This window comes from Ammospiza nelsoni, chromosome 8, assembly GCF_027579445.1.
Source record: "Ammospiza nelsoni isolate bAmmNel1 chromosome 8, bAmmNel1.pri, whole genome shotgun sequence".
Taxonomy (NCBI): Eukaryota; Metazoa; Chordata; class Aves; order Passeriformes; family Passerellidae; genus Ammospiza; species Ammospiza nelsoni.
In genome coordinates this window covers 5,451,958-5,586,885 of record NC_080640.1, presented here as the reverse complement: position 1 = coordinate 5,586,885, position 134,928 = coordinate 5,451,958, and the positions used below count along the sequence as shown (strand labels likewise).

The 134,928-nt window shown below is 42.4% G+C and overlaps 4 protein-coding genes across 4 annotated transcripts; 3 read left to right on the top strand and 1 right to left on the bottom strand.

Moving 5' to 3' along the window:
• Positions 1-11,661: 11,661 nt before the first annotated feature.
• On the top strand, positions 11,662-28,084 carry BAG3 (BAG cochaperone 3). The gene is made up of 4 exons (XM_059477526.1): positions 11,662-11,915; positions 22,818-23,135; positions 24,806-25,186; positions 26,775-28,084. The coding sequence occupies exons 1-4, from the start codon at positions 11,745-11,747 to the stop codon at positions 27,546-27,548; spliced, it is 1,644 nt and encodes a 547-aa protein (XP_059333509.1). The 5' UTR covers positions 11,662-11,744; the 3' UTR covers positions 27,549-28,084.
• A 20,038-nt stretch (positions 28,085-48,122) lies between these two features.
• Positions 48,123-86,520, top strand: INPP5F (inositol polyphosphate-5-phosphatase F). The gene is made up of 20 exons (XM_059476548.1): positions 48,123-48,296; positions 60,652-60,732; positions 67,167-67,303; positions 67,994-68,122; positions 68,745-68,912; positions 69,276-69,332; positions 70,580-70,778; positions 71,352-71,531; positions 71,902-71,969; positions 72,411-72,535; positions 73,841-73,918; positions 74,660-74,780; positions 77,073-77,201; positions 79,403-79,520; positions 80,014-80,212; positions 81,065-81,136; positions 81,230-81,303; positions 82,519-82,647; positions 83,380-83,467; positions 83,924-86,520. The coding sequence occupies exons 1-20, from the start codon at positions 48,200-48,202 to the stop codon at positions 85,029-85,031; spliced, it is 3,357 nt and encodes a 1,118-aa protein (XP_059332531.1). The 5' UTR covers positions 48,123-48,199; the 3' UTR covers positions 85,032-86,520.
• Positions 86,521-87,062: 542 nt separating this feature from the next.
• MCMBP (minichromosome maintenance complex binding protein) lies at positions 87,063-103,267 on the bottom strand. Its single transcript, XM_059476551.1, has 16 exons — positions 103,095-103,267; positions 102,398-102,483; positions 100,709-100,849; positions 100,361-100,402; positions 99,803-99,904; positions 99,211-99,340; positions 98,430-98,581; positions 97,584-97,684; positions 95,673-95,842; positions 94,328-94,451; positions 93,125-93,242; positions 91,353-91,518; positions 89,474-89,607; positions 88,831-88,995; positions 88,371-88,459; positions 87,063-88,055 (listed from the first exon to the last, which is right to left on the bottom strand). Exons 1-16 carry the CDS (start codon positions 103,150-103,152, stop codon positions 87,929-87,931), a joined length of 1,905 nt encoding a protein of 634 aa, XP_059332534.1. The 5' UTR covers positions 103,153-103,267; the 3' UTR covers positions 87,063-87,928.
• Positions 103,268-103,324: 57 nt separating this feature from the next.
• SEC23IP (SEC23 interacting protein) lies at positions 103,325-126,092 on the top strand. Its single transcript, XM_059476549.1, has 19 exons — positions 103,325-103,552; positions 106,107-106,630; positions 108,040-108,235; positions 110,126-110,319; positions 110,634-110,723; positions 111,878-111,998; positions 112,306-112,395; positions 113,030-113,171; positions 114,375-114,583; positions 115,194-115,312; positions 115,885-116,055; positions 116,406-116,501; positions 116,676-116,876; positions 117,030-117,185; positions 117,763-117,865; positions 118,895-119,080; positions 119,515-119,677; positions 121,621-121,721; positions 123,893-126,092. The coding sequence occupies exons 1-18, from the start codon at positions 103,393-103,395 to the stop codon at positions 121,700-121,702; spliced, it is 3,003 nt and encodes a 1,000-aa protein (XP_059332532.1). The 5' UTR covers positions 103,325-103,392; the 3' UTR covers positions 121,703-121,721; positions 123,893-126,092.
• Positions 126,093-134,928: the final 8,836 nt, after the last annotated feature.

Genomic DNA, 134,928 nt, shown 5'->3' with positions numbered 1-134,928 from the left:
GGTGTCACCGCGTGCGGGGGACAAACGCCGCGCCTCGCGGTGCCCCGAGGCTCATCCCGGCCATTCCGCATGGCTGCGCCGGGCGGGCCCACACCGGGACGGGTCAGTGCCAGCCCCGGGAGGGGATGGCCCGGCTGTGAGGGCTTGGAGCTGCCCGCTGTGTGGCTCGGGGTTTTTTAAGGTCCCTTCCAGCCCAAAGCGCTCTGATCCCGTGATTCCTGTGAAAAACGCCAATCACTTGTTTTTAATTTTTTTAAATTTTAATAGTAATAAAATGGTTATAAAAATAGTAATACAATTAGAGTAATAGTAATTTGGACAATTTGAATCGGTACAATATGAGGCAATAGGAACAAATAGTTACGGACGTCCGGGTACCTTTTTCTGGGCAGCACAAGCCTGAAAAGGACACGTTAACAGAGGATTAACCCTTAAAAATAACAGCCTGTTGCATATTCATACCCCTCATACATGATGCATAAATTCCATTCAAACACAGCATTCTGTCTGGTCAACTTCTTCCTCTGAATCCCAACAGAGCTTTCGAGGTTGGAAGAAGTTCGTTTCTCCTGATAAGAGGGCAATAAATTCTCTGAAATACTGAGGTGTCCTGTGGCTGCTATCTCGCTGGAAGTCCTTTCTTTTTAAAATAAGTATCCTACATAGCATAGTTTCTATTTAAACATTTTGTTATAACCTAAAACTATATTTACCACACTACTTAAGAGAATTAATACAGCATAACTTTCTAACACAACACATATAATATTCCTTTTAATATTTACAAAAAGCCAATCATAAAATACACATTTTTCACAATTTTCAGTAATTCTGGTTTCATGTGCCACATACATGTGTGTACATCAGCAGCAATCAGTTCACTGGGAAGATTAAGGGATGTGTGGTGTTTAGGGGTCCCCACTGAGAGAGCCAAGGTAGGAATTGTCAGTGGGAATGGATCAGGATAACTCTGCACAGGCAGAGGATGAGTGTCCTCACATGCAGCTCTCACTCTGGAATAAATCACAGAATAATCACAGCAGAATAACCACAGCACCCTCCAAAAAAAATCCCTTTGTACACATATTGAATATTCAAGTACTCTTAAATACCCCCTCACCTTCCAAAACAGTAATATCACAGAAAAAACTGCTCATATCATTATCAAACTCAATATTTTCGTGCCTGCTGCTCTCACAGTAGTGTTTTCCTCTCTTTAATTTAAACATGCAAGACTGTTGCCAGGCACACATTTCTGGTAGAAGTTTTTGTAGCACATGGGTGCACAGAGAGATGGCTTAAATAACTCTTTAAAATGTATTAAACTCTTAAAAATGTATTAAAACCAAAGCAGTTTGGATATGTAGGGAATTAGGGGAGTACTCTAAGCATGCATTTTGAATAGCCAGAGATCTGCAGGTAAGGAATCTCAGTGTCCAGCAGGCATCAAAGACTTTTTTTTTTTTTGTTGGTCTAGAGGCAGTAAATGCCAGGAATTCTCGGAGTGTTGTGACATTTCCCAGATGCAGCAGGACTGGTGTGAGACAATGGAGTTGTGGCACCCAGTTCTGAGCAGCATTAGTGTGTGCAGCACTGCCTCCACTGCCAAGTCCCTGGCAATGTGGTTTTGTCTAATGCAGCAATAAAAAAATTTTTAAAAATTAAAAAAAAAAAAAACCACTAAGGTTTGTTTCAGTTTCAGAGATACTCAAGGTCCCTGCAAAAAGCAGGTATCAATATATAAATTGCTTTATAAAGATAAAGCAATTATACATTGACTGAGTCTTCCCCAAGTGCGTACTGAGGGTGAAGTTTTTCTACTGGGTTTAGGACTTGCAGTATTCAGAGTGTTGGATGGCATTCATGTCAGGAGAAATTCTCTGGGGGAAAAAACCTCCACTGTGAAATTGTGTTTTCCCATTAACAAGTGCTTATTTTTAGATTTGTTAATGGGGGGAATCAGAGCCAGCCAACATGAGACTAGGAAAAGGCAAAACTTCCTTCTCCTTCTGTGAGAGGGAGACCCATGTGGTGGATGAGGAAACGCTGTGGATGTGTCTGTCTGGGCTTTAGAAAAGAATTTAACACCATTTCCCACAGCATCTTCCCAAAGAAACTGGCTGTCCATGGCTTGGTGGGTAAAAATCTGGCTCGGATAACACTGAGAGTTGTCCAGGTGCTACAACAACATCACAGTTTTCACTGAGTATTGACTCCAGCAAAGGAATTGTTTGGGCCTTGCCTCTTGATTTATCTCTGCCAGAGCACCCAATCTACTGGGAGTTGTTAGCCTGCATACCTTATTCTTAATTCCAAGTGTGGCAGCTCTGCTGTGGCAGTGAAATCTTGCAGAGATGGTTTCCTGACTGGGCTTCACCTCAGCTCTAAAATCAAAGCACTTTTAATTTGTTGTTGTTTTGTTTTTTTTTTTTTTTTTTCCTACAGAACCCACATGTTACAGATTTATGAAGAAAATCAAGACACAAGAAAGGTTTGAGTTCTTAATCATTCCCTCAGGATGCTGTAGGTCCTCCTGGGAGGTAGCACAGTGTGGAATTAGGAATAGGGATGCCCTGGGAGGCAGAAGCCAGTGCTGCTCTGGCACTGCTGCTTCCCCAGAAGGGAAGAAGAGGAAATAAGGCTCTCTGGGATCTGAGAGCATCTTTGAGGAGCTGTTCTCACCCAGCACAGACACTGCAGGATGTGGGGCAGTGAGCTCAGAGGCCTGATGGGAAGCAGGCAGAAGGAAACTAGACTGAAATACATTTTATTGCTCTTCATCATCTCTACTTCAATAGCAAGAAGGTTACTCTTGATATCCAGCCTCTTTTAAATCTAATTACTTTGATTTTTTTCTTTCTTTACAGATCTAATCCTTCTGAAAAACAGGAGGTGTAGTGAGACTTGAAATAACTCTTCAAATATGGACAATTTCAGATGTGAAACAGAAATACCTGGGGCAAAATTTGGAGATCTCCTCACAAATGCTACCCAGCCCTTGATCAGACTGGTCAGATTCTTGTGAGCTAACTGGGGAGTAGCACAGAATTATGGAATGCAACCAGGAAAGGAGCCTGAACTAAAACCATGTCCTGAAAACATGCTTTCCACTCCTGCTCTTGATTTCTTTTATTTATTTTATATATTTATTCACCCTCCAAAGCCTAATGCTTCATGTATTTAGTTTTACCTGACTTAGCTGGGAGGTTAACATATGCAAGGAGACAGGGCTAATAGTCTGAGCTATTTGAATTTTGCAATACAGACACAGCCAAAGCTCTTCCCTCACAGAAAACAGGTAGGAAACCACACCTAGGTCAGGATGGCAGCTGAGCAAAGTAAACTAACTAAATAATAATTCATAAGTAAGCAGAAAAAGAATTGTCAAATAACTAAAACTTGTAAAAATGAGAAAACATTAATAAAGAGCAGTTTTCTGCATCAAAATACTAATACTCTTTTATTTTGGTATCAGTTAAGTCTTACTAAGTGGAAAAAATCTTACTTGTAGGTGAAAAGTAATTTCTCTTTTTTCATAGTTCATCAAGCCCATCAACTCTTCCAAAAATTTGGTTGTAATAACTGAAAGCAACCAAGAAAAAGCAAACAAACAAACAAACAAAAAAAACCACACAGAAAAAGCAAATTTCATTACAGATTTGTGTTTCAAGGGAACACCCTTTTTCTTAAAATTTCACCTAATTTCTCTGATGTGAAAGTTTCTCATGTGGAAGTATAACTTAATCAGGAAGCATCTCAAGCCTTTACACATGGAAAGGTCATTCCACCAAAAATAAACATAAAGACGCTGCCAGTCTACTGGAAGTTTAGTTCAAATGCCATCCAGAATTTGTCATCTGTCAGCTTCCTTGTTTGCAGCAAGAAAAGATACATGTATTCTAAAATACAAGAAAACTTTCTGTTATGTCACACTGCTCCTATTTGATCATAGTCTAAACTCTGGAAAAGCTTTGGATGGGATCCCAGAGAGCCAACAGCAGAAAACATGCCTGGCAAAATCAGGGAGTGAAATACACAGACAAACTGAGATGCAATGTTGCTTTCCTGAGGTTCACAAAAAGAAACTTTGAAGGCTGTACCTCTGTCTTAACTGGAGCTGCTTCAAAAAGCCAGAAGCTTCACAGCATCTTTATGTGAAACTGAAGAAAAATAATCCAAGAGAACATGACTCCCTGGACATCTGCTTATCACAGTTACCCCAAACTTTGATTCTTGCAGCTCAAGAGTTTGTTATACCAAAACCATGAAGCAGAGCTGTATTAGATATGCCTTTATTTGACTGCTCAGAACCAAAAGATATATTATTCCAAACCCATTTGTTTTTAAAATGTATTTCTGTGCATTATGCATACTTCATAATCACTCAGCATCTTTGTTTAATTATGCTAAATAATGGTGAACAAAAACATTCTCATTGATTGTACCTTAAAACATCATTCACTGACACATAAATGCACCATATTACAAATGCACAACCTGGCACAACCTCTTACAAAGATTTTGTTTCTGAGACTTTAGCCCTGGAACAAGCAAAAAGGGGAACCATGCACACAGATAAATGTAAAATTGTAAAAGCATGGTGGGGATTCTGTGCAAAAGTCACCTGGAATTCTTTGACTAGTAAAGCTGTAAACCTGAAATTCTCTTCATGTATTTTCTTTTGGGAAACTTCTGGCTCTATTCATGTTAGAGAGGAAAACAAAATAATGTAGGATATTGCTGTCTAGACACTATCAGATCACAGCATCCCACACTGTGTGCTCAGTACAAGGGCTCAGTCATGCAAGATTCTTTCTTTTATTCTGTTTATTGCTCTGCTGGGTCTTGCTGCCTGTTTGGTATTGCTGCAGACTGCTCAGCTCCCTCTCCTGCAGGTTCCTCCTGGATGCTCAGGTTTGACATTGCTCCCAGGGAAGATGTGGAGCTAAAAACCCATGGTGAAACACAGAGAACTTCAGTCCCACAACTGGGTTCTGCTCCTGTTGATTAAAGCAGCAGAGGGCAAAGGCTTAAAACAGAATTCTCAAAGCAAAAATTTGCACCTAATGCAGGATGTGCTTCAGGAAACACAGATATGGAGCCAGTAAAATTCTCAGACAAAGGACAAAAAAACACACATGCAGTGATCTTGTGGTATAGACTGAACTGGGCTGCGCTGCAAGAAATAAAGATAAAGGCTTTGATCTGGGTAAGAACCACAAAACTTGAACCACAATCCAGTGCCTGCCCTAAGCATGGGATTATTCTGGGATGATATTTAAATTTTTCTACACAATAGCAAAAAAGTAAAGATTTTTTCCTTCTCAGGGAAGATCACTGACAATTAAGAAATCTCAAAAGATTTTTGTGGGATGAAAGAAGAAACCAGGGCAGCACTCTCTGCTTCTCGGACTGCTCTGGCTCTCTCACCTTGCCAAGGCAGAGTATTTTGGCAACCCAGGATGTGCTGAAGAGTGGAAGTGATCTGCTCCATTTAACTGCCAGGCCACATTCCCAGCACCAGGGAACACAAGGAGGGCTGTGCTGTCCCAAAGCTTAGCAAGGATCTTTCCATGCCAGGATAAACCTCTAGAAATGAGATCCACTGTTTTTGTCTGTTTTTGTGTTTTGCACCATCTGTATTTTTTTTTTTTTTAATAGAGTTGATATTTAAACCACAGCATAGATGATGTTCAGCCAAAAAAAAAAAAAAAAAAAAAAAAAGAAACAAAATATGATACTTTAGAAAGATATGAGAAAATTTGCAATATGCCCTTAGAAACAAAAATCTAGTTTTCCAGTGCCCTGGACTATTTAGAAATATAAACAGTGGGAAAGGAGAACAGCAGCTTTGTTCTGGGGAAAATCAGCCAAAGATTGAAAAAAATCCTTTTAGGTACTACAGACCAAAATTGCAGTTCTGTAAACACAGATAAGCATCACCTAATCTTCTGATTCAGAAAATTGATTAAATTTGGAAAGTATTTCCCTGCAGCTGCTCTGAACTCCAGGTTTTATGCATTACCCAGGTTTGTCTTTCTGTGAATCTGTGGAGATGCAGTCACGACTCAGCCCCTGGAGCAGAAGTGGAGTCCCCTCTGCCCTATCAGGTCACCCTGCAGCAAGAATGGCAGAAAATAAAATGTGCTCAGGAGCTGCAGATTGCAGTTTTCAGTTCTAATTTAAGAAGGGAGTTAGGGGCAGCTCAGTTTGACCTGCGGGTTTTCCCTCTGTGGCCCTGCTGCAGGACCCCTGGGCCATCCAATCCAACATAAACCATGCCCTGAACACCAGACAGAGCCACTGCCAGAGATGGGGTTTTTACTCAACTCTCTTAGCAAGGAAATTAGTGGAAAATTATTATAATAAATAGTCTTTTATAAATGCCTCCTCTGGCTGTTGTTTTGTTTTTATCAGGAGTATGCAGACTAGGATTTTCCACTTGGATTTCTTTCCTGCTGAAGACTGTATTAAAATTCACCATGGCAAAAGTCACTTTTGCATGAGGATACCTGCAAGCATGGTTTTGTTTATAACTCCATCTCCTGAAGGTTGTTGTGCCAGTGAAGATTTATGCTGACTTCTTGGCTGGTTCAAATTTCAGCAGAGGCACAGTGATATTCCCCATTGAAGGAATGTGTGGGTTCTGTGCCACCAAAGGGATTAAGTTTTCAGGTTTTAGCTTTAGTTTTTAGTTTTTCTGACTGGTTTGCAGCATTGAGTGGATGGGTAAATGCCTCCATGGATCAGATAGCTGCTGCACTGAGGAGTAACACTGTCCAGAAATCCTCCCCTCACCTCTGGCCATCCTGTCCTGTGTGATGCATTTCCTAGGTATGCAAACAGCAATTATGGCACTGCAGCTGTGGGATATCTTTGGAGGGGGCCTGGGGTGAGAGCTCAGCAGGAAACAGGAGAAAGGAGGGGAGGCACTAATGCTCCTTCCAACCCCTGTCACTGCTCTTATCAGCCGGCCAGCCTTGAGCAGCCCAGCACACTCCTGAGAAGTGGAGGGGTTGCATTCCTGGCACAAACTGAGGAGGTCTTTGTATGGCTCGGAAATGCTAGCACTTCCAAAGCTGAATTCCCAGGCAGAGGCTGCTCCAAGGAGAGCCAGAAGGAGCAGAGACTAAAGGACATGCATTTGTTTCTTTCTTTTCAGTCTGTTGCCTCCTTTGAGACTCCACTGTGCCAGGGAGAGAGCCAGAGATGCTATCAGCTCTGCATCTGCTTCTTCAATTCAAGGGAATAAAATATTTGGAAGGGATGATTGGGGACAGAGCACCAATATAATTAAATCAGCTGTAGTACCCACAGAAACTGGAGAAATATTTCTGCCTTTACATGTGCAACATTCTGCTCATAAAAGGATCGATTTGCTCATGAAAGAGGCTTTTTGAACTCCCTTTGCAGTTGTTTTTTTCCAAACTCCGTACTGTGTCAGCTATTGGGCACCCTCAGGTCTGGAAATGATTCTGTTTTGGACCAGGATTTGCCAGTAAACTTTGGAGAAATGACTCAGACGTTCCCGAGCACATTCGGACCTCGGCAGCCCGGAGCAGAGCAGGGCAGATTATCCACTAGGTGGGAGCCTCTCAATTCTAATGGGTGCTGGCCACCGTGGCAATGAAACCCCGGCTCAGACCGACTCTCCTTCATCCTCCTGATGTCTGACAAAGTTCTACTCCCTGGTTAGACCCAGACTCTCCTAAACCAAAGAGCTGCCTCCTTAGGCTTCTGTCTGAGTGACACTGGAAGAACAGGGAATGAGCAGCCAATAATGCCTATCCTGGAAACACGAACTCATCTTACATGTGCCATATCATGACATATTAAGAAAGTGTGTAGCTCTAAATTCAAGTTGTCTTCTGCTGCCTATGCTTGGAATTGAATTTTGCTTTTGCTGCATTCAGGTCATAGAAATTAAAGCTGGTTTTACAGCATTCACAGTCAGATTTGCTTCCTGATTTATGACAAACTTCATTCCAGGTGGAAATAAAAAAGGAAAAGAAAGTAAAAATTGTGCTGGAATTAGCCACTCAATCTTTATCCAAAAATCTGAAATTTTGAAATCAGAGTAGGTTCTTTGTGAATGCCCAGCTTTAGTGTAGTTGCAGTATGATTGCAACATGAACACTTTAAAAGCTTTTCTCCATCTAAACAGTACAATTAGCACTCTAATTTCTTATTAATATTTTGAATTTTTAATTAAAGTTCATAGGAAATATATTCATCTATCAAATGACTTGCCAGTTACTGTAACTCCAACAAGCAGATGGCATGATCAAGCTCTAAGAGCCAAGCAATGTCTGCAGCATGCAGCAGTCAGAGTGAGATCAGACATTTGTGGATGGCTTCATCCACCTACCTCTGCTCTCCACTTCACCACCAGTTACCCTAAATCGTGTACCAAACACTGGAAATCAAGTCTGAAGTGGTCTGTAGCAGAAGTGGCAGATTAGTACAAGATTAGCAATCACTTTGCATCTTTAATTTTCTTAAAGGCAGGCCCCAGTTGTATCAGTGGCCCAACAAACAGGTCCATGATTGTAAACAAACCATGAAGGCAAACATCTGTACAGCTCTGGTCACAGTAATTCATAGGTGGCACCTTTTTGTTTTTAGCTGAAATGGTTCATACACCTGGAGCAGGATATTCAAAGAACAATCAGTGAACATCTGGGCTATTCAGTGATACTCTGGATGAAACAACAAGTGATGGAGATCAAGCAGGTCAAATTCATCATGTCTTTTGAATCTGAGGATTGAGAAAGTCAGTGTTTGTTGCATTTATTAGGAGTATTTACATGACTCAAATGCATCCAGCAGAGGATTTGGACTGGAGCCTGCTTCACCACACAGCGCTCAACACGTGCCAGGCACAACACTCACCCAGGTTCAGCACTGACAGCTCTGCAATACTCATCCACAACAAACACCTGAGCTCCCAGTCCTGGTTAGCAGAGCCCTTCCTGCTCAGGTGACCTGGGAAAGTACTCAGGAGGTAGAAAGCTGATTTAAATCTTACTGCAAGACCTGTTGTTTCCTGACACACCAGAGATACCTGCTTGATTAATACAGTACTGTATATTGAATAACAATAATAATTGAACTGTGAATAACAATTCTACTGCAGCAGTGCTGTGCTGTACAGCCTGAGCTGGAGCTGCTGGGCAGCTGAGAGGGAGCTCTCTGCAGCCCATGTTCAAGTCAAACACACAGGGAAGACCCTGTAGAGTAAATCAGCTCTGGGTAACTACAATTACATGGTTTCAATTGTAGTGGGACACCCTGGAGCAAATGTTTAGTTTGGTACTCCTGGGTGTGTGAAGCACTGTGCAGAGAGGAACCTGGACAAGTCAGGAGTGCTGTGTTTGCAATTACATGAAGAACACAAAAAGTAGAAAGTGCTTCTTGAGTGTTTCCCCTTCTGAAATAGAGCATATAGACCTTGAGCCTGGAGTCTCATCTGAGATTAGCCAGACACTATAGAGACTCACTTATCTTAATAATAGATTTTCCTGAAGCCAAGAGTTTTGCTTGGCAGTATTCCCTACATGGACATTTTCATAAATCATTCTGATCTGAAGGATGGCTAATGACAACATGAACTAGAAGCCACATTGCCTCAGGGTCAGAGCTATGTGACACCCCAGTGACACCCCAGCACCAGAGAGCAAACAGTGAGTCCCTGTACAGATATCCTGTGTAACCTGCTTCACTGGCAGGGCTTTCACCTGCACAGGAAACCAGGCTAAATCCTACCTGTCAGGAAAGACAATTTCATTAACAGAAAAAGCATGATGTCTTGCCAACCAAATTAAATCACGAAAAGGCTTTTCCCTGTCAGCTCAGACTGTTCTCTTTCCAGCTGGATGCTTGTCGACCCTGCAGCAGCTCAAATGAATCTTGAATCACTAGCCCATGATAATTTCTGTGAAATGCAGCCCCCTCTGTTTCTTAGCAGGGTAAGCCCCCACAAAAATGTCCAACTTAAGTTAGATATGCCTTTGAAATTTCCTTTCATTAATTTTTCACCTGCTTGTGACCTTATTCATTAGCTCTGCTGAGTATATGGTTGGCTGCCAGGTGCAGCAAAATAAAAGACCCCCCCATTCCTTGTGCCTTTGTTTACATTCCCTTAGCTACAAACCCCATCTGTATCAATTCCTCAACTTACAAAAGTAATTTTCCTGCAGGACCTTTTTAACATCTGTGTCCCCTGTGTCTGAATCAGCTGCTTTTGTTGATTTGGAAGAGACTCTGGCATATGCTACAGGGAACATATGGTCTAAGTGTGCCTTTCTGTTGCAAAACTGAGAGTGAAATTCCTCTGCAGATTGGGAGCAGAATAAATCACTGATATTACTCCTTTTGAGGCCACTGCTGATATTGGTGAGGCTGAGCAGAGGTTTTATACCAGAGATAATGAGAGGCAGCAGAGGTGGGGCACATGGCCAGGGACAGGCACCATAGTCAAGGACTGTGAGATGAGAAAATTTTGGGATTTGTAGCTTAGAAAATAGGTGAGTCAGAAAAGGTAATGGCGATACAGATATCTGGAAATAAATGCTCTGGGGGAAAATGATCCATTTATAATACTTAGGAGTCAAAGGCACACAACAGTGGGGACAGAAAATGGGTCTGCGATGGAACAGTGTGGTTCTGACAGCAAGGATGGAAGAGCTGCAGGAGTAAAGGAGCAAATGTCAGCAACTATTTGGTTTGTCAGTGTGATAAACAAAACGTCCTGTCAAAAGATGAATGACCGTCAGTGGGAAGCAGCATCAGGAGATCTTTGATCCTGCCTCGAGCAGGAGGAGATCCTGGCTGTGCTCAGGGCTGTGAAGAGGCAGGGGTCTTTTTGAAATAAGAGATACTTTAGTAATAAGAATTTATCTCCGAGGGATTCACACTTGGAATTCTAAGCAAATAGCTTTTAGAAGGCAACTTCTGTGTTTGAGGGACACCGTGCATTCACTCTACTTAGAGTAACTATCGACAGGCATCTGCGGCTGCTCCTGTGACTGTCAGATGACTGCAAGTGGTGTGGTTGTGAAGCACAGTTACCTCAAACCAAACCCACCGAGTCCATGAGAATGCCATTGCTTTAAACCTCACGCACACACTCTTTGCCTTCAGGTGTATTTCTGAGTGAAACTCAGAATTGAGACACGCATTTGCAAAGCGCTGAGAAAGTTCAATCCAGTTGGATCCGACGAACAACGCCTGCCCACACCCTCACTTGAGAAGCATTATTTTTGTTGTTTATCTGCCACAACCTCGAATTATCAGTCACGGGGCAGGGCGTTTTGGGGAGGAGCTTTGATCTTTCCCTCAGGGCGCGGGGCAGTCGGTCGGAGCCGCCCTGCCGGAGGGCTGCGGGCTGCCCCGGGACGGGCTCGGGGCGCGGCAGGGACCGGACGGGGCAGGAGGGCAGCCTGGGCCGGTGCACTCACCCCGCGGTGCCGGTGCCGAGCAGCCCTGCTGAGAGCCGGCCGTGCCGCGGCGGCTCCCGGGGCGTTCCCCGCCAGCCCTCCCCGGTACCCCGGGGGTCTGCCGAGCCGCGCTGGACACAGCCAGAAGTTTCCAGCCAGCGACTCCTCCGCCCTCCTCCTCCTCCGCGTCCCGCCCCTGGTCCCTCCCCCGCCGCCGCCGTTTCCAGACAGTTCCAGCCCCGCGCCCCCGCCCCCCGGCCCGCGGCGGATAAAGCGGCCGGCGCGGCCCTCGGGCTCTGCCCCGCCATGAGTGCCGCCGCGCAGAGCCCGCCGCCGCCGCAGATGGAGGGTAGTGCCGAGCCGCTGCCCCCCGGCTGGGAGATCAAGATCGACCCGCAGACCGGCTGGCCCTTCTTCGTGGATCACAACAGCCGCACCACGACCTGGAGCGACCCGCGCCTGCGGGCAGCGCCGCAGGTAGGGCGGGGGTGGCCGGGCCGGGTGTCCCGGCAGGGCGAGGGGGGTCGGGGGCCGCGCTCCCCCCGGGACGCGTGGCGATGCCGTGAGGGCAGGAGCTGCCTTTTGTCTCTGACGCACTGCAGTCCCTTTTTTGTGCATTCAATCATTTGATACCTCGGCCCTGTAATGTTTATTTAAAGTTGGTTAAGTCCGCCCGGCCTGCCAGGGGAGAGGCGAGCCTGATTTATTTTTCAGCTGTGAACGCTGGATGCCTTTAAAAAAGGAGCGATCCGGCTCGGAGTCCAACTTCTTTTTCCTTTCCCCGTTTGCTTTTCCCTGGTCCCAAACTCTGCCGGCAGCTGCCGCTCCGGTTTTGTCGCGAAGCACGCTCGGGGAAAAGCCGCATCTCAGTCCAAATATGTCCATGGAAGGAGCGGCGCTGAGGGGAGAGCGGCCGGGGCCCTGCGGGGTGACCCTTTCGGGTCAGCTCCTGCGGCTTTTGGGGAATCCAGCCCGGCCCTTGGGGGATCGCAGCCCTCTGACCCAACAGCGCGGTGACTGTGCTGGGCAGAAAGTGCTGGAAACTTGAGCGGGGTTGGATTTGCCTGCTGGGAAAGCGATTCCCCGGGGTCTCGGCGCGGAGCATCGCGTAACCCCGGGCGCGCCGGGCTCCCGGGGCGTCCCTCCCGGCCGGGGGCTCGGGTACGGAGATCGGCGGGGCTGGATCGGAGCCCGGGGCTGGCGGCTGCCGGAGAGGGGCCGCGCCGGGGAGCGGCGGCTGTTGCGGGGCCAGCGGGGCCAGGGCCGGAACACGGCGGGGCCGGGGCCGCGGGAGCCTTGGCCAGCCGGGGGACAGCAGGGTCGGGGCTGCGGGAGCCCCGGTGTCCCGGCCCCGGGGGACAGCAGGGTTGGGGTCGCGCAGCAGCAAGGAAGGGGCCGCAGGATGCGGCTGCACCGGAGCTCTGTTGAAAGTTTTTTCTCCCGTTCCGTGCGACGCGCTCGAGAAGTGTTAATTATTTTATGAACTTACCGTTTCTTAAAATAGTAATTGCCCGGTTTCCGAGAGCAGACCGTGACTGAAAGCTCGGTGTGAGAGCAGTTGGCCTTGGAAAGGAAGGGACGTACTTCTCTATGTCAGATTAACCCCCTTTGCAGCTCTCTAAGTGCTGGTTCGTTTGGTCTATAAATAAATTCTAGTAATAATGCACAGAGGTCTTAGAAAAATGTAATTTGATAATAAGAATATTAGAATAGCATAGCAAAAAGTGTTTTCTCTCCTTTTTGGAGGCACCTGCTAACACTTGCTGTTACGGTAGTAAAAATAAAAATAATGTGTTTTTTATAACCATAGAATGTACTTGAGAAGAAAAGTGTGCCCTTTACTGAAAGGGTTTTGTTCCAGGAATACCACTTGAGCCTAACCCATTTAACAGAATAGTCAGATTCAAGCTGCTTTCAATAATTGTGTGAAGAGAGTTGGAAGCTGTCTGATGGATAAGCCCTCTGCTTGAGTGGGTGCCTGAAACAAAACAAATTTTCACCCTTATCTCTTGTGAAATCTGTGGTGATGAGAATTGCCTCCGTGCCTCTTCTGCCAATTGCAAAGGCAGTCACAGGTACAAAAAGCTGGATCTGCTTTTCAACAGCTTTTGTGGGATACACTGTTTTCCAGTCAGGAAAATCTGTTACTCCTGGCTGTGAGCAGGAAGGTGTGCTTTGGGTTTGTTCACTGGGAGACAGAGAAATGCCTCTAGAGTTGAGCTGTTGATTTCTGGGAGTTCCTAGCTAAAAAGGTCCTCCTTTGGCAGTAGAAGTTGTGTGTAACTGCTCTCACAGCGCCATTTATCAGCCTCGAATTAAATGTGTTTGCTGGAATTCATGGACAGCTGCTGAAATCATCAGTTTTTTGAATACCAGTGTATTTCACAAGGACAGGTACTAGTTAGCAAAAGAATCTTAGAATCAGGCCCAAGGAAAATATATCTTTTTCTAAATATTCTCTTAGCTGGACAATGCCAAGGAAGGCAAACTACCCACTGACATTGAATTTCAAATCCAGCAAGGATTTTTGAAGATGCCAGACTTCTGTTAATACCTAAACAGGTAGGAAGGACATGAGAGATGAAAGCAAAAAAATGAGATTTGATGGAGAGAGCTTTCTGATTTCCTTCATTCTCAGCCAAGCTCAGATGAGAACTTGGGGCTGTTAGAAGTGATTTGAGAATCAGAGAAGCTGACTGCATGTGTCAGACTTCGTGCACTTTTTCAAGAATGATTATGCAAAGAGCAAACTTGTGCTGACTCCATCACTGTATTGTTTTCACTAAAATCTGACAGTGAAGTTAGCAATTTTTTTGCCTCCTTTGAGGTGATCTTACACTGTATCCACCAATATTCTGTCTGTGAATGTTTATTCCCTTTCTGAAGTGATTAGGCAATGAAATGAGGTGTTACACTCTAAGTGTACAATGACTGGAGCACAGATCTAGGGCTGGCTGAGCTTTTCTAGCTGGGTAAGAGTATCGCTGAGGCAGAGTTGTAACAAAGTCCTGTTGTTCCCAAGTGCTTGATCTTGCTCTTCTCACTTACCCTGGGCTTAACATCAGTGTAGCCTTGCTGGCTGCAGGAATCTGTGCCAGACACATAATCGGGTAAAAGTTGAAGTGGCTCTTCTGCAATTTTAACCCATGACAAAAGCATTTAAAAGCAACAAAACCAGACCTTGTTTTTGCATTTATCTCTCTATTTGAGGTGCATTTGTGAATTCAGGATCTCTGTTATTTCCTCATTCAGTCTGACCTTTTTTATTTTTTACTGACATGAAGGATGGGTGTTCTTCTGCGTGTTTTCTGTTATGTGTAAGAAATCACTGCAGCATAGGGGTGGATTGGGGAGCCCTTAATTAGAAAGAGGAAAAATCTCATGTTGTTTCAGTGAGAAATAAGGAATGACTTTGCAAATGACAGAAAAATGTTTATTAATGAAGCTTCCTGGTAAGACTAATGGTTTTTTCAAGGATCTGATTAGTTAAGAGTAAGACATTTAAGAAGTAAGGTGAAATTAATACTGTGAAGATATATAAAAATCTAGTAAAAAATGTGTTTACTAGTGATGCCACTCTTCCTTTTTTTTTGATAGAATTACTCATTTCCTATGCTTATTTGTTGTAGTTATTTTCTGTGCTAACTTAGAGTATCACAGGTCTGTGTACTTCCTGAAGAATTGTCTCATGGCATTAAATTGTTCACTTGGTGTTCCCCAAAGTGTTGATAAAAATAGATTTCACTTGAAGAAAGCAAAGGTTTGTATAGGTATTTATCAATACCTCTTCTCTGTGTTGTTTCTGCATGCAGTAAACCCCCTGGGAAATAATGCAGCTAAAAATAATCCAGAGGAATTGACTGTGCTGAGCTTCACTAACAGGTATTGGAGTGATCAATAGCTCAGTGGTGCCTTGGGTTTGAGATAAAAGCTGCAGCAGCAGCCAGGCACGAGTCGGGGAGCAGCCATAAAAGTGATCTATGATAAGAACTGGCTGCAGCAATCACTGCACAGCCTAAACAAAGGAAGGAGAAACCATCTCACCCTGCTGCTGATGCTTCACTGGGGAACAACTGACTGCACCTCAGTTTCCATCCTCTCCCTTCATGGCTGTTGCATCTCTTTCTGTTTCCCCAAATAAGTCTGAAGTCACTCAATTCACATCTCTTTAGCAGCGGGCTTATTTTTGAGCACTGACTTCTCGTGGTCAAGTTGACTGAAAAATCCTTGGTAGACCAAATTAGAACTTGCATGGAGAGGTCAGAACAGCCTCTCTGGAGCTGTACCTCTCACAGTGGTTCTCCTCAGGGGAGGGGAATGTGAGGTCAGCTTAGTAACATTTAAGGTCTCTTCCATCTGCAGTGTTTTTACTTTCCTAAATGCTGATGTGCATTCTGTCAGGCTAATAAATTAGTCACTGGATTAAAAAGGTACTGCACAGAAAAGGCTCAATAGTAGGAGTGGTGAAATTATCAGAAAGGGACTTTGGGGAGGGTTGTGTCTTGGCTTTGCCCAGATTCCCTGCTGCTGCTTGGTGTAGTTATTTAAAGCCCCCCCGACAGAGCATGGTGAGCAGGGAGTTAACTTAGGGACGTATCAATTAACCTGAAAACAAGGGGTGGGGCTAATTGGAAATAAGAGACAGGAACACCAGGAAACGATACTGGAGATAAAGCAAGAGGAAAAGCAGAGAAGGTGTTGCAGGGTTCTGTGGAACTCCTGGCACTGTGTGCCCCTTATCTAAAGGACAGAGGAAGAGTACTTGTGCCAGGTGGCAGCATTCTTACCTAGGAACTGTATTTTTAACACTTGTATGCACAGGCAGAACTTTTCCATGACTACATGGCAAAAATAGAATTGTTCCCACTTGAGCCATGATAAGGCAGGTAACAATCCATTATACTTTGGGAATGCAGACAGGATCACTCTGTAGGTGAGCTGTGGTCTCTCTTCATGCCAAGGTGAAGGTAAATGTAAATTAGAAGAAAAAGCTTGTTCACACAGATCACATTACTTAATTACAGGCAGAAGGAAAAATGCTGTATCTTAAATATGTTGCAGAAGCTGTTGGTCTGATTATTTCTGTTTTTCCTTTTTGGTTTTACAGACAGGAAAATCAGGCATGGGATGGGGAAGAGACTGGTCTGACATTACCCAGTAGGTGAGGTAGCACAGAAGTGTGTTTTTTATGGCTGATGGTAATTAATAAAAGGGGTGCAATGTAGCAAGTGCTTTTATAGTGTTGGAAAATTGCCCTTTAAGGAAGAGAAGTCAGAAAGCTGCTGTGTACAAAATGAAAATTTAGATGGAAATTTGAAGCCTGACTATGAACTGAAATTCATGGCCCACTCTTCAAGCATTATCTGCTTATTCTCCTGTTTGTTTTTGTTTTTTTTTTAATGAGGCATTGTTTTGCTAATTTTTGAGTGTTCTGCTTTCTGATGTATTTCAGATTCCTGGGTTATAACTAATAGGAAAGCAACAGTTTGACCACCTGCTTCTTAGGTAATGAGGCAGTGAACAGAAATAACTGAATAGAGTGTCATTCTCATCCCCCTTGGCAAGGGTGTTTGTTAGCACTCCGAGGGGCTTTTCTCTAACTCCATCCACCAAAGCTGCAGGGTGGGTGGTGATCCCAGCTCTCTGAGAGCACTCTGCTCCTGGGAGCAGTCATTGTTTCTGTCTCAGACATGTTCAGTTTGGCCCATGGGCTGCTTTCAGTGCCAGCTTCCACATGGGCACACTGGGCAGGTGTTGTCATGTCCTCACCAAGGCATTTTAGCTGAAGAAAGAATCCTCCTAGTGATTAAAACAGGACAGGTTTTAGTACAAGATTGATCTGCAAGATTGCCAACATATTTGCGCCAGTAAGGCTCTGTGTTCTGAAAAGCTGAGGATCAGTTTTCTCCTTCAGTTTTCTCCTTCAGTTTTGAATGGTGTTTATTTATTTCTAATGGCATCGGTTAGAGCGAATGTTAATGTCATTCTTGTATAATACAACTTGATAATTACAAGAGAGAACAAAAGGCCTGTTTGCCTACACATGTGTATGTTGGGAAATAAAACTCAGCATTCAGCAAGTGGAACATCAAAAGCAGCTTGGCCTGTAATTGGGTTACATGATGCCACTGACACCAAGTCCTACTGAGACAGCTCATGCAGCTAAGCTTATTCATGGTTTCCTTCAGTCATTAGCTAATGATATCTTCCTCAAATGCCTATGTGCTCAGTCTATATATTTAAGCACAAATTGTGAGTAAAAGGGTGAGAATGCAAGTGTGTGCAGCAGCTGAGGCAGGGCTGTAAGAAGTTTGGAGTCAGCGCTGAGAGTAAATCACTGGGTACCTTGGAACCCGTGTAGTTCTCTGGGAAGTGTTAGTAAAGCCCAGCTCACGCTGAGGGTGTGCTATTGATATGTTCAAACACACAGCAGACACGAGGAACTTCTCAGAAATACTTGGGATATGTTGATTTCTGTTGGTAGCAAAGGTGGTGTACTACTTTTGTAGTTCATGCACCAGAGAAGGAAAGGAGGTCTGGCCAGAAGTAAAGTCTGAGTGGCTGTGGAATCTAATTCCAATGGTTAAAATTTTACCTTTCTATGACAAAAATGGTATTTCCTTTAATAAATAGAATAGTTACTTCATTCTTAATTTGAATACTGGATTCCTCTGGCTTTTTTGTTATTCATGGCAATTTCTGATAAAATACAGGTTTGAGCAAGTGTGAACAAAACTTGGTTGTTGTCATTAATTTTGGTTATTGCTGTATTTGATTGTGAAAGAGCAGAATTATGCTATTCCCTTCTTCCTAAATAGATAGGATTTGGGCTTCAAGTTATAAAAGGTGTGTTGTCAAGTAAGATTTTGTCAAGTACTGGTGTTTTCTCATTTGAGCAACCAGATAATTGTTTGTGTAGTACTCGATAGCAGCAGCTTACAAGTTCAGAACGACACTGGGGTCACAGTCCATCTGTTTGCATAATAAAACAACAGAGAAGTTGTTTAATCTCTTGGCAGTGCTGGTAAATTTTGTTTTCCCCTTGCTAGATAATATTTACAAAACAGGTACAATTTAAATACTTGCACTGCTGCTCTGCAGGAGCTGCAGAGGTGCTACATGTGTGAATAACTTGTGCTTTAGAGACTGAATTGATTGTACTGCAAATAACGTCAGAAGAAAAATGCAGGAGTGCAATGGCAGCAAAGGAGGTTTTAGACTTTATTCTGTAGACCATTTCAGTATTGGAGGAATGACAAATGTATTATGTAAGGAGTCTCAAAAGGGAGATTCTGAATTTGACACAACTATTCAAGTCATTTAGCATGAATAGAGAATATTTTGACAAATTTATTGCAAACAGTAGAGCTGTCTTGGAAAACTCCAGTGGCAATTTGCTGGCATCAGCAGTGGCTCAATTTGCAGGTTTCTGTGTTTGGGTCTGGAATAACGCTTGAGCAGACTTGGGGCACACTAGGAGTTATCCATTACTCAGATGGTGCAGCTGTGCTGGGAGCCCTGGTGCAAGGCTGTGCTTTTGCTCTTGCTGTCACTTTTTTTATTCCAGTGCCTCTTGGCTTCAACTCACTTGTAAATGGGAGCAAGTTTGGAGGATTTTAGTGTCAGTCCTGACAGTGCCCTTCCCACGGGAAGCCAGCAGTAGGATGTGGGGGTATGAAGTGTTTTTTCCAGTTGCACAACTCGTGCTGGCTGCACCTTTATTTATCCTGGTGATGGCCTCACAACAGAAACGCTTGTCCTGAGAGCTGAGAGCCCTGTCCCTGCTCTGAGCAGCTCTCCAGGCACAGCTCCACTGTCCCTCCTGGGCCAAACCTCTCATTTGCCTGGATGTGATGGCTTACCTCAGCACCTCCTGAAGTGCTGGATCAGGTTTGAGTCCCTGTGGGTATTTCAGGCTACCTGAAATGTCATGTAAAACTGTTTGCAACATTTCTGAGCTGTTCAAGGCAGTTTTTGCATTTTTGTGCTCCCTCCTTTTGGGGGATTCTCTCTCTTCAAGGTAAATTGTGTGATCACACCTGGGATTGCTGAGAGTCAGTCCTGGTACTTACTGAAAATTAGTTGATACTCTGCTGTTTGTAGCTACTCAGCTTTAAGGAACTTCTTGTTTCCTTAGATGAGGGTGGGAGAAATTTGCTTCAATTAGTTTCAATGCAGAAACCTGAGTTGGGTTCCTGTTTTTTTGGTACTTAAACCAGGAAGGATGATGGACTAAGACTTGTCATTCATTTGTTGGTCATTCTCTTTGTGCAGATATGAATTAAATGTGAGCTCTGGACTTTTTCTAGGTAACAGATTTGTTAATGTAACAAGCAAGAACTGTATGTGATAGAAGGCAAATAAAACCAAAAAATGGCTACTTTTTGTTGTGCTGACTGTTCTGTGGAATTAAAGCATTAGGAGAGAATCTGTGAATTTCTTTAGTGTGAAGATGAGTGTTTTCCATAGCTTGATTCCATTCCTCCCCATTGGCACAGTGTCCCCAGGCACACCTGAGCTTTTCCTGAAGTCTTCTAGAACCTGTTTGCCCAGGCTGGAAACACAGGCTCTCCTGTGTTTCACAGAACAGAACTGCTTTGGCCAGGATTTTGGAGACAGGGACATTGGGATGTGCACACACTCCCTGCTGTGTCAGTCTCACTAAATACAGACCAGAACCCAGGGCCTGCTCAGTGGAGTCATTCCCCAGAGATGGGAATTTCAAAATACCTGGATTATTGTCCCTGTTTGTGATTGTACCGCAGTGGGAGGAAAAGAAACAGGGAAGAAAGAATGTTAAAGATGTGGTGATACAAACTGGCTAATGTAGGCAGCTGTTTGTAGAATTAAGTGTTGAAGGGGATAGTGTAGGGCAGGAAGTGCTTTGTGATGAGAGCACCTTTCCTAAACCTGATCTGTGCCTCGGGGGCCACTGATGGTAGAGAAAACAAGGACGCTGCCCTTGCTCTTTTACCAAGGGCTGTTCCAGTGTGACTGCACAGCTGAGGCCTCTGTGGTTAGACCTGACTGCAGGGGAAAAAAGCCTACAACAAAGGACCAGCTTGAAATACTAACTTTCCACAGGAGCAGCACAGGTTGTCTGAAGCTGTGAGGATATGTGAGAAATTGTGGGAGTATGGTCTATTTAAAAAAATAGAGAACAACAAAACAAAAACACCTTAAGTATTGACAGAAGCTTTACTTAATTTATAAACTGGATGCTTTGAAGAAGCAGTCCAACCTGATTCTTGCTTTGGTTTTGGGCTGCTTCTTTTGTGTTTCCTAGCAGGGCTTAAGTTGCAGAGGCAGATTTCTCAGATTGCTGAGAAGGTTCAAAACAAGGGCAGCCCCACGGGTCTGAGCATGAAAACAAGGGAGGGGAAGGCCATGGCTGGGCTCTTTGGGAGGGGTCCATGGAGGGGAGTGGGATACTGTCCCTATGGAATGATTTATCATCGTGGGGCACTCCAGAAAACTGGAGGTCTTGTCCCAAATCAAAGACAATGCAGACCCCAAAGCAGCTGCTCCCTTTGGGCAGTTCTGTACCCCAGGTGGGGCAGAGCAGCTTTGGCTGACAAAACCTTCTCGTGCCACATCCCCTGTGGGTGCTGCAGGCCCACCCAGCTCCCAAGCCCTTCCCTTAGAGCCTCTGGAATTGAGGGAATCTCCTTTTTATAGCGGTGGGAGCCGTGGTAGGTGGGGTGGCTGCTCGGGTTACGAGCAGGGACTCTGGGGCAGCTGGCGCTCGCAGAACGCCCTCAGTCAGCGCCGCGCCAAGGTGAGGTGCTGCTTCCCGCTGGGATCCACGCGGAATCCATGGCCTCCCCTCCAGCCCAGCCTCTGACACACGCTTGGCTCCAGCACTGCCTTGCATTGTTGTCAGCTGAGCACACATCAGGTTTATTTTTTATTTTCCAACAAATGCTGTTTGCTGACGTAAGGGCACATCCCTGCGGATCCTGGCAGAGCTGTGGGGCCAGGGCTGTGCTGGTGGAAGGTGAAAGAGCGAGTGAGTGTTGGTGTGGGGGGTTCTGAGAGCCCCTGAGAGCCTGTGTGGAGCACAGGAATGTGGTTTCCTGGTAGGGTGAATTTAAAATGACTCATCCGTGGATCCTGGTGCAGACATTGGCATGAGATCATCCTCGTTGTGCAGCTGGGAAAGCCAACTTCACATTGCTTCTCTCTGCGAACTTTCTAGGCCTGGCTCTCCTCTGTGCCTCTTCTAGAATTCTTCCTTTGTGGAGGATTTTTTTTTTAATGAGTAAAAGGAAATGGAACAGTGGGGCTCAGACTTTCAGGCTTTGAACTTGCTCCTTTCAGTGTTTTTTGTCTTCATTAGTTTACAGCCTCAATTCTTTGTGGTTTTATTGCAGAAGAAGAAGAGAATTCTCAGAAATCACTTTTTAAGGTGATACTATCATATAGTAAGAACATTGATAGTCTGGTTGGTAAAACAGTGAATTCCTGATGAATTAGTATGTCAATGTGTACAGGAGCAACATGAAATATTTTTGCAGTTTAAACACCCCTTTAAAAATAGGGTTTCCAACACTTGCACCATATGTCCCCTTATTAAATTCTCCTCTTACTGAATAATGACATTACCCTCTGAATGACAGAGGTGCTTGTTACATGATCTGACTTAGAGATACATCTGGAACTTGGCCCTCACAGGGTCTCAAAATAGAATGACCGATGCAGGAAGAACTTACTAGAGGACTTGTGAGGGCTCTTAGCACAAACCACTTCCACCCTTGCCAGAGCTTTGACATTGTCCAGTGAGTATGCTCAGACAACACAGGGATTTTAAAATCTTGCTTTTCAGTGTTTTCCTCTTTGTTAAGCTATCCTGTCTTCCCCTTCCTTCTCCCTCAATATTTACTGGACCAGATCCTCCTTAGCTGGAAGTGAACACATTTTCAGTGTGCCTTGTCAGTATTTCTTCCAATAGCCAGTGGGAAGAATGATACCAACAAAATCTGTGCTTCTGTTGGGATTATTCTTCTTTGCAAGTGTCTTTTCAGATGTAGCATTGAGAGGTGCTGAGGGGAGATGTCTTTGGTCCCATTGGTACTTGTTTGAATTGGATGAGGAGGCTGGGCTGGTGACTAAGTGCATGATAAAGAAATCCAGGTGGATTTGAAATGCCAGGTGGCAGGTATTTCAAAGAACAAGGGAATGCTTATGAGAAGTGGGGGTGAAAGCCTCACACATAAGCAGATTTTTCATCTTTGTCCCCTTGCCTGCAGTGTTGGCTGCCCTGTGCAGGCCTGACAGGCTCTGAGCCCCTCACACGCATCTGATGCTGCTTTTAGGGCAGCTTTCTCTCACCACGTTTATTGAGCTACCAACAACTATCTGTGCTGTTTTCCCTTGCAGGAAGGCCAGTCCTCAGCCAATGGCCCATCTCGAGAGAGCCCCAAGCAGCCGGCGGCCCGAGAAGGACACGTGGGCTACCCCAAGCTGCGCGCGGGCTACATCCCCATCCCCGTCATCCACGAGGGCCTCGACGGCCGGCAGCAGCACCCCTGCTTCTCCTCCCCGCAGCCAGGCCTGCAGAGGTACAAGACAGAGGCTGTGCCAGCAGCAGGGCAGGCCCAGGCACCCCTCAGGGCGGGCTATGGTGGCCCCGAGTCGCCGGCGGCCGACAAACAATGTGGACAGACACCGGCAGCTGCGGCCACGCACGGAGCCGAGGTGAGCGTCAGCGCTGCTGGGCTCTGCTCGCAGTGGTCTTTGCAGCATTTGTGGCCTGAATGTCACACATGAGGAGCTTAGGAAGCCCAGCTCGCCACAGGATTGTGTTTTTTTCCCAGTGCTTGCAGAGTACTCAAAGTGCACAGTCATGGCAGCATGAATATGGATGGGTTTTTTTCTGGCGTCTCCCACTTCTGTTCTGGAATGATTCTGCAGAGATAAATGCAGAGCTGAGCAGGCCCTGTGGCAGGGGAGGGTTTTTTAGGGTTTGTGCAGGTTCTCCTACAAGTGGAGAATGCAGACAAGCCTCTTGTGTTCTGCACCATGAGTCAAAGTGGGAGAGACAAGTGTCCAGTCAGCTAACAACCCAGGCCACTTCAGAAGAGCTTTGCTTCCTAATTGCAAATTTCAGTTGTATAAAATGGATTTACATATACACACATTTAGAAGTGAGTTGTAAAGTATTTTTGTCCAACAGTGGCATGTGAAAAAAATTTCAGACTATGGACTTCTTTGAAAAAAATGTCACCCTGCTTGTTTTGTGTTTCAGAAGGTGGGATTTTTGGCCTCCTCTCTGTCGAGAGTTAGCAAATTGGTATTCTTGTAATATATGGAAATATAAGCCTCATTTTTATTCAAAGTAAGATGAGCAGGAAATTCAGCCTTTACCAAGCTGAAAACATATCAGGTCTGTAATTCAGCAGTGGTGGCATCTTCTCTGAAACCCATTTGGAGTTTGAAGAATGTAATTAAAATCCTGCTGGCAGGTTTCTCAGCTGTTTTGACTAACCATGGCTGTCTAAGACAACAAGCTCAGCTTTTCCTTCTCCCAGCTGTGTACAGCTTTGCCCTCTCTGCAGAGTGCCTTTAGGAATGTGTCTTTTGTGCCACTTAAAGGAGATAACCAGGGAGGGAGGGCCTCAGAACTTGCTGTTACACACTCAGGCAGTGCAGTGTGGGTACCAAGTGACCAGAGCCTGTGCTGGGGACCCTACACTGCACATCAGCAGTGCCACTGATGGTGCTGTAGTGCAAACCATCATTTATTTATCCAAGGTTCCTGCTGTTCCATGGGCAGCTGAGCAGTTGATCAGAACCAGAAGAGGGGTCTTGTTCCCCTTCTCTCCTGCAATGCCTGTTCTCTCCTCTCACAGCTCAGTCTGGCCTTTCACAGGAGAGGGGGCAAAGGGCAATTAGCCATATCTGCATCACCAAATTAATGACATGCTCTTAAAATAAACCCAACAAAACACACAAAATCTGTTTGTGTGGCGAGGATCAGAAGTCAGTGCTGTGTGCTCTTAGGGATTTGGGTTTGTCTCCAGCTCATAATTTGTTTGCTTAGCTTTAGTTTACCTCAAATTTAACAGGTTTAGACAGGAACAGCCATGCAAAAGCAGCAAACATTCTGACTGAGCATCCACTCCCTGCTCATTTCAGGGCTGGGAATGCTGTAGCTCAGGTTCCTGCTTGTTATAATGATGCTCTCACAACTTATGTGGTTTGTCTAGTAAGGCTCTTGGCCAAAAAACCAGGGAAATGGAGTCCTTGCATGCTAGAAACACGAATTCAGTTTCTATGATGATTGCCCCCTTTTCTCTTTAGAAATGAGAAGTATTGTGCACACACAGTGGTTAACATTTAATCATGGAATTTTTTTTTCATGGCAGCCTCAACCTCCTGGAGCATCTGACCCTGCAGCAGCTTCCCCCCAGCCCTCTGGCAGACCCAACGCGGGGAGCCACGCGCTCCCTCGCGGTTACATCCCGATCCCCGTGATCCATGAGAACATGCCCCGGCAGCCAGCCCAGGCCTACCACCAGGCTCAGAAGACCCACTACCCTGCCCAGCAGAGCGAGTTCCAGGCCCACCAGCCGGTGTTCCACAAGATCCAGCCCGAGGAGCGGGAGCCCAAGGCGGCGCGGGCACAGTCTCCGTTCCGAGTGGCTCCGAGAGGCTCCTCCAGTCGGGAGAGCTCCCCGGCCAGGGTGGGCACCCAGGTGCAGCCCCCAGCTCCCATCCGAGTGCAGACAGTGGTAGACAGACCCCAGGTATGTGGAATGGGGAAGTGATTCACCTGCCAGGGGCCTGAGTGTGGCTGGAGCTGTAAAATGAGTTTGTACTAACACATACATGAAAGCACCTAAAGCAGTCTCCACTGCTAAGATTTAAACAGACTGGGAGATCCTGAGATAAGCTGCAAGTTGCCTTTCCACCTGTCAGGACTGTGGTAGATCACTGAAATATGATTTAATCTGCTCTTGTCAGAGTATAATTTGGTGTAATTACACTGAGGTCACTGATGTTGCATTATGTTTATGAGACGAAAACCAGGTGTGTGGGATTTGTGACATCTATGTAAATACACTTGACTGATGTCTCAGAACCATTTAGGGGATAGCATCAGATGCACAAAGTAGTTTTTGCTGTGAAGAAAGGGGTTAAGCAAAACCCAGAGCTTTTTATTCTTCTGGCTTGAAGTGTGTTCTTGGTCATAGGACCTGCTGCTCATGGAACATTTTTTCCATGTTAGAATTCTTAGTAAAACTACAATTAAAAGGCTACTGGGAATTAGACAGCTGTGAGTGTGTGGAAGAGGGGGTATGTACAGAAACAAGGTATGTACAGAAACAACCCTTGATTTCCTCTCTGGAGATTTTTCACATTAAAAATGACAGAAGCAAACTTAGGTTAATAGTTTGAAAACCCAGGATAGGACAAAACTAGGAAGACTCAAGATTTAATGGCATATTCTAGATCAGTGCTAATTTATTTATCTTTGTGGGTGAGAGTTTGCTCTCCCTAATCAAATTTTATGTTTACAGGTAAAGCAGTAACAGATTTCTAGTGTAGGCCATTTACATACTTGGTTGGAATAAAGTACAGCTATTTTACTATTTAAATCCATGAGAGCTGGATTTAGTATCTTTCAAAATCACTGTTTATGTGCCTGAGTAACTAAAGGGGGTGTCAGAGGGAGGAAAATGCAGATCTCCTAAATTTCAGCTTTCTGCTAAGACTTCAAAACTAATCTCAATTTCAAGAGATTTCTGATTTGATGATTTAAAAGTAGAGTAATCCCAAGGATAGTCTCTAATCACTACAGTGTAATAAGATTGACACAGTAACCTCTGCATGTAAATAGGTTAAAGATTAAAAATAAGCACTAACCAGAAAAGGAATGTCCTGAAAACAGGAATAGGATGAGAATATCCCAAAGTGTGATTAAAACTCAGCAAAGTAGTTGGCTTTTCAAGAAAGATGAGCCCTTCATTAGTGAAACAGGATGAAATCTTTCTTCAGCAAGAAATCTCACTGACTTAAGCTAGGTGAGGGCTTTGCTCAAAGGTCCTGTCTTTTAAACCTGCATCTGTGGCTGATTTTATTGAGCATGGGCAGGATTTGGTGGGTTAAATTTAATGTTTGAGAGAGTTGATTGGTGACTATAATAACTGTTCAGCACAGTGCTATTTTTTCAATTTAAAACAGTAAAATTCAGCAACACTCAGGGAAGATTAAATATCTCATGTGTGTGAAATTGCACTGCTAGGGTACAGACAATTAGATGGTAGATTACTTGTTCTTTAGAGGGAAATAAGGAGCTTTGTGTCTCAACACAAAACTTGCCTTGCTCACCAGGTTTCTCAGCAACAAGTCCCAGCTCAGGAGCCACCAAGACCAGCCCCTCCTCCTGAAGTCAAGCCTGACAACAAGGCAGCCCCGCCGCCCGAAACAGAGGCACCCTCCACATATATCCCAATCCAGGTCACCCACCAAGAGCCAGATCCTAAAGCACAGCCCCAGAAGCCTCCAGCCATGGCAGAGAAAGCTGATAAAAAGGCTCCTTCCCCTGCCAAGGCTGCTCCCCCCCAGGAAAGGCCTCCTCCCGAAGAAGCGGCGCCACCGAAGACAGTGGAAACAGGAGAACCTCAGAAGCATCCTGGTGTTTTGAAAGTGGAAGCAATTCTGGAGAAAGTACAAATGCTTGAGCAGGCAGTCAACTCCTTTGAAGGCAAGAAAACTGACAAAAAGTACTTGATGATTGAAGAGTATTTGACCAAAGAGTTGCTAGCCCTAGACTCAGTGGACCCTGAGGGTCGCGCGGATGTGCGCCAGGCCAGGAGAGATGGTGTAAGGAAGGTCCAGACCATTTTGGAAAAACTTGAACAGAAAGCAGAAGATGTCCCAGAACCTGTTCAAGTTGATGGACTTCAGCCAAATTTTCCAGAGCCTAAACCACCACAGGAGATCATGGAGATTGAACCTGTGGAAGTCAAGAGCAAGGGAGATACCAGTAATAAAAATGCTCAAGAGGAAACCAAAATGGAAAGACACCAGCCTGAAACCAAGGAAGAAGTGTTTACCAATCTTGCCACCACAACAAACACATCCAATAACCCAACTGAACCATAGCCACGCGCTGAAATCAAAATCTCTCAGACTTTATAACTTAAAGTGTGTTTAAGTGAATTTTAAGTTGCATGCATTTCCGGAGCTCTTTTCAACTGGTTTTAATCAACATAGCAGCTTGGGACACAGTAAACACTTTGTGGGAAAAGGAGGGAGCTAGAAAGAAAATGATGCATTTATCCTTTATTCTTACACTATGTAAAAGACATGTTTCAAAAATAAACCCTGTACATTAATTGCTTTTAGATAAGCTGAATGGAAAAGAAAAATGACTTCAGGGTTAATATTGGTGCGTGTTGTTTCAGGTGTATTCTTTTGCAGGTGATTTTTGTAAAATCAGTGGCCTGCATTGTCAGAATACCAGTCCTCCTACAAGTATAGCCACTCTTAACAGTAATGTTTTTACTTTTAATGTTCACAGTTGGGCACTTTAAGTAATGATGGATAGAAAGTGTGCAAGAAACTGTAGGGATATTTATATGTGTGCAGGACTTCAATGCTATATTTTAAGAGGGAAATAAAATAATATGGAAGCCTAATTTAGTCTTGTGATTTTATAAGCTAGAACTGTAAAGGCAGTAATTGGTTTTAAATACACTATTCTGAAAACAGACTTTTTATTGCAGCACTATAGTTGAAGTCTGACAGCTGTTTTCTCATCAAGGCAAAAACATTTGTCTATCCATGTCCTCCCTTCTGATGTTGTTGCTGTGTCACATCTATGGATTGAGAAAGGAATTTGGCTGAGCATTTCTGCCCCCTCACCCTGGAAGTCACCATTTAACCGAAATGTCTATAACATTGAGATCTGTGGTTGTCTTACAGAAATTTCCAGATCTTAACTTCTTCTGCAAAGTCACTATTGTGTTATTAATAGTTATGAAATTTTGTATGCAGAAGTACAAAATTTTTTTGTATTTAGAAATACATTTTGTATTCATAGAGTCAGTAGGATTCCTCTCACTTTGTGAACAGTTTTAAGCAATGCTTTGTTCAGAGAGATTAACAATTTGTACTTGAGCAAGAGAGAAACCATTTTTCCGCTACAGCCATGTGAAATGAAAGCAGCAGAGTCAGTGCAGGGGAGGAAGGGGTCCTAACTGAAATCCAGAAGTTACACTTGACTTGTTAACTTTACAAATGCAAATTTTCTTTCAGCTGGTAGCATGTTTGCAGCATAGAGCCCCAAATTTATGAGTGCCAAAACAAATCTGCTCAAGGCAATTGATTGCTTACTGACCTACACTTAGAATCATGAGAGTGCATTTGAAATAAGGTTTAAGCCCATCTGAAAATCTCTTCTTTTTAAGAGGCAGGTTGAGAGTGGTCATTGAGAACTGTCACTCTTTATTTTAAAGTAACAATGCAGCATGTGAATTATACTGCAGTATGTGTAGCATTTGGGCTGTGAACTCTCTGCTTAGTTGTAGGTGGAAGGTTGATGTTGCTTCTTGTTTCATTTTCATCATCAACAGCACTGTGTGAGAATACACAATGTCTTGTAACCTTTTGGCTGCTCCAGCTTTGGGAGCAGCATTGAGGCATTCTAGAAGAAGAGGTGTGAAAGTTCAGCTGCCTGCATAATTCCTGCATGAACTCACTTCGGTGGCTCATTGCTCATGCAGGGTTACATTTCAGCTGAGGACACAAATCTGACATCATGTAACAAAAATACTTAAATTGAGGAAAATCAGCTGTGGATTTTCAGAACTGAGCTCTCTAAGCAGAGTCTATGGGAGGTATAAGGCCCTATCTTTTAATGGTTTCTCTTAGTAGACCACTAAAATGATCCAGATCAAAACCAGCTCATTAACTGAGGTGGCACAGTGGAAATTAGGGTTATTTACAGTATTTACAGACAGCTAAACAGGTGCTAGATTTCTAATCCATGTCATCTGCTGCTAATGGGGCCTCATTCATGTTACATTATTCAGTGTTGGTCAGAGTAGGTGGAGTCAAACTGAATCTCAATTGATGGGCTTCTTTTAAGAAGCAGAGCTGGAGGTGGAGCTGCACTCTGCCAAGTGCTGCTTTAGAACTTGATTCTTAAAGTCGGTGCTACTACTGCAGAGTTAGGTACAACTCAAAACAAAAACAGTGAGGTTTCATGCTGTGGCCTAATACGGGAAAGCACATTTGGCTGCCCCGGAGCTGCCTAGCAGAGACTGGTGCTCTGAGTCATAGCTGTCTTTGTTTCCTCTCTTGCTCAAGCCTCAACTGCGCCCAGTCCAGTTTATTTGTCTGGACACATCAGCATAGCTACGAATCCTGCAGGAGGGCTGGGAGGAGGGAGTGGCCAAGGAGGAAGCAGCTCAAGATTCCCACCCATTCCCTGTGAGCTCCTGACCTACTCTGTGCAGAGCCTGCTTGCTGCCTTGACTCGGTACCAAGGGGACAGGAAGGGGATTCCTCCTCCTCTGCCTTTGCTGGATGGGGGTGCCTGCTCTGTGCTTTGGCCCTCGGTGGCAGCTGCAAACTTGGCTTTGGAACTCGGGTAGAAAGCACTTAGGAGTTTAAAGCCATAAGAATTATGTTACATTAATTCTCAAATACAGCTGTGCACAACAAACAACAGCTGTGCTGTTCAATGCAAGGTTTTGAAATACACAGTGCATTTGCAGTAGCCATTTCAAAAAATTGAACAAACATTAAGAAATGCAATTTATTCAAAAGCAAATGATGCCCTGTCAGTAAAAGGCACTGATTCAGCTCATTTGAAAGTAGCAGGAAGGATTTGAAAAGCCTGTACATGGAACCACAGTAAAAGCTTAGGCTATTTTCTGATTGCACTATCTTGTCCAGCTAGTGCTATTTTAAATGCCAGTAGTGGCCTGTTCTCTATATTTAAACCTCACAGCAGCAAGGCATTGTGTTTCCTGTAAATATAGCACTTTGACTATTTATTTACAGGCTGCCAAACCACTCCATGCCCCGAGGAAGGGGCAGCAGCTCCATTGCCCCCAGCAGCAGGGTGAGACAGGAATTGGTGTCTAATTCCTCTCCAGAGGGAGGGACAAACCCTTTATCTGGGGTCTGTTTTGCTTTCAGCTTGATGTTGGCTCAGCTGTGTTTGCAGGCAAGGTGGGGAAGGAAAGGTGGACAAACCACACTCCACCCAGGAGGCAGGAAAGCAGCACAGCAGTTTGTAGAGGCAGATTCTGCCCCTGCACCTGGGTCAAGGTAAGTAAAGGAAAGCCCTGATCCAGTGTCCTCAGAGGATAATTAAAATAATAATAAAATAATTTATAAATAATTATAATAAAAAAATAGCTTCTGCTGGCTGGCACACAGCTGCTGAAGAGGACAAATCTCAGTCAAGGTATGCTTATGAGAAGGTTTTAATTTGCTACGTTTTCAGCTTCCCTCCTTAAATAATGTGCATGTCTTGATCTTTTTAAATACTCAGGTAATCAAATAGAAGGCACCATATCATGAACTCAAATAAAACATGCACAAACATGGGGGGACATTGGCCTAGACTAAAGGCCGAGTAATGGGCAATAATTTCTCTGCTCTTGGTCCTGTTGTGTCCAAGAAGTAAAATGCAGATGTCCTAGGAACAAATCATAGTGCTGTAAAGGTTGAGTATCATAAAATTTTGGGTTTGTTACAAAATCCAGCAGTAAAATGGTTTTTCTGACAGAAACAAATCCAGCTTTTCTGGGCCACTTGGGTAAAGGAGGCCTTCAGGAAAAACTAATCTGAGCTCAGCACTCGCTGTGGAGCACAGATTGAAGCCAGAAGTTAACCATACAAAATACCATTTCCTGCAGCCTGACTGTAAATATTAAAGCTCCAAAGCCAAACTTCTCTGGGTAGATATAGTACTGCCATTAATGAAATATGAACACAATCATTTTAGTATTTAGCAAGCCGTGGTTTTATTGGCACTTTCACCTATTTATGTGCAGTGGTACAGGAGAGCCAAATACAAGTGTGTTTATTCTTTCTTGAGATAAATCTTTTGCTTAGAGATAAATGGGTTACTCTGAGATCCACTGGCCTTTAAGACTGGATAATTTGGGTTCCTGAGCTCTGCCCAAAGCACACATCCATGGGATTGTGCAGGGGATCAGCCCCTGTGCCTGTGACCCACGAAGGGACCGTGGATGGTCTGTAACACTAGAGACCAGTGTAACTGAATGCCAGCCCCTCTAATCCAGAGCAGGAGTTATTTTAAGATGGGCAAGAGGCTGGTTACAAAGCAGGGGAACACACCAATTCTCACTCAAACACCTTTCCAGGATCTATAAATATGCAACTTAAAAAGAATAAAGAGGCTAGTTCAGTTGTTCCTGCTGGAATTTCCACTCCAGAAGCTGGAAACCTGCATGAGAGGAAGGAACAGGTCCAGCCAGCCTCTAGCTTCCATATGTCCCTGCACCAGCAAATTGCAGGGCAAGCAGAAGTGGAGGATCTTACATTAAATTTCAGACTGTAAGAGAAAAAGCACATTTGCCACACATATTTCAGAAAACAATTCCAAAGGGCATTGATCTGTGAGGACACACTTCATGTTTCAGAATTAAAAATGTAATCTGGAGTTCTTCATCCCTGGTTCTTTACATTTGACATCTGTTCAAGGACTGTGCAATGTTCTCTGACGTGTGCCACAACAAACAGAAATCCCTGATAGGGTTTGCACTAAAGATAACGCTGTTGGAAGTCTTGGGAAAAAGGCTGGAGATAGAACAGAGATGAAAATAATTAACTCTTTCTAGTTAATTATTTCATTTCTAATATGGTGCCTATGTTAGGAGTGAGGTGAGCAGGCAAGAAAATGTAACAAACTTTGAAATATTACTACTTACATCTATTCAGTGGATAGATTATTAATCTGACTTCACAAATATAATTTTTAAGAATGGGGGGTTAGCTGAGTTTTAAAACAGTAAAAGAAATACCCTGAATTTAGCAATAACAGGGTTATGGAACTTAGCCTGTTTTTTACTGCATTTATTCAGCCCCTGACAGTGAACAGATGAGATTTGCAAAATCATCCACATGGGTTACTTGAAGCCCTGATTTATTGCTTTTCATCATTTTGTGAACTTTGAGTTCTCATCCATTTCTGTCTTGTCAGGAAAGCTCTGTTCCTTCCATTTGCAGAAATGAGCAGTGTCTGGAATAATTCCCTTGTGTTTCCCCCAGGGCTGGCAGGCAGATAATGTGTTTTTTTTTCTGCAGCCCATACTGATCTGTGGCAAAGAATAGGAGTTGTCAGCACTCTGGCTTGCCACTCCAAGTGCACAGCTCAGATTGTAAAATCTGTTAGTGAGAGCCATAATGTTTAACCCAGTGTGAGCTTGCCTATTTTATTGAAATCAGGATGAGATGAAAGCAAGGAAAACTTAAAGCAGTTTTGCCCAGCAGCCACACATGCAGCAATTTTTGCTTCCAAAGGACTGATGAAATGATAACACACATCCCCAGCTGGGCATTTCAGGTGTTGGTGAGTACTTGGTCCCCAGGACCTTCCTTTGTGTCACAACTGATGATGAGCTCCTGTCTCATCTCCATTCCTGCTTTCCCCACCTGCCTTTCCACAACCATGAAATGTTTCTTTCCCTTGACCTATTACCACTTAGAAAAAAGGGCAAGACAGAGCATGTGAAGATTTCTCTTAATTAGAGAGTTTGGCCAAAAAAAGTGCTGGGAGTTCAACTCCAAATTCTCTCATCAATTAAGAGTGATCTTGACCTTGAGCCAATAACCTCAAACATTTATCAAAGTTTCTGCATGACTGCATACCCAGTATAAAGCCAGCTCTTAAGATGGAACATGCCTGGAAGAATGAAAACAAGGATCAAGGTAACTATAAATCAATCCAAATTGGCCTTCTCTCCACCCAAGAGTGAAATCATCCAAATTGCTTTAAAACTTTGGAAATTTGCACTATGGCAGATGGAAGCATCTGCTGGTGCTGAAAGTGCACTGAAGCACTACCAAATTTAAAATGGCCTTATTTGTTTCATTTAGTTCCTAGGATTGTTAACTAGAAATCTTGTGCTTCAGAGGTATCTTTTCATTCTAAGGAGTAGTTACTTCAATATGCTACTCTGTGACAAATAAAAGTATCAGGACTGAAGTTTAGCTGTATGGATGTATTAGATTACACTGAATAAAGGATATAAGGTAGGGTTGGATAACAATATCATAAACAAATAGTGCTGCCTAGAAACAGCAGGCACAGACACATTAAAATATTTAAGGTACCTTTAATATTAACTACCTAGCAACAAGTTCCTGATTACTTCAAGGAGAATAGGCACTACTGGAGAAGGCAGGAATTATAGCAATTATTATTGTTATACCTTTCCCCCCCCTCAGTAACAATTAGACACGTAATTCCTGTTATATAACATACAATTACCTGCATAGGGAATCCCTGCCTTAAATAGTTTGTGCTTGACTATGCTAAGAAAGAGACTTGGTTGTGAAATTAGAGGATGGGATTTGATAGAGCTGCATGGCTGAGCTCTGGTTCTCCTGTGCCTCAGATTTATGGTGTGAGCCCAGCAGCCCCTCTGTGTGCACATCCCTGGTTTGGGATTGCAGTCAGAGTCCAATACATCCAGCTGAGAACTGGGGCAGGGTGTGGGTTTTGATGCCTCAGGTTTCAGCTTTTCTATTTTTCACATTCTGTGCTGCTTTAGTGTGTGGGGCTGGGCTTCATATTAGGGCATGGTGAGCTCTGTGCACAGAGCAGGGAGACAAAACAATTCCTGCTCCAGCTGGAGAAGTAAATTCTGTAAATTCTGTAAAATTCTGTCCTTGGTCCCTGGGGACCAAGGACAAATGATCCAAATCTCAGGCCCAAGAGCATAAACACCGTGAGCTGGAGAGAGGAAAACAAGAAGGATGGGACTGCATGGGCTAATTGGACAATGAACTCCAATATGCAAATGGAGCAGAACTGATCAAAGTGAGAGACCCAGTGACCAGTCGTGCATTTTGGGGCCATTTTACTTCACCTGGGGTGCAGCCCTGGCTGGGCTCTTGTGCTGCCCAAGGTGGATCCATTTAGGCTTTCTAATAAATCCCTACTTTATTCTTTAGCTCTGTCCAGCCTCTGTTCTGGGTCAGCCCTCACAAGGCATCAGTCTCTCCTCCTGGGACACTGCTGATGTCACCTCACCCGCCTGAGTGTCCCCATGAGGGTCCCAGAGTGGCACTGCCACCTCCCTGCAGCACCACTGCCCCTCCCAAGCACCAGCATTTCCTCTGCTGGGCAGGAAAAGCAGCAGGACCACGATGGAAAATGGTTTCCTGGAATAGTGAACAGAACTTTCCCACCCTGCTGTGCCCACCGTGCTGGCAGGGCGCTCCCCAGCAGTGTGGGCAGGCTCTGGGGGATGCCTGCATTCACAGCGTTTCTTTCCAAAGCCTATAAAAGGTGTCAGGTTTGCATTGGAGGCCCTGGGGTCCTGCAGTTCTGGTTTTAACAAACAACATTGACATATCCAGCATTTTAACAAACACTTTCAGATTTGACTTCCAAGCTGGGTTTTGTAGGACGCTGATTGCACGTGACACTCTTGATCTTCACATAAAACCAGTAAGTATTTCCAGTCTGGATCTACATGAACATAATTACCCCAACACAGGTATTAGAGTTTGTTTCAGTTTATAAACCCCCCAAAAAGCCACTGGCTCATTTCTGCACCTCTTTATTCCATAACCACAACTCTAATCCTCATTCCAAATCTCAGAATCATCCACAATTCCAATCCATCAATCTCAAAAGAAATACAAGCCTGCAGATTCAGAAAGAGCAAACCCAGAATTTTTCCAGCAGCTCTTCTGGAGTGAGCACAAGCAGCAGCTCTTAATTTCCTGTGGGCTTGAAACTGAGCACAAGCTAACTGAGGGAGAGGATGGTAAACTGAAGGGGAGAAAGCACTGGGGGAAGGTGTGCTTTCCAATACCTTGCTCTCAGTGACACCTGCTTTGAGATTAGTGAGCAGGTCAGCCTTGGTGTGACAGGCCTGGCTTTTCCACAGGAGAGAATGAATCAGCCAGCTGCAAAACCACGGCCTGTATCAGTGCTCACCAGAAAAAGCTTGCAAATTTTACTCACTCACTTGAATTTTTGGTTTTTATCAAGCAAGGAATGTAGAATTGAGACATATCTATTATTTGTGTGTATTGTACTTTCCTCTGATAAATCTGATAAAAGTTATTTCTTTACCATAAGTGATGCTTTTTTGGTTTAATTAAAATTAAACGTGCGTCCTCAGATTTTTACAGAGAGGTTTAAAGCATTTATCTTTATAATTTATTCACATTTTGCACCATCCAAGCTACACTACCAAGAGGGTGAAATTCTCTCAGTGTCACATGGTGATATTTTTACATTTTGTCCCTCAGTTTTCCATTGGGAACTCTGCATGAGTCTCCAGTATTTGTTGATGGAGCCTGATCCATCAGAGTAATCCCCTCCTGCTGCTCCTTTTCCTGTAACTCTCCTCTCAGGGGCAGGAGATTTAAGGAGCTTTTTGTGCTGACAATTTCCCCTGTCCTCCCTGGTGGATTTTCTGTCTCAAGGACTGGACAGCCAAAGCTGTTCAGAAATTGGAACAGAGCCTGAGTACATTTATGTAAATGACAGAGCAAGAAAAGACTCAATTTTTGTATTAGCTCAAATGGACATTTCCAGTGTGAGTCAAGCAGGTTATCTGCAGGAGGCACAAAAAACCAAAACCCCAAGAGTCTGTCAAATTTAAAATCTTGGCAAAAGATTGGCAGAACAAAACCCCAATAGTCTCAAATTTAAAATCTCAACTCCTGAAGTTCCTTGGGCTTGATCTGAGACACTTGTTCCTAACTAAGGTGTTTTGTTACATGATGCTCTGCTAAAGGCAAAACCCACTCGGTGGAAGAACTTAACAGTGCCAGTGAGTGGTAATTAAACATTCATCATACAGATTTTGAGATGAGGACATTCAGGTTAGATTTCAGAAGAAAATGTTTTCACTCTCTGGGTTCTCAGGCATTGGGAATTGGTTGCTCGCAGAGATGGTGGTGTCACCATCCCTGGGGTGTTCAAGAGGAGCTGGGTGATGTGCTTTGGGGTTTAGGGATGGACAGCTGGGCTGGGTGATCCTGCAGGTCTCTCCCAGCGTTGACAATTCAGAGATTCTGTGACTGTGACAATTCAGAGATTCTGTGACTGTGACAATTCAGAGATGCTGTGACTGTGACAATTCAGAGATTCTGTGACTGACAATTCAGAGATTCTGTGACTCTGACAATTCAGTGATGCTGTGACTGTGACAATTCAGAGATTCTGTGACTGTGACAATTCAGAGATGCTGTGACTGTGACAATTCAGTGATGTTGTGACTGTGACAATTCAGAGATGCTGTGACTGTGACAATTCAGTGATGTTGTGACTGTGACAATTCAGAGATTCTGTGACTGTGACAATTCAGAGATGCTGTGACTGTGACAATTCAGAGATGCTGTGACTCTGACCAATAAATGGTCCATGAGAGCTCCATGAGCATTAACCCAGAGGTGACAGAGCCACCTCGTCGCGGTCCCCCGAGGTTCGGCGCTGTGCGGGGACACTCCCAGCTCCCCTGCCCATCCCGTCCATCGCAGCACCGCGCTATGACGTCACAGCCCCGCAGTGACGTAGGCGGCGGCCGGCAGGGGGCAGCAGCGCCCCGCGGATGGCGGCGCACCCGAACCCGGCGGGTTTACACCAAAAACGGGGCTGTGACGTCACCACCGCACCGGGACAGGGACCCGCACCGGGACAGGGACCCGCACCGGGACACCGAGCTCCGCACGGCGGGACAGAGACGGGAGCGCTTGTGCCGGTCTTAGGGCACATCAACATCATTATGGCTCTTAGAACCCTCCAAAAACTCAAAACTGCAAAATAAGAGCACGATTTAAGTACTCCCAGTGCTTTGTATCGGTTATTTTTACTTATACAGACTGGGGAGATGTACTGTGAGGAGCAGCAAGATAAAAAATTTCAGCCCTGCTTTTAAATAAAGTGCTGCCTCAAATGAAAGGTTAGGCTAACAATCTACAGAGGTCCCTGCTGGCCAGCATTGGAACACTTTGATTTCTGAAAAACCCATTTTGAAAGGGCAAGATATTAAAATCCCAATCAATCTGTTCAGTAAATGTTTCTTTTGGTGAGGGTGCTCCTGGTCAAAGGCAGGCTGGGTCACAATTCACATGAGCCACAGTTCCCTGAGAGGAAGTGATTGCACATCCCTTCAGAGTCACTTATGTCACCAACAACAGCTGCCAAGGAGCCACAAACCTCTGACTCTAAGGATTGCTCCAATCTTTATGATTTGAGAGCTGAGACAGCCTTCCCTTGAACAAACTGGGCTGTAAGAAGAGGACATGTAAAGCACGGAGCAAAAATTGGTCTTTGTGTGATGGAGTAGTGACCACACAAATTAATCCTATTATCACAATTGTTGGGGATTATTTTTCACCTGATTTCCATCTCAGGGAACTTTGCATGCTCCTGTTTGTTCTTATACAGTCTTTTAATTAGCTGATTCCAAAGTGCTTTCCAGTCATGAAATGCTCCATGGCATAGGTCATGTGCCCATTATTCCAGTTTACAATAGCACAGGGAATTATTTGAGTGTCAGTTATATAACCCAGTGGTGTTGATTCCCAGTGCTCCCCAAATCCTTTCCCCACAGGCATCATGAAACTGTGGCAGGACATAAATTTTTCATTTTATCTTTCTTAAACTGAATCAAAAATATGAAACAAAACTGATATTTAAAATTACACACTCTGACTGAGAATCTATCCTATTACCACGGTTGATTTTGTTAGTATTAAATTGTGTTTGGTTTTGGATGCTGTGTTTGATTAAGAGTAGGACAGGAGCTCCTATTTTTAGGATTGTTAGCAAATTTAACTGGAGTTTATGTTTATTTTTTTCACTGTAATTAACATTGCAGCTTGAGGCAAATCAAATCAGCCAAACAGAACAATTGCTTGTGTGCTGCACCAGCTGGTCTCAGAAACCTCATTTCAAACTGATTTAGTTGAGCAGGAAAGTTATTTGGGGACTTGCTCATTTTGCTTTCTCATTTTTTGGGGTGGGGTTTTTTTGCCCACTCAGGGCTGTTTTTTCTGTAAAGAGGTAAATATGTCTGAGGGGGGAGAAATGGAAGGGCAGCCTTTTTTCTCTTTTTTTTCCCCTTTTTCCTTCCACAGTTTACAACAGCCACCTAGGAAAAATAAAAAAAAAGCATTGATAAGTGCTACAGAAAGAAACAAAACTCTTATGAAAGAGGCTTTCTTTCTTAATTAAAACAATTAATTGAGAAGCTGTGGCCCAAACCTTCTGGTGAAGTATCTACAGCCTCAGGGAAGTGCTGGAATCCACTGAAACGTGACAATTTTACCTTTTCTCAGGTGGCTCTAGATGCCCAAGCTCAATTTGCACAATATTTCTAACAAGGCAGTGACCTCACAAGAGCTGCACACAGGTCATGACATGAAGCCCATTGTTCAGAAGGCTCAGAACCCAGCAGGAAGAGGCACAGAAAGCAAAGAGGGTTGAGTAGGATGGATGTTGCAATTTCTTGCAGCTGGCAAGTATTTGCAGTTCTGTGGGATTGCTACAGAAACTTCTACTGCTGCTTGACAGATTGGCAGAAACTTCTACTGCTCCTTGACAGATCCATGCATGAGACAAGGAAGACAGGGAACAGATGAAAAGAAGGTTAAAGAAATGTGGAAATGGGCAAAGAGACTGAGATTCATAAAAATTAAGGGTGCAGCAAATCCTTGTAGGTTGTGACTAGGAAGAGATCACATTACCTCGTTCCTGTCTTGCCTAACCTGTTCTTAAACAGCAGCAGCAGTGGTCAGTGCCCAGATAATGTCACTGAGCTGTCTATTCCCAGGCCTGTTTAGCCAAATGCTTTCTTTCTAACTCATTCTTTGTTTGTCTAACTCATTCTTCCCATGGTTATGCTCAGTACTTGTATTTTCTGGAATAAGACTTTGGATTGTTTAGCCTCAGAATGAAAAGATTCAGGGGAAACCTTTTCAATGTGTGTAAATGCCTGAAGGGGGGATGAAAGGAGATAGAGCTAGACTCCTCTCATGGATTTCCTGTGAAGGGACAAGAGGAAATGGCTGCAAACTGAAATACAGGAAATTTCACTTAGAGTTAAGAATTTTTATTTTTCTGTGAGGGTGGTCAAACAGTGGCACAGATTGCCCAGAGTGGGGTGGAGTCCTGTCGCAGACATTTCTCCACAGAAATCCTTTCTTTCGGATTTCTGTGTCTTTGGGAGGCCAGAGGCCTCCGAAGACAAGGTAAACAATTATTATCAGCTGCTGGGGAATGCAACAGGGACACCTATTTTGATTGGTGATTGGTTCATGTTTTATGTTTATAATTAAGGGCCAATCACCAGTGCAAGCCAGGGGACTGAGTCCTTCGCCACAGCTTTGTTGTGGATTCTTTTCTATTGATTCCTAGCTAGCCTAGCTGCTCTGCAAACCTCTCTCTATATTCTTTTTAGTATAACTATAATGTATTATGTCATATATTAATAAATCAAGCCTTCTGATTCAAGAAACAAGATTCACCGTCTCTCTCTCACCAACCGCGCCCACTCAGGCGCGGTAATAGAGTCCCTGTCTTTGGAGATACCCAAACCCCTCTGAACATGAGCCTGGACAACCTTCCCTGGCTGATCCTGCTGGGAGCAGAGGGCTTGGACCACAGGTACCTTTCAGCCTCCGCCATTCTATGGTTCAGCAACACTGGGCACAGAAACCAGTTATTCTTGTCCTCTTTCCAATTCCTGTCCTCTTTCCAGCAATTCTTGTGTGTTTCAAGACTGTTTTCCTGTTTCCAATGAGAAACCAGTCCAAAAAATCCCTCTTCTTGAAATAATAAATCACAGCTTTGAAAGTTCAGATTATCCTTGATTTCTTTTGGCCTGTTTTCTATAGATAATTCTTAAAATGGTTGTGTCAAAGTGAGTATAGGATTCCCACTGAGGTCTGACTCAGAGCAGAGTAAAAGGATTACTGCATAGGTCTTAAGCATAATGCTCCTGTGTATTCATTGTAGTATAAATGGATTTTTTTCACTTTTTTGTTACTGGTTCCTCCATCAATTTATGATCTAGGATTACCCCAGAACTCCTGATTAACCAACTGTTCTGAGCTTGTATTTATATGGACGATTATTACTCTTGAAAATTTTTCCTCTTGCCAGGCATTTCATTCATTTCAGCTTGCCACAATGACCTCCTGATGCAATCCTGATACACAGCAGGATTTCTGACCCCTCTAGCCTGATGAGTTTCCTAAGTACACTTGTTATTCCATTATTTGGGCCATGGGCAAAGGTCCAGGATAGCACCAAACTGGAGTGTGAACCATTTGTAACCACTCTCCAGGAGAAAATTCCCAAATGTTAGGACTGTGCAGGTGCCAGAAGTGGACCATATTTGTAGAAGTGGACCATCCTTAGGTAGTTACAGGGAAATCACAAGGAACAGAATCAAAAGTTGAATAAAATGCAGACACAACTATTGCCCAGGCCTGCTAAACTTTCATAAGAAGAAAGGATGTTGATTCAATCTCATGTTTATTATCTTAACTGTTCACATTTCATTGTCTTGCAGGTATTTGAAAGTACATACTTAGGGTTTTTTCTGTTCTTTCTTTTCATTTAAGAAAAGATCTAAAGTTCTGTGACTCTTCCTGCTTTCCCTTTGTTAGGATCAGGATGGTGGCACAGATTCCTCAATATATAGGAAGTTATAACTGCCCAGTGGTTTCACAGACATTGGGAAAAAATAGGAAATTAGAAACCTGAATACTTTTCCTACTTTCTGGGGCCTCATCCCCTGTCAGTTTTCAAAGGTCAGCACTTACTTCTCCAAGATGATCATTTCTCCAGCTGGCCCTACCGGACTGGTGACCCAGTGTAACTCCTGCAACAACAACAACAACACCTGCTTGGCATTTTCCCCTCTGTAATCACTCTCATACAGTTCTATTTCCTCCTACATCCTATATGGTGCAATGGTGTATATGGCCTTAATAAATAACAGTGCCTTGCCATTCTTCATGTTCTCTTCCCCCAAAGAGGCAATGGACCATTTATTTGCAGTTTCTAGGTTATTTTAAAATTTTGTTTAGGAATGCCTTTGACCTTATCTCAGGAACATCAGGTGAAGCTGAGTCATTTGTGTAGCTCCATACCTGTCAAAGTGTTACAGCCCTCTGATTTATCACACATAGCCATAGAGCCAGGGTAAAAACCTATTACAGAAATGCAGTATATAAATTGTTCAGATAGATAGATGTTGTAATATAATTAAAATATCCAAGTGAAAAGCACATTGCCAAGTGTTTCAGATGGCTCTTATTCCACCTTGATCCACACCAATCTTGCTTCTCATTGGTAGTCCCCTCTGTAAATGCAGAACCTGACTGACTCCAACAAAAATACAGAACTTCCCTGATTTGTTTGAGGTATGACCATACATAAATTCTATTTTATTATTATTCCTATAAAAGATAGACCTTGCTTTCCTTTATCTGCATATAAATACAAATGTAAACTGCTGCCATGGCAATTTAAAACATTTTACACATATCAATATAGTCAGGCTATAAGACTTTTGCATAGTAGGGAACAAATGTCACCTTTAGTCATAAATGTAAAAGTGTGGTGCAAAGAACCTGCTGTGTGTTCAAGGACAAGGACTCACACTTTCTGATTTTCAATCCCCTTTTTCCCTCTCATGTCTATCTTCTTCCCCTAGGTTTGACAATGACCTACATAGCATTGCACAAGGAAAGCAAAGCCAGCAATAAACACTTTTAGCCTGTATATAGCAATGATCATCTCTCCCAGTCACTCAAGTATAGAACATATAATCTCACAGGAAAATAAAGTTCTTTTAATCTTCTGGTTTTGTCCTTTGAGAGCCATAAGAATTCTAATTACCGGCACAGTACTTAACTGAGCATCAAGAGCTTGAGGATTGCCAGATCTACATAGGAGTTTTTTTATCCACATGCCAGAGATGAAGGAAAAGCTGATAAGTGTTTTTTGACCTAAATTGTTGCCTGGCAGCTAGAGCTTCTGCTCTTGGGAGGAGAGGGTTGAGTGTCCCTTTCTGAACTTCACACATCCCTACTCCTCCTAAACACTGAGGTGTATCTGCAGTGTAAATGCAGCATTATGTAGAGGCTGAGCTTCTGTAAATATGAGTTCTCTTGGAGACCCATGGATATGTGTGTCAGTGAAGTTTTTTATGGCTCCAAATTTCTGCCTGAGTAATTTCACTTACAGTGTTAAAAGCAATCACCTCATCTGTGTTGGTGAATCTGTCTGAGATACAGCAAGGCTTCCAGAAGAGCACTCTTACTGTTCCACCTCATGACATTTGGGAAAGGTGGTGGAGCTGAAAAAGCTCCTTTGGATGACACCTTCTGAGGCTCATCCCAGGGCTCTGCTGTTCCATATGTGAGCACAGGAATTGGGTTCCTTAAGAGTTGTAACAGAAAACAGGAGATGAATTTTGTTCCTTAAGAGTTGTAACAGAAAACAGGAGATGAATTTTGTTCCTTAAGAGTTGTAACAGAAAACAGGAGATGTACTTCAGAACTGCCTCTGACAGGCTCCAGCTGCTGAGGGTCTGTAGGACAAAACCAGATCTAATCTTCTATGAAGCCCCTGGAGTGTGCATAGTTCAGAAGCTGGATCCTCAGCAGCAGCTGTCTAGTTCTCCAAACCCTTTCCAGTTCTATGGCACTGCCTCCTAACATAGGCATGGTTGGCATTAACACATCCATGCCATGGGCATGATCTGATTCTGCTCAGTGTGACACTGGCACTGAGTGACACTAAGGTAAGTGACCCCACAAAATCAGACTCCTTCTGCTCAGTAAGGCCAGGTAAATTTGTTCTAACCTCAGTCACTGTGACACCCAGTTTCATAAATAGTATTTAATAGGTTATTGTGCATCTGCAAACCCAGTTACAATATGCTGCACAAATGCTTGTGGCTATCCAGCACAGGCAGGGCACAGGAATAGAAACACACAGCTGGGAAGGAGGCAAGGATTATTTAAGCTGGCTTTAGCAGCATCCAGTATTGTTGCTGAATGTCACAGCGTGTCAGACCTTACCCTGCAAAGTTCCCTTTGGAACAACATTGGGGTAAGGAAAGGAGATTTTGACCCCAAGTTAATTTGTGGCACAGGCTTTTGCTGCAGCTGTACAAGTGCTATTTTGAAAGCATGTTATTCTCAATATAGCAAATGGAGTGATATAATATAAATATTTGTGTTAAAACTTTATTAATTGAATGGAATAACAAAGCAATTTTCCATCACAACTCAGTAATGTTTAAATCCTGGAATGCTGAGACCACTGGCTTCCAAGCTGATGAAAAATGCCTCATCACGTTATCCCTTCAACACTTCATCCTGTTATTGACCTTGCCTTCTGTAATGGCTCTGAATCCCTGGAATCTGAGCGGGCATTGCTGCCTCGCCCAGTGGGGATCCTTATCACAACTGGAGCTCCTGGGCACGACATGAATGTAAACAGTGCATAATAATTCATAAATATTGTATAAATAATGAGTGCCAGGAGACCAGGGAGCAAGAGGAATGTGATTCAACCCCTCCCTCACACTTTTCCTGCATTTATTTCCATCACATATGACTGACAGATTTTTGCACTGAATAGCTAATACATATCCTTTTCCTGGGGCAGCCAAACCCGGGGAAAAGTGACAAAAAGACATCTATAACACTTCAGCACTTGGCAACTACTGTGTTCTTCAGGTGGCATTTGATGCTTGGCCTCCACAGTATTCACAGTCATGCAAAAATAAAAGTAATGCAAAAATATAAAGTTAGTTATGCACAAATTTGAATATATATTTATATTCAATTGAATATCTATATCTATATCTATATCTATATCTATATCTATATCTATATCTATATCTATATCTATATCTATATCTATATCTATCTATATAGTTACTTTTGATGTTTTACTGCCTAATCTACTGATACATCCTGAGGAAGAAGCTAGATTCAGTAGACACTAGTAACATTATAAAGATGATGATGGTTTTTGTTTCTGTAATATTAAAATGGGAAAAAAAAAACCCTAGGGAAATTAAAGCAACTTCCAGGAAAGCTAATTGCAAAATGAATTCAAATTGGCTAAATGATAACAGAAAAAAACCCAAACCTTTTAAATATCTTTTTTTTCTAAAAGACAGATCCTGAAATTTTACTTTTTACCCTTTCTAAAGGCAGAATTCTTCTTTTTGTAATGTGAGCTATTTTGCTCTTTAGACAAACCCCAGCCCAAATTAAAAGTAAAGAAAGGGAGATAAATTCTTCTAAATGGTAATAAAACCATTAACTTCTTCAGACTGAGGAAAAGCGAGTAGAATCTGTTTTAAATGAGATGCAAATTTGATTACAATGGCTGTGAAGAAGAGCCTGCTGTTTACTTTGGAGAAATTATGATTTAAATGCGGCCTTGGTATAGTATAAACCATATTTTAACTGAGGAAGGCAGCCCAACAACACTGTAAGGAATCTTTTTGTCTGCACCAGCTTGGCAGTTGGCAAAGTGCAATTTGCAATTCCAGAATAAAAGAATCGTAGGCAATCAAAACATTCTCATTTATTTTTGAAAATGGTCCCATTGATTTGCTCTTAAGAGCCAGTGCAACAGAGGGAAATCAATGCACTGTCCATTAGCCATAGAGTGTATTGCAGATATTAACCACAGACACATTGCTTTGAAGGGAGAAGGTTGTTCTCTTCCTAGTGCTCACTGAAATAGAAATATTCCCATTGCAAGTAAGAGATTTTCATGGCAAAGGAGGAAATACCAGAGTTCCTCTTCCTTTAGATATAACTACAGCTGCCACAAAAAGCTTCTTCAGTGAAAAGAAAGCTAAAAATAAATTCAGGCAAAAATTCTTATGCAGAGCTGCTTTCCCTGGGTTTTGAGAGTTTTCATTTTCTTGCCAAAAAACTAATGTTCATGCCAGTAGTTTTGTATTTTTCTGTTATAAAACACAACACACAACTATTTCTCAGTAGTACATTTACAGGCACTTCAGAAAATGTTCTAGTCCCAATCAAATCTCTTTTATCCACTATACTGCCTGCCAGGAGACCCTCTTGTGTTACTCCTGTTTTGAGGAGGTTTCTTCTCAAAGCAGACTCTTCAGTCTCTGTTTAATGCAGAGCAGACCCTCTCTAAAAAGCACACAAAAGCTTTCTCAAGAACATATTTCAGAAGAGGAAAGAAACCTCCCTAAGAGAACCTCCCTAAGCTCCAAAGGAAAACAGAAGCACATGGGAGTGGGTAGGGAATGCCAGGGAGGAATATAGAGGTGTTGCCTTGGACACACAGGGATGAAAATAGAAAGGACAAAGCACTGTTGGATTAAAAACTAGCAAGGAGTACGAAGGGTAACAAGGAAGGTTTCTGTAGTTACTTTGGCATCAAAAAAGATGACCCAGGATTTTACTAATGTTTGTCTGGAAGCTGCCAGGAGCATTGAGGCCAAACAAACAAAAAAAAATGTTGCATGACTTTTTAATGGCCAACATTTAGAAATAAAGTTCCTCTCACTGTCTACAGTGCCATTTCCAAATCTGGTACCCTTCACCTCAGGAAGAGTGGTGTATTTGTCCGATCTATCCAGCCATTTGTACTTCCAAGTGTGGAGTTATTAAATCACATCCCTTTCTGTTAACCAACATTTAAACTTGAACTCAAACTGCTGGCAATCAGGTAATACTGAGAGTGCATGACTAATTGCCAGCCTACGCATTTCCTTACCGTCATCCAGTGACAATGAATTGCAAAAATGCAAAATTAATCTTTCAGGTTTTTTTCCCCTATGCTAACTCAAGCTGAAAGGCTCATAAAAACAGCACCCAGCTGTGAATCTATGGAAAACACGCTGAATGCAAACAGAAAACTACCCACAGGGAGGAAAACCAAAAAAGCTCTGATCAAAGCGTGAAAAAGGGCAAAACAAGAGTCTGTCCTTGAAATCCCTGCAAGCATTTTAATGGTGACCCAATGCATTGTGCTACAGCACTGAACTGCTTGGGAAACACAAGCAGAATAGAGATGATATTGCAAGGAAGAAATATTTAGTGAATGATAGTGCAGACTAAAGTCATGGGAGCAAAAATGATGCTTGGACCCACTGAGAAGCTCAGTTCCTAGTCCCAAAGCAGAAAAGTTCTGTAGTGCATGTTTCTCTTAAAAGATGTTAATGTTCAGTTCAAGTTATTTAAATTATACATCTAAAGTCATGCCTGCACTTAAATGCATTTTTAGACTGGCTCTTCAGTACCTCCCAAAATCAAGCTCTTCCCTGGCTCTTGAATGCTCACATTTAATAATGGGATTTCTCATTTCTTAATGTCCTTTAGTCACTTAGTGTTTTGTAGCATCACTAATATATATCAATGGAGAAATGTAGTATGAGAGAAACCCATCCTTTCAAAGAGTGGTTTGAAAGTAGTGTTTTTCTCCTTACTGTAGGTTGTTTAACAATAATGGGTAAATGTTTTAATTTGTGTATTGAAGAACCCAGCTTCACTGGGATGCCATGTGCCCACCAGAGCTGCTCCATCACTACCCTGGCTGTATGCAGGACAGGATGCTTTCTGTCTGTGTCCATCTCTTCCTCAATTTCACAGCAAGTGGGACTTTAGCTTTTGTGATCAAACAAAAGCTCTGGAAGCTTGTGGACAAGCCCTCAGTAAGGCTGGGAAGGGTCTGTAGCAGTTTGCAGGCACATTTTCCAGTGCTGCCTGCAGAAGAGACAGAGGGAACGATTTGCCTTTTCATCAGATGCCGCCTTCTGGATAAATACTTAACGCTGAGCCCTGTGCTGTGGTCCTGAGATTTCCTTTCACCACGAGTTATACCGTGTATCACCTTCTGAGGGCTGAGGGGAGCGGGACTGAGGGGAGAGGGGATGAGAAGATCCGGACTGAGGGGAGCGGGGATGAGGGGAGGGGGGCGGAGGGGAGAGTGAATGAAGGGAAAGGGGCTCGGGGGAGCGGGGATGAGGCGAGCGGGCTGAGGGGAGCTGATCTGAGGGAAGGAGCTGAGCGGAGCCGGGCTGAGGGGAGCCAGGCTGAGGGGTGCTGATCTAAGGGAGCCGAGCTGAGGGGACTCGAACTGAGGGGAAGCGGCTGAGGGAAAAGGACTGAACGACCTCCGGGGGCCGCCGGGCAGGATCGCGCAGACCCCGCCTCCACCTTAGGCCCCGCCCCCTCAGGCCCCGCCCCCTGCTCTGCCCCTTTAAGCGCACGCGGGGCGGGGCCGAGCGCTGTCACGTGCGGCGGCGGGAGCGGAACCCGAGCTCGCGCCCGCTCCGCCCGCTCGCGCCCCGGCTCCGGGGCAGCGCCCGCGTGCGCGCGCGCGCGGCTGCTCGGGAGCGCGCGCCCCCGCGCCGGCCATTCCCCCTTCCGCCCCGGGGCCGCGCGCGGCGGCGGCGGGAGCGGCGGGAGCGCCCCTTCCTCCCGTGCCGCCCTCCGTCCCTCTCCGCCCGCGGCTCCCGGAGCGCCCCTTCCTCCCGTGCCGCCCTCCGTCCCTCTCCGCCAGCATGGAGCTGTTCCAAGCCAAGGACCACTACATCCTGCAGAGCGGGGAGCGGGCGCTCTGGTGCAGCCGGAGGGACGGCAGCCTGCAGCTGCGAGCCGGTGAGGAGACCCCCGCGGCCGCGCCCGCCGCCTGCGCGGGGAAGGGCGGGCTGGGAGCCGGCCGGGCGCCGGGGTCGGGCGGGGCCGGTCCCCGGAGGGTCGCAGGAGCAGCCCCGGTTCCCCCGGGCCGCGGGAGGTGCCGGTGTCCCGGCTGCCGCGCCTCTCCGTGCGGTTGTTTCCCCGCTGATAAAGCAGCGCTGCCCCCGCGGTGTGACCGGAGCGGTGCCGGTGGCCGAAGGCAGCCGGTGATCCCCGGGGAGCAGCGCTGGGGCCGTGAGGGGCCGGTGTCCGCCTTACATAAGGGATGCTCCGGGCATTGCGTCTGTGGGCAGATGGGTCCCGTGGTGGCCTCTTGCAGAAACTGAACAGGTGGATACAGCGGGGTCAGCTGTAAGGTCCATTCCAGCCCTTTGACGTCCTGGGATTCTGTGGCTTCTAAAGTGCTTCTGAATTTTTCAGTGATTACCGGCTAGGTGACAATTGCACTGTGTATTAGTACAAGACTGAAGGGAAGGCAGCGCGAACAAAAATTGAGCTGGAGTTGTGTAAAAGGGAATTTTGAAACCATGGTGATTATCCTGTCCTACCTAGGGGTAAAGGTGTCTCCAAAATAAAATGCCACCCTTGCTTTGTGCCATGTGTGCTCCCTGCCCATGGCAGGAGGTTGGAACCAGATGGTTTTTAAGGTCCCTTCCAAGCAGAACCATTCTGTGAGTTTTTGTCATTCTCTGTGATTCTAATATGTAGCTTTGATGTAGAGGACCACGCTGACCCTGCTTGTATGAGAAAGACACTCTAAATAGCTGTGTGTTTCACCAAACATGTGGCAGGCTGCAGTGATGTTACTTACAGCTTTCTAAAACTGGGATCTGTGTTATGCCAAAAAAGGTGGCTAAATGTGTATATGACCAGGCTGGCTATCCAAGTAGAGTAGACTTTATGAGCTTCTGTGAAAGGCTGGACAAACTTTAAACATAACCATCAAATACCGTTGTTATCTGTGTTTTTTCAAAGAACTGTTTTTCATACTGCACTTTCTTGTGCTATGTTTTCATCCTTGAGTTGTGTCTTCTCAGAGCAGTTTATGTCTCTTTGATAAAATTGCAATCTGTGTCAAGTTAGCATGACTAATTCCTGTCCATCAACTTCACTAATCCAGCAATACTCTGATTTGCAAGTGACCTTACAAAATAATTGGTTTTAAGCTAGCAGACAGTACTGCTATTCAGTGAAATGTGTGCTTTCACAGGGGAGAAAACCCCTCGGGTTGGGGTTTGTGATGGTTACAGCCATCTGCATGGGCTGAAAGCTCTTCCTTGACCCACAGTAATTAAAACAACTAATGGTCTGTAGTTCTGGAGATGAATGTTTGATAACCTCAACTTTTAAAAGCATCAGTGCCTTGCTTTCACGCAGCCATTGCTGGGTTTTATTTTTTCTTGGTGTCCTTTAACCTGCTGGAGGCTTTGCCAGTGCCCAGCAGTTTGTCAGCCTGCTGTTCCAGCAGCGTTTTGTCCTGTGCCTGCCTCTGCATTTTCAGGCAGTTTCCATGTGATCCCCATTGTGTGTGACCTGCAGATTAACTAAAGGTAATGTGATATTCAATTCCCCTGGCCTGCTTGAAACTCTCAATTGTTAGCAGTGCTTTCCCATTTCCATGTGTTTGCAGCTTGGTTTTTCCAGCCCTCTCTGTGGATCATCTTCTTGACAGTGGACTCCAGGTCTGTGAAATAAAACATCTTAGCAGGTTGAAAGTAAGCCCAAGAAAGAAACATTTCTCTCACAGGAAGTGCTTCTTGGATCAATAGCTCTTTCTTGTATTAAGACAAAACTTCATATCCTCAAGTTTGCATTTTATTCCATTTGACCATTTATTATTGAGGCCAATTTCATGCCCGGAAATGAGTAAATGAATTTCTGTGTGATGAGTCACTGCTGTGTTAAAAAAACAACAAAGTCATAACTTGTGTTCATTGACATGTTTAATAATCTGTCAAAAGGCTGTGATCTAGCTCTGTGTCTCTGCTTGGTTTCAGAGGCCTTGGTTTTAAAAATTCTGTCTCACAGAGGCTGCTCTGAATTAATCTTTGCACATTCATGGGTTGAAATAGAGAATATTGGTAAACCTTGCAAATCATTGCTTGAGAGAGTAGGTCTGAATCTAAAGCTAAGCTTGAAAGTATTCTCCTCCCTCAGCTATAAAGGCATGTTCAGAAATTTGCCAATATTGAAAGCTGTATTTCTGACCTCTTTGAATCAGGGAGATAACAACTTGAATTAAAAAAGAAAAAAGGCAAATAATCTTGGTAAATATTTGCCATAAGCAAAGTCTGAGGTTGGCCCTCGTTTGAAGGATGTCAGCCTGTGTTTGCAAGATGTTTCTGGGTTTTTTTATTCTCTAAAGTGAAAGCACTAATGAGTCACCTGCAGGAAATCCATGAATCACTTTGGCATCATAGACTTTTTTTTTTTTTAAATAATTTGGCTGCTGAGAGTGTGCATTTTTCAGTGTAATGAAAAAACATGTGCTGTTCAGCCATGCCTTAAATGCCTTACATCAGGACTTGGTCAGGATTTCACTCTTGGATTACTCTGTTGATGCTCTGGGTGGCTGCTCTTGATTGATAGCTCTACACAGATTAGAAATATTTTTTATTGATGATGTTTGTATAAATTGTGCTTATCTTTGCATATGTGTACATATAGATGTGTGTGTGAAGGATGAAAAGTGTTGAAGACAGTGAATTCTTCTCACCAATTTTTAACAGCAATAGAAGGAGTGAGACTGTTATGGTGTAAAGCTTCTATTATCATTGTGCTGGCCTTGATAATACTCCAGGCACTAATGTCAAATAAGTTCTACTAAAACTGTTTCTTCTAACTGTGCTGATTCCCATTGCTCTGGAGAAAAAACCTACCAAATATTTTGAGGGATACACAGATTGGAATTTAACTCAGCTTTTGGGGATGTCATGGTCAAAGACTTGATTGCCTCTGCCTGAAAGAGTAAGATGGGTTAAGCTGTGTTTTACCTCTGGAACTGTAAACTAGAGGCAGATGGGCATTTGTTTGTTTCAAACAAACACTTCAGGAATTTGTTGTCACAGAATTCATTTTCATCTGTTGAAAATGGTTGTGAGTCAGCAACCGAAGCAATGCACTTTGAATACGTCCAGTGAGGGATGTGTTACCAAACAGAATTTTCAGAGCAGCAGGGGACACATTTCAGGTGAGGTGTCTCAGTCTGATAGTGTGAAGTCATCTCTGAATCACAGATCATAAGGCCATCTAATATTCCAGCTGTGTGCTTTCCTCCTCCTCCAAGGCATTGCAGGAGTCATGGAGAGGTGACTTGTCAGAATTGCTGAGCTGCTCCTCATGCTGCAGGCTGGAGGAGCAAGAGCAGTTCCTTTGTGGGAGCCTGGCAGTGCTCAGTGAAGGCCTTGAGCTCATGAATGGTGTAAGGAGTGATGCCACTGCCACCAAAGCATTTATTGCTAAGTTTTATTCTGCAGAGCAGTCCTAGACATGGCTCTGAGGGGTGACAGCCTGAGTGTGAAGTCATGCTGCTGAATTATTTCATACAAAAGTGCCTTCCTGAATTTCACTCGTATGTCTTGGAAACTGCCTATCTATTCTGGGCAATGAATTCCACAGGAGGCTGGAGCTTTAGTATTTCAAGTCACTTCAGAAGGAACCTCAAGCTGTTTTTTGACACCTTTTTAGCTGCAGTGGTACTGCACCGTTTCTCACCCTTGCTTGCTCATTCTGTTCCTCTGTTCCCTCCCCTCTCTGGGTTGTCAGCACCACGTCCTTGTGGCGTCTGTGACAAACCAGATGTCAGAGCTGATCTGCAATAGCTGCAGAATGTAGGCTGAAAAAATCTGCAGCACTTGGGTCCCTGGTGCTGCTTTTGCCTTCCTGTGATGGAACAGAGGGGAGCAGGGGAGTGGGCTGGGCTGCTCTGTCTCCTTCCTCTGATTAAATATTGCATACATTAGTCACTGGTTTAGTTTCTGACTCTGAGGCGAGCTCCTCCTATATATTTATAAGAGGGAAATGATTTTATACCTTTTATAAATAAAATCTACTTTGTAATTCCACCTGCAGTTCTTTTTATAGAACATAGTAAAACTAAAGCTGAGGCTTAAGTGGGTTAGTAGTGTGTTAAAGCCTAGCCTGGTGAGAATTAAATACACCTTGAGGTGAGGTGTTTCTTTGCTTTCCTATAGTCTTAGCAGGTGATGAATATGACAAGGGTGTTTCCCCCTTTTTTTTCCTCTCCTTTCCCTTCTATGAAGAGTTCTGAAAATGCCAAACTTGTCCCAACTCAGATGTGTAGATTTCTTGGAATTCTTGTCCATGCTGAAATGACCTGTGGTTTTAAATACAGGAAAAACTCCTAATGCCTCATATCTTGATATTCTGGTGTTGCTGGTTCTTCTTTTTTTTTTTTTTTTTTTCTTTTTTTTTTCCTTCCCCCAGAGTTAAAATTAATCTAATTCAAGTGGATTTCTTGTATTTTGCTGGCAGAAGTGACTCATCTTTGATCTCATCAGTTAGTATTAACTAAATATTGAGTAGGAAATTGCAGGCTAACTGCAGCTAAGATATTTAGAACAGAGGACACTGATTTCAATTAAGAAAGGTCTGCAGCTGTACCAAGGGCTTGTGGTTTTTTCATGAGAACACTGCTCCTCTTGTTAGGTTGTTTCACAGTTTAATGGTGTGGGTGATATTTCATGTGTATGTGTAAGGAAACATGAAAACTTTTGTGATTTTAAGGTTTAAACTCTGAACTGCAGAACAAAGCAGCCACTTGTTTGATGTGCTGCTTGTGTTCTTTGAAAACAACTGTTGCAGATTGGAATGGGATAGAAAATAAAGTAATGGGAGTGGAGTATCAAGAAAAGGAGAAATTATTGGTTGTGTGTCTAGAGGAAGAATTTGGAAACTGTTTTTTATTAAAGCTTGGCTTTAGTAAACAGGAATATTAATACTTAATCATCAGTTTTATTTTCTTGCTCCAAGCATCTTCCTCAATAAAAACTGGGAGAGGACTTTTTTCCTGAAAAGCTGAACCCAAATGAATGAAATAGCACTTGAGCGCTGAGCTTCTCCTTTTAAGGCAGAAACCTTACTTGAATAGAGCCCTGGGGCAGTGTTTGCTGAGTCTCTGAAAACAAGGCCCTTGAACATCCTTTGAACTGGAAAACAGAATTCTGAGCCAAATTTAAAAGTAAATAACCTTGGTTGCAAAATGTAAATGGCAAATATGCTGGTCTGGCATTAATTGTTATCTTTCAGGTTTTTTCTTTGTCTATTTCTCAGTTAAGGAAAAACAGCAATTTTTGCACATGGGGTGATGGTTAAGTTTTCCCCATTATTTGCATGCCTTCCAGCAACACTTAAATAATATATTGCTCCTAGTTATCTAAATAGTCAAATTTCCCCAACAATTAAAAGAAAATAGAAATAAAAGGAGGAATATGGGGGGGTGATAGTGGCTTGAAATCCTGTCTGTTCCTGAAACACATGCCAAATTTTTGAGTACAACTCCCATATTTAGTGTTAGAAATGGTTGTTTCCAATCCATAACTCTTCTTGTGCTTTGAGACTGATGAGTTGGACAATCAGAGAGGAAATTTAATTATGGCATCAGAAGAACAGGTGACAGTGAGGGAAAACTTTACCTTGCTTCAACTTGGCTCCCACTGTAATTCTCCCATGGCTCTTAAGGAGCATTAGCACAAGTCAGCTCAGTGATTAGTAAAACAAACTAATTTCCATAATTGTGAAATCCTTCTGCTCAGTAAATGTTTATATTTTAATTTTTTGAGTATAGAATAGCTTTCTTGTGTTGTTCTTTCAGTATGGCTGTAGCTGAGCAAACTTTTAATAGACAGTCTTCAGAATGAGTGAACATGGTGTTTAAGCTGTCAGATTTGTAAGTAGGTTTGAATAAAATCTTTCTTCTGCCTGATTGATAGTTTCCTTCTTGCAGAGTAAATAGGATTTTAAAAAATGCAGACAACCTACTGCTTTCTTAGCTTTAAGGGTATATATCCTCAAACAACTTGAGCTTTGTTGAAATACCAGCTAAAAATGGGAATGAATGTGTGTTGGTGTGGAATAATATTAATTAGTGCAGAGTTGTTGCTTTTGGAAGGATAAAAGATATTTTTTCCATTTCTGTTTTACTTCTGAGAAAATGTGTTTGCTAACAGAGTTCAGCAATGTGAAGAATAAAAGGAAGCTCTAAAGTTAAAAAGAAAAACAAAAACAAAAGCCAAACCAACCAAGCAAAAAACCAACCCTCTGAGCTCCAGTGGCTTGGCACTTATTTGCATTTTAAGAGTCCCTGCTGGGTGATTTTCTGAGTGGTATTTACAGGTTTGTGGAAGGGATGGGAGGAGCTGATTCTTATCTCAAAGGGTTGAGGTGCACATCAAAGCTTGTTGAATGTATTTAGCCATCAGGGGTCTCTGAAGTGGGGAGCTCAAGGCAGTCCAGTGGGGGTGCAGGAAGAAAATGCTTTGTACCATTAATAAAAATAAACACTGTTTTAAAAAAATACTTATTTCACCCATTAAAAACCTCTTACTTTTGTATGTTTTATAATGCACGCAATAACAATTATTTACATGTTTCGCTGGACAAATAAACATACATATTTGGGATATGTGCTAATTGTGTTTTCCTTGGTGTGGCATTTGATAAAAAAGTTGGAAGCCGGTGCTGCGCAGGGCCAGGCTGTGTTTGGAGCCAGCCCTGGTGGCAGCAGTTTGTTTGCCCTTCCAGCACAGGGGCTCCTTGTGCAATTCCGTGGAGCCCTGGGCACTCTCCACACAACTGAACATTTCCCGTATGTTTTCCACTTTCCCAAGCAATGCCTGGTGACTCAAGGGATTTTCTGGCTGCACCAGAATACAAAGAAGTATTTCTTTATCAAGATGAGTAGTAGGATTCATTTTTGTTAGTTGCTTTTTGCTGCTTTGGCAGCAGCACTGTGAATGTCTGTTATTGTGTGCTGCCATCCCCACTGCTTTAAATCTGTCACTAAATTGTACTTGGCCTGTTGGTGTTCATCTTTTAATGCTGAGATATTGAAGGGAAATGTCCCAATAAAGCAGGTGATTAGCTGAAGGGATAACTTGTTTAAAGTTTGGAGGAGAACATGCCAGTAAATAAAGTTAACACTTCATAACAATGAAGAGCTTGTAATGCTCGATGTATTAATGCTTCATCTTTCTGCAAGTAGCTTAAAGACAGTTTTAGAAATCTGTGTTGAAAAGAAAACTCAATTAGCCTAAGTTTTATTTGCATAAGTAGTACTTTATTTCCTCCAAGAGAAAGAAGTTCAACTTTATATTCTTAAGTCTTCCAAATTAATTTGTAATCTCTTAATCCTGGCTAAAATGCCAGAACACCATTCAAAGATGAACTGGAACTTGAAAGCAGACTTTCTTTTGAGAAGCCACAGGAGGTCATAAAGGTCAAATAATGCTAATAATAAAGTCTTGCAGTTGTTTTTGATCTAAGGCAGACACAATTTAAAGAAAAAACAACCTTGAAATCTATTTTAAAATATTGAAGCTTCTTCCTGAAAATTAACACTTCTGGTGTTAAAATTTACATTAGCAGAGCTGCATGATTTATTTTGGCTGTACATAGTGAGTCATTCTGCTTTTATTTTTATTTTTTCTATATAAATATCTCTGGCTTATGTTGAATGGTGAAAATGATGGAGAATCAGTGCTCTGCCAGACTCCAGGAGGATTTTTTGGGACTGCCACATGAATGTCCATGCTCATTGACTCGGGTGTAACCTGAAGGAAATCCAGTGATGATGTGCATGTTTTATATTGAACACAGTGTCAGGAAACACTTCCTAGCTGAGGTTCATTCCCAATGCCAACAAGGGAGATGAGAGGTGTGTGTGCCCTCTGAACTACAGCAGAATTGGAAAACATAATTACAGCTACTCCATGGATTGAACCAGGCAGTATGGGCTGGATTCAAATGATAACTAATTAAATCTTCTTTTCTTCTGCCTTCTCCAAAGGAAGCTGCCAGCCTTGCCTCCAGCCATTCTGTGTTGAGCAAGTGGTTTATCCCAAAGCAGTGGTTTGTTTTCTGATCAGAGTTTGTGCCTGACCTTGGATCAGCTCAGCTGGTAGTAGACTGCAGACAGAGCCAGAAAGCAGTTTTGGGTTTTGATGCTCTTCTAAGTTGCTTTTGTATCACCTTTATCAGGGTTATATGTGTGAAACACAAAGAATTAAAGAGAATTAAAGAAACTTTATCTGGTGCTGCAGGCTCTGTGTGCTGTTGGTGAGCTCTGAGGGTGGTGGTGGTGGAAGTCAATCACATCAAAGCTGGTTTTGTTCTGAATTTGTGACAGAACTTCTGAATGCTGGTACAATCACTGTGAATGGTAAATGCATTGCAGTGGTCATTTATCTCTGACAGGAATCAGCACAAAACCCCAACATTTGTTTCAGGAGCTTGAATTTATTTAATAGGATGAGGGAAAGAAAGAATGAGCAATTTTGTACTCCAGGATGGAAGTCTGGTGAGCAAGTGTATCCTTCAGTGTTAAGACCTGTCAAACACTGGCACTTCTCTCAAATTTAAACACATTGAGGGCAGCAGAGAATTCCTCAAGCCAGGGAAGATCTTCCCTGGGACTCCTCTCACTGCTCACAGTGATTCTTTCTGGACTCTCTGCTGTCATTGACGATGACTGTTTTGGCACTGCTCTTTTATCATCAGCACAATTCTGGAAGAAGTCTGTTTCAGCATCCCTGTGTTGCTGTTTAAAGTTGAGAAGTCTTTATTCCTGGCTCTGTGAGGTTTAAAGGAAGACTGTATGACATTTATAGGAAGTGAAGTTTGTGTGGGGAAACAAGAGTGACTATTGATGAGTTGAGTTCACATTATATCTCAAAACATTGTCTGTTTTGTCTGTAAGGAAAGTTCAGAGTTTCCTTTGACAGAGCCTTGTGGTGATTAATTCTTACTGACAGGCATTTCTTTAAAAAAAGAAAAAAGAATCAAACTTGTCATGAGTTCTTTCAGCATTCAGCAGTCACGTGTGGCCAGGTCTCATGTATACTGTCTGAAAACTTTGAACATTTTCAGTTTTGTTTTGTATGGTTATTTTTATGACTTTAAAAGGATGTGGATACCTTCTGTAGCCTGTATCACTGTATCATCTTAGGCTGCCTCTTAAACTCTGTAAAATATAATACAGTTCAATACTTATATCCTGCAGGCTTGCAGTTAACATTTTTGGATCTCTGAATCTTTGCTTATGTAATGATTTTAAATATAGAGTGGTTATAATTTCAAAGATGGAAGATAGTGACTGGAGATTGCTGCTGCCAGTTTTACCAAATGGCTGCAAGGAAACAGTCTTGCTCAATTTTAGTGTTAGACAAAAGTTGAAGGCAACTTTTTCCTATACAGAGTGAACAGGAGTGCACTCAGCATGAAAGCTCATCTTTGGGGATGGCTGGGGAAATTATATTTAAACCTTTATTTTGTTTGGTTCATCCATCTCTTATTTCCAGAGTGCACTCATTGGAGCTAGAGGTTCATATTGGCATTTTCTGTAATGATATTTATTCAGCATGGTTGGGTGTTGGCTCTGAGCTGAGATATGGTTGTCACACAGGAAACTGAATTCTAACCAATAACAAAGTTCTCATCAGGTTGGAACCAGATATGCTTTATTTAGTTAAAAAACCCAAATCAATTGCCTTGCCTCTGTGCTGTCACACATACTTTCCTATAAAATATTATCTAGAAATAGTGTAAGAAAACCAAATTTAGTGATGCTGTCACCAAAAGGAAGTCAATGTGATTCCACAAGTGGTGTTTTTTCACAGCCTCCAAGCATTGCTCCTGTAAGGCTTCTTTGCATCTAGGTTTTCTTGGACACTGAGAAAAACATGGTAATCCTCTTTTATATTGCTAAATATGTCTTTTTTTCCTCTATGCCCTGCCTTCCCCATGGAAAATTTTCTTCAGGCAGTCAGCCTTTACCATGAGTAGCTTGATAATGACACTGACCTGAGAGCCAGTGCTGGTGGGTCTGTATTTGCTGCCTTTAAACTCTGAAAGTGGAATATTTGCACTCCAGATATTCCAGAGTGGAATATTTGATTCCAAATGCATTATCTTCTTTTCCAAAGCTTGTCTGTACCTAAAGTTTAGAGCTATTTCTCATTGTGTCTCTGCTGCTGGGTAGGAGAATTCCTGTAGCAGGCTTCTATTTTCTTATGTCCTCTTACAAGCAGTTCTAAAATTTTGTTTCCTTATTCCTCTAATTAAAACAAAATCTTGTTTCCTCATTTTTTTATCTCTTGTAAACTCCTAGAGGAAGGCTCTGGATAGCAAGTGAGGTATTCTTGCTAATACTTTATCACAGCAGGAAATCAGAGTTTTAGAAGGACACAGAATGTGTTCTAGATTACCAAGCTTATGGTAGCCATGGTAAACCTTCAGTGATTTGGTTCTCTAAATTCCTCCTGTGTCTGGCTTTGTTTGCTGCTTGATACCACTGGCAGGTGGAAGTATGAATTTAAGGCTAATTACAAAGAGAGCAATAAGTAGATGAAATAAGTAGATGAGGTGTGAGACAGTGCAGCTGTAGAAGAGTCCCAGGGTTCAGACAAATCTGGGAATGAAGGTGGAAGGTTTGGGAGTGAGGAAGGCTGCCTGCATTCCTCTCTGCTGCCAGTGCAGGTTTCCCACTCAGCACAGATTCTCCTGTGGGTTATTTGGAGTGAAACTGAGCTCAGGCTGTTCTGGACTCGTTTTGTAGGAGCACAGATCTGCCAGGAGGATACAAGATGTGTTCAGGTGCTCCAGCAGGGATTGAGGGCACGTCAAACCTGTCACACCCACTGCCACTGATTTCCTGATGCTCAGCTGTGTCAGTCTCCCTGGGAAGCTCATTTTATTCTGCCGTGAGGTTCTGTGCAGCTCAAGTCTCCAGGGAAAGGAAGAAACAGGAATTTGCTCCAGTGTGGTTATTGCACATATTAATTGCAGCCCTGCATGCTGCTGCAAACATTGCTTTAAATTCTGCTGCTGTGGGCTTTTAGTTCTTGCTTGTCTGTGTCCAGGCACGTGTGATCCATCCCATTTAATGAGTTTATTCCAGATCTACCCTGGCTGCAACCATTTCTGCTGCAGCTCATGGAAATGCTTCTATTTAATGAGGAAATTAGCTGAATCTTGTATTATTAAATGTTATGCTGGAAGCTGGGAAAACAATGTGTGTTATTGGAATATCAAGGCCTCAATTACAAATGTTTTAAGGAGGATTCAGTGTTCTAAAATGACTATGTAAAAAAAAAATCATACTGTCAGTTGTCACCTGCAAATCTCAGATTTACAAGCAGAAATGAAGGTGTTGTAGATAAAGTGTTTGTGTACATGATTTGTACTCTTTTGTGAGTTTGTTCTTTCAAACATTCATCCACTTACACCAATAGCTAAGATATTCAGCTTGTCTGGATGTTAAACCTGGAGAAGTTCTTTTACCTTGGAACAAGTGTATTTTGGTAAATAATAACAAGCTTGTTCTTCATAGTATAGAAAAACTACTTCTCCTTTGAGATTTTTCTCTCCTACACAGATATTTGCTCTGAAGTATTTGTTTTCACTCTAAAGATTTGAATTAGGAATTTCCCTCTTTCCCCCACTCTCAAATCCTTGAACAGGTACTGCACCACAGTTAGAAACTCATTTTCTTCCCGCTTTCTCTTCTACTTCCTATGTGGTTCTCTGGAATTTGTTAAGACCAGAAACCTAAACCTTGTCTTTGTGTGCTTTGATATTCCATGTGCTTGTGGAGAGTGTTTTCACAGAAGGGGAAGCGTCTGTGTGTGTGTGTTTATAGAAAGAGGATGTGAAAGTCATAGTAATTGGATACAAATGGGAGGGAGCTGGGGGTGAAAGTCAACATCTGCTGGGTTTTGAGGCTGTGCTGGTAACTCAGTGACCTCTATTCAGTTTCACTACAGCCAGTAAAATTTTGCTTACATTAAAAATTTTAGTGGATACAAGAAGAATTAAGCCTCCATTAAATTTAATCACTGCTGCCTAAAGCTACTTTCCCCCCTCAAAAATGTGGAAAATATCTGTGGTAGGGCTTTATGTTGAAAATTTAGTCATTTTTTCCTACCAAGCAAAAATGGACATGTACATAATCTCATTATTGCTGGAATTATTTTACATTTTCTACCCTCTAAGGTGGGGAAAGTGGAGAGGGGGACTGTTCAATTTAATTGTCCTGTTTGGTTTACTATTTAAAAACAGAAGCTTTGTTCTTTTTTTGCAGCCACTGATCTTCTTTTGGCTTGGAACCCCATTTGTCTGGGCCTGGTAGAGGGAGTCATTGGGAAAGTCCAGCTTCATACAGGTATGTTCTCTTCTGATGGGGTTTTTATTTGTTTACTGCTGAAGCTCTGGGATATTACAAATGATACTGCATAGCTCCAATGGAGCAGTGGGGGGTTCTTTGGACTCCCCGAATGGACTTGTCAAGGTGGTTCTGTTACAGCTGCACATGCAAATTCACTCTGCTCTCCAGTGAATGTGTTGTGGTTTGGCACTGTCTTGTAAAAATGGAGACCTGCATTCACAAATAGTAGAAACTTGTATTTGAAGTTCTATCTGAATCTCCATGTGAGATTTATAAAATTCCTAAATCTTTTGGAATAATCCTTTCAAGGAGATTCCTGTTGTTCTCCTGTGGTACAGTGCAAAAACTAATGAAGGAAACTTTCACAAAAGTGTAAGGCTTGAATTCTCAATGCTATATAAAAACCTGAAGAATTATTGCTGTCTTGGTAGAGGAATTTTTGGAAGCAAGAGGAACACTTAAACTTGCTTGCAGTTAAATGACAGAGCTATAAAACTCAAGCAGGTGTAGAATTCATTGTTATTTTAATGATAAGCTTGTCTCTAACTGATAGTAGTAATGTTTTCCTGTAAAATAAACTCACTACTCCTTTTGCTTTATCAGCTGCAAATTCCAGTAGCCATAACAAGTATTAATTTTGATTTATACCAGCTTTGTCCACGAAGACAGCTGTGCCAGTAGAGCTGTGGCAGGTAGGAGAGGTGGTCACAAACCCTTGCTGGGTGCCATTGTTTTTGTGAGTGCCTACACCTGCATTTAAAGTAGTGCCTGGCAATATGATCAATACAGGTAAAGTTTCAAGTGTGTTCCAGGAGGGCAGGATGGATTAAGTGCTGAAATGGATCAGATGTTTGTGGTGCCTTGAATAGAAACAGATTGCTCAGGATGGCAATGATGGGATGGAGAGCAGGGACTGGGACACTCTGGCATGAGTGTCGGGCACATAAATCCTAGGAGTTATTGGGGGTGGCTCCATAGATACTGTGAGCCCTGGTCCTGTTTCTGGGAGTAATAGCTCAGAACTTCACCTCTCCATGAAGTTCTGGTTATGTCCTCCTTCTAGTCACATCACTTCATCTTCTTTGAGTTCACCTGATATTTCTGTCTGTGCTCATTCTCCAGATTTATTCAGCCACCCTTTTTCAGATCTGGTGCCATGAAGTGGTTCAGACTCTGCCATCTCATTTCTCTTCTCTTCATCCAGGTTGTGCTGGTCAGCATGTGCTGTCCATGATGAATGATGGCTAAACTCCAGTAATGACCTTTTTCTGCTGTGGGAAAGTGCTCAGTGGTTGGTTTTGACACATGTTTTTGTGTTTGTGTGGGGTGTGGTGTTTTAAAACCAGGCCCTTGAGTACACAAAAGCCTTCCCCCCTTCTCTCTAGGGAGTCTAGTTATAAAAGCCTTTGAAAAGGGAGACTTCAAATGCTTTCTGGAAGGTTTTTTAGTGTGTTGTGGCAACTAAAGATCTTTGCATGTGTCTTTATTGTGAGCTGCTTCCTCTGCTTATGAAATCTGAGGTGAAACTTTCCCCAGAGTGTGATACTTCAACAGGTGTCATCTTGCTGTTGTCAGGTAAATTAAGATTATCAGGTAATAAGCCTGATATCTCTTCTTTCCATGTGTCCTATAGAGCTCCTGAATCAATTAAGCTCATCCAGGCATTCCACTCAGCTTCTCCTTAGGTCAGTGGAAGTGTTTCCTTTTGTCTCTGCCTTGGTCAGCTGCCACCATCACAAACTGTTCATCCTTTTTGTTGTAGATACTCTGGTATTTAGTGATGCAACTCTCCTATAAGTGGTGTCTTGTTTTCTACTATTAAATGGCTAAAGGAAGACAGCCTCCAGCTATTTATCCTTTTATTTTGAGAGCTCCTGGAATTTGCTGCCATTTCCTGATGAGTGTCATCCATCAGGCTGCAGTGACAAGGAGAGGGCTGACTGAGCTGTCTCACACAGCTCTCCTCAAACCTGCTATTTTCAATGAACTTGGTCATATTCCAGTGTAGCTTGATGTTATCCTCAGGCTGAATCATCTAGCAGTCTGTAACAGAAACCTGTCTTCATTACTTATTCTTGTATCAATCTTTGTCACCTGGAAACTTTATCAGCAGAAGTTGTATAAATATTTAACATTGCTGGATGGTTCTGTCCAGGCTCAGCAGGAGAACTCTGCTGCAGGAGCTGGGTGAAATGCCTGACCTGCAACAGGAGGACTTGCTGCTCTGATTTCTTGTCCCCTGCCCCTAGGTTATCAGGATCAGAAAAATTAGTTTGAAGCTCATTTGGTGAATTTGGGCATGTCCTGCTCAGAATCTTGTTACCAGTTATGGTTGAAAAGAGGTTTTAAAAATCCTTGGCACACAAAAAAAGACTTAAGAACTTCAAATGCCTTTTTAAGGATTGGAGTTGCTACCAGTGCACTCTAGAGCTGTGGCAAAGCCTGTATGCACTTGAATGTCTTGCACATAGATTCTCATGTGTTCTTGAAGGATTTGTTTATTGCAGGAATGCTGGAATTGTCTAAGGTGACCTTGAAATGTCCCTGTAATCAGTCATGGGCTGTCTGTAATTTAGCATTGGAGTACCCTTGCCAATGAGCTATAACTAGGAATGGGTTTTAATTTACTCTTAATCTTGCTGGTTTTATTGCTTGCCTCATACAGGAGAATTTGTAGGAAAGCTGCTGTGACAGGGAAGCTGTCTCATGGAAACCAGCTAGCCGATATTACATGGTTTATTTTTTAATTCTTTGAAGAATTTTTGACATGAGGGGCCAGTTGTACCTCTGAAGATAATTGTACACTTATATTTGAGATTCAAATCTATTTAAAGCAATGTTTTGTTCTTCCCCAAAGTGAATTTTCTTAAACATTCAGATACTTTATTTTTTTGTGTGTGGGGGGAACTCAAACCCAAACAATAAAACATTGGTTGAATATCAGAATGTAAGAATAGAATTGCTTACCATTATCTGGCCCATCCCAAAAGAACTTGTAAGAAAATGCAGAGTAACAATGGGAATAAAAGGAAAAGGATTTTAGGATGTTTTGTGGAGATGTTACTGCAACAGATCATTGCTCATTTTCTTGGTAAGATGCACAGTTAAAATTGTCTTTGCATAATCTTCCCATATAGAGGCAAACACATCTCTTGCATAAAGGATCTACTTTATAGAATTTAATTTTGTTGTCCAGTATACTGACTATAACCAAAGCTGGATTTCCTAACTAGTTCCAGCAATTACCAATTAACACATTCATTTCTGCCACAGGTTCTTGTGTTTCTTGGTCAAAGCACACCCCTGTCTTTACTTGGATTAATTTGGAGTGTTCCAGTGCTGGTTAATTAAGATCCAGGTTAAATGCTGCTGGCAAGAGTCCACAGGCTCTGTAAACAGGGAGTTCTTCCTTCCTTATCCCCAGCTTTCTTTTGTTTGCGTGCCTCTGAATCTTGATAGAAACTACAGGCTGCTCTGAAATCTCCTCACTGAGATATAACTGAATTTCATACAGTCAACAACCCAAAGCATTCTTTTTGCATGCAGCCAATTTTGAAGTTGTTCAAGTAACAAAAAGTATGAAATTGGTGGTGTAGAATTTCTTGGCTAAAATGAAAATCCTTGCAGAAAGCAGCATTTGTAATAAACTCATGTACAGTTTATGAAAAGTTACTGCAGAAGCATTTGGGGGAAAATAAATGCTAGATTGTTAGGGATGTGTTAGAGAAAAACAGCAGAGTTGTGCTGACGGTGTTGGAACAACAGAGGAGTAAATTTCCATTTTCCTGAGGAATGAGAGGTAATAGCTTCCTTTGGATGCAATACTTCAAACTAGTTGTCACCATCTGCTCTGCCTTAGTTCATAAAACACTGAAAATGAACATTATATCCTGAGAGATGACTTGAAAAGTGCACTTTTCTGGGGTGGCATGCAGCTGTCCTGTTGTGCAGTGCACACCATGCCTCACACATTGAGCAGGCAGTCACTAATCTGTGGAACTGCTTTTTTCCTCCTGACTGCAGAAGCACTTTCTCTATATTTAGAGATTCAGTTATTTAGGTGTTGCTGGCTATTATAATGTGCTGCTTTTAGGGTTATTGTTGAAGCTTTTACTTCAGGGCATACTTTATCTGCATAATTACTTCCTGACTGTTTACTTTTGATCTGCTGGGGAATTCCTGTTTTCTTTCAATGTTCTGTGGCTCTGGCTGTAATACAAAGAATTTTGCTGTGTACACCAAGATGACATTTCAGTGCCTTTTTAAAAATGATGAAAGGATACTCAACTCACTTATCTGTATAAAGCTCTTAAGTTCTTGTTTACAGCTAACAGGATTTGTTAATATAGGTAGAGGGAAGATTGGGCAGAGATTTTTGCTTTCCCAGTTTTTTACTGTGGTGTATCTGCTCAGAAATGCGTTTGCTTATACTAATGTCCAGTAGAACCCTACTGATTAATTCACTGGAGCTCTAGATGGTTGCCTTTGTTAGAATGTCTGGTTTGTTTGTTGACATACATTGGTAATCTCCTAAAAGTAAATTGTGTGGCCAGCCTTCTGCAGGTGGGAATAGATGAGATTACAGGACTCTGGATGCCTTGTGAAAGCTTGGATTGCCCTGGCTTTCAGACACTGCTGGGTTTTCCTGCTGGAAATCAGCACAGAAAGGGTAGATCTTTTCAGATGAACTGATAGGCATCGCTGTGTGCTGCTGGTGGGTTTGGCAGCATTTTGGTTTTTCCTTTGCAAAAGGATTTTTTTAATCTGTTCATTGGTCTTCTTGCTGTTACATAAAATCTGTCATTTTTCTCAGCTTCCTTTTGCCCATGGCTGCTGGGGCAAGGGCAGGGGTTCTCCAAGGCATGTTCCCACAAATGCACAGAGGAGCTGCTCCAGCCCTGCTGGGCACTGGCGATCACTGAGTGGCATTTGCTGTCATTCTCCTCTCTTGGTCTGGTGTCCTGTGGCCAGTTTTAGGAGACTGTGCTTGTGTGACAGCTTGGATTGTTCCTGTCCCTGCTCCAGCCTCAGGGCTGACTCTGCTCCATCAGGGTGGCACCCTGAGCTCCCTCCTGACCTGAGGTGTCTGTGATCCTGCAGAGATTCAGATTCTGCTGCAGGGCTCAGGTGCAGCTCAGGGCTCCCTTTGCAGGACCGTGCACATTAAAGAAGTGCTGCCTGTCTTCATTCCCCTTCCCCTCCTGCCTTTTTGGGAGGCACCCTCTGGCTCTCACAGCCTGTCTGTAGTTATGAAATTTTGAAAGGCTTCTTAATAGCTAACACAAACATATCTCTTTTTTGAAGCAGTAATGCAGAATGCAAGGGGGGAGTGCAGTGTCACAGCACACAGTTGGCAGTGACTATTCCCGTTCTTTAGATAAAAGGAACTGCTGGGGTTTTCTGTGTTTTTCTTAAGCATTCAGAGGATAAAATACTGTTTAGAATTTACTGAGCAAGGAGAACAGGGTTTGTATTTGCTATAGATTTTTCAAAGGCTGTGTATGGTATTCAGAGGCACAATACATGACGCATTCTGCCATCGCAAGTGTGGGAGCATATTTAAGTCTATCACAGCAGGCTTTTTATGTCTTTATGTCACCTTTTCAGCTGAACTCAGTTGGCTCCTTCTCAGCTGGGAGAAGTAGTGAGTGTCTATGTTTGTCTCTAGGACTTTCTCTGCCTTTTCCGTCTCCCTTGACAGAACTTTTGCTGTTGGCTGCTAAAAGCCCAGCACACAATTCCTGCTCTAGCCAAGGGATTGAAATCTGGGAATGTCCAGGCACTCCTCAGCAGTCAGTGGGAATGTTTGCTGTGTTTCCCTGTCTTATTAAATTGTGGGTGCTATAGCTGCAAGTGCTGGAGGCTGGATGTGTGCATGGAATGCACCTGTCACCAATATCTTCATTAATTTTTATCTCACTAATTTCTCCACCACTTTATGCCCTTCAGGAATGATGTCATGAGCTTTTAAACAAATGTAAACTACTTTATGTGGTGCAGTCCCTGTTTGCTCATCAGATTTCTTCACTCATGAATCTTGCAATCAGGTGTTACCTGTGTCTGTCTTGTTTGCTACATGACAGGAGGCACAAAGGGAAATTCTTAACTTGCTGTTTGAGCTCCAGCTGTCCAGAAATTGTGCTGCCATCAGTGGGAATGTGCATCAGCCTAGAGATTGTTAATTCCTATAGGTGAAGCAGGGGTTACTTTAATGTAAGTTTGTGAAATAGTTAATCTCCTTGTTATATTAGAGACTGAATAAATATTTTAAAGTATTTTTAAAATTTTACTGCAATGCATAATAACAAAACACAACAATAACAAATCATCATTCACTGGGTTCTTCTAGTCAAATGATTTCTGGCACACTAATAAAAATAAATTCCTGACAAAACAAATAAAAGCATCTACTGATCTCTTTTTTTCCCCAGATTTACCATGGTGGCTGCTTTTAATTCGTCAGAAAGCGCTGATTGGCAAACTTCCAGGAGATCATGAGGTGTGCAAAATAACCAAGATTGCAGTGATTCCACTGTCTGAGACAGAACCTCAGGATCTGGAGCTGGAGGTATGGCCACCCTCAAGGAGATCTGACTGTTCCCCTCCTGCTTCAGTGAAATTAAACTCAAATGCCTCTTGTCTCTTTGTCCTGGTATAAGCAAACATCTTGAATATTTTGTGCTTTTTAAAATGCTATTTCTTTTATTAAAAATATTTTTTTAAACAGAAATCACAAGTTCTGCTGGCAAGGGAAATTGCAACAACATAATACCTAAATTTCATAAAGATCATTGGGAATACCACACAAGAATAAGATAAACTGAGCCAGGAGCAAGTATATTTTTTAATGCATTCTCTTGCTTTCATCCCATTTTGGAATCTTAATTCTATAACTTGACTTGAAGGGAAACCCTTAATTAAAATGTTGCACTTTTTTTCCCCAAAAGAGAATGGATAAAGGAACAAAAATAAAAATAAAACTGAGTAGTGCTAATTTAATTTGAGTGGGAAGTTGGGGTGGGTCTGGGTACTCAAGTCATGTCAAATTCAGGCAGAGTCTCACAATCGCAGGAGAAAATGCCTTTTATTATAAGAGTGAGAATTAGGGTGTAGATGGAAACCTGCATGTTCCCTCTCTGTTTCTGTGTCTCTCCTAGGTCTGTGGACATCAAAATCTTGCTTTTGTAGACTTTCAGTTTTCTTTGACCTTTCTAAAGAGTATTTAAATGTTGGCTTTAATTCAATGTCATTATTTTAGCTTTGTAAAAAGCACCATTTTGGGATAAACAAGCCAGAGAAGATAACACAGTCCCCAGATGATACAAAATTCCTGCTGAAGACTCTTACTCAAATTAAATCTAATGTGTCTGCTCCAAATAAAAAGAAGGTAAAGCTTTCTACTGTTTCATTCTTTGTTCCAAAATATTGAGTTTATAATTCAAAAGTTTTGATGGATGATCAAATGGAATACAAAGACTTTTAAAAAATTGCAGAATGTAGAGCTATTCTCAAAGACTTTTAAAAAATTGCAGAATGTAGAGCTATTCTCTTGATGCCCAGTTTAATTTTTTTGATTACTTAACTGTGGCTCTTCTGTGATTTTTTTTTCATTTTGTAATTATATAATTTTGGCAGAATTGCTAATAGAGTTCTTTTTTACTAGGATTAGCTTCTAGTGAGGTTCTAAACTTCTAGAAATTTCTTTGCATAAGTATCTCTTATAATAGAGAATTGGACACAGAATTTGGTGCCTGGTTCCTCAGAACACCAATCAATCTCATCTAACTGCTTTAAACCAAGAATGGCTTGGATTAGGAAGTCAAAACAATAGTTATTAAAATTAGAATTATGTTTCTCAGGCTGCTGTCTCTTGTGTTTTTCTTTGCTGGGAATTTTAAGACCCTGCTCATCACTGGGAAAGTGTTTGTCCTCCAAGGTTAGAAATGGAAAATGGACTGGAATCTTTTTCACTCACAGAGAAAGACAAGAGAGCCATTGTTTTCTTTCAGATTAGAGAAAGCAAAGAGAAAGAGAGACTGGAGAAGAGATTATTGGAGGAGTTGTTCAAGATGTTCATGGATTCAGACTCCTTTTACTACAGCCTGAGCTATGACCTGACAAATTCTGTGCAGAGGCAGAGTGCCTGTGAGAAAACCAGCCTGCCCCTGTGGCGGAAAGTGAGTGCTTGGGTTTGTGTTTGTTTGTGTTTGTTTTATTTGTGTTTGTTTGTGTTATTTGTATTTGTTTGTGGTTTTTTGTGTTGTTTCTTCCACCTGGGGAAGGAGCTTCCAATAATGGTCATGCTCCAAACCTGGCTGGTCACATTTTACAGCAGCTGAACACCTTGTCCTGTAACCAGCTCAGGTGCAAGGAAACAAAAGTCTGCAGCAGCATGACCTGAACTGAAGTGTTTTATTTAAAGCTCTGAATTGTCTGTGCAGGTGTGGTGAATAAACTGATGGACTCTGGTGTCCTTCCCACAGATATTGCCAAACCTAACTTGTAATGCTGCAAAAACTGCCCTTTTGTCTTCTGAACAGGTGGATGACAGATTCTTTTGGAACAAGCACATGATTGAAGATCTCATCAGCATTGATGTGAGTCATATTTTTAAGATGTATTATGAGAACAATTCTTTAGTTCTTTTTAGTTGAGATGTTTGTTTAAGGCCTTGTAGAGGTTTGGTTACAAGCCTGCTTGGCAGATGAGGGCTGTGCCTTCTGTAGCTGAGCAGCTGGCACTGCCTTCTGTCCCCAGCCAGCCTGTGGTCATTGCTAAGGAGGGAACTTCAGCTGAAATAAAACATTAAAACAATAAAGCAGTGTAGAATAACTTGGAGTGATATGTTTGTGCTGATTTCCGAAGGTAAAGTTGTGTTTTTATGTGAAATGGATTATCCCTGAACAGAGCTGGACTTGATAATGAGGAGGAGCCAGGAAAGAAATAACTGAATTCCAGAGTTTCCCTGAGATAAGATTTTGGCCCTCCACAGTGGAGGATGGTGTTTTGTCTCCTTTAGTACAGTAGCTGATCAGTGTAAAAACAGTGTAGAACAAGTTGTTCTGAACATCTGTCCAGAGTAAATAAAACATTTTCCTGGAAAATGAGCACATAAAGAAACAGCAAGCCACCACTCTTTCTTCATTATATGACCTTCCATAATTTTAAATTAACCTCCTAGACCAAGGACTAAGTTGTTAACTTCTGTGTGCCAGTTTAGGGCAAGTCTAATTTTCCTTAGGGGTGACAGCAGGCATCTTGCCTTATGCCCTGCTCCTCTTTCATGGATAATTATACATAAACAAGCGGTTATGGAGTCACAGCAGGGTAAACCTATGTCCTCTGTGGAAAGTTATGTGTAATGCAGGAGTTTAATGAGTTGTATTTTTCATGTTATAAGATATTAATGGACAACCCTGAGTTAGTGGGGAATTTGGATCTCAATTCTGTTTAAGAAATCAATGTTTTAGGATGCAGAACCATGAGCCAATTGTCTTGAGGACTAAATTAGCCCATATGAAGGGGCTGTTACACTGTGTGTTGCTGAAAACAGGCTAACATCTGCCTTCCTGTGTAAAGGTGGTACAGTATGTGTCCACACAGAGGTTTTAAAACTGCCTTAAAGCAGAAACTAGGTCAAAAAAATTGCTTTCTTTCTTCTGATTTAAAAGCCCTGTGACTGATGGAGGAAAAATGCTGCTATCTCTTACAGAAATAAGGATATGGCAAAAATTAAAGCATGAAAAGCATGTGAAGCAAATGCTTTGTTAACATGAGAAATGGCAGAAACAATTGTAGCTAATGTTGGACCAACAGGAAAGTAAATGTTTTTTGTACCCTTCAGAATCCTGAAGTGGACTTCTGGATCATCCCCATCATTCAAGGATTTGTGCAGATTGAAGAACTGGTAGTAAACTACAGTGAATCTTCTGATGATGACAAGAGCAGCCCTGAAACTCCTCCTCAGGAATGCTCCTGTGTGGATGACATCCACCCCACGTTCCTGGTGGCGCTCATCTCCCGCCGGAGTCGGCACAGGGCTGGTAGGCAAACTCACTGCAGGCTGCTGGGGTGCTCCTAGCACTGCAGGGGCATGCAGCTGGGGAAATTGGGCAGTGCTGAGCTGTTCAGTCTTTGCTGCTTTTTTCTGCCAAGCTCAGGATTGAATGTGGGAGATGGTATTTCTTGTTTGGACTCAGATGTTTGTTAGCTCTGGTCTCTTGTGGGATCTCTGTGAGAAGTGGAGCCTCTGCCAGTAAAAGTGGCCTTTAGGTTAATGGAAAATACTGAGCACTAAAGGAAAACTTTGTGTTAAATGTGACAGAACAGGAAGAAATGTGTCTTTTAAGATGGACCAGAGGTATTTGTGACTTTAATCTGCCCTGTCCTGTCAGCTTACATTCTGCTGCTCATAGTGTATCAGTAAATAAACTTTATCCATGCAGTCAAAATAACTTTTGAGGAATGAACTAGGATAGGAGTGACTTCTACCATTGATCATGGATTTGGGCTAGAACTCTTGTTTGGGGTTAGCATTGTTAAAACCAGCAACATTAATAATTTGTGCTTAAGGCAAATACTTTATTGTGACTTGACCGTTCTCATCATTCCCCCAGGAATGCGGTATAAGCGGAGAGGTGTTGATAAAAATGGAAACGTGGCAAATTATGTTGAGACAGAGCAGCTGATCCATGTCCACAATCACACCCTTTCCTACATCCAAACACGAGGCTCTGTGCCTGTTTTCTGGAGCCAGGTTGGATACAGGTACAACCCACGGCCCCGGCTGGACAAGAGTAAGTGTTTAGGTGAAAAACCTTAAAATCAGGGCCCCCTGCAACTCTTATTTTGGAGGAGATGTTTATGTGGGTGTGGTGCATATGTAGAAGGATGAAGCAGGCTTATTAAAAGTTAAATTTTTGTCTCATCTCCTCTGCACAAAAAGCAAAATGCAGCAAAATTCAAGAAAGTGTTTGCTTATAACAGCAATGTTGAAGCTGAGCAAATTAATGAAAGACCTATAAAAGTAATTCTGTACTATGTGTTATTATCTTTAAGCTAAGGTATCTTGGTTTTTTAGAGTACAAATTTGGGCATGATTTAATACATCAAACAGGATTTATTGCTGAACAGGCTGCTTCTGTCTAACACTGCTCTGCCTTGTAGGTGAAAATGAAACCGTGTCCTGTTTTCGTGCACACTTTGAAGAGCAGCTGAAAAATTACAAAAAGCAGGTGAGTGCTACATGACAGAAGAGTAATCTTATAAAAATGCAAGGGCTGAAAGTTAATGTTTTTAGGTTGTTTTTCTTGGTGATGTGTTGTGGGTTTTTTAGAAGCTTGTTGACAATCGGAAGGTTGGTACATGAATAGAATTATACTTAAGGTTTTTCAAATAGCCTTGTAAATAACCAGTAAAACCCAGGAATAACTTATGGCAATGTTTAAAACTTATTTCTGTATACCTGTCATATGCATTCAGAGCTTCTCTGTATTTAAATTTGTGTAGGCAGGAACTGTGGGAGCTTATTTGTCTTAGGTACAATCTATCAAAGGTTGTAACTTAGCAAGATTGCTATGAATCTTTAACTCTGGGGCTATTTGGTATTGCATGGTGTAAATCTAAGCAAGTTATGTAGCAGATGATGAATGTTAAATAATTAAACTTTTGAACAGGTTATTATTAACTTGGTGGACCAGACAGGCAGAGAGAAGATTATTGGAGATGCTTACCTTAAACAAGTTCTTCTCTACAACAATGCAAATCTGACTTATGTTTCATTTGACTTCCATGAGCACTGGTAAGAAACCCTTTGGAAGTGTCACTTTGCATCTTTTTTTATTGCCATGAAGGCAAGTATAAATGAGGAGAAGACTCATTATTTCTACTTCTGCATGAAACACTGGTTTTTTAGACAACAATACAGTTTTTAAACTAAAGCACTAGAAAACTTAAAGCTTGGGTAACCAAGCACTGCTGTTTGTGATGTTGTGTTCCTGACCTGTTAAAAATGCAGTTACTTATTGGGCAAAGCTTAATTGTCCCACATTTTAAGAGTTTCCTTAAACATGCCATGAGTGTAAAGCTGTGGCTGACCTGCTTTTTCAAGCTGTGTAGCATTTTGCTTTTAATTCTCTATTTCTGTTTCTCTTGTTTGTTTCCATAAAAACATAATGGGTTCTTTCAGGACCCTGATGCTGTTATTTCAATATAAAATACAGGGATTTTTTCTTAATCCAGTGTGAGTAGTTGCTGTTTTCATGACTGCCCTCTGAGGCTCACATGCCCAAGCGTGTCATCTGTCACAGGCATGTCTTTCTCCTGCTCCCCTCAAGCAGGCTGCATTTGTGTGGGGTCTAAAGTGGTTTAATCTTCACTTCCAAACCTAATCTAGGGATTGCAGCTGGCCTGGGAGAGCATTACTGGCTGACTGAATATGGCATTAGCAGATACTGTCAGAGGGGGTGGTGGCGGGGGAAACCCCTCTCAGCAGTATTGGCCTTTGAGAGTTCTGTGGGACTGTTGGCACCCTGGATTGATTTGATGATTAATCTTTTGTTTAGAGGAATTTTTGTTTTCCTTCATTCACTTTTCTCCTACAAACAGCTGCAGTGACCAGGACTGTTCCTGTACTGTGAGCAGGAGAGAATTGAGAACAATCCTGAAAAATAACCAGATGTGGTAGGGGGAGGAGGAGGGATGTGTCTCTAGGTGGTTTTGTCTGTAAAATCACTGGCAAAGCAGGACTCACCATCCCACTTCCAAATCTACTGTAGTTACTTTTCTTGAGACTAAAATGAGAACAGAATGTTGCACATGCCTGAATAGCTGCACACTTGCTGTTCCTAATGGAAGCAGCATTAAAAAATGCAAAGTCCTGAGAATTTAATGATCTTTTAACCTCTTGCCTTGGATTTGGACATTGAACTGTACTGCAAAATAGCTCTGAATCTTGGCTCCTGATTAAAGCTTGTTGCAGGAGGGAATGTTTGTCTCTCTCATTTAGCCAAAACACCATATTTGTTAACAGTACAAATAAGATAAAGTTTTTCAGTAAAGTTGCTGCTCTAGTTCAAACTAACTTTTGTGAAATTTTGTGTTTCAGCCGAGGAATGAAATTTGAAAATGTTCAAACACTGACTGATGCCATTCACGATATTATTCTTGACATGAAGTGGTGCTGGTAGGTACTTAACTGTTTTTAGACTAGTAGGGAATATCTGTAGAGGAAAACACCAACAAAGAGTAGATATTCAGAGGCCTTAATTTTCTCCAAACCAATATGTTTTATATATTTCTCTTTTGGTGTCCAGCTTGTTTTGTCAGAGTTTTTGTCTTCTGAAGTGTTGGTGTTTTACCCATGTGAAGGCAGAAATTCTCAGGTGCTGTTTCCTGCCTGAGGTTTATTGCATTTATGCATTTCACACTTTTAGGGTCGCTCACATTTAGTGTGAAACACTCTGTATTTGACCCAGAAGCCCTAGGATGGCAGCCTGACTGCTGACAGCAAACAGTGATTAGTTTGGACTGATTAAAGTTCATACATTTGGGTAACAAGTGTGGTTGCAGCCTCAGTCAGTTGCTCTGTATTGTTCTGTGTTGCTGTCATTATCATTGGCTTCTCTGTTCTTGAAATGAAATCCCTTTGCTCTTGAAAGTTTGTATTATGTATGCATGAGTTGAATTCAGCATCTGATTGCACCTGAAGTTTGTGGCCTCAGTAGGATTTATGTCTGATATCCATCCTAGATTAAGGAGGAGGATAAGTGGGAACAAGAGTTAATTCAGTGTGGGGTGTGGCTGGGGTGTGAGTGCAGCCATAAACAGTGCTCCATGTGTAAAATGTTCTACTGTTTGTAGCAGCTGATGAATTGCGCTGGATTTTCAGTGTCTCAGTGTGCTTTTGTTCTCTCCCTGTTGGCAGGGTTGACCAGGCTGGGGTGATCTGCAAGCAGGAGGGGATTTTCCGGGTGAACTGCATGGACTGCCTGGATCGCACCAACGTGGTGCAGGCTGCCATTGCCAGAGTGGTCATGGAGCAGCAGGCACGTACACCTGAGGGGCTCTGCCAAGGGCTGAGGGCCTCCCACCTTCGTTGCTGATCACAGAGAAATCACTGTGTTTGGAAAATGCCAAACTGACCTCTACGAAAAAATCTGTGCAAAACACTTGAAGAGCTGTTGTGGAAGTTTGCAGGCAGCCCCGACATGGGAAGACATGAGGATCTGACTCCATGTTTCAGAAGGCTGATTTATTATTTTATGATATTTATATTATATTAAAACTATACTAAATTATAGAAGAAAGGATTTAATTAGTAGGCTAGCAAGGAGTGGAAAGGAATGGAATGATAACAAAAGCTTGTGACTCTCAGAGAGTCTGAGCCAGCTGACTGTGATTGGCCATTAATTAGAAACAACCACATGAGACCAATCACAGATGCACCTGTTGCATTCCACAGCAGCAGATAATCATTGTTTGCATTTTGTTCCTGAGGCCTCCCAGCTTCTCAGGAGAAAAAATCCTAAGGAAAGGATTTTTCAGAAAATACCATGGCTACAAGCCATGAAGCCAAGAGGAATAATATATACAAATGCAAAACTTGCAATAATTACAGAACAGTGATGCCTCCTTCTGTCCTCTTTCAAAAAGGACTGACTGTCCACAACTTGGAGAGGATTGTCTTGTTTAGATTTAGTAATTCCAGTTTAAGTTATGTAGGAATACAGAGTTTAGAAACATGACACCTTCTCCCCCAAGTGCCTCACTGAAATGATGTTAAAGGACTAAAATCTAACAAGTTGGGTGCTATTTTAGGAGCTTTGAAGTGAAATACTGTGATGCAGCAAGTAGGGAGATGAGTTGTCCCTTCTGTGTGTAGAGGAGCAATTAATTCATGATGTAGATAGCCCCGATGGTTGTGACTGTTGTGCTGTGGAATAGTTCTCCCTGTGCAGAGGAGGGATTTCCAAGCAGACTGAGAGTACTTTCCTTTAGTTTTCCTCTTTGCTCTGGCCCTCCCTTGTTTTCTAGAAGCTCAGTGATGGCTCCGTTCCCTGACACAGAACTGCTACAGACCTAATGCAGACTGAATGTCCTGCAACTGGAACACCAAAGCCCCAGTCACAGCCCAAAATGAGCAAACCTGATTGTGGTTAAAGTGAGGGAGAAGGGATGAAGTGGGTCCTTCAATAGGGTGAAAAGTGACTGGATCTGGCCATTGTACCTGGCAGTTCCTCTTTGTGATCTGCTGTTGTGAACTCCTGACATAGGAGTGCTGAGGGCAGGGGAGGGATCAGCAGTCCCACAGTCATTATTTTAAAATAGGATTTCTATTCAGGGTAACTCTCGAGTTCCAAGGCGATTCTTTGAAAAATAAGAGTGTTACAGATTGTTGTGAAGAGGCTAAATCATTGCTGAAGTGTGAGCTTGTGATGTGCTGCATCATTCTCATCCTGGAGCTGAAGTGCTTGGGAATCATTAATGACTGAGAAATGCCCTGAGCATTGCAGGGTCAGTGGCATGGAGTGAAGGACTGAGGGCTCATGTACCTCCCACTTCTCTTCCTTGCAACCACTGCTTTCTCTCATCTGGGAACTTGAAGGGCTTTCAGAGTTAATGAGCAGCTCTGTGTTAATTTTCATCTAACTTGCAAAGAGTGCTTCAGCATTTGGTTTCAGTTGTAAATGGAAGTTTTCCTATGATTTATTCCAAGTTATCCCTATAATTTATTGACTGCATTGCAGTTGTATGTGCTGCTCTACCCCCTCAATGTTTACAAAGCCTGATGTTGATGTTGTACCTAAGGCTTATCTGGGGAAAACTGAAGGACTGGGTGTTCTAAGAGGGAGAGATCTTACTCTGGTATCAGTGACAAACATTAACTGTCCAAAATGTGCAAGCCCTCATAATAAACCAACATAAGAAGTTAGTTTTATTTGTTTTCACACCCTTGAGGTCATGAATGCCTTTGCAATGGAAGACATATCAACTTGTTTATTTTTAAATTGTGAGGCCTGTTTTTTGATGATTCTCTATTGAAAATTTTCCTGTATCTTGAGAATCTACAGTAACTTGTTTTCCTTCAGCTAATTTTTATGATGATTGACTTAACATCCATAATTAATGTTACTGCTGCCTCCAGTGATGTGATGTTAAGCAATAAACCACCAATTCATTAATTTAATCTGACAAATCAGCACAATGGCTTCCTCCCCCCATCATACAAAATCTAACAATTAAACACTTGGCAAACGCTTCAATTTACTTCACCGAGCTCTGACACTGAGAATGACTTTTACTTTGGGCACTGAATTAACCCATATGTCAAATTCCAGCTCAAAAAACTGGGTGTGATGCCACCAGAGCAGCCTCTGCCAGTGAAGTGCAACAGGATCTACCAGATCATGTGGGCCAACAACGGCGATGCCATCAGCCGCCAGTACGCGGGCACGGCGGCCCTGAAGGTAAGGGGGAACCTCACTGTCCCCAGCAATGCCACCCTGGGCTTACAGGGCTCCTGTGCACTGCAGAGCCCTGGGGTATTGTCTGGGTTTGAAAGGGTTTCCTGCTAAGGAGGGCAGGAGCCTCCCCTGGAATGGAAAATTTAAACTCCCTCCCCCCGAATTATTAGGATTTTGAAATTAAGGGGCTCTCAGGCAAAGATACAGGAATAGAAATAACAGAACAAGAGTTCTTTACTAGGAAAATTAAAAATACAAATGCAAGAGTACAACAAAAAAAAACACTGAGAGAGTCAGAATAGACATGACAGCCTGTGTGTCAGGGGGTGTCCCAGCCCCATGCCAGGGGGGCTCAGCCCTCCTGCAGTGCCAGCTGTGGCTCTGCTGCAGCAGGGATCCTGCACAAGGGGGGAGTTTTCCTCTGCAGCTCCAGGGCTGCTGCAGATGGGCCTGGGCTCCCTCTGGCCATGCAGGGCAGCAGAAAGCTGCTCCTCTGGCAATGCAGGGGGCAAAGGCTGCTGGGGTGTCCCAAAGCTCAGATTGGATCCAGGCAGGAATGCTTGGCTCCTCCCCTGGGCGGAGCATCTCCCATGGGATGCTGGGATTGGATCAGCCCTGCAGGGACACTCAGTGGCCATGGACAGAAGATAATTAATGATTAATGGCCCATGAACAGAAGAGATCTCCTGGAGGGAGGATGGGCTGTGGGAGAGATAAAGAAAACTGCCCAATGAACAGGAGATACCTGCCCCACCTCTGACAGATGGCAATAGAATATACAGCCCAGCCACATCTTGCATTTCCAACCAAAGACAGATATTTAAAAGTTCACCAAGTTCTCTGTGTGGTTTTGTTCTGGAGAGATGAGACTGCAATGGAAGAAGGTTTTGTGTTGTGCTTGGTGTGAGTCAGAGAAGAGCTGAGTGCTCCCTGCACTTCACCTGCATTCTGTTCTCTTCAACAAAAACCACAACAGGGATAAGAGTTGGAGAGATATATTAATTATTACATCCATTTATATTTTATCATGGTTATAGTACTTCTAAGCATTTAGAATATTTAAAGAACACTCTAAATTTCTGGAGACCAGGCTATGTAGGTAAATGGGTGGCATTAATTAGCTATATTTTCTAAAGACTCTTCTTAATTAGCTGTAATGCACTCTATGTACCAAGATCAAGCATCAAACTCCATGCTCTCTACTTCTATGCTTTGAAAAGTCATAGAATTTGAGGTATTTGCTGTGTGTAATTGGTGGAACAAATTTTAGTAGTATTTGCATTTGGCATAAGAAAAATCACTATGGTGGAAATGCTTAATACTTAAATCTCTCTTTAAATATCTGTGCTGAGCTTTGATTAGTTGATTGCACTAATATTTAAAAAATACTAAAAAAGCCTAACATGCTTGTTTTCATTAAAAACTTTAAATCTGAAGTGCAGACCTCAAGTTTATAGATCTAAATTTTCAGCCCTTCTGCTGGAAGATTTCTCCACTCACTGTTGAGGTTCATGGATTAAATTAATTATTTTTGATTGTGGTACTTCTTTTAATTTGAAAGTGAAACACACTTGGAATATAGGGGTTGATGTTGCTTTTAGAAATGCTCTGTGCCGGCGTGTCTCTGAAAATAGAATCCTCTAATGAAGTGTAACTACAAAAACAACTTTTTATTCAAATTCTAAGCCTTCTGTGGCCTAGAAACTTTCTTTTGTTTCTGAGGTTGTGAGGGTATGTGCTGCTTTCCCCCAGTATGTTATGTTTGTCTTGTTTTGGTAGCAAAAGCAGTGAGATGAAAACCATTTTTCAGTAAGCTTCAGTCTTCTCTACTGTTCCAGTTGTGTTCCTTTTACATTAAAGGCCAAAAAAAGGGATTTTTTCTTTTGGAGGTATTGAAGCATCACAATGATTGATGTATTGAAAGTCCTCCTTCAATGTTAGCTGGTTTATATGTCCAGATTTGCCTTCTGTTGGAATTTCCTACTGAAATTGTAAATCTATCAAAACCAGAGGATTCTCTGCAGAGTCAATGCCAGAAGATGCTCTTTGAAAAAAATCAATTTTTTCAACTTCTGTATGAAATAGTTACTTGAAGATAATTCCTGAGTTTCCATCTCAGAACTGAATTTCAGAGTGCCAAGTCCTTTCAGCTGAGCCTGCTGCTCCAAAGTTTGATGTAAAGATTTGCATGTTGTGTGTGACAGGGTGACTTCACAAGGACTGGTGAAAGGAAGCTGGCAGGGGTGATGAAGGATGGAGTGAACTCTGCCAACAGATATTACCTGAATCGTTTCAGGGATGCTTACAGGCAAGCAGTCATAGGTAAGAGCACAATTTCAACCCAGCTGAGTGTGGTATTTAGAAAAGATTATGAAATCATTTTGGTTTCATCTTTCTGACTGATTTTTTTCCTCCTGTTGCTTAAAAGCATTGTGAGTGGGTACATGTCTGTACTGGACTCTACAAGGAACAATCTCACTTTGGAATTTAAGCAACACTCAATTCAGAGGGATTGCATGCAGTGTGACTCATTGGAGGCTTTGCCCCAGCTTCATTTCAGCGTTAAATGTCTTGTAGCATCTCTTCTTAAGACAAAGTTAAATTTATGTAGCAAGTATCTCTTAAAATTGTGAAGAACTCTTGTTTTTCATTGAAAGTAGAATTACACCTTCTGAGTTTTCAGTTAAGGAAACATTCTCTTCAGAAAGACTACCAAGAGCATCATTAAAATGCATCATTTGGAAGGAATTTACAAACTCTTGCCATGTATCACTTTTAACTGTGTCTTGCTTGATATTTCTTGGGGTTTATGTAGATTTGATGCAGGGCATCCCTGTGACAGAGGACCTGTACTCCATATTTACAAAAGAGAAGGAGCACGAAGCCCTGCACAAGGAGAACCTGAGGAGCCACCAGGAGCTGATCAGCCAGCTGCTGCAGAGCTACATGAAACTGCTCTTGCCAGATGATGAAAAATTCCATGGAGGTTGGGCACTCATTGATTGTGACCCAAGGTTTGTTGAACAAAGTTAAAACTGATCAGCTGCTACTCTGACACCTCTGTTAATTACTACTGATATTAAAAGGTTTTGATGGCTGATGTGTGGACAGTTCTGTAGAAGGACAAGAGTGCTTGAAGGGTTTGAATAGTTGTAAAGGGAAAAATCCTCTAAACATGTGCCATAAAAATGGTGCATGCTGGAATGACCTTAGAGAGATCATCTGGAAATGGATGGATGTGGTTGATACTGCCAAAATGTGGCAGGTACCATGAGGAGAACTTGTGGAACTAAGGGTGGGTGAAAGGGAGTGCTTGAGGAGCTGTTCCTTGTTGCTTTACAGGGAAAGTGTAACTGAATTGCTCAGATTGAATCCTTGGGGAATGAGTCAGCAGTTGGACAGTCTGGATTTTTGTTCATGGAAATTAATGAGCATAAACTCTCAACTTCACTCCTTATCAAGTTCAGAGTTCAGGAGCTTGCAAGAGAAAAATAGTGGTTAGATCTCCTGCAGGTTAAACTTCAGCATCTAAAAATAGCAGAGCAGGTTGTTATGACAGCTATTCAATTCAGGGCACAGGCTCATCACCCTCACTGAGGCTGAGGTGTTTTTCCATTTCTCTGGTAGCATTTTTAATAGCTTGTGGGCTTTCTGTTTATTTTTGGACCTTCTGCTGATGTTTTTGAGCTGTCAGATAACTTCAGGTTTGAGTGACTGTTGCTTACATGGATTTGATAACACACCATGATGGAAACTTCTTGTAACTTGTGTTCAGCTCCTAAAGAGTGTCCCCAGAACACACTGGGCACAGGTTACAGCTCTGCAAATAAAACCTTCTACCCTGTGTTTATTTTCCTTCCCTTCAGTCTCATTGATGCCACTCATAAGGATGTGGATGTGCTGCTTTTACTTTCAAACTCTGCCTATTATGTGGCCTAGTAAGTTACCACTTTCCCTTACTATGTGTAGTTTATTTTAGTAGCTCTGCTTTAGATTAGTTGGAAGCACTAAATTCTGTTTCTTTTTTCTAGCTACGATGATGAAATCGACAAAGTGAATCAGTACCAAAGGTTAAGTCTTGAAGCTCTGGAAAAAATAGAAATAGGTAAGAAAACAGTCACTCTGTCTTTTTTTGAATGATCTTAACAATGGCTTGAGCACCTATCAAAGCATCCTACAAATGTATTGAAGCAGCAGTCCTTGAAGTGTGGCACATGCCTTGGGCTCCCCACCCAGAAATGGCCCCTCTGGCTGAAAACAGCTGCCAGGCTCTTCCTGCTGCTGGAAATGGAAGCTTTGATCACTGGAAGGTTCTAAAATTTTCCCTCTTTCAAACTCCTAAAAGAGCCACAGAGTCATCCAAACAGATTTCATTATTTATCAAATGGCAGTAACAATGTTGCCAACTTCTGTAATGAGTCACAGGTTTGTGCATCCAGGGCTCTCTTCCTTTGATCCAAACACAGCCAGTGGCTCAGAATTGTGCTTCAGATCTGCTTCGCAGCTTTGTAAAACTTGTCTTTCTCAAGGGCTGGTAACAAACATGCTGTTTCAAAAGCACCTTGTAATGCTGATTTAATTTATTTGCTATAGAATGTAACATCTGCAGGTTAAATCCAGCATTTTCTGCTGAAGCATTAAAGATGTGATCTCTTTAAATCATGAAAAAGGTGATCCAGTCAGGGAGAAGGGAGTGTGTGGCCTCCTGATGGAGTTCAGTCTTCCATTGCACAACACACAGTGATTTCATCATCTCCTGACTAACTTTCACTGTGTCTGTGCAATTTCTGAGCATTCAGGGGAAAGGTCTCCCTCACGTGTGTATTGTGGACATTTGTATCCTGAGGCACAGAGCAGAGTCCAATATCTACATCCACACCTCATTTAATGCTGTAGATTATGCAGGGCACTGAAGAGTTGAAGTACTGGTCTGAATCTTGAAATTTCAATTACATCCCCTTGATAAAAATACTTGCTTTCCCTTTAATCCTTGCAGGACCATTCCCTAAAAAACCCACAGGATGTAAAAAGTGTAAAGCTTTTTTCCCCCCTTCTATTTGAAAGAGTAATCTGCAGTAAACAATCAGGCTGGATTGTAACAGACATACAGAGAGTGTAATTACTTTTTGTAAGTTATTGATTGTTTAGTTAATGTGAAAATCTTTCTTTTAAAGTATCAGTCCTGCTCTTATGAAAACATGAAGCATTTTAGTCTGAAAAACACTGTCAGCACTTACATAGCCTTAGGTGCAGGCTCTGCAGTATCTCTTTCAGTGTTTGGTTAAAGATTTCTAAAGATTTCTCCTGGTTTCTCTCTCAGGGCCTGAGCCTACTCTCTTTGGCAAACCCAAGTTCTCTTGCATGAGGCTGCATTACAAATACAAAGAAATGAGTGGATATTTTCACACTCTCAGGGCTGTGGCTCGCAGCCCAGAAGAAGATGGAAAAGGTTTGTGTCCTGTGTAGAAGTTTTAGACACAGAAGTGTATCCAATGTGTTGGAGTTTCTCTAAAAAATACTTGTTCCATTGCTCTTAAAATTTATCCTTCTTCAGAAATCACTCCAATAAAATCCTGTTGTGTGACGTGGGAAAGCAATTTAAAAAAATCACTCAGTTACTGTTCTAATAGGAAAAAAAACATTTCAAATACAGCTTTAAAGTAAAACATCTCTCTAGAACTAGAATAATTTCCCTGTCCAGGTCTTTACTGCTTCAAAAACTTAGAAAATGAAGTTAAAATTAACTCCTAAAGAGGTAAAGAAATCAATTTCTTTAGTGAAATCAGTGTCTGGAAATGTTCTTGCTTGTTGCTTAACTAGATTAAACAAACACTAACAAGGGAAAAAAATATCACTTCGTACCTGGAGCACTGAGTTTTGTCAGCAATGGTTAGAATAAATAAAATTGCTTCTCTTCCTTCCCCAAATGAGGCAGTGTGGCAGCGATTTGCTTAATGCTGAGTATTTAGGGCTGAAGGAGAGTTTATTCTTTAGGTTTGTTTTGTAAGCTTTAAATCAGAATTACAACTTGAAGGGCACAACTGCTCTGCGGGGTGAAAGAAAAGCAAAGCAGTAAAGCCAAACAAAATTACATTAAAATTAGACCTGTTTCTTTGTAGATTGTGGAATATGGGTTTTTAAGGGTGTTTTTAGTGTCTGACAGGTTCTGCTTGAATTTCAGACACCCTTCAGTGCATTGCAGAAATGCTGAGAATCACAAAGCAAGCAATGGGAATGGATGTGCCCATTATTGAGAAGAAGCTGGAGAGGTGGGTACCTCAATGATGTGATCCTTCTGTATCCCACCTTTGCTCTCAACTCTGCTGCTTCTCCCAGCTGAGTAGAAAGTGCAGCCAAAAAACCTTGTTCTTTTTACAGCTATTGCAGACTGAGTATTTGCTAAATCTGGCTACTGGGTATACACAAAGTTAGGGTTAAAAAAATGGAGAATTCAAATCCTTTTTAATGAAAAACTAAAGTGCCTGCAGGAACTGCCTGTTCCCCTTATTTGGCTACTGTTCTGTATCAACCCTCCTTTGTTGGTTTCAGCTTGATTAGCTTATATGGGTACAATATTATTATGTAAAAAAAGGATTAAATGTATTATTTATGTAAGAAAAGGGTAACTTAGGAACTGAAATGTCCATTTCTGTTACAGAAATAGACTGGAGATAGAGTATACTTGGTGCTTTGATTGTACATTAAAGATCTTTTTCCTCTTCTAGGAGGAGCAGCAAACCTCACGAAGACATCATTGGCATTCGGTCTCAGAACAGAGGGTCCCTGGCCCAAGGCAAGAATTATTTACTGAGCAAGTTCTCCTCCCTCAATCAAAAGGTGAAACAAACCAAATCCAACGTCAACATCAGCAACCTTCGGAAGCTGGGCAGCTTTGCCAAACCTGAAGTGAAAGTCAATTTCTTAAAGCCAAATTTGAAAGTGAATCTTTGGAAGTCGGACAGCAGCCTGGAAACCCTGGAGAACCCCGGGGTGGATGCGAAAGCCGCCAGTGAATCTGACACAGAAGGCTCAGACAATGACTCCTTCCACTCGGATGACTTCCTGAGCAACTCCAAGTCGGACGAGGAGGGACAGCTGGGGGGGTCCCTGGAGAACATGGGCCCCACGGACTACGTGCTGCCCAGCTGCGGCATCATCGCCTCGGCGCCGCGCCTGGGCAGCCGCTCGCAGTCCCTGAGCAGCACCGACGTCAGCCTCAGCATGGCCGTGCCAGCCGAGGGCCGGGACGCCGCCCTGCCCGCCTCTGACAGCGCAGGGCTGGAGCTGGCCAAGCCCGTGGATGTGTACTGCCAGAGGTTCGTGCAGGATGCCCAGAGCAAGGGCTGCCATGGGCCGGAGCCCTCTGAGGCTGGTCCTCCGGAGCCCCACCACGCACCCGCCCAAAGCAGCGGGAGCGCCGCCAAGAAGGCAGAGCCCAAGGCTGAAGCTGTTGCAGACGTTCCTTCCAGGCCGTCAAAGCTGGATGTTCCTTCTTCTGAGCCAAACCCTCAGCTCTTGGCTGTGGGGGGGCCTGACTGGAGCAAACCCCACAGGAGCCCGGGCTCTGTGTCTGGGAACCAGGAGCCAGGACTCCACGGCTCTCCTTCCCCCGCCGACGGCAGCGGCAGCAGGGCCGTGTCTCCCTTCGCTAAAATCCGCAGCTCCATGGTCCAGGTTGCCAACATCACCCAGGCAGGATTGACTCAAGGGATTAATTTTGCTGTGGCAAAGGTCCAAAAGAGCCCTGCAGAACCAGAAGCTTTAAATGAAATCAAACAAAAAGAACTGAGAGAAATGTTTACGCAATGCCAGACGCGAATAATTCAGATCTAGTTGCTCATTTGGGAAGTGTTCTTCTAGCTGTGGCTTCTAATAAAACAACCCAATGACATCAGGACTATTGTGGCATGAACTGCTACTGGATACTGGGATTGATAATAGGTGATTTGTTTACAAGCAGTGAGAGATGCAAATGAATTTGGTTCTGACCAAGCTTCAGAATTCCCTCAGGCAGGTGAGACAGAACCTGTATAAACCATATTTAAACAGGTAGCTTAGACACTGGGATTCAATAAGCATGCTGTCTATCTTAGATGTGTTGCACAGTTATTTTTTTGAGACTAATTTTGTAGCTCTTCTGAATTATGTAGAAAGTATTTATACTCAAAGGATGATACTGCACTTCTCTGACCTTACTTACCTTGCACTACACCAGCAAAATAAAGTACCGGTAAATTACATTTTATTTATTTTTGGACTAGTATTTTTACTTGTTTTCAATGAAGTTCTAGATGCAGCTCTCTGAATTGTGCCTCTACAATGGGAACCGATGTGTTTTTGTTGAATTTAAGTATGTAAACCAGAAAGTAAGATTTCTGTCTATCCTTTTCTTTCCAGATATCCTGGGACACTTTCATTATAGATGAAGCTTAGAGACCCAATCTGAAATACCCACAATCCTGCAGTGCAAATTTCTTCTGTAGATTGGTTTTTTCCTCACTTGTTTTGATGTGAGGGGAAATGAAGCAAATGTCTTTGAATTGTCTTGCCCATGTTAAAGCAGTTATTTTTTTTTTAAATTCCAAACTCTGCCCATTTGCTCTAAGTTTTTGTCTCTGTAAAGCAGGATGAGCCAGATACCTGCCCATCAGGCACTGTGTCCCTCTGTGCTAGGATTCTCTCTAAGGATGAAAATTGATGCAAAATCCCAACTAACATCTGGAGCAGGAGGCCAGTGCACTGCTTGTAAGATCAGGGTTGCATTAGAGCATAGCTGTCAGCATCTATCCAAGACCAAATTCCTGACCAGCTCCAGCTTTGCACCTGCAGGGTGGAGCATCTGCTCCTGCTGGGAACTGGATCAAAACTCCCCTTTGCTCTGTGTGTCCAAGGATTCCACCTGTGAACTCCTCCTTCCCAGGAATGCCTTGCCATGCCATTCCAGTGTAGGACCTTGTCCAGAAGCTGCTGTGAAGCAGGACCTTGCTGTGCTGTGGTTTGTGACTGTAGCACCCTGACAGACCCAGTGCCTCTGTCCTTGTCCCTGTACTGTAGATAGGCTGCACGTGGTGTCCCCACAACGTCCTGTCCTGGCCTAGGGTAGCTCTGTGTCTTAGGACTTGTACTGTGTCTGAAATCATTTAGCACCTGAAACTTTGATAAACAAATTTGGTTTATTTATTTTATTAAAGTGATGTGGGTTTGGGTTTTTGTTCTTTTTTTGAGTGTCTATACTTGTGGCTATATTTAAAATTAAACTACTGCTGTATTTTAATGTGAGCAATATACATGAGATATTTTAATAAAAAAAGTGGAAGCAAAAGCAGGGTTTGGTATGTGATTTTAAGGCATGTGGGACTTCAGGACTTTAGCTGTTTCTTACAGAATTCTCCTGGTAGTCAAGGGACACAGCCATGACTTCACTTCTTTATCCTCTTAGAATGGTGCTGCTTTTCTGGGCAGCCAGGGCCTCACCACCCTCATAGGGAAGAACTTCTTCATATTTCATCTAAATCTATCCTGTGTTAGTTTGAAGTCATCACCCCTTGTCCTGTCCCTCTCCATTTCAATGTCCTTCCAGCTATGAAATATTGGAGATGGCAATGGGCACAAAAACATCCCCTGAGGCAATCTTAGAACCCAACCCTGCATTCCAGCCCAGCTGCCTTTTGAAAAGTGTTCATTTCCTTCCTCATTTGTTCAGTTGCTTCACTTCACAGTAATGCAGCACAAGTCAGACAAAACCATGAATATTCATTTTTAGTGCTCAAAAACAAAAAAAAAAAAAAAAGGAGAAAAGAAATAAGCTCTAAGTGATTTGAAACAGCACCAAGCTTGGCTCAAATTTAGGATACACAAAAAATGTTTCTCATAATAAGTACTCATTATTAGTGGGAAGAGACAAAATATCCAGATTGGCTGTACAGCAAAAGCCCTCATGTTTAGAACAGGAAAAAACCATAAAAAGGGGGTTCCTGTCCCTGTGATTTCAGTCAGCAGAAAGCACTAAATAAACCATTTCACCACCCTGCAGTACTGCCAAGGCAGAAAGTAAAGAAGTGTTTTGTGTGAGCACAAGAGTATCACCCACTGTCCAGCCAATGTGGGTTTTTTTAAGAAGCTGTACCAGGACAAAGCTCATTGGAGAAATGTGAGAAGTCATGGTCTGCTCAAAGCACAAGGCAAGTATTTTTCATACCTGAGTTGGTCAAATTACTGCTTGGTACCACACTGATACCATCACACTGATGCTGCTGCTGCTCTGAGTGTGACCTGCCCCAGCTCGCAGAACAGCACAGAGAGTGAAGTCAGCAGCTCCTCCAGCTGCAGCTGCTGGCCAGCTGAGAGCTCTGATCCTCACAATTCAGCCAAGCCAAAACTAGACCACAAATGTCCTCCAGAACAGAGCAGACCACTGCTATGTATGAAGGGTTCTGGCTTAAATTCTATTATTATTAAAGGGAGTAAGTTTACACAACCTCAGTATTAAAGTTTAATATCAAACAATTTGCTCAATGTTACCAATTTTCAATTACAAAACAGGGTCCAAAAAAATTCCATAAAATATGTTTAGGTGGCTGAACAGAGTTAAGCGCGTTCAGACCACGAGGGTAAATATCAATAACTTTTTGGTATAAATTATCTACAAAAACTGGTATAAACAATATTCCAATCTTAGTATGGGTTCCACCTAGGATTAGAGACATGTTCAGGGTGACATCCAGCAGGTGTTAAAGTTCATTGCCATTGACACATTGCTGCTGCTGCAGCCTGGCCTTGCGCAGTGCCTCCAGCTGCTTCGCTCGCAGCCACCGCTCCCTGGACAGCGTCGTCTGCCCCGCGCTGAGCGACAGGAACCTGGGGGAGCACAGAGAGCCAGTCAGGAACAGCTCCTGCAGCTGCTGCAACCCAGCACAGCTCAGATCCAGCCCAACTCACTCAGATCCAGCCCAACTCACTCAGACCCAGCCCAACTCACTCAGACCCAGCCGGCCTTCAGGAGTAAGAAAGCAAGGGATGAAAGCAGGAAGCAAATACTTGGCCTATCTAAGAATCTCCTCTGCTTTGTTCCTCTGTCTGGCTGGTCTGACACAATTCAGCTGCAGACCAAGTGCTGGCTCAAGCTGCAGCTGGCTGGGAAGCCCAGAGTGGTGACAGGAGCACCACACCCACCTGGCCACCAGCAGCATTTTGTGCAGGTCATCGGCCGTGACGCTCTCGGGGTTGTTCTTGCGCATTTCCACAAAGTCTTCTTCCACTGCCTGGAACAACACAGCGTGGAATTATGGGGCAAAACAGATCTCCAGGAGGAGATAAGAACACTGTAACAACCTTTAGATTTCAACCTTTCAACTCATTGCTGTTGAGAAAAACCAGGCTACTTGTCATCTTTGTAAAGAACCCATTTTCAAAATGAGTGTTAGAAAGCAGGTTACATGCACTGTTCCTTATCTAATAAATTCAGTATATACTTTACAAACCCTTGAAGGCACAGTCAGGATGTGAAAATGCTTCTATTTGGGTTTTGCAAAACTTAAAGGAGAATCACCGACAAGGTAAGTACAGTAACTGTCTACTAAGGTGCTTTCTATCCAAATACACAGCTGAAAACATGTGAGAGAAGTGTCCCTACCTTGGTCACCTCATCAGATATACTGTAGTCCAGCAGCCTCAACAAACTCAGGTAAATTCGGAATTTGTTCAGCACGGAGGGCAGCACTGCAGTGAGGAGGCTGCTCATGTACTCTTCCATGTTCGGGGGAATTATCTGTGGCTGTAAGTGGACTTGGCAATCTGACTGAAAGAGAAAATCACATTTCATCTCTTTCCACGTCCCACTATTTTCTATTCCAAGACTAATTTACTCTCAGAAGGAGCAGAAGTCAGTATTTCCCAGAACCAAGGTAAGATAATTCTTGAAATACTCTCCAGCTCACGTTTTGAACAGCTCCTGATCCAAGCAGGAGAGCCAAGGCTCAGTGGACAAAGCTGGCACGTCAGAGAGCAAGCTCAGGGTACTGCAGGGGCAGTGCCACATCTGTGCCATCACCTCAGAACCCACCGTGCCCGAGGGAGGCTTGGAGAGCAGCACATCTCTGCAGCTTTACCCACCCTGGGTCCTTCACCACCTCACCACCCCTGTTCAGGAAGGAGGAACAAAGCTCCATCTCTGTTTTCTGGCCACGAGGGAGCAGGCAGCAGCTACTGCCAGTGTCACACCCTCCCTGGTCACAAGACATTTCCTGTCCCCACTTGTCCCTCCCTCCCTCCCTCACCGGCAGCAGCGAGCGGCCCTCGGAAGTGATCAGCACATTAATGTTGCATGGGAATTCCATCCGGTGGTAATTGAAGTCATAATCCACCTTCTGCCAAGTGATCAGGTTACCCAGGGCTGTCACGTTATGGACACCTGCAAGAGCAACAGCAAACTCCCTGAGCACTGGAGCAAAACAACTGTCAGCCCTGATTGCTGTTTCCCATCTGTTTTCAAGGAGCAGCAAGCAGAAGGATTCTGCAATCACCCTGTTCCTTCTTGTGTCTGAGGTGTCTTCTTAATGTGAATCAAAATTAAGAATTATTGATTTCAGGCCCAAACCTTGTGTGGCTTAGTACATGAGTTCGTATCTCATGTCTTCACTGTCCCTACAAAGCCAGGTATCTATTCAGAGAGAAAAACCAAAGAAGAAATCTCTCCTCAAAAGCAGAAAAACATCAGCAATTTAATTTTGCCATTTTTTTAAATAGTACTCACTCACCTTACCGGGAATTAAGTTATTTAAAATATTGAGAAATTAACTGGTTGACCATTGGGATTCTCTCTTTGAAATACCAACATGTACCTGACAAACTGAATTTCTCCCCAGCAGTTACTGCATCAAATGACAAAACTACTGTTGTAGTTTTGCCTTTAAATACTTGGTAATAATTTAGTATATTGTAAATAAAGGCAAAGTTAGCAAATAAAGACAAATTTAATATTGGGGTTGACTTCTGGGACATTTTTCCATTTGAAATTTCTAAGCTGTAGCTTCCAAGAGCTCCAAATCAACTGCCACATCTGAAGACACTCTTCTCTAGGATTAAATTTTGTTCCCAACGCTGCTGTAAGAAATGAATAATTTGTACTTCTTTACTCTAAATTCAGTAGAAAACAATACCACATCAGCAAAAAAGAAATAAAATTACCAAGCCCTTTTATCTGCAACTTTTAATATCTAAAATATTATTTTTTCACTAAATGCTGAGTATTTTTAAACATTACAGACAAACATTTTGGAAAACCTATAAACCAGCACAGCAAGAATTCTCTATAATGGGAGTTTATCATATTTTACCTAATTTTTTTTTGAAACAGTCAATGCAGAGCTTGTTAGTCGTTTTACTATTTTCTTTAGCAAAATTTTGTAGATTTACTAAAGCTGAGTAGCAAAAAATACTGAAAATTCAAAATTTAGTAATTTCAGTTTGCAACTTTTAAGAGCAGTAATTAAAAAAACCAAAGCAGCTTTACAGCATTTGGATTTTAAAATTAAGTTACTTGCAGTGATTTCCTGTTGTTGTTTCATAGGATCTCCTGAGCTGGAAGGAACCCATACAGATCACTGGACTCCAGCTGCTGTCCCTGCACAGGACAGCCCCAGGACTCAAGGACACCTGTACTGTGCATTCTCCAGGTACTGAGCTTTTAATGCAACTCAGCTCTTTTATGTGAGTTATAATCAAATTAATTTCTAAAGCTCTGCTGAAAGCACGCTACACAGTGCTACATCAGCTTGTAAGACAGAATCCCCACTATTTTTAACACAGTAATAGCAATCTTTTTTCTCCACTTCTCAGGGATGGTTTCCAGATATACAGTAAAAATGTAGAGCATAAGGCATCAGCATATGCTTTGCCCACTTCATGCACTATCACAGGAAACTGAAAGGCCACTCCAGCGAATCAGAGTTATTTTGGTAATGAAGAATTCTCCCAATTTGTCTTAAGTTGGCTGAGAAGGCTGCAGGAAGCTGCTTCAAAGCAGTGCAATAGGATGTGGAAGCCACAAAGAATTTAGCACTAGACCCCTTATCAGCGGGACACGATTATCACTGTGTCTAAGAACACAGCAGCTTTTAACCTCCCAAATGGGCTTGCAGACACCAAACTGTGTACCTGCAGTGTCCAGCTGTCCCTGCTCCAGCTGGGTCTCATCTATGACCAGGGAGGTGTTGCTGGCCAGCTGCAGCAGCCCGCTGACCAGGCGGTTGGCCGCGTAGTCCTTGTGGGGGATGAAGCGCGAGTGGTTCATGCTCTCGATGCTCATGCGCAGGTGGTAGGACTGCAAGGAGAAACAAACCCTCAGCACCCAGGCAATGCTGCTCCTGCAGCTGCAGCTGGCCTGGGAGCCTGCACAGCAAAGCAGAACTTGGCACTGCAATGCTTTATCCCAAATATCCAAATGCTGTGTATTTCAAAATTCCCCAAAGGAAAATATTGCTGTCAGGAATTCCTATTACCTGGTCTGCACATCTAGGATGAGCTCAATAAGAAATGATTTATTGCAGCAATACTGTTGTGTGTGACCCCAAATTGAATTACTGTGGCTTTTCTGCAGAGCAGTATCCACAAACTTGAATAAACCCTAATGACACCATTGTAGCCATGATATTTTCTGAAAAATCCTTTCCTTATGATTTTTTCCCCTGAGAAGCTGGGAGGCCTCAGGAACAAAATGTAAACATTGATTATCTGCTGCTGTGGAATGCAACAGGTGCATCTGGGATTGGTGTCATGTGGTTGTTTCTAATTAATGACCAATCACAGTCAGCTGGCTTGGACTGTTTCGATCAGTCACAAACCTTTGTTATTCATTCATTCTTATTCTATTCTTAGCCAGCCTTCTGATGAAATCCTTTGTTCTATTCTTTTAGTATAGTTTTAATATAACATATATCATAAAATAATAAATCAAGCCTTCTGAAACATGGAGTCAACATTCTCATCTCTTCCCTCATCCTAAGACCCCTGTGAACACCATCACACACCATAATTTAATAACCCAAATGTCTACACATATCAACCCAGAAAGACCAAATAAAGCATGCAGCATCTGCCTATCAGCTCAATACCACTGAGAAGAGGATTTCATTGCATATTCATCCTAGATGATGAGGCACACAGACTTCAACACGCAGGCCAGCCCCATCTCTATTGTTACCTGCTCTCTACTTGGGGAGCAGGAGAAAATACATTCTAGGCCAAGTGTTGGAACATTTCAGCCTGCCTTGACCAGGCTGGATCAGTGAGAACACATCCCCCAGCCTTACCCCATCTCTATTGTTACCAGCTCTCTACAGGGGAGCAGGAGAGCATTCCAGTCTGCCTTGGCCAGGCTGTACCAGTGAGAACAGGTCCCCCAGCCATACCCCATCTCTATTGTTGCCTGGTCTCTACTTGTGGGGCAGGAGAGCACTCCAGCCCGCCCTGGCCAGGCTGCACCAGTGATAATACACCCCCCAGCCCTGTCCCATCTCTGTTGTTACCTGCTTTCTACATGGGGTGCAGGAGAGCATTTCAGCCTGCCCTGACCAGGCTGGATCAGTGAGAACACACCCCCCAGCCCTGCCCAGGCACAGCCCAATCTCTATTGTCACCTGCTCTCTACAGGGGAGCAGGAGAGCACTCCAGCCCGCCCTGGCCAGGCTGTACCAGTGAGAACACACCCCCCAGCCCTGCCCCATCTCTGTTGTTACCTGCTTTCTACATGGGGTGCAGGAGAGCATTTCAGCCTGCCCTGACCAGGCTGGATCAGTGAGAACAGGTCCCCCAGCCCAATCTCTATTGTTACCTGCTCTCTACAGGGGAGCAGGAGAGCACTCCAGCCCACCCTGGCCAGGCTGTACCAGTGAGAACACACCCCCCAGCCCTGCCCAGGCAATGCTCACTGCTGGCACCAGCTGCTGGATGAGGCGGTACAGGTGCTCGCTGAAGGCGCTGCTCCGGGGACAGCCGCTCAGGTTGACGGTGAATTTTCCCAGAGGAAGCACATCCCGTCTGCCATAGCTGCACCAAAAGCAGCACAGGTTAGGCAAACACCTGGCTAACACTGGGTACAGGTGTTAGCAGCTGGAGCATTGTGTGGTCTCTGACAGCCAGCAGGATTTCAGAACATACAGACCAAAATCAGCTCCTCTGCCTTCCTCCTGCAGGAGGCTGAAGCTGCTCCTCACAGCACCACACAACAGCAGTGATTTACAGTGCTGGGCACCTGCAAAGGCCTTCCAGACATTCTGTTCTCCCTGTACTCTGCTGTTACTCACTGAACACACTGCATTCTTTTCCTTTCTGTTGCCCAATCTCAACTTCCCTCCTTATCACACTTGTTCATCTCCTTTACCTGCCCTCAGCTTTCCTCTCCCTCTTCTCACTGTGTATCACATCCCCGTTCTTGAGAACTCTCAGCCTTTTTGTGATACCAGCTAAGAGAGAAAATACATTCTATTCTAAGGGACTAAAAAGAATGAAACCAACCTATTTTGACTTTGAAGACTAAAATGACTAACATTAAATTTGGGCCTGACAAAGAATTTCTGAAGTTTCACACTTAAGATTTTAATCAGTCTAAGGATGCTGCTCTTTCACCCATAGTTTAAATCAATATAAAAATAAATTTCTATCACATGCTAAATAGGTCACTTCAACTTACCAATAAACAGGCTTACATTTAATTAAACCAATTCCCACAATGTACCTTGTAGTACTTAAGCAATAATTCCTGCAGTCAGGAAATGCTGGCTTTGGGAAGTCAGTGGCATGTCCTACTCATTAGAAGAAGCCAGAGGCAGAAAGATGTTTTCAAACCTCTGTTTAAAGGTGTCTTGGAGATTTTGTCAGCTCTCAAAGCAGCACTGAAAGTATACACTGCCATAAAGCTGCTCTTTTATCAATATTTACTGTTATTTCAGACACTGAAATCTGCCTTTGTGTGTATTGTGACAGGACAACTCCACCTGCACAAAGTACTACTGAAATAAGTATTATTTAGGCTAGTTCTGCCATATATTTGCAGACTGGTGAAGAACCCCACAGAAGGAGATTTCTTTTAAATGCTCAATACATAAATTCTCAGCACACATGTCAATACTTACACTGTAGAAATGAGATGCAGTATCAGGTATTCAGCAGCCAAACTGTCTCCCAAGAGGGCATGGGTGAGGAACCCCAGCAACTCTGCTCTCACTGGTGACAGCTCAGACATGAAATTAGAAACAACTGGCAAAAGAGCAGAGGACAAATGTCAGAAAATGTTCTTGTTTCTCACCCTCTTCCCTCTAAATAAATTTGACTTTCTGTCACAGTTTGATGAAGAAAAATGTTTATTCCAAAGCAGTCTAGGAAAAAAAAAAACAAACACTGATTGGTTTTTTCAACTGGCTTTGGACAACCTGAATCACTCAACACTTCCTTGGAAATTATTTTTACAAAAGATTAGATATTGTGTAATGCATTTGCAGCAGGGTATAAAGTGTAGAGCCAAATTTATAAAATCCATAGCTGCTCTGTTTTATATTAAAGGCAGAAAAAACTTCTTACATATTGCTCAAAACAAGCAATACAAGGCACTCAAAGAAGAAAGTCATAAATACCAGGTCTGCATGCAATAATTCAGTGAAAAAAAACCAGTCAAACAAGGAATAGCACAGTTGCTTAAAAGCAGAATTGCCTTATTTTGTGCACAGTACTAGGGGTCTGTTGCAGACATTTTTTTACAGAATTTTTTTTTTTAGATTTTTGTGTCTTCGGGAGGCCAGAAGCCTCCGAAGACAAAGTAAATAATTATTATTAATTACTAAAAATGCAATAAAACCACTTATTTTAATTAGTAATTAATTCATGTTTTATGTTTATAATTAAAAACCAATCACCAGTGCAAACCAAAAAACTAAATCCTTAGCCACAACTTTGTTGTAAATTCTTTCTATCTCTTCCTAACTAACCAAACTACTCTACAAAAACCTCTCTCTATATTCTATTAATATAGTAATAATATATTATATATAATATCTTAATAAATCAAACCTTCTAATTCAAAAAACAAAATTCACCATCTCTCTCTCACCAACTGTGCCCACTCAAGCGCAGTAATAGGAGTCTCTATATTAGCAGTATGTTTCTTATTTCCAATATCACACTAAATTGGAAATCTAATTTTGCAGCAGTTCACAACTCTGTGAAAACAAATCAAATCTTATGGCTGAACAACTTGGTAAAATTCTTGGGCACGCAGAATGCAAAACCAAACTCCACATAAATCACTTTTATTTCAGCCAAATAAAATGTAAACATCACATAAACACAAACATCTGCCTCCTGTGCAGCAGTGCATGGTTCTTCCATTTCCCAAGATTTAAACTCAAACCCTGCTGTTGAGGCATTTGCCTCTGAGCAAAGCAGAATTTGTTCAGATGTGCTGGAAAGTGCCCAGACACTCACAGGTTTTGCTCTCCTCTTCGTTAAGGCAGGCAGGCAGCAAGGGGTTAATGTGTTGCAGCTTCTGGGCCAAAATGACGTGGATCCTGGGCACCAGGGAGGCTGGGGGGCTGTGCACCCTCTGCTCCTCCATGGTGTCCATGCACTCCATGGGATCCAGGCTGGAGCTGTCCCTGTGGAGAGGACACAGCACAGCTGGACTCACAAACATCCCAGGGAATTTCTGTCCCTCTGAGCCAGAACAGCTGGAAGCAGGCCAGGAACGGAGGGACAAACAACATCCACTCCCAGCTCCTGCTGACTCCTGCCACACTCAAACCACCTTCTTCAGGATCTTTATAAACACCACAAATACTGAATTACAATTACATATTGACATATTAACACCAAAGCAAGCTTGACCCAAAATATCTGGATTCTATTATTTTCAGAAAATAATCAAGTAATTAAATCACATTTATTATTTGCTGCATACAGGCTGTAGCTTCAAGTAAAATATCACACACTGTTCTGCCCAGCCTGTACTGAATGAAATCTAAACAACAGCTTTTAAAAAATAAGGTCATTTATTACATTTGTCTCTGTAAGTACATGTGGGATTTTCACATCCCACCAGGTTCTGGAGCCTGACAAGATCTTCTAGACAGTCACATCACATCTCTGTCACTGGCTGAGTAAAAAAACTGTGAATAAATAAACCCTAATGTACCTCTGCTGGAACCCGGAGGTATTACCTCTTAATTTAAGAGTCCAGATACACAACTGCTCTCCCTGAAGATGTCTTACAAAATCTCTTCAAGGTTTTCATTTTCATTTTTAGAAAGCAAAATTCCTAAAGTGACTCTATCAGATGACAGTAAAGTTTAACACAAATCTCATCTTCTTGTACTGGTTTTAAAAACTGTCAGGCTTTATAATTTCAAAGCCACTTCAGCAGTTCATCCACACACTATCCATTCTTTCCATTAAAAGAGATTTGTTTTGTTTGTATTCAAAATTATTTTGCTATTTTGTATTCAAAATGTTGCTAAATGCCACCATTTTGTCTTCTTGTTACAGAATGACACAGGGAAAAACCCACAAGCACCTGTGAGAGAGCAACTGAGCTGTCAGCGTGGGATCAGCTGTCACACAGATGATAACAAAAAGCAGCTGAGCAGGCTGAGGTAATTTTTAAGAAGTTGGCACTATAAAGGATTCACATTGCACTCTGGGTGTCCTACTTGCCAGAGATGAACAAACTCACCAACAGAAATGATTCAGAGTGCAATGGTTCAAGACATCAGCAGTATTTATGTTAGATTTTGTTCAAGAGTTTTATTTTGAAAATTGACTTCTTGCATCCTAAATGATTTTGTATTTTGTCAGGCAAGGAATTGCAGAACAACAGGTGAAATGGGAAGTTTCTATCAGTGGATTAAGAAGATGAGGTACCTTAATTAATGAAAAATCAACCAATTTTTTACTCATTTTGGTCATTATCACTCTGCATGCAGACATGCAAACTTTTTTTTATATTCTTCAGAAATGTTTACATTTCTGGTAACAACTTCCAGGGACTTAAACTACATCAAAAGGACATTTATAATTTCAAAGCTTCCTTGAAAGCTTTGTTCACTATTCACTCATTCACTGAAAGTTTGGTACACATGAAAGAGCACAAAACATTTAGCTACAGAAACATTTTCTGCTTTACAGACTGTACAGCAACCTAAAAAAAGCTGCACTGGGTATCCAAGGATATGGATGTACCACAGCACATTGGCCTTCAGTTTCCAGGATTCTGGATGTAACACTTTCCTCATCAAGCTATTTTAAAGCAACAAAATTCACTTCTCAAGCATAATTACCATGTACTTACACATTTCCCTGTCTGCTCACTGCAATATAAACTGCATTTCAGGGCAGCCTTACCTCTCCTCACTGTTCACTGCACTCAGCACTGGGTCCACAGACAGAACACCAAACACCTCCAGCACATCATTGACTTTGAAGCTCTCCCAGCTCTCATAGATCTGCCCCAAACAGAAAATAAAAAATAAAATGCTGAGGCAGATGGGCCAGATGCAGGACAGCAGAAAAATTGTCAGATAAATGAAACTCCGGAATCTCAGCTGTGGCCTGAGAACAGTCTGAGTGAAGAGGTCTCCCTTTGCCCTCAGTGTCACTAAGCTTACACTGGAAAAGGGACCTGGCAGGGAGTTGACAGGAATTTTATGATTCCATGCTTTTTCTATTGGCATTCTTTGCCACAGCAGTGTAAACAACTGCATTCTACTCTGATTCATCAAGATTTGCTGAATAGCAGAGAAGTCAATACAGCAACAGCAGAGAAATTTTGTGTAAGGTTTCACAGTAATACAACATAGCAGTGAATCAAGGACTATTTCAAATTCAATACATAAATGTGTAGTTTATTGGATTTTCAGCTTGGTTTTTCACAGCTGTTTTTCAATTACAGGAAATATCCTGAAAGAAAAATACCAGGGATCAATACCAGCTGCACCCTCAAGCATCTAATACTGGAATCTTTTTTTAACTAAATGGGATGAGAAGGTGCAAGCTCTAGTAAATGGTGCTGAAGGATTCCAGCAATTCAAATGCAGCACTCAAGAAGAGAAACACTGTGTTAGTGAAGAGAAAGAATGTAATTATCTCTGGAAACAAAATTCTGGATTTGAGACACATTTCTGTGCCTACAAACCACTGCAAGGCTGATTCTGAGAGCACAGCCCTGCTCATCAGCTCTGCATCTCTCACCTTTACAAGACATGCTGGTCCCTTCTCTCCTGGCAAGGGAAAATTTAGGTCAAGTGGAGGGGAGCAGTTGGGAGAAATGACATGATGACCTGCAGAAGCTTCTGTTTCTAATCTCTTTGGCTCCACACATCCATGGATATCACCTCCACTGCCTGAAAAACACAGGATTTGCAGGCTTTTTAAAAAGAAACGCAGAACTGAACAACTTTCTTCAGTGAGCAACTTTCTTCAGAATAAAACTAATTTAACAAGACATCTGAGACCAGAATATTTAATAATGCAATATACTTGGCAGAACATACTCTTAATATGAGAAGTCTCACAAGTGCATACTATATGTAATCAAATTTAAGTGAGAGAGAGAGTTCTGGCAAAGATCTATGTGTCTTGGAAACCCAAACATGGCCAGAAACCTGATTTTCAAAATGCAAAGTTTAAACCAGAGGAATGATTTTTTTTTCTACAGTGCATAGGACTGCAAAGGTAATATTTTTCTGCACTTCACTTAAAAAGAACCAGGTCAGAATATGCATAAAACCCAGTTTATATTAAAAATTTCTGTAGATTGTCAGCAAGTCATACAACACACATATAACAAGTCATGCAACACACATGTACAGGCTCTCCCACACTCCTTCAAATCAGACTTCAACAAAGCCTCCAAATCCTAAAGGCTGCAACAACAATAATAATTAAACCAATTGCCAATATTTCGGTTCTTAGCAATGAATTTTTGCCAAATCCTGGGAAGACACCAGAACAACCATTGAGCAGCTCTTACCCATGTGCTGCTCCTTCTGTTTGCAGGGATGCAGCTCCATGTCCTCATCCTCCTCGTAGCTCCTCTTGTGGCGGCTGGGGGTGTAGGAGGTGGAGGGGCTCACCCGGGCCTGGCTGGCACTGACGTAGGCGTGGGCCAAGGGTTAAGGAAGCCTCACACTGAGCAGGGAAAACTCACCCACACTAAGGTTAATGTTGGTTTTTTTTAAACAAAATCCTCATCTTAACATGCTCAGCTACAGGTGTTTTATAGGAGACTTTCACTGTGTAAGCGTCCTGCTGTAGAAAATGCCAATGGCTCAACTGAAGTTTCTCTTTTCCTATGCATTTACAATTAGAAATTAACAGAAATTTTCACGACTCTCCCAAGCAAAAATGTCTACTAAATCAAAATAAATGCCCCTAAATTCATTTGCATCCTCTTTGTGCATATTACACACCATCAACTTTATTTTTTCCTCTTTCTACACCTATCACCTCTCCAGATTCACTTAAAAAAAAGAAATTTTAAATGGACTTATTCCTTAAATCTAATTAATTAGTTGGTGACCACTGATTGTATAACAAAGCACTGGCTCAGGCAAAAAAGATATTTCCTTCACCCATGCTGATTCACCAGGCACTGGAACACAGTAGAAAGTCTGTCTCTCCGAGGTGACTGTTTGTGAGGAGTTCAAATCAATTTCCTGCTGAGGCTGGAATCCCAAGAGAAATTTTGTCAAAAACCTGATTACAGTTTGTTTTCTTTTTTTAAGCTAACCCCACAGATTCACTCAGCCAGAAGTTACAATTAGCATGCAAGACTACATAACTCAGGAAAAAGTGAATATATAATGTTTTGATTCAAATTGCACTGCACTACCAAAAGCAACTATTTTCCATAGCAGACAGATTCAAGGTCATGGGCACTCCCCCCTCCACTCAACCAAAACAAATTTTAAATACAACAGAAACAGCTGGAAGCCTGCAGAAATTAGAATGCCAGTGAGCAGTTATGAATACTCTGCTTTCCAAACCAAAGACTGACTTTGCATTTAGAGCAGTATCTTCAGGAATCCACTGCCAAGGACCAAAGAAGCTCTGTCACACACAAAACTACAACTTTCCATCCAATATTTCTTCTCTAAGTTCATATAGTTTATAGAACTTACCCCACATTCTGCCACATCTCTGTATTTACCAAAATGCAAAACCTGTCAAGAGGGAAAAGGCAATGCAATCATTCTGTTTCTGACAGCATCCTGAACATGAATCACACCAAAATCACTGAAGCCCAAAGCCCCTCACAGACATCCAGCCAAACATTTCATCATTTTAACATTTTCTACTCCTCAACAGAAATGTAACAGGTTATGTTTTACTGATGCCACTTGAGCTGAACACAGTTACTATCAGTGTCCACACTCCACAGGTTTAACTCACAAACTAGAGAAATTCAAGGATCAGAATGAGTAAAATGACAAACATTTGCTAAAATAGTAACTCAGTATTTCACTCACACGTGCATTTGTGTTTGGGTCAACTGTTTCATAGACTCCCATGTAAAACTCAGGATCAAACATATCTTGAACCATGCAGCGAAATTTCACTAAGCTGTTGGGTTTCAGGTAATGCACAGGAACATCATTCAGTGATGGGACCTGTGAAAAAAGAGATTGTTCCATACAACTGGTATACGTTGAGCAGTGCTCTGAAGTGAGCCAAAACCAGCACAAAAACTTAATTCTCTGACCATCCAGTGTATCCTCCTTATCAAACTCCTATATTTATAGCACGCTTCATATTTTCTGAGTGCATCTCCCATCCCAATTTAAGTAGTAACAAAGTGTATCTATCCCAACATCTTCCTGCAATGGCTGTTACAGATAATTGTTACAATTCTTAACAGTTCCCAAATTCTTCCAGTCCAAAATACTGGTTATAGGTCACTGGAACTGTATGAAAACTGCACAATATTTGAAATCAACTTTTAAATTAGAATTACTGCAGCTGCAGGATTAAACAGAATTTATCACTTATCTTATTTCTACTTAACAGCACTTCCACCATGTGCAATGTAACCAGCAGTACTAGAGCAATTTGCATGCACAATTTCTTATAACAAAAGGTCCTGGAAAACCTGTATGTTAATTTCCAAGTCCATATTGGGGAAGTCTTTTTCACACAGTTTTACATGACAATGGGAAAACAGAAAGAAAAAAAAATCAATGCCTAAACACATGGTATAACTTCAAAGAACTTGCAATATGAATAGGGTTTTCTAAATCTGAATATAAAATATTTGTTGAAAAAGCTAGATCCAACATTAAAATGCAACAAAAACTGTAAGTGGCACTATAGGAAGTGGCATTTTAACAAAAGTGTAGCCCCTCATTTTTTTGAGCAAGAAAATATGAATTAAATTCCTTCTGATGTAAATTTTACTCAATTTTTGCCATTAATGCTTTGATTTAGGCAACCATTTAATACTAAACACAGAATACTTTCACAGACAGAGAAAGAAAAATTATTTTCACCTGGTTTTAGTGACAGGTAGAACAGATTTGATCTCAAATTTTCTCATCCCCTTATCAGTCCCATTAAGTCATTTCTGCTACAGCCTTTTAGAAAAGTATCAGCTTTTGAACTCAACTGTGCACACTTTATTTTTAAAACCTAAAGCACAGCTTCCCTGCTAAACTGCACAAACCAGGCCTGACTCAGCCCAATAAAGCACAGTTTTAGCAGGAAAAGTGTTTTTTCCCTTAAAACCTGAAGGTCCAGGCAACTATTTATTCAACCCACACAAGTTTTGCATTGTGATAAAAGCTGATGAGAGAAAGGGTTTATAGCCAGCAGCCTGTGGTGCACGGTGAGGACTCACACTTCCCCAAAAATGACAATATTTGTCATCTCCTGCCATCTACTGACTGTGCTGCAGAGTGGCAGCAGCCGGCAGCGATGGCCTGGGGGAAGGAGGGTGCAGAAGGCAGGGGATGGACGGGCCGGGATTTCACACCCCGGCTTTGCACTCAGGTTAAGGCAGCCGAGGTGCAAATTCCACATCCCAAAGCCTGGGCATGAAATTCAGCTGCACACTTATCGTGAAATTGCAGGACTTTATCAAAAGCAAGCCACTGCAATAAAGTGTAAAAAATAACAGAGCTTAAGAAAAAGCATAACTCGAAAAGAAAAAAAAACACTCTTACCCAGTTAGTAGCATTATTTTCTTTTAATTTCTCCTTGAAGTATTCGGTTACCTTCTTCTCCCAGTCAGAGTTTGGAGCATTTTGGGCTACAAAAAACAACATATCAACGCGCCCGTTATCACCACGTCAGAGACTTTTACCCAGCATTCTCCCAGCACACCAAACAAACCCAACTTTCACTTCTATCTTGGGGAAGAGAGTGCATCTCGGACTAATTTATTCCCCTTGCAATTCACTGACTTCCCATTTCACACCACTCGAGAAGCACAGAGCCATTGCTGGGAGCGAGGGAAACAACACCGCAGTGGGGACAGGCATAAGCCGAGGCACCGCAAAATTTAATGTCGGTATTTTTTAGTGAAGATTAAACCCAGATTTAATTTTCAGGGTCTGAAATAACAGTAAATAATATTTAAAAAAAAAGATTAAGTCGCGGCTGATAGCGCTGGTACCACCAGCACCGCTCGGCAGCGCGGGCAGCCAGCACGCGTTGCTGCCGGAACCCAGAGACACACGAGATACACAAAACACACGCTGTATTCGAGATATATAAGACATAAAACAGATACATAAGACACAACAGATACATAAGACACAGAGCCGGCCCCGCCACCACCCCACGAGGGAAAGCGCCGTCCGGTTCCGGGCGCCCGTGGGGCGCTCCCGCCGCCGCCCGAGGACGCGGGCCCCGCCTCACCGAAGATGCCCTGCACGATGCTCAGGGGGCTGTTCAGCCAGTCGCCCACGCACGGCATGGCGGGGTCGCGCCTCGCCGCGGGGCTGCCGGCACCCTGCGGCCGCCGAGTCCCGCTCGCCAGCCCAGCGCGGGGATCACCGCCGCTTCCTCCTCCTCCTCTTTGCCCTCCTCCTCCTCTTCCTGCGGGAATGGCGGCCGGGCCCGCCTCCCGCCCCTCACGGCTGCGCGCGGCCGCCGCCGCCGCCATCTTGGGTGAGGGCGGAAGGGGCCGGGGCAGGGACGTGGCCGGGGCGCGGCTATGGCGGCGGCGAAGCCCGGGGGAGGCACCGGCAGCGGCACCGGCAGCAGCACCAACCTGCTCTTCTCCTCCTCCGCCACCGAGTTCAGTTTCAACGTGCCCTTCATCCCCGTCAGCCAAGCGCCGGCCGCGCCTCCCGGCCCCGCGCTGCTGCCCCCCGGTACGGAGAGAGGGAGGGCAGCCGGGAGCGCTGGGGATGTGCGGGGTCCCGCCGGGTCCCGCCACCGCCGGGAAGGGGCAGTGGAGCCGGGGGAGTCCCCAGAGCCGAACCGGGGCTCTAAGGGGGGCTGCGGGTTCAGAGGGCCCGGTCCGTGTGGGCTGGAGCCGGCGCTGGGGCTCCCCGAGCCGGGTGTCCCCTGGCGGTTCCTCGGCAGAGACGCTGCTCGGGGTTTCATTTTCTGCTTTCTGGCACTTAATTTCTTCTGTTTCCCTCTGTTTAATGCCTGTGTGCGTGTGTGAGGGTTTTAGCGCTGTGTCTAAGCACGGGCACTGATCATCCGCTTGCAGCTCACCGACGCGTCAGTGCTTCCATTCAGTGCGTACTGAATGTTTTCGTGGTTTTTAAACCTCTCTCTCATGGTTTTTAAACCCCTCTCTTCTGTTTTTTCCGTTTGAAAATAGCACGTTAAGCAGCCGCCTTAAATATCCTTGCTAATTTAATCCTGCTTCTAATATCCTTCTCTCCTAAAGCTTTAATGGTGTTCCCAACACATGCGTGTGTAACTTAAAATCTGGTGTTCAGGCACTTTCAGATAAAGGAATGGATATTTTTTGGGAATGTGTTCAGTCAGAGATTAAAGCTCGAAGCGTTAGAAATGCATCTAGAAACCAGATATTTCAAATTTTACTGTGTTGTGCATGTTGAGATTGGACTAATGACTTTTGAAGATCTCTTTTTACCCAAACTGTTTTATGCTGAGTCTTCAAGACTTCATTTCAGCTCTGCTGTATCTTAGCTAAAATAAGTATTAATATAGCTGGAAATCAGTGCAGTACTTCTATGTAGATTTAATAAAATATTTGCCAAGTAAGGCTTTGGAATAGTTTTTTAGATCAACTACATTTTTTTGGATAGGAGGGATAAAAGCATTAAAGTATTATTTCTTCTTGCTTTAGGTATCTATCTAGTTGATACATTCACTAATTCCTTTGTGCAATCCTCATAGTTTTTCTTTCATGCAAATATACATTATTTTTTCATTAAGAAAATAAAACCATTTTTAAGTGCTGATCTGGCTAGTAGCTTTATACAAATGGTTGTCCTGGCAATTGCCTGAACATTTTGAAGCTGGAGATAAAATTTGATGGGATTTGATTAACGTGGTGAATCTTATTTTCTCCATGTGGCTTAAAATTTGATCATGGAGAGGAGGTGAGGACTCATGGTCTTGTACATGGAGAGAATTTCAGTGTCAGAGGTTGTGCCCCATTCTATGTCAGTCCAAGTAAGGCCCAGGTCCTGTTAAATGTTCTGTTTTCACAATCAAGTGAACTCACCATCTCTCCAGCCAGGTGTTGTTGGGATCTTCTTGCTGAGTGGAATATTTTGCATTTTGAATCATAATTTTAAATTGTGTAAAATGTAATAAGAATCAGTCCAGGGATTTGTTTGACACCTGACAGCCACCATTAGGGAGCTGTGTGCAGTCATTCATTTCTCAGTGGATTCCCCTGTACTCCCTGTTACAGTTGTGTTGGCTGTGGATGAAGGCATTTGTTGTTGGCTGCTCACACTGCAGACTCTTGGTCTCTCTGCCTGGGCACTGAGCAGCAGAGATGCTCTGTGGTGTCTGCCCCACAGCCTGGGCTCATTTCATTGCCAGGCAGGTGAAACACTGAAAACATCTGCTGGTGTCTGCAGATGGGACTGGCTCCTGCTCCCTCAGGAGCTGCTCAGGCCATCACAGCCTGAGGTGAGCTTGCTGTGAGACCCCAAATCATGACAAACCTCCTTTTTTCCACTTGTTCCTAGGTCGCTGCAAAGTAGAAAACTGTGGTTGATCAGGACTTCTTTTATTTATTTTCTCCGTGTGAAAGGGCGTTCATGGCCTTGCAACTTTTTAAATCCTCTCCTGCAATTATGCAGAATGATTTTTCTGCATCAGGGATGTGGCTTTTATGCAAGTCTGGAGTAGGATTTCTACAGAGAACTGGAGTAAGTCCTGCTCATTAAGTGGCTTGGGATCATGAGTTATGGCCACCTTGCAAGTTAGATGAGAAACCTTCAGAGGGCTCTGCTGAAGGAGCAGGCAAGAATGGATGGTTTAACCTGTAAGTTTGGCCTATTTAGGAATGTTTTTAAACTCTGTCCTAAAAATAGGAGCATAAAGTCCTATGCTTATAGTCCTGGCTGTTTTCATGGCGGAAGGATATGAACCAAGGTTGTTCTTACTTTTGTGGGATAAGTGAAGTTGGCAGGGATTTTAGTGCCTGCCACATTACCCTGGGAAGGTCCTGACTCCAGTTATGGTTTGGTTTCTTATTTAATATTTGTTGCATTTTCTGTGTACACTGAGTGACTTTTATGGTCCATTTTAAATGTTCTTGAAGGCTTGGTATCTTTTGTTTCATTTTATGGTGTGCTGAATCAAGGATGTGTAAGCTTTATGGGGGCTGACAGTTTTGGCCATAGCTGATGGTGTTACAGAACATTGTGACCCCATGCAGCGATTTGAAGCTCTCACAACTCTCTGGTGATCCTTTTGTTTTTGCAGAAGATTCTGGAGACGTTGGGGAGGAGGACAGCTTCTTGGGTCAGACATCAGCCAGCCCCAACCCACCACAGACCTTCAGCTACTTCTCTCAAGTTCCCAGCAGCTGTGACCCCTTTGGGAGCATTGGGCAGCCACCCTTGACAACTGTTTCAACCCCTGTGGGAGCACCAGCCTTCTCCAGACCTCCCCCTTCACTTCCACTCGTGTCTGGCTCCCAGGATGGGCAAAATGCCTTTTCACCACATATTCCCAAATCCCAGGCTTACAGTGCCCCACCCACTTCTCAGGTGGGCATGTCCCCATACCAGCCCCCTCAGCAGAGCTGTCCCCCTCCTGCCAGCACTGCCCTGCCCGTGGGGACCCCCCAGCAGCAGGGCTACAACCCCTACAGGCACACCACCCTGAGCAGCAGGGCCAACCCCTACCTCACCCCTCCCCAGCTGCAGCAGAGCCACCCCCCTGCCACAGTGTCCCCTGTGCCACCCGTGCAGATGTACCACACACCCCCGGGGCCACTGACACAGGTATGTGACACCTCCTGCCTGCCACAGCTAAACACGTCACTTTCCTCTTTCAGCTCTGTGCTTTACCTTTTGGAGCTTTTTCTTTTCTGCAAAAAAACCCCAGAAGTAGTCTTGAACTGTTTATAACAGCAAAAGCTTTTCACTAGAAGTAGTTTGGAACTCATGTTCCAGGAAGTCTTCCTGATCTTTGAAGTGAGTGTACCCTGAGGCTGTAGCTCTGTGAGCTCTGGGCATCAGAAACAAAATCAGGTTGTGAAGTTCTGTTGCTCTTTTCTGTGGGTTTCTGAGTTTCAACTATGCTGCTGCATTTTTTGTGCCTCAGCTTTAAATCAGGTCACTCAGCCGCTTCAAAGGTATTGGCTAAAATCTCTTTTTAAGCTGGTTTTGTTGGTGAAGCCAGAATTTTTTTTAAACTAAGTCACATAAAATTGTCAGCAAATTCTTTGAAACAAATTGGTTGAGGATTTTGTGTGATATAAAGCAATAGTCTTCATTATTTTCTACCTGCAAAAAAAGCCCTATTAAAGTAATGCCAATTGGTTAATAAAGCCTGTCATGTTTGCCTTGAAAATAGCAAAAACTTTTTATTTTTGCCTGAGCTGTTGTTATATTTCTGTTATCAGGAATAATGAATGTGAAGGTTATATATTGACAAAACATAACAAAGGCAGTAGAGCCTAGACAGTCTGGAGTTTTAGACTAAATAATTTCACAACTTCTGTTTATTGCATTTTGTATATTGTATAATATTTTGGTGCCCCCTTTTTTTTCCCTTTAAATGTATCATCAACCAAGGCAGTGGCTACTGCTGACATCAGCTGCTTTTAGTTGTACTGACTGGGATTTTTGTAAAATTTGTGTGAAATCATCTTTATATAGGCTGTAGTCCCTTTCAAAATCAGTTCCTTTTCTTGTGCCACTGATGCTACATTTGAGTTTGGAATGTGCCTGTTCTGGTCACTTTGCAGGAAGAGAGCTGTAGCTGAAGTGGCCACTTGTTAAAATGGGGAGTCTTTATGTGAAAGCATAATTATATGTAAATGAACAATGAGAAAAATATGTTTTTATTTTCATGTCAAATTTTGTGGTTGTAAGAAACAAGTTCAGCTCAAGTTTTGAAAATTTAAGAGAATATTTGAAATCTCACTGATTTTTAGATAATCATGATGCTAAACCATGGCAGTTTTCAACAGCGTTTGTGGTAATGAAATTCACATTCTTTCTCAGTTTGAGAAGGTGTAAGTTCTCAAACACATGATGAAGTGGACAATATTTTTAGAATGGAAGGTTATATTCTTGGGGAGGAAAGCATCTTAGAAATAAAGGTTCAGAGTATTCCCTATAGCAAAACATAGAAGAGTTCTGTAAAAACCCTGTGAGACTGAGGTGCTGAGCCCATCTCTTTTCAGTTCCCACCGTCCCAGTCCCAGCTCCAGCCTGCCAGGCCTGCAGGGCCCCTGGTGCCAGCCCCTCCTGTGCTGCTGCAGAACCACTACGAGCCAGTTCAGCCCCACTGGTTCTACTGTAAGGAGGTGGAGGACAAGCAAATATGGATGCCATTCAGCATTCTGGATTCTGCAAAACTGGAGGAGGTCTATAATTCTGGTAAGTCCTGTCTTATCCAGAGGTGAGCAGAAGGACTAAAGGAAAATACTGGGGTAATGCTGCTCGGTAATGTGCCACACACTCAGCATGTGGCAGTAATAAGTAATGTTTTGAAGATTTTTTTTGGCGACTTAATTTATTTCACTGACATCATCACTGCTTGATGCTGTCAGTGTTGAAATGATTTCGTTATATATATAAATATATATATATAAAATACATACATGTATATATATGTATTTTATATGTACATATAATATATATATATGTAATATACCCAAATAGATCTCAGATTTTCATATAGAACTCCTCATTACTTGTGTCTTGGGTTGCCTTTTTGTTAAACTGTGAGTTCTGGAATATGTGTTGGTATTTGGAAGTTTTTCCAAGTGTTTTGTTGTGTACAGAGCATACAGACACATTCTAGAAGCATCTCAGTGTTACAAAGCTTCTCTGCCATGCTGTGACTGTCAGTGCTAATGGCCTGATATTGATCACAGGAGTGGCTGGGGCTGGGCTGAGAGAGCAGAGATGTGTCAGTGTGATGAGCAGGTGTGTCTGTCTGTCTGTCCCAGTGCAGCAGTGCCAGTGTGGTGAGCACATGTGTCTGTCTGTCCCAGTGCAGCAGTGTCAGTGTGTTAACCACATGTGTCTGTCTGTCTGTCCCAGTGCAGCAGTGTCAGTGTGTTAACCACATGTGTCTGTCTGTCCCAGTGCAGCAGTGTCAGTGTGTTAACCACATGTGTCTGTCTGTCTGTCCCAGTGCAGCAGTGTCAGTGCGTTAACCACACGTGTCTGTCTGTCCCAGTGCAGCAGTGTCAGTGTGGTGAGCAGGTGTGTCTGTCTGTCTGTCCCAGTGCAGCAGTGTCAGTGTGGTGAGCAGGTGTGTCTGTGTGTCTGTCCCAGTGCAGCAGTGTCAGTGTGGTGAGCAGGTGTGTCTGTCTGTCTGTCCAGTGCAGCAGTGTCAGTGTGGTGAGGAGGTGTGTCTGTCTGTCCAGTCCAGCAGTGTCAGTGTGGTGAGCAGGTGTGTCTGTGTGTCTGTCCCAGTGCAGCAGTGTCAGTGTGGTGAGCAGGTGTGTCTGTCTGTGTGTCCCAGTGCAGCAGTGTCAGTGTGGTGAGCAGGTGTGTCTGTCTGTCCCAGTGCAGCAGTGCCAGTGTGGTGAGCAGGTGTGTCTGTCTGTCTGTCCAGTCCAGCAGTGTCAGTGTGGTGAGCAGGTGTGTCTGTCTGTGTGTCCCAGTGCAGCAGTGTCAGTGTGGTGAGCAGGTGTGTCTGTCTGTCTGTCCAGTGCAGCAGTGTCAGTGCGTTAACCACACGTGTCTGTCTGTCCCAGTGCAGCAGTGTCAGTGTGGTGAGCAGGTGTGTCTGTCTGTCTGTCCAGTCCAGCAGTGTCAGTGTGGTGAGCAGGTCAGTCTGTCTGTCTGTCCCAGTGCAGCAGTGTCAGTGTGGTGAGCAGGTGTGTCTGCGTGTCTGTCCCAGTGCAGCAGTGTCAGTGTGGTGAGCAGGTGTGTCTGTCTGTCCAGTCCAGCAGTGTCAGTGTGGTGAGCAGGTGTGTCTGTGTGTCTGTCCCAGTGCAGCAGTGTCAGTGTGGTGAGCAGGTGTGTCTGTCTGTCCCAGTGCAGCAGTGTCAGTGTGGTGAGCAGGTGTGTCTGTCTGTCCCAGTGCAGCAGTGTCAGTGTGGTGAGCAGGTGTGTCTGTCTGTCTGTCCCAGTGCAGCAGTGTCAGTGTGGTGAGCAGGTGTGTCTGTCTGTCCAGTGCAGCAGTGTCAGTGTGGTGAGCAGGTGTGTCTGTGTGTCTGTCCCAGTGCAGCAGTGTCAGTGCGTTAACCACACGTGTCTGTCTGTCCAGTGCAGCAGTGTCAGTGTGTTAACCACACGTGTCTGTCTGTCCAGTCCAGCCCGACCCCGAGAGCGTGGTGCTGAGCACGGACGGCGGGCGCTACGACGTGTTCCTGTACGAGCGGCTGAGGAAAGCCGTGTACTGGGACGAGGAGCCCTCGGAGGTGCGGCGCTGCCTGTGGTTCTACAAGGGGGACAAGGACAGCCGCTTCATCCCTTACACTGAGGACTTCAGTGACAAGCTGGAGGTTAGTAAGTCACAGAGACCTTGTTTTAATTAGTTCATTGTGTTAATCACCTTAGAAGCAGTTCTTTCTGTTTCATGAAGATGGTTTTCAGAGTGCACTTTCTGGAACATAAGTAAATCCTGAGGAGTGTCTAAAAGGCCACATTGCTTCTGCATCAGTCCTGCACTGCTGTGATCTAAAATCTGCTTGTGTAGTTCTACACGTGACACTTATATAAAGAAAGTTTTGTAAATTTTAACTGTAGCATTTCCTAAGGCCACATAATACTGAGAAGTTTTCCATGCTGACTTTGTGTAACTTGTTTTCTGTTTCAGGCAGAATATAAAAGAGCTGTAACTACAAATCAATGGCATCGGCGACTTGAATTTCCAAATGGGGAGACAATTGTTATGCATAATCCCAAGGTAATAGATTTTGGCAATTGAGTCTTGCAGGAGGAGTGAGCAAAATGGATGGAAGCATAAATTGAATGTTCTCTTAATCTTGCATGAAACATACCAGTTGGTTGTTCTAAGTCTGTGTGCATTAAAGATGATCAAGTTTACAGAACACTGAGCTTGTGCTTGCTTCAGTGTTCTGTCATGTTGTTAAAAGACAGTGCTTTCTGAAACTTGAAGAGAATAAGGATTTGCATAGTAAATGTTTTGGCTAAGCACAACTGGCAGCAAATGGTTAGCAATTTGAATTAGTTTAACCTCAGTCTGTACCCAATGAAATTAAAACAAAGAGCTTTCATGTGGAGAACAGCATTAATCTAGCTATAAGGTAAATAGTTTCTTTAAGGCCTGAGAAGGTTTTTTCTTATTTTCAGGCCATGAGAAAGTAGAGCAAGACAAGTTTTAAAAGTTATTCTAAATACTCTGTGAACAGTCTCATGTGATTAAAACATGGACTTCAGCCATATTGATCAATACTCTTAACTGTTCACTTATCACAAATGCAGTAATTAATACACAGAACTATCCAAGGGACAGAATCATGGTTGCTCCTACTTAAAGTGTTTAATAATCCTGGTTATAGAATTCTGTCCAGTAAAAATCTAGAGAAGGAACATTTAAATCACTTGGTGTCATAAATACAAGTTCACACTGTAAGTCCTATAAACAGCTGTACTATTGAATTACTCACTTTTTAGGGGTTCTGGACTACTTCAGATGCTGTTGTCCTTCCCTGAAAAGCATTGTACTTATTTTTTTCCATCTTCTCCTTGTGATAGTTATTGTAAATCAGGTAGCATTCCATTTCCTCACATTACAAGTAATCTGCTAAGGAAGAGTGGACACTGGATACTAGGAAGGAGGAGCTTGAATAATGCTTGGCTGAGGAGTTAAAATGGTGATTCTGAACCATGAGCAGGCCCAGCTTCTTCACCTAGTGGTTACTTTGAGTCATCAGTTTGCTTTTCACACTAATGGGAATTTTGTGAAAGAAAACATTTGATTTTCAGATTAAAGGAAAAGCAATCAAAGAGTATGTTGAACTATGCAGTGCTTTCACACTACCAGTATGAGTCATGAGGCTTTTCTGTGGTTGGAATTGGACACTGTATTTGTTACAGGTCATAGTTCAGTTCCAGCCTTCTACCACATCAGATGAATGGGGCACCTCTCAAGATGGGCAGTCGAGGCCAAGGGTGGTGAAACGTGGAATTGATGATGACCATGATGAGATTCCTGATGGTAGGTGATGAGACTCCTGGTGCACTTGGGTCTGCACCGGGAGCAGTTTGGATCTGTGCAGAAGCTGGTGGGTGGAGTGGCTCTGTGCTGTTTGTGCCTGGAGTCTAAAGATTGAAGTTATTCCTTCATCTGAGCTGTTTGCTGAGGTTATCTGGTTTTGGGGTGTTTTAATCCTGTGGGCTCTGTTATGTCCTTTACCATGATATGCAATAGGCTTTATGAAACAAGTGTGTATTACACTGAGCTTCACTCCTGCTGTACATATTGGTACTCTGAATGTTTTCCTTTTTTTTTTTTTTTTCTACAGGAGAAATGTCCCAAATTGACCATCTGGTATTTATGGTTCATGGCATAGGTCCTGTATGTGACTTGAGGTTTAGAAGCATTGTTGAGTGTGGTAAGTTTGGGCTTGTATAATGAGCAGTTGTATTCTTGCTGCTTAAATGTGGCTCTCTCTAGCTCATATAAGCACATCTTTATAAGTTTTTTTGAAAGAAAAGTCTCAAATGTTAAGAAATTCAATTTTTTCATGATTATTTTCCAAAGGCAGAATCTGTGTTCTGTCAAACTTGAAGCTTTAGCTGTTGTTAGTTAGTGTTGTTGTTAGTTCTCAATACCACACTTGCAGGGTGGTTTGGGTTTTGGGATGTGTGGTGAGGGGGGTTTTTTGGTTGATTGTTTTTTTCTTTTTGTGGTGTGAGTGGATGTGTTTGCTTTGTGTGGCTTGGTTTTTTGACCTTTTTTTTTTTTTTAATACACTTTGGTACAACTGAGTAAATGAACAAAGCCCTCTCAGGTTATGGAGTGAACAGGCAATCATTGTGAGATAAATAGAAGCTTGCTAAAAATCCACTCCAACAAAAATGAGTACTTTCTTATTGTTAGAATGGTAATACTTGAAAAGATTTTTTCAGCTTTCAATTTCCATCATTTCTATTCTGACTATCTGTAAAATTAAGGGGAAGGAGGGACTATTTGTGTGTTACTTGAGTATGCAGCTATCAGATTTTCATTATTGTTTTTCTTCACAGTTGATGATTTTAGGACTGTTTCTCTGAAGCTGTTGCAGACTCACTTTAAGAAGTATTTGGAGGAAGGCAGAGTGAGCAGGGTGGAATTCCTTCCAGTTCACTGGCACAGTTCTCTGCATGGGGATGCAACAGGTGTAGACAGGTGAGGATGCTGTTTAATGTTGAAAACATCTTAAAAGCTGCTGTTTAATGGGTTATGGAAAGTGGGGAAAAAGAGCAGTTCATATGCAGATGACTGAATTAGAGAATTGCAGATTTTTAAAAATTAACATTTTGATGAGGTGTATTTGGAAAGCTGGAAGGGCTTGAGGAATATCTCTCTTGTTTATTTTCATGCACACGACTTTTCAGTACAGGATTTACATGAGAGTGGCCAATGCATGATACTTGATGAGTGAGTGTGCAGAGTTGTGATCACAAGGATGAGGTGGTGAGCCTGGAGATGTTTTGTCCATGAGGTGTGCACAATTTAGAGTAGAGAGTTTTCTATTCTTTATTTTCCTGCAGTCTGATTCAGTTTCACCCTTTCTGAGGAAGGCATTGAGCCCTCTGAGCAGTCCCAGAGAAGTGCCTGAATTATGATTAGGCATTTGAGCTAAGGGGTTTTTTTTTGAAGCAAAGTATCTATATTTGGGTAAGAATGTTACAGCATTTAAAAATCTGTTTTAAAATCCCTTCTCTGTGCCTACCCCTTTGCTATGACTTCACATTTCAAGCTGTTTCCCTTGCTCAAATCTGGGGAAGTAAAAATTGTGAGGATGGCAACCTGTGGCACTTAAAGTGATGCTGATGTTCTCCAGACTGTTGTAGCTCAGTGAAATCACACTGCTTTCCTCCAGCCTTGCTGTTTTATTTGCATTTGAGCACTGCATGAGGAGGAATCCTTATTCTGTTAATCAAACCAGGCAGTCTCAAGTCTAGAGCAATTCCAGTGCAGCTGTCTTGACTCCAGGCAGGCAGATGGTGATGCCAAGCTTCTCCTTCAAAAAGAGAGTATTACCATTCTCTGAGTCTAAATTTATATGCAAGTTCCTTTTTCTCTTCCACTTCAATCTGCTCACCAAACTTCCCTGGTACTTTATGAGAGTAGAGTTGGAATAGAGAGAAGAGGTTATTTCAGGCTGGAGAGAAAAAAAAAAGAGCTGTATCTTTCTGAAATATTACAATCAGCAGGTAGCATTAATGTGTGAATATGCAACAAGGCCAGAAGGCTGTATGGGTTTTTAAAATCTCTAAAGAGACTCTTTCTGTAGCATTTACGTTGCATTAATTTCAAAAGCTAACAAAATTTCTCACGAGCGTTTCTTAAAAGCCTTTCATGCTTTTAACGATTCTGTGTTACCAGGAACATAAAGAAAATCACTTTGCCGAGCATTGGTCGCCTGAGGCACTTCACCAACGAAACGCTGCTCGACATCCTGTTCTACAACAGCCCCACCTACTGCCAGACCATCGTGGATAAAGTGGGCATGGAAATGAACCGCCTGTACGCGCTCTTCATGAGCCGCAACCCCGACTTCAAAGGGGGAGTCTCTGTGGCTGGGCACAGCTTAGGTGATTGTCTGGGGAATGCTGCTTTTGTCACAAATCAGTTCCTCTCAAAAGGAAAATGGCCCCTTTGTTATGCATAAATGTCAAATTAGCGGTTAGGGCATGGCTGTCTTTCAGAAAACAGCCAACAAGCTCCTCTCAACAGCTGAGTTTATCAGGCTTTGAGAGAAAGTCAGTACTTCCCTTCATGAACACTTAGTGTCCAATCTGTGTTTAAAAGTTAGCAGATTATCTGGTGACTTGTTAGATGTGTGATGTCTGTGTCTCAGAACCCCCACTTAGTAACAGTACAATCATTTTTTGGAATATAGAATAAGTGTTAGAGCAGAATATGGACATACTGGTTTGGACTGGAACTTTTCCTCCAGTTCACCAAGCAGTCTCAGATGTTTAAGGAAAAATAGTTTAGTCATGGCAACTACATAAACGTGAGCAGGAGAGAAAAGAGGCTGCTTTTAGCTTTTTAAGTTCAAGGTAACATATGAGTATTTTCCTTCAGCCATCTCTTGATCAAACTGTACTGTGACATTACTGTTGCATATAAATCTTGCTCAAGATTTAGGGACAGGAAAACCTGATATTTCCCCAAATCAGCTCTAATTCCTGTTTGCAGGTTCCTTAATTCTATTTGACATATTGTCTAACCAGAAGGACTTGGCTTCATCAGCAAATTCTGGACCATTCTCTGGTGTTAATGGGAGTGTGAAGGACGTGGCTGTTCATGATAAACAGGTAATTTGCATGCTGGTCTTTCCAGGCCTATAAATTGATATTTTCAATCATTTTTTTCTTAACTTTTCAGAATTTATTAGCTGAACAAGTCTGTGGGTTTTGATAGTACATTTAAACATGTTAATGGAAAGATGCTGTTTTGTAAATATTGTAATTTCTCAGGACAAATTAATTACCTCTCTCTTAAGTTTCAAGTAGGCCAGTAATGAGATTTGGTGGTGAGCATCAGCTTTGACCCTTGTGAACATGTAATTTGGTCTAACAGTAAATGATGGGGCAGATGTATAAAAGAGAGAGAATTTGTGTTTAGACTAGAAATGGTGACCAGTTGTTTGAGGAATAAAAGGAAGCATTTTTGAGTGTTTTGTCTCTCACAGTAAATTTTAAATATTTATTTTGCAGCTCTATTTTAGTGGAAAATCTGTGTCCTGCTTCACTAAAAATGGATATATATTTACAGAGCTTGCTTAATAATATTTTAAGAGAAAATAGTTAAACTTGGTTTTGCTTGCTGCTTCCTGGTTTTTCCGCTATTAGAGGGTGTGATTCTGTTTGTGTGCTGTTTTATTGAGATGACTGAAGATACCAGTTCCTTGGGCTCCTCCATTGCTACTTCTGCTGATGACCTTTGTGAGGCTGAAGCAGAGGAAGATGTTCCCACTCTGCAGAAGACCCTGGAGATGCTCAGTTTGTCAGAGTACGTGAGCACCTTCGAGAAGGAGCGCATCGACATGGAGTCCCTGGTACTGAAACCCTCGCTGGGCTTCTGGGGCTGCCCAGGGGAGGGAGGTTCATGTTTGGGATTTCTTCTTGTTTTGTTTTCCCTCTCAGTGCCCATGAGAGCAGTTGCAAAGATGAGATAATCAATGCATGACTTGAAGACTCAGTGTTCTGCAGCTCTTGTTTTTTCTTGATGTGATGCATCCACCCAGTTGTTAGGGCACTCTGTGTCTTTTTAATATTTTGTATTTTCTGTAGCTTTATAAATTGACTTAACAAATTGATAATTATTCATTTTACTAGAAAAGTTTTAAGTACTTTTTCTACTAGAAAAATACATTTTTATGTGTGTGTTTGGTGTTTGTTTCTTTAGCTCATGTGTACAGTTGATGACCTGAAGGAGATGGGGATACCTCTTGGACCAAGAAAGAAAATAGCTAATTTTGTAAAAGACAGAGCAGCCAAGCAGGTAAATAGATATTTCAGGATGGAAATTAAAAGTTGGTAAGTTGTAACTGACTTCCTTGCTGTGGACAACCTTCTATTCTTGAACACTCTTGTTGACATCCTGAATATATTAAAGGAATTTTGACAGTGTGAAATTAACCTTTTTTCTCCCTAACTTTAAAACTTTTCTCAAAAGGAACAGAAGAAAGCAGTAGCAGAGAAGAAAGCAGTGCTGGCTGCCACACTCCAGACTCAAGAAGACACCCAGAAATCAAAAGAGGCAATTTCTCCTGTGTCATCTTCAGAGTCTGGGCACTCAAAGAGGAAGCTCCCAGTTGGTGCATCTGTGTCTTCTGTGAACATTGACTATGAGTATTTCGAAATTGGAACTGGCCAGGTGAGACTGTGTGGATCTAAATGATTAGAACAGTTTAAAGGATTTGATCAATCCTCTCTTTTCACTATAGTTTTTTTAATGTTGATGACCTTTAGCTAGTTCCTTTGAAGCTGACAGTTCTGAGAGATGATGTGTCTGATTTCTGCCTGGTAGGTTTCTGTGGTTTACAGTGCACTGGACTTTGAACCAGATATTTTCTTTGCTCTTGGTTCCCCTATTGGTGTGTTCCTTACTGTGAGGGGTGTGGAGAAGATTGATGAAAACTACAGACTCCCCACCTGCAAGGGATTCTTCAATATATATCACCCAGTGAGTAGCAGTGCTTTTGACATTTGATTTCAGTTGATGTAGATGACAAAAAAGGCAGAATACTAAGTTCTACCTTCTGAGCATTACACCTCTTGTTCCCCTGTGTACATTTCCTAAAACACTTCCAGGCATGGGTTGTTTTCATAATATTTGCCTTGTTTCTTTTCAGAATTAAGGAATTTTTTTTTTGGGGGGGGGGGGAGTTGTTTAGGTTTTTTCATTAATTTGAGGCTGCTTTTGTAGATTTTTATGGAATGTTTGTATTTTTACATGCAGTGTTTGTTCTCCTCTGTCTCATTTTGTTTAACAGTTTAATGTTGATAGAGATTGAGTGCAAGGAAATCTTGCTGTTGTGTTTCCTCATTAGAATCTCCTTCTGTAGGGAGAACAAGACCAAAGGAGTTCATGAACCTGCTTAATGTCATGAACTGAATTTCTGTAAATTCCAATAGTGCAGAATTAAAAAAAGGTTGTATATAATCCATATTCCCATAAATAGGGATTTTTTTTTCATTGAAATGTGATGACTAGAATAATTTTAAAGATAACTAAATGTCAATGTGTTGTCTCTTAACAGCTTGATCCAGTAGCTTACAGGTTAGAACCAATGATCATTGAAGACCTGGATTTAAAACCAGTTCTCATTCCACATCATAAAGGCAGAAAAAGACTTCATCTGGGTAAAAAGAAAACTTACTTCATATGGATCCTATTCATTATTTCTCATTTGATGCATCAGAATATTGTAAGATTTTAAGAGACTAATGAATATCCCTGGATATCTGACTGTATTTTTCCTGAATATCAGAGGTGATTCCACCCAGCCCCATAAGCTGGGTATTCACAATTCCATTCAAAAGTAATAATCACATTTCCTCCAGATATAACCTTGTCTTACCAAAGTTCCATTAAAACATTGCTGTACATTGCTTGATCACCTTCATTTCTAAGAAGCTGTGAAACAGAAACAAAATTTCTTGGTGTCCTTAATGACCACCATGATGTGTTTAACCAGAATCTGTTCAGTGTTGGCAACCCTGAGGGAAAAGGAGGTTCTGTGGCCTTTGGAGGGCAGGGACACACTTTGTTGCTCCTGGCTGCACATCAGACCAAGGTGCTCCACTTAAATTTTGCACATCTAATAAGGAAAGTCAGTTTTGCTGTTGTGCAAGTTCACAGAGCCCTCCTGAAAGCCTCTCTTCAGGCACTTGGAGAGATTCTGTCCTTTGGAATTGTCCATTAGAGTGAGTCTGCTTTGCTGGACTGCACAAGATACTTGTTTCAGGTTACAACTCTCCAAAAGTGTGTATAATAAAGGAGCAAAATATGGTCTCTTGTTCCTTATTGTTTTGACATTGATTTAGGTTGATTCATTGACCCATTCAGTAAGAAGTCAATTGTGTATTAATAGCATTTCACCTAATCTTTTAAAATGGACTGGAGAAGCAAGAAACATGCATTAATTTTTATGTGTATTAATTGTATTTCACCTAATCTTTTAAAATGGAATGGAGAAGCAAGAAACAGGCATTTATGACATAGCAGGCTTGTTTCTGCTGATAATTGAGATGTTTATTGAACAGAACTTTATCATTCTGCTTTTAGTTGGTAATTTTAAATCCTCCTGAATTAAATTTTAGTTAGTAATTTTAGTTAGTAATTTTAAATCCTTCTGAGTGAAATTTTTGATGGTTTTTTTTCTTTCTCAGAGCTGAAAGACTCTCTGTCTCGTATGGGATCTGACCTGAAGCAGGGCTTTATCAGCTCTCTGAAGAGTGCATGGCAGACCCTAAATGAGTTTGCACGTGCTCATACATCTTCAACCCAGCTGCAAGCAGAGCTGGAGAAAGTAGCTAACCAGATTAAAGAGGAGGAAGAAAAGCAAGTGGTGGAAGGTACATGGACACATTATTGGTTTTTCTGTAACTTCCTTGTCTCAAATCAGTTGACACTTGAGTATACCAGAGACTGTTTGCTATTGATTTTCCTGACCCTGTTAAGGAGATCTCTGCTAAATGCCAGGTTCCCACCAAAGCTGCTCTGTCACTGTCCTCCTCAGCTGGGTCTGGGAGAGAAATTACAATGAAAGCTTTGTGGGTTGGAGTGAGTTCAGGGAGAGATCACTCTCTTTAGAAAACTGTTTAAACTGTTAGGAAAGAAATAAGCCTATAGTTCAGTAACTTTCTAAACCATGCTGGGCAGTTCAGGTTGTTATTGTCTTATCACAAACACTTGGAAATTACAGCAGAAAAAATGGGTAATATTTCTTAATTATAGTCAAGCAGGCTGTGCTTGAAAATAGTTGAAATGTGAAACTCTTTGATTTTAGCTGAGAAGATCACTGAAAGTGCAGAGCCTCCAAAAGATGAAGATGTTTCAGTGAAGGTTGGGATGCTGAACGGAGGGCGTCGCATTGATTATGTTCTACAGGAGAAGCCAATAGAGAGCTTCAATGAGTACCTGTTTGCTTTGCAGAGCCACCTGTGCTACTGGTAAGGGGAGATATCTGTGGTTCCAGAAATTCTGCTGAAGGGACACAGTATGTGTGATTGTCCAGGAGTGTCAGGGTCAGTGCTTGGATGTACTGTTTGATAATCCTATTTCAAAGTAAAATTCTGTGTTAGAAATCTGTTTGCAATGAAGACATTGCACTCTCTTCTCTTGACCTTTGACACTCCAAACACAATTTTTTAGCTACTGTCATTTTCAAAACAAGGAGAACTCTGGAAGCATTTTCACAACTGCAGCTTTTCAAACAAAACTGTTCATGAAGGATTTTTATTAGACTACAATAAGTGGTAAAACTTTATTGCTTCTTCTGGCAGAGCAAAGGATGTGGGAACTATATTTAACAGCACACCTTGGTATGTAATAGCCAACCTTGAGTGTCAGCTGTGAGCTGTGCAAAGTGATGTTGGTGAGGGAGGAGTGACTGGTCTCTCATTCTGAGTTCAGCAGGTGCTGGACAAAGAGTGCTCTACATTCTTTCTGAAGGTTTTGATTTTCAGTAGGTCGTTTTAGCAGCAGGCATTTTTTCCAGAGGTTAAAACACAGCTCTGAAGGCATTACCTGAAGGGTCTCATTAGAGCCATCATCTCTGGGATGCTGAAGCTCAGCCCCTGCCAGAGGAGGGGTTCCCGGGCTGCTGTCTGGGTGACCCGGTGGTGGCAGTGCCGTTCCACAGGCAGGGTTGAAGGGACCGGAATTCCTTCCACAGGGTGGCAGCCGATCACTGCCAGCATTTTAAAAGCTTGGTACCTGTGCCTGTTTTTGTCATTCGAGTAAGGAAGATAAGCACAGTGATTAATGACCCGAATAGGAGAGCATTTCTTCCTGAGGAATGGTGGGAAGAGCTTTAAATGAAATGCTCTGAGTGTTGGAGAGATTGGAGCTTCTGTGTTGAACCTTCTGCTTGCTTGTTTGCTGCTCATTTAATGCAGAGACCATCAAGGAATGTCTGTGCTGAATTGTGGAATATACATGCATTCCCTTAGCTTGTGTGTTTAATTCTGTACTGGTGTTCTGCAGATTGTTCCTCACATTTGGAGGATCACAGTTCTGACCATCTAAATCTCCTTCACTGGCTCCCTATATGATTTATTTTAAAAAGCACAGAGAGCTGCCCTCATCTAACAACTCCTGCAGCTCTGGAACTTTGTTAAAAATTACCTGTTTAGCATAGTTTTTTTTTATGTTTGCATTATTTATGTATGTCTAAATAGCATTTTATAGATGAAGAAGAAGATTAAGTCTATTCATGTTAACTTTAGATTCAGACAGCCTGAAGCTTTGCTTTTTGAAAAGATGAGGGAAAACAGCCACTTGGAAACATGGCACTTGAATGATATTAATCTTTAAATTATTGGAGATGTATCTAACATTTTAGTGGTAAGCAAGAGAGGAAGACTATGGGTATTTAACATACTCTGTTTACAATTAAGGGCCTGCCAGTTAGAGAAGAAATTAGAATATTGCTGCTAGAACTGGGCTAATTATTGGACTGGGACAAAGTGAGTAGAATGAAGTGTGGAATATATTCAGGACAAAAAGTGAAACATTATTTGAGGAGATTAAGATGAGGTAGTAACACCAAAGAGGAGGATAGAGGAGGGGATTTGGAGTTTGCAGCATAGGAAGCTAGGGAGGACAGGAGGGGGAAATGCACTAGGAAGAAGGTAAATGCATAGGCTGGGGTTGACAGCAGAACTAATTCAAAACTTGTGTAGAATTATACTTTGAAGGAAACTGGTAGGGGTAAGGCCATGTTCATGAAAAATAAATACTGGGCCAAGAGGTTGTGAACACTCTTTGGAGAGCTGAATTAGGCTGGAATGTGACTTAGGAGAATTAGAAGATGGACCATACTGAACTAACCTTTTCCTCTTTTTTTCCCTTCCCTTTTTCCCTTTTGTTTTATTTATTTCATTCCTCAAAGGGGATCTGAAGACACTGCCTTGCTGTTTCTCAAAGAGATATACAGGACCATGAATATCAATCCTGAGCAGCCACAGCATTGATGTATAAAAACATGAATTTGTAAGTTTGCTCTAATGTAACTTCTGTGCTCGTATCAAATTCAGCTACAGCTTAGATGTCTTTACTTTCCCTTTCTCCTCTGAAGTTTAAATTATGAAGCAGACAGCCATTAAATGTCATTTTGATTGCAAAAACAATTTCTAAACTTGAATGCAGAGGAAGTCTTTTTCTTCTTCCTTTCATTTCCAGAAGATATTTGATGTTAGTGCTTTTGGTACTGGATAATAATTGCTACTACAAATGCAACCAAAGTATGATCTCTTTCTTCTGCTTCTCCCTCAGTTTTTTGTTCAGTGAATGTTCAAGAATAGGAAAATTTAGTGAAATTGGATATGATGAAACTTTATTTACAGTGCAGTAGATTAAAGAATCCCCAAAGTGTTTCACTGGTGAATGTAAATACTGGATTGTTTCACCAGTGGTGCACATTTGTCAGCAAAAAGCTGTTTGTGTCCTAAGAAGGTGTTAAACATGACTATTGATAAATTAATGAGACCCTTATATGTCAGTATTTTACTATCTTTGCATAGATTAAGAATTTCAGTAGAGCAAGTGAAATAACACAGCATGGAAATTTACTTGGAAAAGAAATTAAATACATGTTACAGTTGAGCATCTTAGATCTGAAATATTGTAGCAGGTATTTTTATTTCAAGATGTAGGTTTCCAGACTAAGGATCTGTATTGTACCAGTTTGCATCACTGGTTGTTACAGAAAAGAAAATACTTTCTTTTGAGAGGCAGGGAAGAAATAATATGCACCTTGCCTTTTTGCAATCATACAAGATAGTTTCTGATGTATTTCTCCATTTTCAGAAGAGCTGATAATGTCAAGGTACATAAATACCCAGCATGAAGAGAAATGCTTGACATTTCAGAGGAATATTTTAGGTATCTTTCATTGCTATCATACAGTTTTAGTACTCTTTTGTAACAGAATGCTTCTGATGGTCAGTTGATAGCAGCTTTTTTTTTAATAAAATGTCAAGGCTGATCAAATGCATTTCTTTAAGGCATGGAGAGGTAAAAGGAAAAAGGCAGCAGCTGGCTGCACAGCTCTGACAGTGCTGGATCAGCCATCACAATGGCTTATGCACAGGCTCCAGTCACAGTTGCAGAATTTTTTCTCTGCTATTTCTTTATGATGGCTCTGGTTGAAATCATGGGAATCTGATTGCAGAGGGAATGCCTTTCAGCCTCATGGCAGGGGATGGGGTGTGAGGATTTACCAGTGCAGAGCTCAGAGGAGTTTGCTGCTCAGCTGCAGCAGACACTGCATAACTCTGGGTGTTTCATTGGGAACTCCACTGCTGGGGGACAGCTTAGCAGGATGTCACACAGCAAAGCACACTCAGGGAAGTCTGTAATTCCATCAGGAATTGCTCAGAATGTTCCCCAGCACTGGTTTGACTGGACAGTGTTTGAGACTGGGATTCAGATACCAGAGGCTTAAATGGGAGGGCAGATGGCACTGAAGTGGTGTCTTGGGAAGGCTGCACACCACAAGACCAAGAATCTTTTCCACATGACAAGAAATGTCTTCACATGTGCTGAGTTAAATATTATCACATCACAAGGAATTACTGAAGTGGAAAATTCTCCCTCAGTGTTAGCAGTCATGTGGGTTTTTCTCTTTTTTTCTGTTCTTTTAAGACCTTCAAATGTGAAAGGTGGCAGTGTGAAGGTAATTATTACCAGTGGTGCCTCTGACAGCAACATCCATTTTATTTCGTGTGAGTGGCTTGATTTAGCTCTTCTAGAAGCTGCTCTTTGTGAAACAGTAGTGCAAGTTTTCATAAAAACAATGGAAAGAAGTGCACCAGCAGATTAAACCTTGGACATGTAAACTGTCACCATCCTCACTAGGATAATTTATTACCAAAAGCTAAAGATTCTAACAGCTGGTTAAAATGCATAATTAATGACACCCTATTAGCAGTTGTTGTGAGCTTTTTCTGTTTGCAGTTGTAATTGCCAATTTATGTCCACAGAAAGTACATTTCAGAGGCTTACTGTATGAAAAGTTTGATTAAAAACATGTATGGATTTTTAGATCTTTTTGAGCCCTCTTGAAATTGAATGGGGGCATATTTAATTTGATCAGTACTACTGCAGGAATAGAAAACCTGATGGATTTCCTATTTTCAATATGTTCTGTTCTCTCTGCACAGCCATACCCATTCCTCCTGCAGACCTGCTGAAAACCCCTCTGAGGAACATCTGGTATTTTCAGAGTTGCATATGAGAGGATAAACATCAGAGGTTTTTTCCCTGCCATTCCAGAACTTACTTGGATTCTACCTTCTTGTGTCACTTCAAGCAAACTTGAGTTATGAGATGATCAGGACTGTCATTCAGGAGATGGATGGAATGACACAGTTTTGATCTTAAATCAGCTCAGTTGTGCCATTGCCAAGTATAAGGTGATTGAAGAAGTTTTTTTTGGCATGCAAATCATAACTTCTGTCCTTCAGCTCTCCTGTCCCAGCTGGCTGCCAGACATGCTTTGCCTCCCAAGGCAGCATGTCCTCAGTGAAAAGGACTTGATGAGAAACAGCAATAATCTACTGGTCTTGACACATTTGTTCATGCCCCTTTAAGAAATGAAATGTGAACTGAAGTTATAACCATCTTTAATACAAATTACACAAACCAGTTCATATTTACTAAAATCTAGCAACCAGAATAATTTTCTTACTATTGTAAGTGTGATGGAGATTATTTTATAAAGACCTTTTTAAGCCTCTGTTAAGAGTTTTATTGTGGTTTTTTTTTAAGTAAAAATGAACTTTTGACTTTGAAAATATTAGAAGTTTGTTACAGCTAGTTCAGTGTTCATATATCCTGAAATGAGGAACGATTTAAAATGACATTTTGATCTGGTAATTATAGAATCACAGACTATTCTAAGTTAATTAAGGCAATTTTAGTGAAACTAGGCTGCAGTTATGAGAGCTAAAACACTTACCTTGACCTTGCAGTTTAACATCTCAGAACTGTTACTGTAAATAGGAACCTGAAGCTTATGGGTGCTAGATAATAATCTAGATCCAGCCCTGCAATCCAGACTCCATTTTCATGTAATGAGGTTGAGGTGAGTTAGGTGTTGTGAAACCTTTGGAATTAATGTCTCTGACTACTGAGCTTCTGTAGCTTCAATTTACACACACGTTGTGGCTTTCCTAAATATTAGTGGCTTAACCTTATTCCTGACTATTTGCCTCTGTTATTGCAGTAAACAAATTTTGAAATGCAGTATGGTTTTTTTTCCTTGATATATGTAAAATACACATTATTGTGTATACAAATCGATGGCTGTAATTAAAATTACCTTACTTCCAGTGGGTCTTTTCAACAAGGTTTTGTATGTAATCACAAAAAATAGTTTGGGAGGTTGCTTAGTCCAACTTCCCTGCTTAGGGCCTTGTTGAAGGCTGGAGATGCTTTGCCTCTCTGGCCCTGGTGTAATGTTTGACTGCTGGGATTGCAGGATTTTTTTTCTGATACACAGTTGAAATTTTCTGGGTGCGGCTCATATCTGTGGCCTTTTGTCCTTTCTCTGAATCTTCAAGAATAACATCTCTGTCTTCTCTTGTACTCTGACATTGACAGCTGAGGACAACAAGGAGATTTTCCTGTTTGGCTTCTCAAGACCCAACACTTCCCTTGGCATCTCCTTGCCTGCCTTGGGCTGTGGCCCTCTAGCGAGTGTTGGGCTTTCCAAAATCCTTCTTGCTCTGGGGAGAAAGTTTGCCAAAGGAAACTTTTTATCCAAAGCAAACAAATGTCTTTATAAATGACCCTGTCAGACAGAAATTTTTAAGCTTTACAATGTCCTTTGTTAGTTAGAATACAAATTTTTTTAATGTATATACATACAACACAAACACCATGACCACTGCCCTCATTTCCATGGTAAGTATCAGGGTGGAGGGTTATACACATTTATATTTATCAACTCTGTGCCACATGAGCAATCTGAGTTTGCTTAAATAGCATTTTTAAGCAGGTGCTGGGCTGTGCCACATTCCCTTGGGAGGGGGCAGCAGTACCAAGGAACAGTCAGATTTTATGGGTTTGTGTGAGAGGAATTGCTGCAGGGGGACCTGCAAGGAGCTGCCTTGCAATGGAAGGGGAACAGGAGGATGCTGCAGGAATGAGGAGCATCTGGAGTGCAGAAATTGGTTGGGGAATATGGCATAAAAATTAGCTCTAGTTAAAGAAATAAAAAATGGGCTGCAACTTCAGTAATGAGCCATTCTTACATCTTAAAAGCAAATGGAAGTTTGGACATAAAGGATGGAAAAATGAGTGTAACCTATGGTTATATAAAAGAAAAATAAAATAAATTGAGTTTATAGTGATTTAAAATCTTACAAATGAATACTTTGCTTCCTCAGCAGAAATCTTCCTTGTGTGCTGCAACACACACCATACATACACAGCTTCCAGTATATCCAGTAAATTTTGATTTATTTTTGTATGTATTACAATGCATAATTAAACAGGTAAGGCTAATTACACTTTAATTAGTCAATCCACATACAAAAATTTACAGTTTTCCCTGCTATATTTTCATCTGTGCTGAAGTGATTGTAAGCATTAAAAAAAACCAAGATTGTCTAAAAGATTTTTTTTAAACTATCAAAATATCTATGGAACAGGGCAGAGAAAGGAGGTGGAAATCTTTATGAATTAATTCCAAGAAAAAAAATCAGAGCCTCTGTAAGAAATCCAGTACCTTCCCCAAAAATTCTCATTTGGACAGAAGTGAATTTTTTATTGAAAATTTTTTGTTTTGGAAAACTTCTTATCCACTGCTTGTCTCCCTGTGTTCCAGGACTCCCTGCTTGTGCCAGTAGGGATGTTCCTGTCCCTTGGGAACACCTCCTGTCACAGCTGTTCATCAAGCAGCACAGTCAAATAATTCTGCTTCTGCTGGGAGATGCCTTGCATGGCACAGAAAATTTCCAGTATCTGTGCTGGAGTTGTCCTGCTCCTTTCCCAAGGAATGTTATAAATGTTAATTTAACTTTGTGTCTGCAATATGACAAGTGTTTTACAAACTCTGTCTAAAATGCTATTTCCATTATAATATTCTCCCTGATTCCTCCTTGCATGTGATTATTTTTTTTTAAACATATGATAAATAATAAAATCTAGCATTTCATATTTCCTACAAAATGATCAGTGCCAGGGTGCTGCTGCTGGAGACTGGATGTCCAAATAGGAGCAGGGACTGGGGCAGAGCTGCATTAATGAACTATTACTTTTAATCATTACTTTGAATTAGGGTGTGTTCCCCAGAGCTGAAATAAAAAATCCCATTAATTTCTGTTTAATATGGGAAATATTGCTTCACATGCCTGTTCCCATTTCAGTGCTCTTGGCAAGCCTGTACTTAATCCAAATGGTGGAGTCACTGGCAGCTACTTGGATTTAATGGGAGCAGTCTGGGTTTTTTTCACACTCTTCTAACAGCAACTCTTGAACTCTGAGCTTGGCTCTAGACTCAATTTTCAAAACTGTAAATCAGAATTAACTTCCCAAAGGCTGATGGAAGCACTCCAGTGTAAGTATGATTACAGGCAGCCTGCAGGGCATCTGCACAGGGCCACTGAGGGGAGTTTATTTGCTCCAGGTGCAGATTTAGCAGGGATGTCCTCTAAGAGTTCCCATTTTCCCATTTCAGGGGCAGGACTGGGGTGGGGGGAGCAGGAGATGGGCTCTGGGTACCCCACAGCTCCCGGGGCTCTGCCAGGAGGGAGGCTGAGGGAAAATGGCCATGGCAGCAGTGAGCTGGGACTGCTGCATCCACACAGGGTCCTGGGGGCATCCTTGGGGTGTCACCAGAAAACTTGGGAACCCTGTGTTCCCATATAAACAGGGGGAGGAAAAGCAGGAATGTGATGTGAGCCAGGGCTGTCCCTGCAGAGCTGCTTTCCTGCTGGACAGCCCCCATTTCCCCAGCCTGCTGAGTGGCACAGACATATTTTATGAAAAATCCTTTCCTTAGGATTTTTCCTCCTGAGAAGCTGTGAGGCCTCAAGAACAAAATGCAAACAATGGTTATCTGCTGCTGTGGAATGCAACAGGTGCATCTGGGATTGATCTCATGTGGTTGTTTGTAATTAATGGCCAATCACAGTCTGCTGGGTCGGACCACCTGGTCACTCACAAGATTTTATTATCATTCTATTCCTTTCTATTCCTTTCAAGCCTTCTGATGAAATAATTTCTTCTATTCTTTTACTATAGTTTTAATCTAATATATATCATAAAATAATAAATCAGCCTTCTGAAACCTGGAGTCAGGATTCTTGTCTCTTCCCTGCTCCTGGGACCCCTGTGAACACCACCACAAGCTGAGGTCCCCCTGACCTGTGTGACAGCACAACCATCATCCAGCATTTCCTTGTGGGGTTTATTCCTAACTGCAAAGCCACCTATGGACAGAAAACCAGAAACTGCTCTGCCCTCTGCTGCAGATCCCAAAGACCAAAGTATTTGTCTTTTTTCAACAGTGGAAATTTTCAATGACCTGAGCAGAGGTGTCCATGAATACAGGGCTCGCTCCTGGCACTCAGCTGAGCTGTTTGGAGAGCACAGAACCCCACCTAATGCACCCCTTGAAGGTAAAATTCAGTTCCCCAAAGTGCAGGAGGAGTGCTGCTCTCAGATTGATGGCTCTTAAATACAGAGCTCTCAGGCTTCCTTTACATATGGAGGCTGTGAAAGAAACATCTTTTGTATGTCTATAAACCAGCTTTAGATACATATAAATGCAGACAATCAAAAGTGAAGTGTGTCTGTGTAAGAGATGGTTATAGAGAGCAAAGGCCTGAGAGGAGAACAAATGAAGCAGTTGACCTTGTAGCTCCCTTTCTGCCAAAACCCAGTTCAAATAACTTTAATGTAACCTTGTTAAAATGGCTTCATGAATGCAACCAAAGCAATGTTTATGCTTGAGACTGCTGAGTGCATGACTAGGACAGGGTTTATTCAGAAACCAGGAGCTCACTTGAGTGCAGTGAGAAGTCAGGTTTCCCTAAGCTGGGGTTTCTTATGGGTGCAGTGGAATATTTGGTTATTCATCTGTTGGTAGCTCAGGGGATTCATGGTGTTCTCTGCATTGCAGGATTGTTCTGTCCCCACTTTTCTGTCTGCACAAAGGACTAAAAAAATACAGCTCTGAATATTTAAATAATCAGCTCTAGCAGCCACCAGGGAGGGTCTAAAGTGATGTGGAAGGGATCTGGGGGAGAATCAGGTCCCAGATTTCTGCCCGTATAAAGTAGCCAGGAAAAAGGGAGCTCAGCTTTGTCATGGCAAATACTTCCCCTGGTTTTCCCCCTTGACTTCTCAGTGGAAGCTCCATGTGGAGAAAATACTGACAGTGAAAACCAGGAGTTGTAGCAGGAGAGCAGAAATAAATCACCTCTGAAAGTCCTTCATGAATGTGGCAGCATTTCTGCAAAATATCTTGGCTAAATGATTTGTTAAGGGACTGTCCTTTCTCAGAGCTGAGCTCTGTCAATAAACAAGATTAGTTTTGCTTTTCAGGCCATCCTTTGTACAAATATATGTGGTTTCAGCCACTGGAAGCCTCTTTGTTAATAGGGTCATGATACAAGTTTATTGATTGAGATGTGGTGACATCTCATATTGAGTGATTTGTGAAATCCTCTCAGGAGATAACACTTGGAACACAGTGGTGCCTGACAGCAGCATCAAAAGAGCCATTACCAGAAACTACAAACTGAGATGGAATTAACAATTAGGTATAAATGCATATGTACATATTGTGGTGTGTTCACAGGGGTCCCAGGACCAGGGAAGAGAGGAGAATCTTGACTCCATGTTTCAGAAGGCTGATTTATTATTTTATTATATATATTATATTAAAAGAAAATGATATATTAAAACTATAGTAAAAGAATACAAGAAAGGATTTCATCAGAAGGCTTGAAAGGAATAGAAAGGAATGATAACAAAATCTTGTGACTGACCAGAGTCCAAGGCAGCTGGGCTGTGATTGGCCATTAATTAAAAACAACCACATGAGACCAATCCCAGATGCACCTGTTGCATTCCACAGCAGCAGATAACCATTGTTTTTCTTTTCCTCTGAGGCTTCTCAGCTTCTCAGGAGAAAAATCCTGGCAAAGGGATTTTTCAGAAAATAGCATGGCGACATATATATTATGTGTTTATATAGTGAGGCATCTGTTTGAAAAGTCCTGAGGACAGCAGAGGGATTTCTCCTGTATCATCAGGGCTTGATTTGCAAAGGGGCTGCGAAGCTGTGCCCTGTAACCTGTGGAGCAGGAGCTCACTGCAGTCTGGGCACAGAGAACGGCCTGAGCAGGAGCTGCAATAAACTGGGTTTGGCTCCCAAGTCCTCCTGAGCTCAGCCATCTGTGCAAAACTGCTCTGTGCACCCAGATGTTTTATTACTCATAAACTGGAAGAGGAAATAAAGAAGTGCCAAATACATGTGCAGAATATGGGCAGCTTCTTCAGCCTTGAGTCCTTTATTTTGATAATAGAGCCCAAGCTTAACTCTTCCTCCAGGAGGAATTATACAAGTTATAAGCCCTCAAAGATGTATTGAACTGAAATACACTTGAGTGATTTTATCATGTCCCCAATTTATTTTTAATATGACCTTGACATTGGTGCCTTTCTTTTAAATGGCATTAAGTTCAAAATGCCAGCTGCAGCAGACCACTGACGCAGCAAATTCAAGGCAGGGATAGAAATACATATGTTCTGTGTTCAAAGGGCTCATGTCAGGCTCCTTTTACTCTAATGTGAACTCAGTAATTAATTCTGCAATCACTCAGGTGGTGTTTTGACATATTTGGAGTAGTAACATCACCCTACAAGGCTCTTTCTCTATTTTGATCACTCAGCTGCCTGCTTGGATGTGTCTGTGCAGCTGTGAGGCTGCCTGGGGACCTGGACTGAGGTTAAAAGTAGTTCAGAAGGGAGAAAAAAGCTTTTTCCTCTGGATCAGCTCCTGGTTCAGCTCAAAGAACCTCTCAGCCACAGCAGAGGTGACAGCTTGGGGCTGTGGAGCAACACTGCTGGAAGCAAATGCTTGTCAAGCTGTTCCTTGGGAGGTTTATGTGGCAACAATTATTTTTTTAAAAACTATTTGAGGTGAAAACATTGGTATCTGTGCAGACTGGACTACTTAACAAATATCTTCTGCATTCTTTAATCTGAGTGATTTTTATAATATATAAAGGATTTTTGCTCACGAATATCCATGGGAGATTTTTAGCCAGGCAGTCTCCTGTTGACTACAAGCAAATATCCTTAGCAAAAAAAATCTAATGTACCATTAGCACAGGAGTAAAAACCCTTTGGACAGTCTGTGCATGCTGAACTCACTGTGTGCCTAATTTGCTGATAAATGTACCTTGTTAGGTATGATTTTCTCCAGATATGCACTGACCTTTCCTTGGGTTTCAGCAGGAGGTTCATAGTTAAAGTACAAGATAATTAATGGCCTAGCTAATCATATCAGATGTTGTACTGGAAGCACTGAGGGTAAAGCAATTAGGGATTAGTTCAGTAGAAGTTAATATAATCTGTAGGCTAAAAACATTGTGGGTTTGGGCTTGGCCAGCAGCAAAATTTTGGAAGTGTGTAGGAAGAACAAACTCTTTCAAAACAGGAATAAATTCACTGAGCTCACCACTGGTCCTTTATCATCCACAGCCCTAAGGAAAGCTTGAGGCATCCTGTGCTTTCTCTAGCAGGGGTCAGGATTTTGAAGTTCACCAAATTTATTTAAAATTGAAGCTGATGGTAGGAAGAGGAAGGAAAGGGAGAGCTTTAATAAGGAGTACAACCTTAATTGCTGGAAATTGTTAAGATGAATAGAGTGAAGGATGGATTTGGGAGCAAAGTAGAAAAACCTTTTGCAGAGAACTTGTCTGTGCTGGCAGCTGGACCCTCCTGTAGCTGAGCAGCTCCTGGTCTTTACCTGGCACAATACCTGGGATGCCCCTGGTTGGGTTTCTTCTGGGCTTCTTATCCCCTTATCCTGCCCAAGGAAAATGCCTCATTCCATGGCATTTTCATACCCCTTCCATGCCTGGTGTATCCAAGCTCATTTCTTCTGGTCACAGAGTCAGCTCTGAGGGCTCAGAGCCTGCAGGAGGGCCCAGCTCTGCCCACACAATGTATCTGCAGAGAAATGAATTAATATTTTCCTTTTATTGCTCTTCATTCCAGGTGTCTGTGTATGGAACTCTCCAATGCAACCTTGCTAATCAAAGCAATATTCTACAACATGGTTTTCCTACACTGAACACATTTATTATGATAGAATATCCACTGGGACAGAGCAGCCAGTGCAGCAGGATGGTACCTGTAAATAATCCTGGCTCTGGGTGAAACAAGCAAGAATCCACAATGTGGTGATATGATAATACACCATATTAAATGCAAATAACAGAGCAGTGATCTGCAAGACGTCAGTGCTAGAAGAAGAAATTCCTACCAGCAAAGGGCAATGCAAAAAATATTCACTGCCTGGCTTAAACTAGATTTGATCATTCCAAACCTACAATTTACAGCCCAAATTAGGCTTTTGAGTTGAAAACATTATTTCTGGCTTAACTTATGGATGTGGAAGCAGAGAAAACACCAGAAGTAGGGACAGATGGCTTGTCATCTTTGTAAGCAGCTCCCTTAGGAATGAACCAACTTTCAAACACAGAGAGTATGTGCCACTTGCCAAGGTTTGCTACAGAGCTCCACAATCCCTTCACCCCAGAGCTGCACAGAAAAGGTCTGTGTGAGGAGCACAGCTCCCTGGATGAATTGTCTTTTTAGGTACCCCAGAGAGTGATCAGAAAATCCCACTGGAATATAGAGGGAAAGGAGTCTGTTCTAGATGCCTGACAAGCCACAGGAGTCATGCACAGCATGTCTGAGGACAAACAAGAGTAGTGCAATTCCTTTTGTGTCCCCTGCAGTTTTTTGGTGGTGGGTCTGACCATGTCTGGCTCCAAAATATGCTGCCAGTATTTTAACAAGGGCTTGCTGTGGATAAAAAGTGTTCCTGTCCAACCTTGCCCATTTTCCAGTGGTAAACTTCATGTGCCAGTGGCAACCTGCAATGCAAAGGCAATAAATGTCTCATTTCTTGCTCTCTTGAGGGCACTTTAAAATGACCATGAACTCCACAATCTCTACCTTTCCCTGCCGAGTTTCAAGAAAGAATTCCTTCAGGAGGGAAAGGAATTTCTCAAATTCTCTTTAGTAAGGGAATTTCAGCACAGATTGTTAAGGGTTTCACCTTCAGCACAGTGAGTTAAGGTCTTAGGGCTGAGCTTTGTGCTGATGTATTTTGCAGAACTCCAGCTCTAACAAAGCAGCTCCTGCAATGCCTGCCAGCAATAAAAGCAAACCTTGAGTTTATCTTGGCAACACTCTCACTTGCATTCTGTCCAAAACTATAAAATACTACTATCAGCCCTGAATCCATTGCTTCTGAGCAACGAGCTTCAGGATTCAATTAGTGTATCACTGTGAATATACACCAGAGAATGACTCTAAGTACCTTTCTCAGAGATAATGACAATGCCTTTGCTCAGGCAGGGATGGTGTTCATGTACTGCAAACCAGAGACCTTGAGAATGTGTGTCCATGGTGTGCTCATGTCCTGCAAAAATAGCAGCTGCTTTAAATGTGTATTCTGCTCAAAACCAGACCAGGTTCTGCCCTGCACTGTGGCAGAGAGGCCCTGATATTTCCCTCTGCAGGGGAATTGTGGCTTTTGGGAGCTCTGTTAGTATTGACCATTATATATATACATACATATATACACTGCAGAACTTGTTTAAATTTTATTTTTTGAGGGTGCTTGAGCAGAACCCAACTAGCTATTTCCATGCCCAGTATGGAATGTGGGAAGTACCATATAAAATGAGGATTAATCATGTCAGAAATTCAAAGCCAGTGGAAAGAGAATGGGAGTTGTTAGTGCTTCAGTGGGATTTGGATCTGCCTTGGATGTTTTTGGAGGGCAAGCCCTGCTGAGAACCTCCTGTGGCCAGTTCATTCCACACCTCTGCAAAGGCAGTTCACAAAAATGTGCAGCAAAACCAAAAATCCTATTTGAATGTGAAAATACCCATGACGGGTCCTTCCTTTTAAGATCCAAGATGTGAAGGGGAATATAAGTGTTTATTTGCATTAAATAGTCAGATACTATTAGTCAGATATTAGTCAGGTAGTCAGATACTAATAGTCAGGGTAAAGGAGGTCAAATGAAATCTTAATACCTTTATCTTGCTCTGAGACAATAATTTGTCTTACAGCATTAATGATGCTCTTGCAGATTTTTCCTGTGCATGTTTCAGAGGGGGTCTTCATTCATATTTTTATTCAGGAATAGGGAAAAAAACCCCATGGAAATGAATTAAAATTTCTTCTTTGATATGGGAAGGAAAGACCAGTAGCAAGAATTTTTCCAGAGAAAAGTGAATAGGTGTGAGAGACTCCTGTTTGTGGCACTCCCCCAGAGCCAGCAGCACCCTCCTGTCCAGGAAGATTCCTTCACAGGAAAATTTCACCTGGCCCAAGCTGGTTTAGGAAGCAAAACCTCCCAATGGATCTATCCTGCTTTCCCTGCACTGGCAGCAGATTGATTTTTCCAAAAAGCAGAGAAATAAGAGAAGCAAAGGCAGGAGACGTGGAAATTCAATCCATCCATCCTTCTTGTCATCCCTGGGCAATCAAGCTCTCTCATATTTCTTGAGGAGACTCAAGGGCCATTTAATCTCTTGGAAGGAAGGGTTGATGATCCAGAAAATGAATGAATTATCAGCAAGTGCAGACAATCCATGGGAGAACAATACATGCAATGTTGACCTTGTGTAAGAGAATTTGTGTGCAGGACATGAAACCAAACACTGATGATTTTTTTCTCCCTTTAGTTTTAACTCTAAGCACTAAGGAAAGAATTACAGGCTGAAATTCTACCAACCTGGATGGCCTGTGTTAATTATTCTTCATGAAATTCATAAGTTTTCTCTCTCAGGCACTTCAGTTGTGTCTATTATTGTTGTCAGATAACTTATGTTTTGTGAGAAGGCAAAATTCATTCTGTAGGATCAAATATTGATTAAATTATTTTCTTGTATTTTCATTTTGTTGAAATGAAAGGAATGGTTTTACCTACAAA

Excerpts from the sequence above, each read along its gene's own strand:
- BAG3 (XM_059477526.1), top strand. The coding sequence starts at position 11,745 with ATGAGTGCCGCCGCGCAGAGCCCGCCGCCGCCGCAGATGGAGGGTAGT. Across the intron at positions 11,916-22,817 it reads GCCTGCGGGCAGCGCCGCAG|GAAGGCCAGTCCTCAGCCAA; the intron begins GTAGGGCGGGGG and ends TTTCCCTTGCAG. Across the intron at positions 25,187-26,774 it reads CAGTGGTAGACAGACCCCAG|GTTTCTCAGCAACAAGTCCC; the intron begins GTATGTGGAATG and ends CTTGCTCACCAG.
- INPP5F (XM_059476548.1), top strand. The coding sequence starts at position 48,200 with ATGGAGCTGTTCCAAGCCAAGGACCACTACATCCTGCAGAGCGGGGAG. Across the intron at positions 73,919-74,659 it reads CTTGACATGAAGTGGTGCTG|GGTTGACCAGGCTGGGGTGA; the intron begins GTAGGTACTTAA and ends CCCTGTTGGCAG. Across the intron at positions 81,304-82,518 it reads TCTGGAAAAAATAGAAATAG|GGCCTGAGCCTACTCTCTTT; the intron begins GTAAGAAAACAG and ends TTTCTCTCTCAG.
- MCMBP (XM_059476551.1), bottom strand. The coding sequence starts at position 103,152 with ATGCCGTGCGTGGGCGACTGGCTGAACAGCCCCCTGAGCATCGTGCAG. Across the intron at positions 100,850-102,397 it reads AAAATAATGCTACTAACTGG|GTCCCATCACTGAATGATGT; the intron begins GTAAGAGTGTTT and ends CTTTTTTCACAG. Across the intron at positions 99,341-99,802 it reads AATCAGCATGGGTGAAGGAA|GCCTACGTCAGTGCCAGCCA; the intron begins ATATCTTTTTTG and ends CCCTTGGCCCAC.
- SEC23IP (XM_059476549.1), top strand. The coding sequence starts at position 103,393 with ATGGCGGCGGCGAAGCCCGGGGGAGGCACCGGCAGCGGCACCGGCAGC. Across the intron at positions 114,584-115,193 it reads TGTGGCTGGGCACAGCTTAG|GTTCCTTAATTCTATTTGAC; the intron begins GTGATTGTCTGG and ends TCCTGTTTGCAG. Across the intron at positions 116,056-116,405 it reads GCATCGACATGGAGTCCCTG|CTCATGTGTACAGTTGATGA; the intron begins GTACTGAAACCC and ends TTGTTTCTTTAG.